The following is a 144,179-nucleotide window of genomic DNA, read 5'->3' on the forward strand; positions in this document are numbered from 1 at the left end:
TTCCTTTGTTGCAATGCATCATTTTTTTCTATGGCTGTGCTTTATAATTGATATTTTTAATATTGCACTCAGTGGAGGCTATGGATAAATACCTTTCCATTTTTGCATTTTTTTTATAGTGCCTTTCTGATAGGAAGTCATGGCACAGGAAGTGCTGTGCTTTGGGAAATAGTTTGTTATTTCTGTACTGGGCCGAACGCTGGTTTTGTGTCTTTGACGTAGATTATTCATCCTCAACTCTGGGACCAGCACAAGTACTTTAAAATGACAGGACTTGAGTGCCCTGCAACTGCAGGGAGCCAGAAAGTGGCGTTGTGGCAGCGCTGTGCTGCAGGGTCAGGCAGAGAAAGGATACGAAGCACGCATGGGCAGGATCTGCAGTGCAGAAACCAGAGGCTTATGGAACACCTTCCGAAACGGTGAAAAGATTCCTCCTTCAGATTCAAAGGGGTTCCATACAGTTCTGGTATTCCTTCACCGTCTGCAATTACACACTGTGAATCACTTAACTGAGTTCTGCTCGCAGGTACTCAGTACCCTCGCCTACTGATGAAGCCGGAGGCCGGGGACAGGTGCGTGACTACGCTTTGTACCTCCTCTGCCACAGCCGGAGCTGCCGCCCTTATCCCCGCCCCCTCGGGACTGACCCCCACAACCCCGGCGCTGGCGGCCGCCATTTTCTCGCCGCCTGCCGCTGCGGGGCGGTGCTTCGTGCCGCTTCCGCTTCCGCTGCCCTTGCTGCCGGCAGGAGGTGAAGGGACCAAGAGGCGCGATGTGGCGGAACCTGCTGGTGAGGGGCCCGGTCCCACGGGCCGGACTGAGGGGCAGCAAAGGCAGCGAGGCCTGGGGGATGTGGGGGGCCGCCCTGCTTTGTGCGGAGCCGAGCTGAGAGCCGGCCGCTGGGGCTGTGGGCGGGGGGCCCTGAGCACCTGTGTGTTCCCGCTGCAGACAGGTCCTGGGTAGGGCACGGCACGACGTCTGCAGGCAGGGAGGCTCCCGCGATGGCTTAGGTGAAGCCAATGGCTCTTCCTCCTTCCATCTTAATCTTAAAAGGAAATGGCTTCTGTACCGCTGTGGATATAACTAAAAGATTCCACTGTTTCTAAAATACCGTTTTTTCTTTATTTTAGAGTATTCGCCAGGTTTCCCAGAGGACCATAAGCACTGCTTCGCGCAGGCCACTGGAGAACAGAGTTCCTGAGAAGCAGAAGCTCTTCCAGGTATTGAAAGAACTCTGACGATACGGTGACGAGGTTTTAGCAGATTTAGAGTTGGAAGGGACCTCTGAAGGCCATCTAGTCCAATTGCCCTGCAGTGAACAGGGGCACCACAGCTACATTGGGTTGTCCAGGGTCTGATGCAGCCTTGCCTTGAAAGTCTACAGGTATGGGGGCATCAACCACATCACTAGGCAACCTATGCCAGTGCCTCACCATCCTCACTTAACAGATTTTTTCTTATGTCTAACCTAAATCTACCCTTTTTAAGATCAAAACCATTTCCCCTTGTGCTGTCACCACAGGCTTTGCTTAGGCTCTGCTTTTTTCCTGTAGCTTCTCTTTAGATACTGGAAGGAGATACTGAATACATCTCTTCTGATTACTATGCCACCTAGTGAGGAGTAGTGGTTCTGCAGTTGCCAAAGCAGTGGGTACTTAAGAGCATGCTCCCAGCTATGTGCCTCAACTTGGAACAGTAATTTCGTACTGAGGGTAGGTGAGACTAGGCTTAGCAATCTGAAAGGGGAAAACTGTTAATAGTTTAACTGTGCAGTAGTTTTTGTGTCTTATTGCTTTCCTTTCTGCTGAAAGAGAAGATCAGTCTTGCTGGAACACTACATGAGGAGCACAGTGCTCACTGAATGCTATGGGATGTGGGATATTGGTAAGGAAGGAACAGACAGATGATCAATCTCTACGTATTATATAGTTGGCCAAATACTGTTTCTTCCTCAAATTCCTCTCTTGTGTGAAGCAGAGTTAAGCTGGGCAGGACTGCCTGTCAGCAGCTAGGGGCAGGTTTGAACTCCAGAGCAGCATAAACTTGACAGCAAGCATAAAGATCCTGTGGATCCAGTGTTCAGGGAGCATCACTTCAGGTGGAACAAAACAGTCTCCTGTTTAAGAACAAATAATGGTAGAGAGAGGCTGCTTCTATTCCCTGTAGTAGAGTTTGAATGTGTTGGAGACTTATGGGAAGTTTCTAGGGATGGTAATCACTTACTGTGGGCCTGAGGGAGCTGGCAGATAGTGCCAGCAGTGTTCAGGCGTGTACCAGTTGCTGTTTTAGAAATGAAGATGCATGCTGTTACTACACTTTGATAGTAGGTGCTCACTTGGTACCAGAGCAAAAAAACTTGAAACACAAAGCTCAGAGCACAAAGTCTTCTGGAAGTACTGAAGATAGTTTGGGGAAAGAAATCTTCCAAGTAGTTCCAGTTATATTAACCTAATGTTACATGAACTGCATTTCAATAATTTATTTTTGTCATTTTGTTTTCATTAGGAGGATAATGGCCTCCCCGTGTATCTTAAAGGTGGGATCATGGATGGTCTGTTGTACAGAGTCACCATGGGTTTGACAGTTTTTGGTAAGGCTCCTACTAAAACATTTGTGCTTTAGTACACTTTCCAACCTGCTAAGATTAAAATACTTTTTCTGGTACAATCTCCAGCATGACCGACACAGTACTATGTACTAGATACTCCTTTAGAATCCATGTAAAGATGTTAGGCAAAGCTAAAATAACTCATAAAGCTTATTTTGAAAGGGAATAAAATGTAGTTATAACACATGCACACCCTAGTTTTCTTTTTGGCTCGACTCTTTAATGCTGGGTGTTACCGGAGTTACTGAGGTTTCACATGATGTAAAAATTAGTGTACTATATCAAAAATTTATGGTATTGCCTTTATTTAGCCTCGTTGCTATTTGTTTATATGGTTCTCTAATACCCTGTAACTTAACTGTGTTGTTCTAGAGGATTTTCTGTTCAGTTACCATAACAATGAGTAACCAGTACTTTATTGTCATCTGCGCAAGTTCTGCAAACCTCCTTCTCCCACTTTTTTTCTGTACTTTTTTTCTTTAAAATTTTTTTTGCAGACTGTGGAGAGCTTTTTATGATTTTTTTTTTGTTTGTTTCTATAGAATACAAATTGCAAAAAAAAATAAATTGTTGAGGTATGGTTATGGAAATATGCTGTGTCTGAGCTGCAATTGCTTATTGTTAGTGTTCTGGGAAAGGAAAGCTGACTCGTAAGAAGCTCTATTTACCATTCTGAAAATACTTCTTTGTTTCTTTTTTTCAGGAACTGGCTATGTTCTTTATGAACTGCTGATGGCTTCAATGCCCAAGAAGCAGAAATGACTCCAAAATGCCCTAGTGACTATCATCTCTTCGTCCAATTCCATGTGACCATGATGGCAGCTTATAGTTACTATAAGCATCTGGTTTAATGCTTGAAATCCTAATTTAACTGTAACATGTTAACTGCAATCAATAAAGCAGTTTTTATGTTGCTTTGAGGTTGTTTGGACTATATCCTATGTTCTCCATTAGAGTGGATTTTACTTTTGGTGTGTGTACAGTGAGTTATAAATGTGCTGATCTCTTAACTGTATGAATGTTTGTTTTCCGATGTGGTTTATGTTGGCACTTCAAAGATGAGTTGAATATCCTGAACCCTTTCAAGAAAGTGATACCTCCTCTTTGTTACAGAAATTTTGTCTTGCTTTAGCTGAGCAAATTTATCTTGAAATAAATAATCAGAATTAGACAAAGTCACAAAACCTATATGGAAGTGAGTGAGAATTTGGTAATTCTACGTTGTTGCTGTCAGGCCCAGTTGTTGGAAGATCACCTGAGGTTACCTGGTAATGTAATGGACTTAGGAACAACTTGTATCTGAAGTAGGTAATGCTGTTACTGAGAATGCCTGCCATATGAAAACTATCTCTGTGTTGATGGATGACATGAGAATCATTTAACTCAAGCTCCCCTCGTGCCTCTTACTGGGCCGACTATAGCAGTTGTTGAGGTAGCACATTTCTGAGAAACTGTTAGCTGTGCATTATAAAACCAATTAGGTTTTATGTTCCTAAACGCAATTTGGGCCTTTTTAGTCTTGCTGTCAAGTCAGTTCCTGGGGCTCATTGTGTGGTTCAACTTGTTTTACTTCAGACAGTGCTGAAGTGGCATTCAGAAGCATTTTCAGCTCCCACGCTCAAAGATGGAAATGAGATGTGGGGTCATATCCTAGAAGGGTGTATTTTGGAAACACCATTCTCATATGTGGGATATTCCCACTGTGCAATTCCATATGTGGAAAGTTTTCTAATAGTCCTGGGAGGTGAGAGGCATGTGCTGGGGTGGGATCTCACAATTCCCATCAGTCTCTCCCTCTGTTACCGACATCGACAGTAACAAAACAGTCCTCTGTTTCCCTTTATGTCCTTGTTAGTCTGGTGTTGATTGCGTAACAAATAGAACTTCTAAAAAAAAAAAAAAGAATTCATCAAAATAATCCATTGTTTCTCCTCTTAAGGACACAGTGGGTTTTTCAAAATGTGGCAATGAACGCAGAAATCTAACTTCCTATTACAGTGCTATTTTAAGCCTTTTTTGGATAATGTTGGTTTAAAATTTTTCATTGCTATTCCAAAGAACCAGAATATGATTGTTAAACTTGAGGCAAGTGGGAAGGGAAGGGCCAGCATAGAATAGGATTGGGAATTAGGACAATGTTCTTCACTGGAGTGTGGTGGGCAAGGCCCCGAGCTGTCAGAGTTCAAGGGGAGTTTGGACAATGTTCTCATACACAGGGTGAGAATTGGGGTGGTGCTGTGCGGAGCCGGGAGCTGGACTTGGTGATGTAGGTCCCTTCTGTCTGGGGATATTCTGTGGTTCTATACACTTTTATTATTGAGTGTGATATTATGTGGTATGGAGTATCACTTCGGTCCATGTGGGTCAGCTGTTCTGGCAGGAGTAGAGGGGGAATTGTCCCAAGGAGGTTTTGGGGGGAGTTGGAGAGAGTGTTGAAGCTTACCAATGCAGTTCAGCAATAGTCAAAACGCTGCTGTGGTGATTCTAGCTCCTGTAAACAGTGCTGTGGGCATCAGCAGCTGAGGGGCCCATGCAGCAGCACAAAGCGAGCAGCAGAAGGATCTTCATGCTAGAACGTTATCTGACCTTACAAGTAGAGCCTGGTAGCATTACTTCAACAAAATCAGAAACCCTCTACTGACAAAAGGCTGTTTTGGAAGGGTGGCCCCATGTCTCCACAGAATGCCTGGGGCGTTGGGAGCAGCTGCAGGGTGCAGCCCTGCCTTCCTTAGGGCTAAACTTAATGGAACATGGTCAGAATTATCTGAGGACCTTTTGGATCCCTGTGGGTTTTTTATGAGTAGAAGAAATTAAAATGAGTAGCTTGTACTGTTCCACACTAACTTGAAAAATGATAAATTAAAAAAAAAAGTCAGTAATAAGTCACAGCTTGCTAAACACTAAACGCACTCAAATTATGTGCTTTTCTTGCCTGTTTCTATTACCATTATGTTTAATTACTACCCTTCCACCAATTCGTTCTGGAGCTAAATATTATGCTGATGTACAATATTGCTACATTACTGCAGTCCTGTTTTTGATCTGTGTATGCAGTATTTTCTCTTTTCTGAAGAGAACCTCTGGTTCATGTAAACCTTGTATTTTTACTTTAACAGTTAGTTAGATATGGTGATTTTTGTGAAGTTGTGCGCCAGGGGAAGGAAAAGCCTCTTGGAGTCAAGGGTGTGGGAATGCTGTCATGGCCTTTGCTGGGCTGCATTGTTCTAAGTACCATCCCAACATATTCTGCTGGGTAGGCAGTGAGTACCCCATATCTGCTACTTCCCTTGCCACCCTATTGTTCATTATTTAGCCTGTTAAATTTACAAGCTTTTAAAGTTAACAGAGGAAGGTTACTAGTGTGCCAGTTTTGAATGAATTAAAAGCAATGTTCATGCCGCTGCAAGAGTAGTGATAATTTGAATAACAATCAGACAGATGCAGCAAATAACAATTAAATCAAAGATAATGTTTTTCTAGGTTAAACATCCCTTTCTGAGACTCCAAGTGTACACAGCCATGTTTTTCTTCCTCCTTTGGGAAGGTGGCTCAGAGCTATCTTCTCTTAGACCTGGGCCCTGGGCTACCTTTTCCTGGCTACTGAACAGATGCACAGGTCCAGGTAGCCCATCACACACACACATTTCTCCAGCAGAAGTCTAATATGCAATATTGCAGCTTCCTAAAAGAAAGCATGAAACAATTTCACAAACTCTCAGAAGTAAAATGAAAATATGAAAGAGATTTCTAAGTATATGGTATTATCTGTACTTTTTTTCCCCCAAATTTCAGAGTGAAAATACCACTTTTCCAGTGTTGTTCACCTTGGGTATCACTGCTCTGAACAAGGAAAAGGCTGAGTTTATTTTAGTATCTGTTGTGTTCAGCTATCCTTCCTTTTTCTCCCATTTTTTCCAATTTTGTTATATATGTAGGAGCTGGAGGTTTATCTTCATAACTACTACTATGAGTCAGATCTTCAAAGGCACACAAAATCAAATCTGATCCACCTGACTTGACCTCAAGTGAGGTGTGTATGTGATGAGTAAGTCAGAACCAACATATCTTTCGTGCACGTACTTGTGAAATTGTTTTTTTTAAAAGGAAATTTCTTTTAATAATAACTACTTTTTGTTCTAGCTTGTCTGAGTCTTTACACTTTTTTTTTCTTCCTTTTTTCCCCCCAGAATTCAGCCACAGCTGCTATAAAAATAATGGCTTGTCCAGAAATGCAATCTGAGCCAAGGGATCCCTTGGCTGTACTCTGCTGTTTGTATGAATACAAGTGTTCAAGACTTCAAGCTCAGCGGGCAGCACCAAAGAGCTGTGAGATGTGTTTTGGTACATTTCTCCACAGTTGTTCTTCTGGTTACAGATTTTCTCTAAGACTAACTGGTTACAGACTTCCCTGGCAAACTTGGTAAGTGAAAACCCACTGCTATCTGTTTTCTCCATAAAGCATATCATCCCCTAAATCTACTTGGCCAGGATTCCTGCTTGTTAGTGTTGTGGCAAGCTGAATTCACTTGAAGGGCATATGAAGGATTTCAGAGAAGTTTGTTACCGCATGCAGTGTCAACCCAGCTCTCCTCAGCTCAGCTCTGTGGGGAGTGCCACTGCCTGTGCACAGTGCACTCTGTTCATAAAATATCCCCTCCCACTGCTTGTAGCCTGCGGCCTCATGGAGAACGCTCCTGAAGAGTGATGAGTCTGTCCTTTCCTGATATGTTTCCTTATTTGAGTTTCCAGGCCACCAATCTGAACTTTCAGAAAACTGAAGAGATCTTTCCTCTCCTGACTGCTGCATGCAGTGCTTGTAATTGTCTTTCCTCACCCATCCTGGTGTTTCACTGTTACAACCAGTTTGCTCTTTTCTCTGGAGAAACCATCTGTTCCCTGTATTGTCAAGGCTTCGCTGGGTGCAAAAAAGACAAGGGGCTTTCTGGTGATGGCAGAAATAAACTGAAAAGGTTGGATCAGTGAAGATCAAATAACATGCAAGCTTCACATACAGCAGAACTTAGAAGATGCTGTAGTAGACAAAACAGGAGGCTTAGAGGTTTAGAATTACCTGAAATAAGGCTTTCTAAATTTAGTTGTTACATACCATAAATGAGATGACCAAAAATCGTGGTTTAACCTGGCAGTAAGCTGAACACCACATAACTGTTTGCTCACACCCTGCTCCCATAGGGATGGGGGAGACAACTGGATAAAGGTGAAACATGTGAGTTGACAGTTTAATAGGACAGAAAAAAGAAGGTAAAATAATAATGATAAGCAATCACTTCAATCAATACTTGTTTGAATGGAGATGTAAAATAGGGGGGAGCAAGAGGATATGTTTAATAGTAAGATATCTTTATTATTAGAGCTGTGTTAAGGAATAAGTCCTCTTGAGCTCACCTGCAGACACAGCTCCCTGTGATTTCACCAGGAGCAGTAGAAGAACTGAAGGTATTCAGCTGAAATGCTTTGCATATGCTTCAGCTGTCACAAAGATCCAGAGACAACTTGAACTGTCTCCTAATTTCCTTGGATTAAAATTTTTGTATGGCACTTCTCAGGGCTGAAAGAGGCATGTGGTTGTTTGTTCAGTGTTATGAACATCCAAAACAGCAACAAAAAAAAAAATAGTTGTAGATGACTGTCTTTCATTTTCCACAGAATTTTCCCGATTTTACCAAGAAAGCTAGGTTGCGCAGGAACTAAGTACGTGATCTGTCTGTAATTAACCAAATTAACCGTCTATGAAAATCTCCCAGTATCATTCTCATCAGTGTGATAGAAATGTTATACATAGCTATCTTGGGATGCTCTTTGGAAAAAAGAAGAGACTCAGTGCTGCTAGAGCTGATGAGGTACTGCTACTCCCAGTGCCCGTGAGCAGCTCTTGTTCCCAGTGGGATGCAAGGAGGAGGCTGGGGCTCCTGCAAGACCTTTAAATGTACCCTTTCATTACTTGAATTATCTGTGTTCACGTAGTATCAAAATGATTCCACAACGTTTCATCTCAACATGAGCATGCACTTACTCTGGATGACTAATGCCACAGGATCTGAAGTTTATAATGGAAAGGCTGACACGCACACATGCAATGTTATCTATCGTAACACTATGCAAAAAGGAATTATATGATTAAACACTTTAATGATCTCTACTGCCCAGTGGGGAGCTACAAGTCCCAAAGGAGTCAGGCCAACGGTGTTATCAAAGTTTATTCAGAGATCTCTTAGGAGCAGTAGAGCACATTTTGCTAAATATAATGTGTTGTGCTAATATGTGGAGCAACTGACTGGGGCCATTGTGTCATAGTGCTGGAGTGCAGTGTGTCGCGAGGTGGGTACATCTCCTTCCTTTGGCAGAGGTTTACAGAAACAGATGCCTAAAGTTAGACTCTTAAACTTGTATTCAGGCTTTTACATAAATTGCCTGAGTTTTTAGAAGAGCAATACCAAGAATCCCTTATATTAAAATAATTTAAATAATAGAAACAAGCTTGCAACAATAGCACTGATGGGCGTTATTATTTTGGGAACTAGTACTCAAACTAAATTATCATATTTCTGGGAAGAAAAGAAAGGAATGACGACTTTTAGTTACCTCAGCAATTTCTAAAAGGAAGTCACAAAGACTTGGGAATAGTGCAAGAGGGACATCAACTGTATGACCAGGCAGTAAAAGTAGAATTTGATATATTTTACAGTTGGACAGGAACTTCTGTCATAGCCCTTACCTCAATGTTAAAGTCTGAGATCCAAAAGCAGAAGAGTTGGAACTAGAAATCACTTCCATTCGAGCAGCTCTCGATCAATATCACATCCAATCTGCTCAGGCACTGCTAATTTCCTTAACTTGGTCTTTATTAGCATTTGGAGGAATTTAGATGCTGGGGTCCTAAATGTGGATATCTTAACCCGGAACCGAATGCCACCTAAAGTGACCATGCAGGACAGAGCAATGGATGCAGCCAATGGACTTGAGAAGCAAAGCTGTGATGGTGAGACGCACGCTATGGAGTGCAACTTCTTGTCTCTTGGCAGCTTCTTGGCCTCTCTTGGGGCCCCCTGCAGAGAGGGGGTTCTGCAGGTTTTATTAGAAGATGAGGTCCTAATTAAAAAAAAGGGGTTTCATCTTGTAATTGGTGCTGTTCTTAAATAGGGAAGATCGGAATGATGGAGTAAAGCCGAGTAGCATTTCAGAATGTGATTTGTGTCTGAAAAACTGTTTGTTTAAAAATACTGTGCATTTTATTTTGTTGTTGTTGTTCTTTTTGTTTTTTGTAAATTTTAAAACAGAAAAAGATCCTGCAGCTAGGAGCAAGCACATTTCTGCAGACCAAGAATACACCATAACAGAAATCAGGCACGTTCAATAAAAGGGAGTGACTAACAGAGTAGTGAGGCCAGATGGAACACATCCAGGAGAGTGGAGGAAAGGGCATATGAGAAGAGACATTTTAACAGCTTCCTGTGAAGTCTCTCTGCAAACAGTGGAGGTGTTGATACATGAGAGAGATGCTGAACTCCAACAGGTGAAACAGGCTGCCAGCAAAGGGTGAGTAGCAGCTTTCAAGTATCCTTTAATAGCAGAAACCAAACCCAATTGTTGTCTGTTTACACAACAGAGTGCTTCTGATACTGAAGCACAGGGCAACATCTATTTATAATCCAAATAAATCTTATGTTCTGGTATTTGGAACTGTCAGCATTCAACATATTGGGAAGCAGCAGCCACAAAGCTGCATTAAAAAATAGCAATTTGAATCTGCATTGCTTTACTCAGTGCATTTTCCCCTTTAGTTTCTGTACAATTATGTCTTGTGCAGGAGAAGCAAATTTCTTTTTAAACATTAGCTCATATGGAGTTCACAGATATCCAGATGGGTTCTTCCTAAGCAGTGCTTTCAATGTCTGTGACCTAAGCTCTCGCTTGAGCCTTCATTTATTCCACAAAAATTCAAAATTTCCATGCTCATCAACAGGAGTTTCCTGTGGCAGGTGACAGATACAGAAGAATCATGGGCCTAATGGATGAACCTGTAGCCTGGACTATCCAGCTGCCTGGGGTGCTCCCCAGCCATGTCCTGGCCTCAGTTTTGCCCCTTGTGAATATTCTTTTATTCTTTTGGATAGCAAAAAGCTGTGGTGAGTACCAAAACCTGCCAGCTTGGGTGCTGAGGCACTGGGACTGGGGTGGGAAGAAGAGGAGGTGATGACCATGGAGTGAACCTGCCCTTAAATTTTGTAAAAAGCCGAAAGTCTACATGAAGACATGCTGGAACAGCGGAAGGTTTTTGGGCAAGACTGATGGGGTCTGTAGCTCTGGCAGTCATACGCAGGAAGGAATGTCTCAGTCTACTTCTTCGCTCTCACCCTGAGTTTGCAGAGATGACATTTACACAAACCTTTTTTTTCCATATTAAACCAAGACTATTTTTTGTTGGATCATCAGAAAATATAGATTTCTCTGGTGTTAGGTTGAATTATTTTTCCTCCTAAATCATTTTTCTTTTCAATTAGCAGGTCTATACTCTGTCAGTGACTTATTTCTGATTGGTGTACTCATTGTCCAACTGTAGACAACATACAATTTACTTAATGCAGAGGATCATTTAGTGGGAACCCCTTACCTTTGTGGCTGTGACTGGAACGCAGTAAGATGTAGTGTGACACCTGACATATACATTAAGGAAAATTGCACTGGTTTCACAGGGGAGTGAAGATCAGGATCCTGTTGTGGACCAATGAATCAGCTTCTTTGAGATGAAGCATCTTGGTTTAGGGATGTTTTAATATGAAATGCATTTTGGTATGTATAGAAAGGACTATACAATTATTGCATCTATTTTTTAAATTAATTTTAGTACTCAAGTTTTGATATTAAAAAAAATAACTGCCTACAGATTAGCTGGCTTTCATAATACTCCCAAATCACATCAAGAACCCCCATTCCCTTCTATTTATACCTCTGCATTTGAATGATTTATTTGCTTTTCCAGTTCTGCTTATTTGGAGCCACAATCTTTCCTTCAGAGCATCACGTGATAGGAAAAAATCAGTTGCAGAAATTAAAGAAATAAACAGTCGCTGAGGAAAACACACCTGGTGAGGCAGAGAATAATTCCATAGCTGTGGCACTCCCCAGGGGCACTGCTTCAGTACATGGGCAGACTTCAGGCAGACCAAGTTTTCTCCCAACACTGTTTGTGTAAGAAGCCATTCCTCATTATGAGAGGTCAGATGAGGGCTGCTCTCTGAATACCGCTCTGAAGTGAAATTATCCCAATAAATAAACACCAGGCTGAGTTCCTCTCGTGCCACTGACTGGAAATCTCTCAGGGAAGGCTGGGCCTCTAGGAAGCTGGCTGCTGTATTTTTCCTTCAGAATCTGATGGATGCAGATATAATACTGTGCAATATTAACTTGATGGCTGGTTCAAGAAGGAATAAACAGTACACTGGAAAGTTCTACCTCTTTGTTGTAAGGAAAGAATGAGCCTCCTCAGTGACTGCATTACAGCAATGTCTGATTTCAATATGCTGTAGTGATGGATGCAGTGAGAGAGGCAGAGTACAGGTGGGACAGATGCAGGTAGGTGCCAGAGGGCACTGGTAGCAGCTTGGCCTGCAGGGCAGCACTGAATGCTGTGTCCATGCAGTGTTCAATATTCAAGGAGCAGACACCTTTCTGGACTCTTCCTCTGTGCAGTGCTTATATGGCTGTACATGTATGTAAGAATAAAGCTTCTGTCACATTCATGCATAAGAGCAGCTTCAACTGTCAGGAAGCCACAAATTCCAAATCTAGTATGATATCCACATGGAAAACGATATTCAAGGTCCTGAAATGCAGGACGTCCTGTTTTCTTTTGCCCTGGCAACACAGCCTGAGGAAACAAGGAGAGGTGCCAGAAGCACAGAGTAGCCCAGTTCAGTCTAGACCCCAAACCAGTCCAAATTTTCTAAGGAATTCCTGGATTCCTGCAAAATTGCTATTGCATAACCACAAAAGAGACAGGAAGCATTATTAAAAGTATAAATACAAATTAAAGTCTCAATTTTTATACTGAGATTTGACCCAAAGTTTCATTTTATTCAGTTTAAATAGCAAACAAAATGACAGGGCTGGAGTGCATGGTCTTAATGTGTTTAACACTTGTCTAAGAAGCAAGCAGACAGGAGAGTGTTAGTAAATGTTTATGCATTTCAGACATGCTTTCTGCATCACATATTATGCACTCAGCCTATGAATGTACATAGCAACAGAGCTGATTAAAAACAACCATTTTGCCTTTTAATTGCTGTGATATATGGCAACACAAAGCCAAAATGTAGTTGGTTAGTGTGTTTTGCATGTGAATGATCTGAGTGGGAACATGGTCAGTACTGCTGGAAAAAATCATGGAAGAATGAAATCCTGCTGCCCTTGGAATCGATCAGTTATGTGCTCTTGCCTTGAGAGTTATTTTGCTCCAAGAAGTGAAGCAAAGCTGCTCAGCTTGAGGAAAGGGGGAGAGTGCCCTCATCACACCTACATCACTCATCTATATGGTGTCAGTGCCTGCGTGGTCTGCTGATTCCAGTGCCTTCACTCACATAACTCCAGGTGTAAAACCAGCAGCAAAGCATTTAGATATTTTAAAACAATTTCTCCAAGTGACTAAATTTTTTAATAGAATAATACGTATCATGTTCCATTCCCATAATTTGCATTGATTGATTTCAACAATTAAATGTAAAATCTTGGTCATCCGATGCCAGAGAAACCCACAGCACATTGTGAAACTGTCTTGGTGCACAAGTGATAAAAGCACTTCTGCTTTAATTCATCTCCTGTGGAAGGACATTTCATTGTGACCATTCTCCTGGAAGTGCTGTTCCCATGAAATGCCACATTGACATTGATGTTCTTGGTGCGTGATGTGTTTGCTCAGGAAATGAGATGAAAATTAGAACCTCAGAATTAATTTCTTAGAAAACCCATTTTTTTTAATTTTTTAATTTTTTTTTATTTTTTATTTTTTTTTACATATCAGCTCTGGGTAGGAAGAAATGAAATTCCCTGAGAAAATGCCAACGAAGAAAATCTAAGCAGACAGCTGGGCAAGGGGTGAACAGGTCAAGAGTATCTGAGGGTTTATCAGCAGAGATGTTGCTTTTGGGAAGCACGTGTTATCAACACCAGACAGCTGAAGCCATGGCATGTCCCTGAGAGCAGCTGACTCACTTCCAAAGTGTCTGAAAATGTCAGAGCACGTCTTCTGGTTATCACCTTCTTTTCAGCATTCGGGCTGTGATGCTGATTCCTGGACAATTGCAGAGATGAAGGTGGCCGGATTCAGCTCGGGAAGGACACGTCCTCCTGTCCACACATCCTCGATCTCCCAATCCTGAGGAAAGCGCCTGGGAGCCGTCCTTCCACACATTACCGGCTCCTGCTATCGGCCACTTCCACCCAGATGTGCCCCGTCCCGATCCCTCGGAAGCTCACGTCTGTGCAGAAAGCTGACGTGGGGCCAACACACCGCTGAAATCTCCCAGACCTCTTCCAAACAGGCTCTCTCCACGTAAGGGAGGTGTTGGCCTGCTCCTCAATTTTACATTCAATTTTTCTTTTCCCCTTTGTCTGCTCTTTGCCGTGGCCTTCATTAATCCTTTTTGTTACTGTTGTTATTTTTCTTACTTTCTTTCTCATTTATTTCTTTATATTTATTTGTATTTCTCAGCCTGCCCCTTCCTGACCCCCTGCCGCCCCACACCTGCGCTCCGACGCGGGCCGCTCCACGCCGCCGCCGCCGCCGCCGCCAGGGGTCGCCGCCGCCCCGCGGATGCAGCCCCGCGGCATGGGAGGCCGGGTGCGAGGCGGGATACTCTGCCACCATCCTGGCCGCCGCCTCTCCTTTTTCCGCGTCCTTGTGCCGCGGACCCCTTGGTTTTTGGCCACGGGAGTGCTGGAGGAGAATTTTCGCAGGGGTGGGAGCAAGGCCCCCGCGGTGCCCGGTTCCGTGCCTCGAGCAGGCAGCCGGGAGCGGGGAAGCACCGCGGAGCCCCTCGGCGCGGCGCGCTCCCGGCTCGAGAGGCGCTGCTGGTGTTGAAGGTTCCCGCTGTCGGGCAGTGAGAGGGGTTCGCCCCCGGGGCCCCAAACGAACGTGGGAGGAGGTGGGCTAACGCGCGCACGGTATGTGTGTATAGGATGCTTAGGCTGGAGGGCGAACGCGTCTGGTTGCGTGAAGATGACTATTAATGGGTTATTTGGTGGCTGCGCGCCGTGCCGCCCCGAGGTTCCCCGCGGGGACACCCCACGCGCCCGGGGACTCAGATTTTCCACCGCTCGCCCCGTCTCCCCCCGGGCGCGGCGACGGGGCAGGCGGGAGAGGGCGGCGGGACGGCCCCTGCCCCCGGGCGCGCTGCCGCCCGCCTCATGCCGCAGGAATGCGCGGAGGTATGCGCCAGTTTCCAGAAGCGGATCCCCTTCCCTGCTGGAGCGGAGCGGCGCATATATCATCCGGTGGCAGCAGTCCACCTTCCCTGCAGTTTCGTAACCGCTTACGAGGGTAAATTGAGAGTTGGGAACAGCCCTCTATTAAGTAGCAGATTGAAGAGAGACTCTTCCCACTTGGAGAAGGCGAGTCTTCCCCGACGGACCCCTCGCGTCGGGAGCTACAGTCATCGAGGCGTCTCCCCCGCGCCCGGCTGCTGCCTCCGCTCCTCCTTCGCCGCCGCTGCTACGCGCCGCTCCCTCCACCAGGTGCCCCCGGAGCTTCATCCTTTCTCCTCCTCCCTCTCTCCAGGTCCGACGGCCACTGCTACGGGCACCGCCACCGACCCGGAGCCCCGCAGCCCCCCGGAGGTCGGTGCTGCCGGCAGCGGGGCTCTGCCCTCCTCCCGCACCCCGCACGGCGCTTTGAGTGCGGCGGCAGCAGGGGCTGGGAGCGTGTGCCGGGGGCTGCCCGGCGCCGGGATCTCCGTCCCCTCGGGGGATGCCCGGGCAGTGGCTGCCGGGGATCGCTCTCCGCCTCTCCCGTGCTGTTTGCAGATCTCCGGCATTCTTTCTCCTTCCAGTTTTTATGTCTTTTGACCCATCTACTGGGTTCTCCTGTTTGTTTCTTTGTTTCTTAGAGGGTGTGTGTATATGTATGTAAAGCATGAAAATAGTAAATTTCGCTCGCTGCATCGTTTGGAAATATTATGGCTAACCTTTGTGGGTTTGAATTAGCATGAGATCAGACTGCTACCGGTGAAAGCCCGGTATTAGAATGGTTTCAAGATAAAAGCTGTGGTGGTGCTGCGAAGGCGGCTTTTGGCCATGCTCAGCCCGCACAGGGAGCTCTCCCTGCAGCCTGCAGGCTTGCTTTCACATGTCCAGATTTGAGAGAAAGAAATGGAGTGTTTCAATGCGGGCGATGGGTGTTTGGATGAGAAGTTTTATTGCACAAAAGAAAGATGTAGACCGGGAGCAGTAGACTTGCAGCAGTAATGAGCTCCGAGGTGCCGCTGCGAGATGATTGATTTCTGTTGCTCTTCTCAAGGATCAAAAGATGGCACTCGAAGCCCACGCAAGCTTCCCAGGACTAAAGTCCTTTTAAACGCTGGGTTTAGGCGATCCTTAACTCGCTGCACAGTGTGTTAGCTGCACGAGAGGACAGCCGCTTCCCACGCAGAGCGGTGGCAGGATCGCGGAGCTCAGCGCTGTTTAATGCCAACCTCGGTGCTTATGTTAGTGTCAGGGACTCGACGCGGTCAGTTTTGCTCTTCTGCTTACGCACTGGAGGTGTCGCTGGACTGAAATGATCGCTTGGTTTTGCTTTGAGCTCGCTCTAATGCTATGTGCAGTTGGCTGAGGCAGCGCACCCAGCTGCCCTGCAGACGGCCGGCAGAAGCCTTTCAGGCTCGGTGTCAATAACCGGGAAAGGCATGCCTGGATCTCGGTAGCGTTTCCTGGATCTGGCCTCTGAATGTGCATTGCTGGCTAGTTCCCTAGGTGGCAGAATATTTTCCCTTTTGGCTGTTTCTGTGGGCTAACGAGTTATGTATTTTTCTTTTATTTTGCTCTTGGCACCTTCCCGATAAAATCTGTTGCCTAATTGCTTGCGGAGTTCTCTTTCCTCCAGCCTAATTATGATGGATGATATGTGATGCATTTATAGCTTTGTTCAACCAAATTACCCCTCCCTACTTCCTGAGCTAAAAAAACACTTATATGCCTGTGCAAGGAGGGGCATGCATACTAGCCCTTACTTAGAGGAAAAATCATTTGTAAGTTTTGCTGGAGGAAGTGCGAGCAGTTTGACATGACTTTGAGCAGAGAGATTTGAAAAGGTAGAGCTGCTTGCATCTAGAAGCTGCTAACCTGGCCCAATCCCACCTGTTTTGCTAGACAACCTGCAGGGATTGCAGGACTCTTTGGCCTGCCCGCTCTTTATGGTGTATTTGAAATCTGTTTTCTCTCAGAATTTGTAAATGAATTATCAGATGTTGAAACATCGTGGCTAGACAGACGTGTCAGGTTTCAGCTGTGTTACATACACTTCTGTATAATCTATTTCAGACCTTCGAGAAATGAAGAATAGCACATTCGTAGGCAGAACACTTCAAAAAAAGTTTTATTATGGTTTCCAAATTGCCTTGAGACCACTAAAACCCAGCTAACTAAGTGCTTCAGCAGCTATGAAAAAGGAGCCGAATAAAATCCCCAGCTGAAAGAGACATTTGGTTGATTGAAGGCAGCAGTGACCTCTGAATTAGCTATCATGGCACTCGCGATGAAGTCATGGAGCTCCCTCCTGGCTCCTGCCGTGTGGAGGCGCACAGCTTTGCACGTTAACCCTGGCGAGGTTAAAGCTGTGTGTGCTACCGGGATCAGGAAGGGTTCGGTGACAAAAGGCACATTATTGCGAGAATGGACTTGAGTTAGTCATGCAGATCTGTCACAGTTTTGGATCACTTTCAAGTCTAGAGGTTTTAACCTGGTCCCGTGGGTGGGTGCTGGGGATAAGGGAACAAAGTGAAATCCCCCTTCGTCTTTCTTATGTCTCATGAATACACCCACGCAGCCCTCTAATCCATGCATATGATTTCCTTTCTTCCTCTTTTTGCCCCTACTGCTGCAGATTCATTCATGTTGTTGTGAGCTGAAAGGGCAGCCATGAGGACAACGCTGTGCTCGGCGGTGGCTGCGCTGTGTGCCGCCGCCCTCCTCTCCTCCATCGAGGCTGAAGGTAACCGTTCCCCCCTGCCCCTTTGCGCGGGTGCCCCGTGAGACAACCCACCAGGCCCAAGCTGCCGCCTCCCCTCTCTCTTTTTGAATGTCACTCCTTCACCTTCTCTCTTTCTCTCCTTCAGAGGAACGCCTCTCCTTCTTTGCCCAGCTCCTTCTGTGCTCTGTTTCTCCTGGCTGGTCAGTCAAAATGTAGCTCCCTCTCTCTGTCTCTCTGGTGTGCTGTCCACACCGCTCTGCAGCAGCGACGCCCCAGGGGAATGCAGTGTCCCGAGGAGCCCCGGGCACTGCCGGGGCCACACCACTGTCCTGCGCCTGCTGGAGCCACTGGGCTGTGCAGTTGTGGTTAGTCGCATTGAGCGAGGAAAGGAGAAATCCGCCACCCGACCACCTGCAGCTCTGAAATAAAATGCTCCAACAGAGTCTGGCTCTCCGCGCCTGTTGTGTTATGTTTGGGCTGGCCGCCTCGCCTTCACCCCGCTGGTCTCCTGGCCCCCCATGCTCAGTGGGGCAACCCCTGACTGAGCACTTGGGGCGGCCTTACCTCTCCCCAGGTACTTTGGCTTTTGCGGTGGGCCTGGTATGTGGGACAGCTCTGGGGAGATGTCATTGTATCATGCATCCCATATGCAGCCAAAAGGTGGCCGGGCCTGAGCCAGACCCTGCTGTGCCACTGGGCTCCGAGGCTCTGGCACACCTGTTGCGCCATTGTCCGCAGAGCAGTGGGGAAACACAACGCTCATCGTGGTATTTCTGCTGCCCTGGGGGACTAGCACTAGTGTGGGATAACCTCCTCCATGTGAGCTGGACAGTAGTAACAGCATTTCTGTTAGCAGTGTCCGCCAAGAGAAATACAAAGATGCAAGGTGCAGCTGAACGCAGAATTGATTTGGTTTGACCTCTGGAACTCAGCTCCATCAATAGGGTGTGCCCTGTGTTTGAACTGGGAAAAACAGAAGCCAGTGTCTGGTAATTCAGTTTTTCCCCTCTTCCTATTCCCATACTGAGCTAAAAAAAATTCTCTGATTTTGGACTGTCACAACTGCCTGTGTCTGGACCTGGCTGCCTTGGGTGATGGCTACTAAAAGTATGGTGTGTGAGAGAGGCCTCTAGGATGTCTCTTCCCACGTCTGCTCTGCTGTCATGGGGCACAGAGGCATAAAAGAGACAATTTTCTGGAAAATATGGCATGTCTGTTGTCAGTACTACATCTGGTCACCCTAGGAGGGGATCAACTCTCTGCTTCCCTCTCATGCTACGTTGTTGTTGGCTGAACAACCAGAAAGGTCATGTAAAGTCTTTTCAGAACTGCATTTCAAATGCAGGACCACTGTGCCAGAGAAAGCAGAGGAAACGTACGGTTTTGATGGAAGAAGGGAGTGGATGTATTTGTGCATGCTTCCCACTTCTAGCAATGAGCTGGTTCAGGGCTTGAGTGATGTCGCTGTTGTGCTGCACCGTTGGTTACATTTAAGGAGTGAGCTATTTCAAAATGAGTGAAGGCATTTCATTTATGTGGTATGGACTGAAACAGCCACAGTCTGAGGAGTGTTCATGAAAGCTAGAGACACTTGGAGAAGCACACAACTGTTTTGTAAGGATGAAGCTAGTTATATTACCAGTCAAGCTGACTGTTTAGATCTCATTATAAAGTGTGTGCCACTGTTAAACAAAGGAATGGACAAAGCCTGATCTTGTCAATTGTGGAGCACTCCTGATAAGATTTATGCTGCTCTGTGTTTGCAAGCTTGTATTAAATATGGATTAAATAGCTTTGGAGCAACTTCTCATAGCTCCAAAGTTTTGAAGCAAGAGCAGAGAAGTGTCTTTGAGTAGGAAGTACGGTGAGAATAGCGATGAAAATAGAAATTTCAAATCAGGAATACCTTAGGACTTGCTCTGGTGAGAGCTGCTGATTAAAGCCTTTTTTTTTTTCCACTGTGCTTTTTGACTGGGCAATAGGGGCCATTCTTCTGCACTGTTCTAGCATTGTGCTTTAATTTTGTACATTGCATGTCGGATCTTAGTTGCTTTAGTTCTGGTCTCATTCCAACTTCTGTCTGCTGAACTGAATTTCTCCTACAGGTATTTGTCTCTTTAGTCTGTTCCTTCAACTTCCACATCATACTGTGCCAAAATCCTCTTCCTTCCAGTCCTGTCTCAGGCTGCTAGTGCTACATACAGTTGCATGACTGTACTTTATTGCACTTTTTTTTTTTTTAATTTTTTTTTTCTTTTATTCCCTTGGCTCCTCCTACAGTGGTTGCAAGAGGTGCAGTTTGAGTTTTCTTTCTGTCAACTGTGCTCAGGTACTTGGTAGAATTAAAAAGTGAGAGAGGGATAAGGAAAAAGAGCACTTGATGTGGTCAGTGTTGTTGATCTGCGATGGGAATGTAGTGTGAAAGCAAAGGGAAGGAAAAACAATGCTCTCTTTCTTCTGCCTTCCTCCAGCTTCCATTTTTCAGTCTCTCCTGGCAGTAGATCTGGTATTTTTTTCTGAAAGTGGTGTTCAGATTCCTAAATACTCCAGGATGAAACTGGTTCTTCATCACAGCTGCTCTGTGAATCTTTCACAAGAGCAGTGCTCTGATGCTGTAGGCAAGAGAGAGGTGCAGTAATGGTGTTAGAGCTTTTCTACAGAGATACAGCAAAGCAAGGGTTTCTCTTTGGATATTTACTGTGGCAGTAGAATGGGTAAAACCAACATATAGTCTGAATGCATTCATGGCATTTCTCTGTGGAAGTTACTTGTTTACTTTGGACAAGTGAGCGGATACGTTTTCAAGCTCTGTGTTTTTATTTTTACAATGAAATTCTACCTGTTTTAATTTGCAGTCCTTCTGGTCTCTCTCTCTGGCCTTAAGCATCATATGTATGATGACTTATTTTATGCTTTATTTGTTTCTTGCCATTTCAGTCCAGCACTGCCCAACTGCAGTGTAGTTGATGTATGTCCTTGCGTCAAGAATTCTTTCTGACGCACTGTATTTTCCTTCTGTGATCACATACAGCTGGGGGCAAATCCGCGTCCTTCTATTAAAAGATAATGTTTTCATTGTGATAATTGAGCCAAGTTAATTCCTTGCAAGTAACCAGTTTGTTATAATCAGAAGGTAGTGCTATTATGGTGTCCTGGCTTCTGTAGTGTTTGCTACATGCAGGGGAATTGTCGAAGGCACAAAAGGAAGGAAATAATTGGCTCTGCATAACCATTGAGCACGTGACACTTCTGACTTTTCAATGTTTTGGGAATTGGTTCAGACCTGAGAGGTCTTTTTTCTAGAGAATAGGGAAGGAGGGCATCACTGAGCCCAAGATGACCCAGGATAGATGAAACTTCTAAAGTTGATCACCTAATCAGCTTTGGAATTGGTTGGTGGGGCCATTAGTTCATGCCCTTTTGGTGTATGATTTCTATCCTTTGAGAAATTAGCTGTTAATTTTCAAATTCCTGAAGAGAGAACCATTTAGACGGAAGTGTGAAGGCGTGTTTTGTATATGGATGATGCTGACTACAAATTCTTGCTTTTTCCCACTTCTAATTAGAATTAGAAGTAAAGCGTACATGTGAGTTTATGTGTATACACACATACACACACATACATATGAACAAACATGCCAAAATTTGGTAAATATTTATGCATGTATTGTGTATATATATATATTATAGTTATTTGTTACATTACATTTAAATGTGTATATTTATATGTAAAAAGAATGTATACATATTTAAATGATTTTCTTTCATTACATGAGCTGCATATCTTGTATTTTGAATGAATTTCACATATAGTGTAAAATTTTTTAAAAATGCAGATCTACAGGAGACACTTTATGTACTGTTGGCAGTGAATATCTTGCAAGGCTGAGAAGCTATTCTCTTCTACACTGACAGGCTATAACTCATTCCTTCTCCTATTCATATTAGCAAGATGAAATTCAAAGGACCTTGACTGGGGTTGTGATGTAGTTAGCTGTGTCAAATTTGTGCCAAGTATGAAGAAAACATTACATGAAGAGTTTGGGCCTCTTCCAGCCTCAGCAGGGCTTATCTCAATGAGACCATGAGTGGCCTTATTCTTCAGCTACCATGGCCTGTATGCTATTTTAACAAGAACTAGTATGTTATTTTTCATGCTAATTAGCAGCAATTTTTTTCAGTGTTGGAATGACAGTTTTTGTGTCACATAAGGGTTGTGGAGTGCAGCTACTTCCAAGTTATATTACTTTTAAGATTGGTTATAGATCTGAATTGCTTGATCTGCTGATTATATTTTTCTTCTATCTTATTAAGATGCTTGTTGGGATGTTCTAGCAGTCACATATGTTGTCTATAGAAAACTGTAGACTTCTGGTCTGTTGATAAATCGATGTGTATTATCTGTTGAGTGATACAAGCTAGTCTAAGACATACATAAATAACATACTTTGCTCTATACAGTTTTTTCTTTTTTGCAGAAAATATACTGCTGTATTATATGCATATAATGGAAGGAGTGAATGAAGTATGTCTAATTTTTTTTTTCTTTTGTGGTCTGTAAGATAGGATATGCAATCAAGGAAGCTGTCATGTCATAGTTCTAAGAGTGGTGAGAGTTAACACTGTGTAAACATCAAAAATTTAAACTGTCATAGAGCAAGTTAAGATTTTACTGAACTGGAATGCTGTAGTGGAGCCCTACATTTCTGTGCAGCAGCAGTGGGATCACTGTATGAAGGGAATAGTACGATATTGTCATGTGTTACAATCACAGTCTTGTACCTTGATATGTCAGAGAGAAGTTTGTCCTAGATTTTGATATAGCAGGGCTGGACAGACTGTCACTACACTTTACACATGTGCACAGCTTCATTTGGGCTAGTAGTCGTAAGTCAAGACTGCTTGCTCAGGTAAGGCTTAAGCCTTTGTAAAATGGAGTTTTAAGGGCTGTTTCTGCAATGGGGCAAAGTCCCACTAGACCAAGGGCCACTTAGTTCCTGGTCTGATTTCATAAGAAGAATTTTGTGGAGGGCTGGTGGAATTGCCCTGTTTGATGATGACAGTAAGATTTTTACCCCCTAACTATTTTGATGTACTTCAGATTGACTTGCACCTCTGTCATATGACTGTGCTTTGATCTTGATCCCACAGCCAGTTTCACATGGATGAAATTCAATCCATGTGAAAGACAGTGGATGTTGTAGAGGTTCTATGTGAGTATCGAAAGCTTGCAGGCCGTCCAGAAGACATTTTGACAACACTGGATTCAAACTCACTTTCCTTCACTCAGACAAATTTCCTTTTTGGATTTCCATGGAAGAAACACACAGTGATTTAATTTTTTGAGCCAACCATATGCTGAGGATGAGCAGATTAAAAGTGCAACAAAAGAGATTGGGCTTAGGTATTGGGAACAACTTTATGAGGACAGAGGAATTAAGGCACTGAAGTAATTTCTGTGGGAAGCGGGCAGTTTTGCCAATGGTGGAAGTCTCAAAATGTGATCTGAGCACCATGTCAAGAATGACGTGGGATGGCTGACCGTGTCTTGGCTGTGGGAACGACTAGGGGACTTTCTGATGTCCCCTGCAAAACTGCTGTTCTATAAAGCTGTGAATAGCTGAATGAATGGATATGTTAATTATATATTGATGCACTGTTCTTTTCAACTGCCAAGATCCACATCTGAATTTTTATAAAATGGATCAAAATCCTTTAAAATGTTCAAGACTTTTCCTCACAGTCAGTTTTTTCAGTTTATCTGGAATCCGGTCATTTGGATATCAACAAGTTGGGCTGCTGCTATCCTTCAGCAGCTAAAGCCTAAAGTCTCTGCTGCAACATACCAATTTACTTGCAAGGTTGGTGGTGCTATTTTTTCCATGTACTGATTTTTTTTTTTTAAAGCATGCTCAGGTCAGTTGTCTCTGCCTTTGCATTAAATTTGTCCTGAGCCATTGCTACTGAAACAATATTTTATAATGATATTCTTATTTATTACCTGAATGTATTGTACTATTAACATGTGTTGCATGATTTTGATACTAAGAGACTAGCCTGCAATCTCTAGCATTGTGGTACTCATAAAATGAATGATAGATAAAATGTGCATGCACATTTTAATGGTCTAATCTCACTGCCTGTGTATGGATAATAGGAAAAATAACAATTACTTCAATACTAGTTATCTATTTTATCAGTATTACAAAGCCATATTATCCTATGGTTGGAAATAACAGTAAATTAAAAGAGAAAAGAAGGCCTACAAAATTGGTTATCATTTTATTTTTTTATCTCAGTCTTATTGCAATTGGATGGTGTCTTTTCATAAGTATATGTTTTAGCATTTATTTCTTGATCAGCTCTTTAAATTAGGCTCCAAAGCAAGACAAAAGTCTTATTTGAGTTATAATAGAGATCTTCTGTGAAATGAAGAAGATCTGTCAATTAAGAATGCCTGCAAAATGGTCTGCAGTAGTAAAGGAAAGTATGGCTGAATCTCATCTTACTTTGTAGACCTATTTAAACAATAATATATAATACACCTACCATGCACTGACAGTGAGTCAGTAAAATATTGCATGAGTAAGCATGACATTTTTACAAAGAGAATATCATTATAAAATATTTATGAAATGTCTTTGTGTAATGAACCTTGTACATGGAGGCTTTTGTCCATCGTGGGAAGCTAAAGAAATAATAATCAACATCTCATTTACATATGCATGATGCTGCAAAATAGCATACGTAAACTATTTCTTTCTGTACTGTTCAATTACTTCTGTCATCAGCTCCTACAAGATTTATTTGCAGTCATTTGTTTGGATCATTGGTGCCCTCTTTGCTGTTCTCTATAGATTCCGTAAAATGAATGTCCATAAAAATACTTTGATGTTGTCTTTTCATAATTAACCATTGTGTTGTATGGAACCATACTGGCATTTTATGTTAAAATGCCACTAGTAGTATGGGTACACCTGCTGCAAGCGGAACATGAAAACATTAGTTTACACCTTTGAATTTTTACAGTAATGTGGTGTAAACATATAGAATCTTATTTTTATGAGCTCTCACATCGGCTCAAATATGTCAACAAATTCCAACCATTACTAACCTCGTTTATCCACCCTTAGTTCCTCCATTCTTTGCAGCCATATGCAAAGTATGTCACTGTAGAGGCTTCTAGGAACCAAGGGGTGGAGCTCTCCCTATTCTGAAATAAAATGATACATCAGTATATCATTATTACTGATATACATTTTACATGCATATTCTTATCTAGACCCTAGCAGAAATTGTTTTACTGAGCCAATTTGAACAAATGGCCAATTTGTTTTCCCTGTATTCTTAATTTTTTTTTTTCTCTGCCAAGTTTCTAGATTCAGTGAAATTGATAAGAAATATGACTGTGCAGAGACTATGCTCAAAAGCGGATCAATTCTTTGATGTCTAATTAAGAAGAGTACTGTGTTCTCTCAGTGTTCTAAATGATCTCTTGGTATTGTGAGCAGGTTGTGATTTGGCATGCTTGTACGGATTGCACCCAGCATGTACAGAAATTCCTTTTAATTGTTATGTGAAATGTTTGCATATGTGGTGATTATCTGTGAACTCATTGTACATGTATCCAAATGTGTTTTCTATTGTGCTTGATTTTGCTGGCCATTCTTGAATGTCTTGGCAACTCAAGAAACATACATTCTGTGCTGTCCTCTGTAACGCGTATACTCTTTGATGTTGTGTCATATTTTGTCAGCTTTTGTTTTACTCTTTTTCCAACAACATATCTTTATATTTGTTGGAAACAAATTTATGCAAAGACAATTTTAGTAAGCTTTGCTCAACATTATTTTATTTTTTCGTTTGCCAAAGATTGTTCAAATGTTTAAACATCCACCTGGTATAAATCTTTTGCAGTTAATCCACCGTCAGACTTGAATTTTACAATTATAGATGAACATAATGTTCAAATGTCATGGAAAAGGCCACCAGATGAAATAGTGGGTTACAGGATAACTGTGGTTCCTACAAATGGTGAGTTCAATAAAATCTTATTACTTGGTTTTTGGAAAACCTGAGTACTTTTTCACTTGTATCCAAGTTAGGTATGAAAACAGTGAGTGACGTCTTTCTGAAGATTGAGTAGCAGCAAAGGGCATACACAAAAGAGCAGAGACTGTTCCTAATTAGAGTATTTCTTTCCTTAGTGTTTACCATGTGTGGACTGCAATTAATAAGTTTTGGTTTCTTTTCCTTTGCAAGGAACAAGAAGGTAGAGTCCTCACTGTGTTCCTCCTTTATGCCTTTACCTTAAAGTTAGGGAATTGTATTGGTCTTCTTTCAAGTCCATGTCCCAAAGGAAGTATTACATGTGTCAGATAACGATGCAGTGATGTCATGTAACTTCCATAACATGGCCATAATAATGGTTGTGTAAGACACTTTTTATTCTGTTTCACTTTGAGAAATAATCTGTGAGAATCTGGATTGGAACTGGACCATAATTTGTTAAATTATAGTACATTTTGTATGTGTATTTTTGTCTTAGTCTCAGCTGAAATGAAATTGCTTTCTTCCGGGTGTCTGGTATGATGTATATTTTGTTCTTGGAGAAAAATAATATTGATAACACACTGATGTTTATAGTTGCTGCTGAGCAGTACGGAGCCAGGGCCATTCATAGTGAAGGGCCCAAAGAGCTGGAAGGGAACAGAATTAGGACAGCTGACTTAAACTGACAGAAGTGATATTTCATACCATATGACATCATGAGGAAAGAGTTTTGAAGGGGGTAGGAGTACATCTTGCTATCTTTTACTGCTCAGGGGGGCTACCTCAGCATTGGTTGGGTGGTGGTGAGCAATTGCTTGTGCATCACTTGTTATGCATATTTACATTTGTCAAAAATATTATCCTTTTCTTTTTCTCTATCTTAGTAAATTTTTTTCTTAACTCACAAATTCTACTTAGTTTTTTTTCCCAATTCTCTTACCCATCCCACTGGGAAGTGGGGAGAGTGAGCAAAAAGCAGTGTAGTGCTGAGCCACCTGTGGAGTTAAACCACAATTTTAAATTTCAAATTTCCTGGAATTTATTAAACATTTCAGTAATTTTTTCAGTACTGAAAACAACTTAATTGGAAGTTTCATATTTCAAAATACTTAAGGAAAGCAGAATTGTATCATTGTAAAATTGTCATTGGATGTTTAGATAGATTATTCTCTGTTGTATTTTTTAAAATAATCTTGCCATTGATATAACTGGATTTAAACACTGCATTAACTGTTTTATATATTTGTTGCAGATGGACCGACTAAAGAATTTACTCTTTCACCTAGCACAACCCAAACTGTCTTATCAGATCTTATACCTGATATAGAGTATGTTGTATCAATAGCTTCATATGATGAGGTAGAGGAGAGTCTGCCTGTTTTTGGCCAACTAACAAGTAAGTATATGTAATACAACTTATGGAAGAGAATAGAATAGTATAGAGTAGTTCGGAAGGACTTTTGAAGATAATTGAATGCAACTGCCTGACCAGTTCAGGGCTAACCAAAAGTTAAATCGTGTTATTGAGGGCATTGTCCAAATGCTTATTGACATTTGTCTGGCATGGGGCATCAAACTACCTTACAAGGAAGCCTATCTCAGTATCTGACCACAGTAAATACATTTTTCCTGTACAGTCTGAACCTCCCCAGGTGCAGCTTTGAGCCGTTCCTGTGTGTCCTGCAATCAGTTATAAGGAGCAGAGGCCACCACCTCCCTCTGCTTTTCTTTGGAGCTGCAGAGAGTAATGGGCTTACCTCTCAGCCTTCTTTTCTCCAGATTAGACAAGCAAAGTGTCCTCAGCTTCTCACAGGACACTCCTTCCAACCCGTTGACCAGATTCCTGGTCCTTCTTTGGACACTTTCATGTATCTTAACATCATTTTCATATTGTGGAGCCCAGAACCCCATATATTCAAAATGAGGCTGCACTAGTGCTAAACTAAGCAGCAAAATCCCCCTCTTTTGACAGGCTGGCTCTGCTGTGTTTAATGCATTCCCAAATGTGGTTTGCCGCCTTTGCTGCCAGGGCATACTGCTGACTCGTATAGAGCCTGATGTCAACCAGTTAGAAAACTGAATAGCAGTCATTTACAGAACTTGGCTTTATTCCAGTTCCTCAACAAAATATTGGCACATACCTAAACTCTGATCAGATGTAGCTGCACAAAAAGCATCTTTTTTTTTTTTTTTTTTTTTTTTTTTTTCATTAATTCTTCACAGGATCAAAGATGAAAGGACGCTTGGATATACTGTTTCTGACATCTCATACAGAGTTCTTTGCAGGAGCCCTCTGGTTTTGTTGAACTGGGCCTACTTCCTATTAACTGCATCTGCATTCAAAGGGAAAGCTGTAATTGGCTTGAGTTAAGAAATGAATCTGTCTGGACTTCTGTGAAGAAAAAACCCACAAAATAATTTTCATTAAACAACAAAATGTGACATTATATACATATAAATCAAATATAGACTTGTATAGACTTGTATCGTGCATAGTTAATAATGTTAAGTTAACCACAGACACATTGAATACTGTCTTCAATGGCATGTTTTGTCACATGCCTCAAGCTACCCAAACAACCACAGGAAAATTACTTACGATGAGTTTCCTAGTGTGTTGGTGAGGAGCAATACTTGTATTTCATCTGTGCATGTTGCAGTGAATTCTATGATTCTGTGGTTGATTTGGGAGATATTACTTGGAAATGTGTGAGTTCCGAATTACTACATTTTTTGTATTTTGTATTGTCCTGAATGCTATGTTGTCAATTCTTCAATTACTTGTGATGCAGTTATAACTTGCCTTTCTGTATTCAATTTCTGAGGCTTGTCAGATTTGTGCCCCTAATTCCTTACATGGTTTTTTAAAAATTTTTATTTTAACAAATTAACCTGATTTCCTTTATTAATCCTACCTATGTTGTATTTTGTGCAGTTCAGACAGGTGGTCCAGGCGTACCAGAGGAAAAGAAGGTTGAAGCTCAAATACAAAGTAAGATGTTTTGTCTATCAGTGTGTCTTGTATTTTGTCTAGTAGATGCTTTGCAGATTTAGTGAGATTTAGTTTCAGGGCCTTACAAAGTTAAGCTGTGTTCCTTTGTTACTTAGCAATAAAGTTAAAGCTACCTAGAATTAGAGTTAGGGTAGTATGGTTTGGTTGTGGTTGGACATGATGATCTTCAAGGTCTTTTCCAACCTGAGAAATTCTGTGATTCTATAAAGACTCTCCTCTATCAAGAAAAGACACTGTCTTTTCAAGGCAGTGCAGAAGATGCCATGCAGCTACTGTGGGGAGATAAGAATGGAAAGCAGAAGTGGTAACAAAATGACATTTCCTTAAAATTAAACTGTTTCAAAAAATTTTATGGGTAAGTTAGCACCTGCTGTGGGATAACAGATCTTGTGAAATAGTGAGAGGTATCTTAGAACTGATTTTGTATCTGACAGTTCCATTGTGTTAATGGAAGCTAAAAGTCCCTTGTCTTCACCTAGGTGAATAATGCTTCTCTAAGTAAAATAATTCCAGAGAATAATATGAGTCTATTAAAAATCTGTTCATTTTATCTTTTATTCACTATTTCTCTCAGATGTTTCTCACTGATTTGTAAGAATACAATTGCACATCTGCTAACAGTTTTTTGTTTGTTTGTTTTGTATGTGCGTGTGTGTTCCAGAATGCTCCATAAGTGCAATGACAGATTTAGTTTTCCTGGTAGATGGTTCATGGAGTGTAGGGAGAAACAACTTCAGATATATTCTGGACTTCATGGTTGCCCTTGTGTCAGCTTTCGACATTGGGGAAGAAAAGACAAGAGTTGGAGTTGTTCAATACAGTTCAGATACAAGAACAGAGTTCAATTTAAATCAGTATTTCAGAAGAAGTGATCTTCTTGATGCAATTAAAAGGATACCTTATAAAGGTGGCAACACAATGACAGGTATAGATTTCCCTCATATATGTTTATGCAGCATATAATTCTTATTTTAAATTTGCTTTAAATCTTAGTTCGTTCATGCCTAATAAAAATACAACTTGTCTTTTTTTCAGGTGAAGCTATTGATTATCTGGTTAAAAACACTTTCACTGAGTCAGCTGGAGCAAGAAAAGGCTTTCCCAAAGTAGCAATTGTCATTACGGATGGAAAAGCTCAAGATGAAGTTGAAATTCCTGCAAGAGAGCTTCGCAACACAGGAGTTGAAGTTTTTTCTTTAGGTATGTTTTTGATGAATGAGAGATTTGCTTTCCTAAAGCAGTAAATTATATGTTTTGCAGATTCTGGTTTTGAAGTTGTGCTATATCCATCTTTTCATATACGTGTGCCTTGAAATGGGCATTTGTAACCTTCAGAATGGAATATACGAGTTGTGTTAACTGGCTAGTAGTTTTGTAGCTCCTATGTGGAGACTAAGAAGGCTGGCAAATAGAGTTTGACCCTTGGCCTTACCATATTGTTTTCTTAAGTTGAAAATGGAGTGTATTACTTCATTGCATTTAGATATTTAGTGGTATGGTTAATGATAATGACATTAGAGAGAACTGAATTTAACTCAACTTTACCTCAATATATTCTGATACTCTATCAGTGCATTCACAGGTGTTTGTATTTTACAGCCACTTAACATGGTCCTGTCTATTGTGACTTCCAGGAATCAAAGCAGCAGATGCAAAAGAACTCAAGCTAATTGCATCTCAGCCTTCACTGAAACATGTGTTCAACGTGGCTAATTTTGATGGAATTGTAGATATACAGAATGAAATTATATTGCAGGTGTGCTCTGGAGTGGATGAACAGCTGGGTGAACTGGTTAGTGGAGAAGAAGGTGAGATACTTTTATAAATGCATTTACTGTTGTCAGCTCATTCTGATGTGTGTGTAAGCAGACTAGCCGTGCTTGCTTTGCTTTGTTTTTTTTGTTTTTTTTTGTTTTTTTTTGAGTTTGATCCATTGCCTCATTTAGCAAGTGAGAAAAATAGGTTTCAGCTCTGTGCATTTAAATACAGGAGGACAAAATGTAATGCAGTAGCTTTGGAATAGCTCCATCATTCTGTAGTTTCTGGGGCAACAAAATGATGATCAGTTATCAGAGGCTCCTACACTCATTTTGAACACCAGCTTCACTTCTATGGAGCAAATGTATGAAAAGGAAAAATCTGGTTGATGTAGGAGCAGAATATTAATGTTAAATGTTAAATAATAAATTGAAGAATCCTGAAAAAAACCAGACATCAAGCTGTATCACTGCAGTTTTCTGTCTGTGTAAGATTCTGAATAAGTAGTTATTTGTTGTACAAAATGTTGCAGGATGACTCTGCTGTCACAATAATATGCTCAGGTCTGCATTTTTTCAGACCCTTTGCTGTGTTCTTATGGGTGTTGCTTTCACTTCTGACTGAAATAGGCTTAGAGGAGAAGAACATTTCTTCTGGATCTTCACTAAACTGGTTCCACAAATGCACTCTTCATATTTTTACCTTCTCTCTGATGCCCCTCATGAAATTTCCTGTAATTCAGTTATGTTTGTTTATGCTAAAAATAGGTGTGATTTTTAAGTAAAGATTAAGCAAGGATGACTGAATTTATTTAGGAAATAAAAACGTACAAATAAATCTGTTTATAATTGCAATTAATAATTTGGGTTTACTTTCAATTTATTTCAGTGGTGGAGCCTGCTTCAAATTTAGTAGCCACTCAGATCTCCTCAAAATCTGTTAGGATCACTTGGGATCCATCCACAAGCCAAATAACTGGCTATCGGATACAGTTCATCCCAATGATAACTGGTGGAAAACAACATGTGCTGAGTGTGGGTCCTCAGACAACTGCTCTGAATGTTAAAGATCTCTCTCCAGACACAGAGTATCAAATTAATGTTTATGCAATGAAAGGACTGACCCCCAGTGAGCCCATAACTATAATGGAAAAAACACAGCAAGTCAAAGTTCAAGTGGGTGAGTTAAGAACTACTGCATTATTTCCAGGCAGGATCTTTTTGTCTGAACCTCTGATATTTGCTTTAGTATCATACCTTTACTGTTTATAAGAGCTTTACTTGGAATGGTTTATTTCCTTTATAAACAACTGGATATAATGCATGGACTGCAGATGCAATTGAAATACCATCGTTACTGAATACCTGTTTATAGTGGTGATTCTTTTTCTTTACAGAATGCTCACGTGGTGTGGATGTAAAAGCCGATGTTGTGTTTTTAGTGGATGGCTCCTACAGCATTGGTATCGCCAATTTTGTTAAAGTAAGAGCCTTTTTGGAAGTGTTAGTTAAAAGCTTTGAGATATCGCCTCGAAAAGTACAGATAAGTCTTGTCCAGTACAGCAGAGATCCCCATATGGAGTTTTCTTTGAACAGATACAACAGAGCGGAAGACATAATTCAAGCTATTAACACCTTCCCCTACAGAGGTGGATCTACCAACACAGGCAAAGCGATGACATATGTGAGGGAGAAAGTATTTGTTACCAGCAAAGGATCAAGACCAAATGTGCCAAGAGTCATGATTCTTATCACTGATGGAAAATCATCAGATGCTTTTAAAGAACCTGCAATAAAGCTGAGGGATGCAGATGTAGAAATATTTGCAGTTGGTGTGAAGGATGCAGTGCGTACAGAGTTAGAAGCAATTGCATCACCTCCTGCTGAAACCCATGTTTACACAGTGGAAGATTTTGATGCTTTCCAAAGAATATCATTTGAACTTACACAGTCTGTCTGCCTACGGATTGAGCAGGAACTGGCTGCAATAAGGAAAAAATGTGAGTAAATATTTCCTAGAAAAATATGGAAAATGCAATGAAAAAAAGGTGAAACAATGTCCTGTTGTTGTAGCAGCTACATAAAAGAATTAACGTAGAAATTGACCATCTACAAATAAAAAATGTAATAGCTGGGGTTTGGTTGTAATTTTGATGTATATTAAAAGCAATGGGAGGAAGTAATAGAGAAATGGAGTGGAAAAAAAAAGTAGAAATATCTTTCTCCTTCCTAAGTGCTTAGAAACTTCTCAGTGTAGCTTCAGTTAAGTCTCCAGTAAAACAGTTACTTAGTAAAGTTCATTCTTTAGCTGTTCAAAGTGAAGTAGCTAGTCAGAGCTTGTGTTCTAGAATTCTAAAGGCAATGGAGCAATGTAGGCATCTCCGGAAGGTGATTTGATTAATTTTTACGATAAGATGAACATTCCTAAGAAACTGGCCTTCTGTTTTCCCCAGCTGGAAAGAAGATGGGCTTAAAACAAGGCAATATAAGACAGCTAATGCTAGGTGACATTAATATCATTCTAACTATGAAGTCTGAAATAAAGCAGGGCTTGAAAGTCTTCACATGTATCCATACTTGGCAAGCTTGGATACTGTTTACTATTAAAAAAAAAATAATCTAAATTCTAGCTTTTGTTCAGCTGAAGTTACTTAGGATTAGTTCACTTGCAGTGAGTCCCTGCTTATGATTATTAGAACACTAATGTTGAATAGTCCCCAGCATTGAAAACTCCACTTTCTTTAAAAATAAGCCTTTTGTTTCAGGATAGCTTTGAGGAACAAACCAGCAAAGCAGCCTTTGTTTTAGAGGGCTCAAGCAGTCTTAACATCCCTACTGTTAGGCTGACTAGGCCTACCAAAACAAGCCCAGGATGTCAGGTTTGTGTTTGTGCCTCATGTCAAGTTCCTTATTTCCCCTTTGACTCAATTCCTGAAAAAATACTGGGATTTATTTTGTCCTATTTCTAATCTACATTAAAAAAACAAACAAACAAAAACCCCTAGGATTCATAGTTCCCACTCACTGAGGGCAAAGTGTTATTGCTGTTTGTGAGACATGTAGAAGAGAGAACCCAGTTTGATTATCACATTCTTTCTTAAATTTTCCAAAATATTTATGTTTTAGGTGAACTGTTCTCATTTGATCTAGAAATCACCGCACTGGTGCTTCTACTCATTGTATAATTTGAGAGATACTAGATACTAGATATGGTATCTGTTGCATGTACAACAAAATATCTTGTCAATTAGAATAAGTTGAATGATCAAAAGACATTTTTCACTGATTTTAGAGATTATGTGTTAAAAATATATATTCTAGCAAGTATGTCTTAGCTGCACGTTTTCATTTTCACACAGCTTATGTTCCTGCAAAGAACATGGTGTTTTCTGATGTAACATCTGACAGTTTCAAAGTGAGCTGGTCTGCGGCTGGATCTGAAGTTTTGTCATATCTCATTAAATATAAAGTAGCGATTGGTGGAGATGAATTCATTGTTTCAGTACCAGCTTCAAGTACTAGCTCAGTTCTCACTAACTTGCTGCCTGAGACTACTTACGCAGTCAGTGTGATTGCTGAATATGAAGATGGCGATGGCCCTCCTTTAGATGGAGAGGAAACCACCTTAGAAGGTAGGCCTGTTTTATTCTCTGATGTAAAAGAGTCAAATTCCAATGAATAGTTCCAATAAAAATGTGCTTCACTGAGAGAATGTGTATACGGGAAACAACCAGCAAGGGCTGAGAAGCTGTACTGTTATGTGAGATGAGAATACATATTGTTGTCTCTGAGTGCGTTTAATAAAGATACAAAATGCCAACAGAATATCAATGTTGGATTCTTAAGACTGGATTTTATTTTTTCTGAAAAGTGGATGGATGCTTGTTTTCTCTGCAATGGCCTATTTTTTAATAAAGTGTTGTGCTGTAAATAATAAATTCACTGGCATATATTAGTCTTAGTAGTCATAGGATGACTGATGCAGAAATGTGTGCGTGTTGAGTTTAATGCCTTTAAGTCAAGCATGTACCTATGTAATTTTCTACATCTTCAGCTCACATTAACAGAAATTCCATTCTATATACCATAGGCTTGGAGGGGTTTATGTTCAGCTGTTTTTCATCAGAATCTAATGGATCTGATCCAATAATTCTTACTGATTCAAAACTTCCACTGATGTCAGTGTGACTTTGTAATCAATAGCTGTAAATTTAAGCATGGCAGCTGTACTTTTTTTTCTTGACAGAGTTGCTAAAATGCATTTCCACTGATTTAAAGGAGAAGGATCACAGTAACTTATATTTTCTATTCCAGTAGTTAGATACTCAGTCTAGTCTAAACCATGTTTTTGTTTTTTTAATTTTTTAAAATTTTTTTAATATCAATCCACTCTGTTTCCTTATTCCATGCTGTCATTAGTGACCTTTGATGAGCAAAAGCAGCAGCAGCATGGAAAATTTTTAATTGCATTTTCCTCTTAGGTTTGATGTAAATACACATTTATAAAATTGCTTAGTTTGGATGGCAAGTTTGGAAGATACAGATTTCACTGTTGGTGTGCATATTTCCATTATACCAGTCTGAATGTTTTTGCCACACAGAACTCTTTCCTTTTCCAAGACAAATTCTTCACTGATAGAATATGTGGCTTGTGATTGTAAGAGACAGGAGATGGAATAACTTGAATAAAAATAATCAGTGTTCTCATGTTGCAAATGATACATTTTAATGAAATCTTAACATGTCTGAAAAGACTGAGTTCCATAATCACGTAAAGGTCAGCAGCTCTCCATGCAGCAAGTTGGTCCTGATAGCTCTAACACTGACTTAAATCTTGTAAATAATTTTAAATAATGTTGTATTTCTGATTAGTAAAAAACAAATTCTTCTCTTTAGGAGTGTTAATTGCTCCACTTTTAATAGGTCTGTAACTGAACACTGAAGAACAGTGCTTTAGCATACCTTTATGAGGTATTAGGTTATATTAGGTATAGGTATATATATAGGTATTATAGGTATATTCAGGTTAGCTGAATTATACTTTAGATAGCAAATGATAAAAATTTAAAACTTGTCTGAAGGAAAATGCTAACAACTTGCACTGCACTAGATTTTATTGTGTGTTGGGATAGACAAGTTCTGCTTTTATGCATCCACCTCGTTGGTAGGAAATGACTTATGAGTTATAGACTTATATTTTGTCAGGGACTAGACTAAGTTAAATGGCTCACACCACAGTTTTTAATAGCTTCTGGGATAGTGAGCCAATTATTGTATTTGAGATTGCACCTTATGAATTATTATTTTTTTTTTCCCCTTCTTTTTAACAGTTAAAGGTGCCCCTCGAAACTTAAGGATAACAGATGAAACCACTGATAGCTTTATGGTTGGCTGGACTCCAGCTCCAGGAAATGTTCTAAGGTACAGACTTGTATATAGACCACTTACTGGAGGAGAAAGGAGACAGGTGACTGTCTCAGCAAACGAAAGATCGACTACTCTGCAGAACTTGATTCCAGATACAAGATATGAAGTGTCTGTTATTGCTGAGTATCAGTCTGGGCCAGGCAATGCGCTGAATGGATATGCAAAAACTGACGAAGGTACGTAATCAATGCTATGAATATAGTATGCTTGAGAAAACTTTACTGTGTGTTGACATATTCACACTGAAAAGAGAATAACCTCTTTTGACTATAAATATTATCTTGTATGAGCAAAGAATTATAAAATTACTGAAATCTCATTGAGAGGTGTTAGATGTTCAGTGCCAATAGAATTTATCAGAACCAATATTTGCTTTTCAAATATAGTATATTGAACCTCCAGAACCAACTCTGGCAGGGTAATTTGGGCAAAGAGTCTACATTTAAGTTTACTTAGTTTTCCACATGATTGTGTGGTCAGTAATACCGATTATGTTTATTTTCACACCCAGTCTGTGCTTCTGAATGGGAAGCAAGGAACAAATGAAGAATATAATTTACTAAAGTTATTACTGTACCACAAACTTTGGCTTAGACATAACATTTATGTTCTTTTAACAAGTATCATGCGTTATTAAACAAATTCCCAAGAGTACAGAGACATGAATGTCCTGATCATTTGGTGAAGCTTCATTGAGATTTTAATAGATGCCAGAAAAGCTAAAGTCAAAAAGAAATCTGTAGATAACTATAAGGTATTAATTTCACACATCATTGCTGATCTTTGACTTGATACTGCAGTCAGTGACCTCAGCATGGATCTTGGTGTATTGAAGTTGAGCATGTGTTCGAGTGCTAGTATGTATAAGTGTTCAAGGATTGAGTTTGTAGTTTTCTAGAAAAACAGAAAGAATAAAAACAGCTTTATAGGGCATTTTTGTGTTGAGTTGCATAGAGAATTGTACAACCGTGATTATGATAAAATTATAATATAGCAGTGTTAGTGCAGGCTAATCAGGAATTATTTTCTTCAGCATGAAAATCTATGTTATGGTGACTTGAAAACTAAACCAAGAAACAAGGTTTGCTTCAATTTGTTTTCAATATCTTTTGTTGAGCAGTCCGGGGAAATCCAAGAAATCTGAGAGTTTCTGATGCTACAACATCAACAATGAAGCTGTCTTGGAGTGCTGCTCCTGGCAAAGTGCAACAGTACTTTATAACTTACACACCAGTCGCAGGAGGTGAAACTAAGGAACTGACTGTGAAAGGTGACACTACATCTAAAGTGCTGAAAGGTTTAGATGAAGCCACTAGGTATGCGCTGACTGTGTCTGCCTTGTATGCCTCTGGAGCAGGAGAAGCTCTTTCTGGAGAGGGAGAAACACTCGAAGGTAACTATTGTTTTCGTACAGTTATTCATTTGTATGGATACTGTTTAAGATGTCTTAAAATGTATTATCTTTCTGAGATTTCTGCAGAAGTAAACACGTAAATGAAAAGTAGGTAAAAAGACATTCAACAGGGATCTCCTTACATGGATTTACCAAAACTACGGTTAAAATATCTCATCCTTTTGAAAATCTGTAGAGTTTCTTCTATATTGAGACTGAAAGATGTTCAGGAACCATTTTTGTATTAGAGTCACAACTTCTTGTCTACACAGAGAAATAAAGAAATAGGTCTTGCTTCTAACTGAGGAATAAGAACCTGGAGTTGAGCATTAGCAGGATGCTGGCAAGTGCCTAAATCAGAGTCAGAGACTTATAAGGAGGGGAGGCTGCTCTTGTTCTACTTTCAAGTGGAGAATTTCCCAGACTTGGTCCTTGTGAGCATTCTCAGCGTCATCTGTTAATTGTCAGGGGATAGGAAAGGCTGCCTCTTAGGCCATGAAAGGAAGTGGGACTGTGCTCTGCACTGACCAGGTATGTATTGCTAAAGTCTGGTATTCCAGCTCTCTAGACACGGTACTTGAAAACATAGATGATTTACATGGAATTAAGATTCTTCCGCTGACACTAATGAATTTATAGTAATAATATACTTGACTCTCAGTTTCTCTTTTTCTTTATGGCACAAGTTTAAAAACAAATCAGGAAACCTACTTAAAAAAAAAAGTCAGTTCCAATTCGGGCACTTAATTGAATGCTGAAGTTTGCAGCATGGAATCTCTAGGATTCTTCTGTGATTAATGAAAAAAGACAGATATGTTCAGTAGGCAGGTAGTCCATCTGAGATCTCATTTTCCCTTCAAAGGAACGTTTCTCTGTCCATTGACTATAAAAGGAGCAGTGAGTTAAGCTCTAGTCCCCCAGTACCACCACCTACACATCAGACAACCCAACCCCCCTACTTTCTGTCATCCTGTCTCAGTGGATCAGGCACCTTGGTCAGACCTATTTCTTAATATGGAGCTCTGGAATGAGCAGCTGTGTTCTGAGTTCATGAAATAAACTTAGCTTTTTAATCTGTAAGGCTTGAACAACAGGAAAGTCTTTCAATTCATTGCCTAGAGCTTCAGTTAAAATCTAGTCTAAAAAAAAAGAAAGAAAGAAAGAAAGAAAGCAATGGGTGAAATACATTGAATTGAAAAAACAGCGCCATCAAAAAAAACCAGAATTGAGTCTCAGATGAAGACTGTGATGTCTTTTCAGTGCTCCTTCCCGCAGGAGGACTCTGATTCTCATGTAGACTTCCTACAGACTGCTGTAATAAATTGCTGATAAGAAGAAAAACAATTTGAAAATTGGTTAAAGAGTCAAGGAAATTAGAAGGGTAGTTGTTTGTAGGTCGGTAATAATTTTTAGGCATCCAGATGGAGTTTGAAATGGATGTTGCACCTTAGAAGGACGTGTACCTTCCTTCATGCAACTTAACTGCATTATTTTCTATCAGTTTCTCAGTTGGAAGAAAATCAGATTAAAAATTATGCATACCTTTTAAAAAGATATGACTCAAACAAATATTCTTTGAACATTCAGCTGAATTGGAAAACCTTGTCACTGCTGCTCCAGAAAATGTTACTTTTTGTATTTGAGCTGTCTATTAAGTATTTCTCAGTTAGATAAATTGTTAGTAAGAGCAAATACAGAATCCAGTAATTATTGAGTGATCAAAGGTAAATAAAGGAATACAAATTTCTTTTTGCATAGCAGTAGAGACTTAAGTTATAATCACAGAATCATAGAATGGCTTGAATTTGAAAAGACTTGAAGCCCATGCAGTTCCAACCCCCTGCAATGGGCAGGGCTGCCCTCCACCAGCTCAGCTGCCCAGGGTGCCATCCAACCTGGCCTTGAACACCGCCAGGGATGGGGCACCCACAGCTCTTTCGGCAGCTCTGCTAGGGCTTCACCATCCTCTCAGTGAAAAATTTTCTCCTTACCTATACTAGATTAAATCAATTAATTAGATTTAGAGAAATTAGGTATATTAATAAGTAGAAAAATTAATAAGTAAATTAGATTTAGAATTCCTGGGGAGAGCTCTGGAAGGATCACGTGTTCCTGATGGAACATCCACCTTATATTTCAGCATACTTGCAGTTTCACATAAAATAAAAATATTTGAAGTAGGCCAGAAGTCCTTGGAGCTGTCAATAGATATTCTAAAAGACTGTCAAACTAATGGTATGAAAGAAGGTACTGTTAAAGTACCTATAGGATAGTATGTCACTGTATGGTACTGTCTTACCTCACTGGAGGATACAAAGACTAAACTTGTGAGGAAAATCGGACAACTAAGCGTGAATGGATTGGCATTTTGGGAACCAAAAGATAACACCCAAACTTTAAAGCTTAATACAGGAACTCAGTTGAAAATAGAAGTCATATTGCCTATGAAGCTAAGACAAATATGATGGGACTCTGCTGAAAAGTTATTCAGGTCAGTGAACTGAGTACTTGACTAATCATTAGCCGAAATAACTTGTCTGACTGAGGCTGGGAATTGGACAGGTCTTAACTCCTGGAGAAATAAACTTATCAACAGTAATGACAAAAAATCTGTGAAAGGAAGCATAAAAAAGTGTTTAGTATTTTGGTTAGTTTTTCCGCGAGCCATAGCATTTAAAAAACAAAATAGCGAGGTAAGTTTTTCATTGCCAATAGCACAGAAGTACTGAGTACTTGGGTATTTTCCTGTATCAGGAATCCCAGTGGGGCTTACTTAATGTCTTCACCATATGAATTCTCTCCAAAGCCATTCAGTCAGATGCCATAGTTGCTGGCTACTTCAGTTTGTCATCATACCAGGAGCTACGGCTGAGATCGCTTTTCAAACTGGAACAATTGTGAATCTCTTGTATTGATATGTAGTCTAAGAGAAGTCAGTTTGAGCACTCTGAACATTTCAGCACTAACAGCAAAGTGAGAATAGACGATATAGTAGCTTCTCCAGCTAGCGTATAGTGAAGTGGCAGGAAATGAAAAATCCTAACTCTCAGATGTTTGTGGAATTTTAGTGAATCACTAAATAGTCCCCTGTGATTAAGGGTGTAGACAAACATTCTTACTGCCTTCAGTAATGATTTATTTTGCTCTGCATGTAGTAAGAGAACTCACATGGGCAGTTACTTTATATCAGTTGCAAGAGTAGCCTTCAGCAGAAAGAGAAAACCTGACTCTTACAGCTGATAATTTTTTAAACTGAATGTGATTTGCGAGAACGTGTCTGCCTATGAATTTGGCAAAGGTCCTTCAGTTACATACGCTGCCTCCAAAGTGTTTTCGAGCAGTTATTAGTTGCTGTTGGAAGTTCCTCCTCTTCCTCTTCTTTGCCCTACGTGGCAATTTGTCAATGCTTTCAGGTGATTTTTCTTCAGGATACCCAACCAAGGCAATCCACACAAACCCAGCATTGTTTGTAGTTTATATTATTTACCAGTTGTGTTCTCTATTTCTCTTTTCATTTTTCTTATGAACTAAGTATATCCTTGCCCTTACTGTTTCTCCACATAAAAGCAAGAGGGCAAATAGGCAAAAGGATCAGATTTTTTTTTAAACTGTGCATAGACAACACAATATGGACAATTTAGCAAATAAGTAATAAGAAATTGAGGGTGCTGTTCCATACCTTACAAGTATTCAGACAGAGAATAAGTTTATTTCTTCTTTGTCTTACTATAATGGGAAAAGAAAACCATTTTTTCACTCCTCTCTTAAATGTAAAAAACACTATGCTTTCCTTAAGTAAGACTTCAGGAAACTTAGAGTGCCCTGATCTTTCCTACAGCCTCTTTGAATCACTGGCTGATTTTGTCTGCAGTTATGAAGTAACCACCCAGAGGTGATAATTCTGGAGCTTTATATTTCATACTGCAGTAAACATAACTGCACGTGCAAAAAATGTGCTGTAGAAAGCTCCAGTTTTATACCTGCTCTTTCAAAATTGCATAGTGATCCATCACTGGACAGCTGTGGTTGGAGCCCTTCTATAAAGGTGCCATGGAAAAATTTTCCTCAGACACATTTTGTTGGCTGACATTCCCTCCAGCTCACAAAGATATTGAAACTGCTGAAGTAAATTATATCAGTGCAGGCTGCCATTTGCCATTTGATGGAGCAAGGCTTGTGACAACAAGGGGAACTAAACAAATTAGTAGTCATCATTATATTTGATGGTAATTGTTAAACAGTGAAGAACAAGCAAGAAATGCCCACAAGAAAGCCTTATGGAAAACTCTCCCTCCTATTGCTGAACACCCCCAAACAATCAATTTGGTTTTCAGGTCTTTGGGGATGTGTGATCTTATCCAAATTGTCTTAAGCCAGAAATAAAATGCAATGATAAACATGGTGACAGCAGTGCGTGTAAGTGCTGCAGCAATCACTGAGCATTTTGTGAGCTACTGTTTTTCTAATCTTTTTTTTTTAAATCTGGGAGAGGCAGTTGCAAATCTGACAAGAATTTCATTTTCTGCCCAAAGGCTTTCTGTCAGATGAAAAGAACATACTGTACATTAGCTGCTAAATACATTAACTTAAATTATTTGCAGTTATTTAAAAAAAAAACAAAAAACAAACAAAAAAAAAAACCAACAAAGTCACTGTTAGATTAAGCAACCTACATATAAATGTTTAAACATTATGAATGTCTGAAAAGTTTGAAAGCTGTTGATCAATTTTTATGAGTGTCCTCTTGCTGGCAGTTACGTATTTTTCAGAATACTTTTAAGAATACTTTAGTTGTTGATTCTAAGCAGAAATGCAACAGAAATCTGAAGCATTTTAAATACAGATTTCAGAGAAATTTAGCAAGTAATTGTTTTTTCAGGAAAAGACTGAGTGGTCAGAGCCCCACCTTGCTGACACCGATAATTCAAACCATTTTTACCTGAATCAGTGAAGATCCTAGCCTAGTAACACTTCTGGTGGCTGTTTTAAAATAAGTGAGACTGCTAACCTGCCTTAGCAGAAATGTCAGTGCATTTTCTTTCTTTCATTTGTGCACTTCAGAATTACCAAAGCTCAGCACAGTTTATTATATTTGGATGATAAATTTCATACAGTTATGTCACAGTCTGTAGCCCTTTAGAATGTTTGTGTTTGAGTGATGTAGGGCCCAGTCCAGCCATCCTGTTTGATGAGTGGCTCTTTGTGCTGTGAGAATTGAGCTTTACTGAAACAGTGCATTAGAGACAAAAGTTGTCATTATATAGCTTTTAGTTATGTTATTTTCTGCTATGTACATTTCTTAGAGACTAGTTTTGAGGATTTTTGTGGAAGAGGGATCCAATTTTTGTTTTTGTTGTTCAGAAAGTGAATAGTGGCTCTTTGGTAGATAAATGATTTGCTTTTGCTGTTTCTATAGTAACATAGAAATGCTTTAGAAATGAATGACCTCCTACAGGCAGAATAGTACAAATTCAAGTGACATTTTCTTACAATGAGGTTCTTAGCGTTATCACTGGGACTTTGCGTAAAGTTCAAACTGCGTAGTTCTTCCATCCTGACAGAAACAAGAACTCACTGTCTCCAGGAGATACAATGCTGCGTCATGCATTTTTTACAATTATACATTCCAAGATTTCTGGATCTGACATTTGAAACCAACATTTGTTAAGCTTTGGAAAATTATCTTAGGTTTATGTAGCAAACTTAATATTCACCAGAAAAAAAAAAATCAACACGGAAAGGCTGGAAGAATTACAAAAAAGTGTTCCTACACATTTGAGGCTGGCATGAACTGACTAACTGTTGGAAAAATAGGTAAAATATTAAAAGGACTGACTGTGACTTCCTGATGACTTTTTTCCTAGAGCATGGACTTCAGTACTCTGAACAAAAAGAGTCTCTCTTTTAAGTCAGGACCCTTTTGGTTTCACCTTCTCAAACTTTTACATTCCCAGTTACAGAAGAGAAAGAGATTTGCTCTAACAATGTCAAGTTTGTTTTGTGTAGCAAGTCCTTCAGGACTTCCCTCGTCACCAGATCCACATCCTGTCTCACATTGCCAGTGTGCTGGAGGGCTGATACTCCTGGAGTAAGCAACTTCTTTGTGGTTTCTATGGAAGAATACCAACCAATTGAAGTGCCTTCTCTAGTGCTGAGGAGAATTTGGCCACTGGAGTCAACCTGAACATGATTTTGGCACCATCTCATTTGATGTGTGCCCTTGGGTGCTCTGCTGCAGTGCCCTACCTGCTGACTTACCAGGATTCTCCTGATGAATCTCACTGTATGCCATAAAAAATTGGTATATATCTCAATAGAAGAATGCTCCTTTATTTAGCTGATTTGACTTTTTAGGACGTTGACATAGATCAGTTCTCTGTTTAACTTAAATGAAAATGTGGTTTGTGTGATATTTACAACTTAATTTTGAAAGCTAGTGTTAAGAATATGTGCAGAAAATTGTTTAAACTTTGGGCCCAAACTGCCTGTACAGCTTGTACTGGAATCAACTGGAATTGTATAAATGTTTCTGAAGGGAAAGGGCATTTGAATAAAGCCACTGGATTTTTATGAATGCTAACATTTTAATATTAGCTGGTTCACACGGCCTTGTATTCAACAACAACGGTGATTGCTAGAGAGCTATGGGAAGCAAGCCAAGCAGACACAGGGAAACTACTTAAATATTATATTGTGTCTCTGGCATACTGTAGTGGAAAAACTTAATATGGAAACTGGACATTGCAAAGGTCCATAAGTGGGTGTAAAAGCACTTGTCTGAAAGTTACCAACTTAATTTTCAAGAGTGTGCCTGCCTGGAGCGATGGTAGGGATGAAATGTTACTGTAAAAAGATGGTAGCTCCGAGCTAAGTACTGCTGAGGAGAATCTGGATGGCTTTAAACAAGTGACTGTCTTGCTTCCTCACTCAGGGGTTTTAAGTTTCAGGCTGAGAGAGTTGGAGTTATTCAGCCTGTAGAAAAGAAGGCTCTGGGGGAACCCTATAGCAGTCTTCCAGTACCTGAACGGGGCCTACAGGAAAGCTGGGGAGGGACATTTTACAAGGGCAGGTAGTGACAGGATGAGGGGAAATGGCTTTAAACGAGAAGAGGGTAGATTTAGACTAGATACAAGGAAGAAATTATTCACTGTGAGGATGGATGGTGAGACACTGGAACAGGTTGCCCAAAGAAGTGGGTATGCCCTCCCTGGATGTGTTTGAGGCCAGGCTGGACGGGACTTTAAACAGTGTGGTCTAGAGAAGGTGTCTTTGCCCATGGCGGGGGGTTGTAACTAGATGGTCTCCTTTTCTACCTTGTTTAAAGACATAGGTGAGAAGCAGATGTAAAACAAGCATTTCTGAACAAGTGCAGCAATGAACAGAGCGACTGCTTCAGTATTACAGTAGCAGATTTAAAAAAAAAAAAAAAAGCACAAAAAAAGCAAAAATAAAACACAATGTATCTAGATATTTTATTTCAATCCAGTGAAAAATGCTTCATAGGTCTGCTTGTATGTTTTCTAGTCACTAAATTATACTACTGTTATTGTGGAGTGTGAATGCATTTCTTGAGTCTTAATATAGCAGCTTAGATAATACTTGGTGGAATCCTAATAATTTTAGACTTAGACTTGAACTCCATCTCAAACACAGCTGCTCCCCTCATACAGAAACACTTCTGGGCGATTCTATTGAAACAGAACAAAGCTGTCTGTGAACTTCCACCTCACACACGAGGTGCAAATCAAGTTAGTGTGTTATGTTAAATAAATGTCCTCAGTTGCAGTGTAACATATAAAAAGTCTAATTTCCCTTAGTAGGTAAGTTGTCTTGTCAGCAATTTCCAACTATTTGAAGTCAGAATTTTCCATTGAGGTCTGGTGGTTTGGTAGGAGTCCCAATCCCTTTTCCCTCTTTTACCTTGCCTTATAAAAAAGGCATTTAGTTCCAAAGGGTATTTTCTTCAAAACTAACACATTACAGCAACTGGTGTGCATTATGGACCATTCCAAACATATTATTTTCCCCTGTTGTTTAATGACCTCAATAATGACTTAATCAATAATGGTTTTAAATATGTGGTTATTTTTGCAGTGTTTCCAATGTATATCATTAACTGCAGTGTCCAAGAGTAGATTTAGAAAAAATTGTGCTGTGGTAGCAGATACTTTAATACTGAAATCATGTTGTGGCAGAGCCTTGTTTTAAAGTAGCCAAAATAAAGTAACTTGTATATTTATATTACATTAAAATATGGAAAGAAAGGTTTTTATTGTGAGCCATCTGTGCATTCTACCAAGTTAAGTTTTCCATATTTTTTCCATTTGGATTGCCTTAATATTTTTTTTTATTATATGAAAAAAAGCCAAGATTTGGGAGTAGAAGCTTAAGAGCAGACAGAAAAATTGGTGTAATTTACTTCTGAAGGCAAATCCTTTTTCAGGCTTCCAGGAAAATCAGTCTTTGGAGTTTAGATTCTGTGCTGGCTTTAATTTAACACAGTTACTGAATTCAGTGAAACAGCACAAAGCATGAGCTGAATTGAATCTTCTCACTAACTTTTTCATTATACGCAACTGCTATTTTTGTAAAATGGTAAACTATTGAACTTGTCCAAAACCCCTGTATCTTAGCCTGTTTTTCAAGAGAAGATACCATAAAGAGTGGTAATTTATATCGTGAAGCTAAAATGTGACTTGAAGAATAAAACTGTAATACTGTGTTAGGATGGAAAAAGAATTAACGTCAGAAAAAAACTTGATGGGATGTTCCATGGCTGTGAATTAAGATGGAAAAAAGAAACCCTGCAGCACAAAGGAATTATTTAACATGCTCTGTTAACTATGTTTGAAAGAGTCAGCTGGGTGATTGGAATGGCACCCTCTGATTCTGTAATCTATAAAACTGATGATTCTTATTGTACCATCATTGTTACCTTCCAAAAAGTTGATATTAATTTCCATTCATCATTAAGCCACATGGGATTAACTGGTTTCAGTGTTAATGAGGTTGTGCTGACAATACAATAATTCCAAAGTGAAGCCTTTGTATAGTAGCCCTGTTTTGTTCCTGCGGGTTCATGTTTGGAAGCATTGCAGATTTGTAGTGGAAGCAAAAGACATATGAGTATGAAAACTGAAAATGCAGTCTATGGCTGTGAGTAACTTGTTGCTTGCGATGAGATTAAGCAGTGGAAAGGTATTGAGTTTCTCTGTGTTCAAAGAATTTTAAATCTGGTCCTGTAGTTACTCTGGTATAACTTAGGGATATAATTTTATCACTCCAGGTTAAACTTAGCTGCGATGCCATAAGGCCGCCTCAAGTGTTTAGGTCTTCTCACTAAGCAGTCTCAGAAATGTCCTGTACAGTGAAAGAAATCACTGAGAACACATATACTGAAGAGCCAACTCCTTCTGTGTGTATACGGATCTGGTTTTGTAGATTCCTTTTGCAGATTTTGCAACAGTGAGGCCGTTGCATTAAAACCAACAGTCAGTGCTTCTTTCCTGCCTCAAAAGCCAGAAATAGGAAAATTGAACATATGTTATAAACGTATGTTAAACATTAAGCAGAGGTACTCCTTTTACTGCACCACTTCAGACCAATGAACTCTATTTTTAAGCACGATTCAGTCATCAAGCTGACAACTGGATTTCATAGACTAACGAGCTGTTTCCTTCATTCCAATCTGGCTGAACGAACTATAGTGAGGGGAAAAAGAAGTACAAATGGAAAGATGGTGACTATTTTCTTCTCTGATGTAAATGCATTGCAAATTAGTTGTTAACAGATAAAATGAAATAGGTAATAGATCTAGTAAGCAGTACTCATGAAGACTAGGATAGTAATACTAAAAAATGAGGTTGTCAGAAAATTTGAATGGACTATTTAACTCTGTGTAAAGTCTTCTTTCTTTACCCCTCTCCACCAAAAAAATTTACACAATGAAGGGTGAAGATGAATGAATGGAGGAAAATTATTTCATTGACAGTTAAAACTTGCTGAAATGAACTGCAGCACATATAAACACTTGCTTCATTTTAAATTTTTGTTCAGTACAATTTTTATTTTGCAAGTTCTAAAGCATAACTGTATAGTATGGGATAGATTATTCACATCTTAAAGTTAACTTTCAGTATTTTGTTGAATAAAACCATCAGTTTTCTCCTGGAACTACAGGTATGCGTTATTTGAACTAGTGTAGATGAGAAAAAAAGTTTGATTCTGCTCTTATGATCATTTTAATTTTCCATTTGTACTCTGCTAACTTTAGTTTTTTGTGTTTTAGTGACAGTTTGTTGTGGTCTTTCTTGCAGAACGTGGTTCGCCTCGCAATTTGATTACCACAGACATAACTGACACTACGGTTGGGTTATCATGGACACCAGCTCCAGGAGCAGTTAATAATTATAGGATAGTGTGGAAATCACTTTATGATGATACAATGGGAGAGAAGAGAGTCCCTGGAAATATGGTGGATGCAGTGCTGGACGGCTTGGAGCCAGAGACTAAGTACAGGATTTCTGTATATGCAGCTTACAGCAGTGGAGAAGGAGATCCCGTAGAAGGAGAGGCCTTCACTGATGGTGAGCATACTACAGCATTACCACCATCTGTAACATTCTGTTCTTGATGAAATTATCATAATTTAATGAAAATGAACCTTATTTATCTCCACTTTTGTTTACTGAACAGACCCCCTAAACAAAGTCCCTCACCAAATCAATCAACTCTACCTTTTTATTTGACTGTTAAAGAAGAAAAATCTCTTCTATAACATGTAGGCTTCAGTTTAGCAAGAATTACCTCCAACCTGAGAAGTGATTTTGTCCATAAATTACTCTGAGGCCAGTTTTTTATTGGTTTGAATCTTACTGTGACTACTGGAAATCTGTACTACTGGAAATACTGTGACTACTGGAAAGCTGAAATAAAAAGTATGGATAGAGTAAGGAGGGAAGGCAAGGTAAATTCCTGCAGAATCAGTTATTCACCCGAAGTATTATATATTTGTCTAGCTGTATCTTGGAAATTTTGTTCAGAGGGATGCTATGAGAAATAGTATTGAAAGCTTTGCTGAGATAGAAAAATGTTACATAAACTGGCTTACCTTGGTTAACTAGATGGGTAACTAGATCTTTGTTAATCACCTTTCCCAAGGCTCTTCTTTTTACTTATTTGCAAAACATTGTACAGCGTCCTTCAGAGCAGCTCGAGCTTCCCCTGCAGTATAGGCAAACTGAAACATCTTCAGAGATCAGGAATAGAACCATAAATTAGAGGAGCCAGAGTGAATGAATGGATGCACTGGGAGGATCAGCTTTGATGTTTCTCTTGTTGCCTGAGGGGTCCACATGAAAGCAAAGTTTGAGGCAACGTTCTGGGGAAGCATCGTGTATGCTTACCCATTTTTATATTCTTTCCTAGGCATGTTTTGAAAACTGTTGGAGGCAGACTGCTGAGCTGTCAGTCTTTAACTCAGTATAGCTGCTCTTAAGGTCTCACAAGAGCAGTGTTTGTTGCAACTGGTAAAAGATAATAATGCGGACTGCTGTCACACATATTCCTTCATTCTTCAGGAGCAGCAGCATCCTTTCTTTACCAAGAAGGCAGTTTAGCCTTCTAATTTGTGGCTTCTTAGAATAAGTTTTTGCCTGAAGGAATGCACTACCTGGACTATCAATGGACTCAGACTCTAGTCTAACATTTCATCTTTCTGGTGCCAGGACAGGATACTGTAGCCTGCAAAGCCTACCTTACTGTGTGATGAGATACTGACTGGCTCTGGCATGCCAAGAAGGTTCTATTTTGCCAGAATCTAGATGGGTTATGCTGGCTGACTGGCAGTATTACACACCTTTCATTTTACTTTAGATCTTTCTTAATGTTTGAACTGTCTGGAAACTCTCTCTCAAAAGCTGAGTGCTGCGATCTGCAGAGAAAATATCTTATTAGTCCTTGTCCTTATTTCAGCTTTAATATTGTCCTACAGTTAATGGTGAGTGACTTTCCAAATACTTGGAAAATCTCTTAGTGTGGTTTCCAACACTCAGGATTTTAGGCATATACCAGAACCACATCAGATCTGTAAACTCGAAACTTTGAAAATTTTGACTTTGTAGATCATTTTGTTCATTAAAAAAGGGCTATATAATCAGTTTCATTTGAGAGTTCTGAATCCATTACTTAATAGATTATCAAAAAGTGCCCCCAGTTATGCTGTGTTGTTGAGTAATCTATACTTTTTTTTGTCTGTAATGGAAAATGAACTTGTATTTTTTTTTAGTCCATTACAGTCAGAAAAGAAATTTATAGAGGCCTCTGTTTCTCCCAATGAAATAACATAATTTTAATGAAAGTAAAAAATAATTTTAATAAAGCTGAATGCATTTTGTAGGCATGCATTAGAATATATCTTTATGCAAAAAAGTAAACGTTTATCCATATTTTTATGCTGAAAAGTGTCACAAAGTGCCAGGACTGTGACAGTAGACAACGAGACAGAGAATACAATGAGAGTTTCATGGCAGCCCTCACCTGGGAAGGTCTTGTCTTACCGTGTGTACTACCGACCACGCAGTGGAGGAAGGCAGATGTTTGGAAGAGTAAATGCTCCTGCCACAAGCATAGTGTTGAAGAGACTTAAGCCTCGAACTACATATGACCTCAGTGTTGTTCCAATTTATGATTTTGGACAAGGAAAATCAAGAAAAGCAGAAGGAACAACAGGTATGTACTACATGCTTTCGCAGCGTTTGGTAATCAAAGGATTGTGCTGTAAACTGGCAATCATGATCTGTAGACAACCTGTGGTGGTGACTGCAAAGATCGTGAATTAATAGACAAATTGAAAAAAATACTAGAGGTAGAAAGGAGCATTTGATTTGTTGAAAGTTTTATTACAAGAGCTGAGAACAGGCAACTGCTACTATATTGAGTATATAAACGTGTGCATTCTGAATGAAAATACTAGACTTGCTTTGAAATGCTGTCACCAGAAGTTGAAGTGTTTTGTAAGGAAGACAGAATTTAATCAAGTGTTGTCAGGTTTTTTTATTATTTACATTTTTGGTCTGGAATATCAATTAAATAGCTACTTTACTTCCTGTTACTTAGAAGGCCATATTTTCTGTGAGAAACATGAAGTTATTAAAAAAATCAGTAGCTGATTTTAAAGAGTTCTCAGTGGAAGTCTGACCTCAGAGACCACAACATTTTGGATAAGCAGCCTTTTTTCTCAGAACCAGCAACTCTAAAATGTTCTTTAATTCCTGGTGAGGGGATTTTTTTGAGTTCAAGACAAAAATAATTTTCTACTCCTTGTTTAGTTTGTTTCTGATATTGGTCTTTTGTTTTGTATGTGAATGTCTCTTGCTCTCCAGATCAAATCAAAGAGATCTAAAGCTATTACCAAAAGAGAAAATTTTCCAAGATGTTTCTGCCTTTTTTGGGAAGAGGTAGACTGAGGTACACTGTAAATACTCCATGCCATTCTCTAATCTTTGGACACATATCATATTGAATGGTGATGGGAAGCAAGAAACAAGTCTAGCAGTGGAGATAACAGCACCGCATTTACTGCAGGAAGTCTTATTAAATTAGAATGCGACTGACGTAAATCTGTTCCAAAAACTTGATCCGCTCTTGACTAATGCCTACTTTTTCAATCTTCAAAATTATGTTGAATTAAATCTCTGATCATCCATCTTCTTTTGACTTTTCACATGCTCATCTTGATATAGATAGGATGTGGTGCTCTAAGTGTAAATAACTGTGATAGCAATCACACTGAAAGCAAGTGGAACCAGAGTGATCTGGTTAGTTTAAGCTCTTGTGACATCATAGGTAACTATGCAAAGAGGCTGCATTTTTTATTACATGTGGGATTTTATCTATTTCTACTCAGAAAATTGCAAAGAAACAGGGGTAAGAAAGCTACCCCCACTCCTAACCATTTTTCTTTTGTTTTAGATTTTTTATTCCAAGGCTATTTCCTGGTTAATCTGATTCCTGTTTTTTTGCAATTTTGAGATCACATTACTGTGCTATTTCTGATGTTGGAATGCACTTTAAATTTACACAGGACCAAAAATGAGGCAGAATCTAACAGTAGGCTTGTTAACCATTCTGCCTGTGTGTACGGACCTGTGCTGGGTGGCTATTAGGTAAAGTATCTCTTGACCTCAAAACCTTAATCTGCTTGGCGGTCACTTGAGGAATTATTTTTTGACATACTGCCATCCCTGTGGTTGGTGAAGTTATTTGAGCTGCCAAGCCTGAGAGCAGAACCTTTTCTATGGAAGGTCTCTTGCCCAGTGCCCTGTCCTCTGGGACCTAGAACTCTTGAGGATGAGGCAGTTTGAGAAGCTTGAGATACTGGTGGCGGAGTGCTGGAGGAATGTGACTTTTGCCTGAAGCAAACTCTGCTTTTCTGGTGTTGGTTTGAAAAAGCTGTTTACACTTCTCTCTTTCAGTTGTGTTTCACCTACTCTTTGCCACGTGAAAGAAATGTAGTGGTTTAATCCGATCATCTTTATCATAGAGAGAAGACTGATGGTGTTTAGTTCACTTACTGTGTGTAAGATCGGATGGATATTTACGATGGGTGAAATAAACTGCTGTTTATCCTTCAATCTACTGTCTGGAGAGAGAGCCTTGATAACGAGCTTGGCCTACACATTTGTTGTTTAGGTAGCAAAAATGAGCTGAAGTGTATCTCAGATTTAATATCTTGATTCTTGTCTCTATGTCAAAGGAAAGGCACAGAAAGCATAGAAACGCTGCTAATGCTGGATTTGCTGCATTTTTAAATAAAAGCATACTTGTTGGCTTTTTTGGAAGCAGGCCTGAATTAAATCCTTTTCTTCCATCCTTACAGCCTCTCCCTTTAAGCCACCTAGAAATTTGAGAACTTCTGATTCAACTATGTCCAGCTTCCGAGTAACTTGGGAGCCTGCCCCTGGGCGAGTGAAGGGGTACAAAGTAACTTTCCACCCTACTGAAGATGACAGGAATCTTGGAGAATTAATAGTGGGGCCCTATGACAGCACTGTGGTTTTGGAGGAACTTAGGTATGGATGATGATAACGATAATAATAATTAATAATAGCTTAGAGATTTGCTTAATTGCTATCTGGGATTGTAATACCTGTAAAAATCTACTGTAAATTAGGAATAACTTCTGTTAATATGTTATCAGGAATTGGTGGTGCAGTTTTTGAAAAGAACCTTACAGGGCAGGTTCTGAGATTATTCACATCACCTTTCGCAGTCTCACAGCAACTGAAAAAGGCAAAGATGTGGGAAGAAGTGTTATTATACATTTTACATATAAGAATGTTAATGAGATGCTGAAGAAGACAGCTTGGATTTCTATAGTTTCTCCAAAAAGCCCTTACTTCATGTTAAAAAGAGCCTAGTTTAGTTCTTGATTCATTTTATCAGAGGCCAAAATTTATAAAGGAGGCTTCAGAGCATGTCAAAGTCTGTTACTTGTTTGCATGTTAGACTTGAATGCCCATTAAAAATAGGAACATTAAAAGAATTTTAAATTATTTGAACAAAGAAAGCTATTCATAAGTATAGCATCTTGAACCAGCTCTGAAATAGTGAAAATTTGCCTGTCTTGTTAAAGAACTAGTCTTTGGGCTTCACATTTTAGAACTTTCTTTTCTGTATAGTAGACTGGTTAAGATTTCTTAAATGGAGCATTATCAAACCAAGTATCTTCAGTTACAATACATTTAATTATTGCAGGGCAGGAACTACCTATAAGGTAAATGTTTTTGGAATGTTTGATGGAGGAGAAAGCAACCCCCTGGTTGGACAAGAGATGACCACTCTTTCAGACACTACTACGGAGCCATTTTTATCTAGAGGTAAACATGACTGAATCAAATAAAATGCTGTCTTGGCTTTTGGATAGAAGAGAGTGTTTTCCAGCACTTCCTATTGTTTTTATGATGCACATGAATATTTATTCACAGGATTCAGTATACTCCCTAACCCGATGACATAACCTCTGATTTGAAATGACCTCTCAGTATGCCCCAGTTAATCTTTCTAGTCCTCTGCACCCTTTAGATGATCTTACAAAAATGATAATTCAAGCAACCCATGTTTTGCTGATTACTGAAAACCATCTGCATCCCATTTTCAAGCCATCCACATCTGTGTTGAATTATGTAAGGTCAAATTCTTGAACAGAAATCATTGCTCATCTACAGGGGTGTTCACAGGATTAGAACAAAGAGTTTTAAGCAGATTTTTTGCCATTTCCTTGTCCTTATACGGTCAATTCTCCATTGAAAACTAAGGTAGTATAATGGACAGAGATCTTGTAGTTGGGGATGTCCCAGCATTATTGTGTAATGTTTAAGTTTATATGTGACACAACCATTATTTCATCACTTTTACTACAGATGGAGGAGAGTTAGTACAATAATGCAATTGCTGATTGTTCTCTAGTATATTCTTGGGATTATCTTCCTTTGTAGGTAAGCTTCCAAAGAAAACTTTAGTGGCTGGTATGACAGCAGCTCTCTTGATGCAGTTGATGGGTCTCTGTATGTTAACTGAACAGGTGTGGCCACTATACTTTCAATTAGTACTGAGTGAAGAGAATTTCAGGGTTCAGTCCCCCTTCATAGAGACCATGAAATGCTTGTCTGCAGCAGGTCTTTGCTTCTTAATAGCCAAGAATACTTGCAGAAGTGAAGACCTCTCCTCTACTATTTTAAGATTTGTATAATCATCAGGGGGAATAGAGAATTTTATGAGGAGAAAGAAGCTAACTGCAAAGGCCTCTTAGAGTTGAAAAAAAAAAAAGCTCTCTGACAGTTGACTGTATTCTTCTCACTTAATCTCTGAGTTATGTGAAAATACTATCCTCATAGCATTTTTATTGACAACACTTTTAAAAACTTCTGAAGTTACTGCTGTCCCACTTAGTCTAATGCAAGTGTGTAGAACTTAGAAAAACTATGTAAGAGGCCATCAGTGACATTACAGTAAAGCTATAATAAGTCTGGCAGAAAAATAATTATGCTGAGTGGTTCATTATTTTTTATTATGCCATCTGTCATTTCTGTCTTGAGTGTTATATTCTTTAAGCTAATTAGTTTTAGTAATGCATGGATTTTAGTCATGGTAAATGTGAAAAATGAATTTTGTATCTGTGACTGCCAATGTAATAGTACGTTATTTATTAGTAGAAAGAGAAAAAAAAATCAGCCTACGTGCCTTTGCTAGAATTTTCCATTCAGGTAGTTGGAAGAAAAATAAAATTCAGAATAATTTAACTTTAATACTGTACATTAAGCTTAATTTCTATATAAAAGTTATGCATGCAATTTTTGAACTAACATTGTTTTACTTAAACTCTACTCCCAACTTATTTTATTGTCCTGACTAAAGACTAGATCTATATTTTCTATGCAGAAGAGGATCATGCTTTTAACCCCCAGGTACATGGAATAGTTATATTCATGAGTCTGCAGTGTTGGATCAATTATGTGGAACATATATGAAATCACAATATCTTTCAACTGTGATGAGTGTGGCTGATTTTTCTCAATGGGATTTCTTCCATATAAAGACCAGAAGCTCTGATGGCAGGAAGCCAGAAAATTTGCAGCTGGTAACACAAGAAAAGAGAGAGAGCGAGGATTTTTTTTATTATTATTTTTATCATTATTATTATTTTTGAAATGGCAAAATGGCTGTGGATAAAATTGTTGTGTCTTTCTGCTCTGTATAAATATTTTGTGATTTTCCTTGTTATGAAAACATTATGATGGATATTTTATTCTGTAATTTGTAAATTGAAGATATCTGAAATAACTTCTTACCTTTTCAGAACACTGCGCCTTTATATAAGTGTGTGGTCTTGTCCCCCCTCTATCTTTTGCCTCTGTTTATATGTACATGTCTTCTAAGTTTGGTCTTTCTTTCCTATGCGTGTAAACTCCTATACCATCTGTGTTACTATGTCTTTTGCCCCCCAAATTCAGAAATGCTATTTATTTGAAAGTGCTTGTAATATATGCTGTTAATTCCCTACTACATAGTTGAAAAATTGAGCAATAGTATAGCCATCCATAGTAGACTGAAATAATTATTATTTGTGTAATCTGATAATGCTCACTGCCATGCCAGTGGTTAGCTCTGTAGTCTTTTACAAATCCTCTGAAGCAGTTCACAAAATCTCTGAAAGATGGTTATCGGTCATCTTATGAGACAAAAATAGATACTGAAATGACAATAGGGAAGAGCACTGGCCTTGGTATTTTAGAAGACTTACTTCTAAGAGGAAACATACATGAATTCATATAGCTTTTGCTGTGGAACTAGTGACTAGTGTGAATAACATTCTCAAATAGGTCATACTTGGCAGAGTGCCAGTGAATGAAACTAGAGCTATTTTGGAAACTAATTCATGACATATGTCATATAAAAGAGGATGGGGAAAGAATGCTATCATGCTAAGGCTGTGTTTTTCTGGTTGAAAGCTATCATACTAAGGCTGTACTTTTCTGGTTGACATGACAGGTTTAGAATGTCGAACCAGAGCAGAAGCTGATATCGTGCTACTGGTGGATGGCTCATGGAGTATCGGGAGGCCAAATTTTAAAACTGTCAGGAACTTCATTTCCCGTATTGTTGAAGTTTTTGATATTGGTCCTGACAAAGTACAGATTGGTAAGTCATCACATGTAGGAGGGAAAATGATGCATATTTGCTGCATGGACACATAATATCTGAGCAATAATGGCTTTTTCCAGGTCTTGCACAGTATAGTGGAGATCCCAGGACAGAATGGAATCTCAATGCTTACCGAACAAAAGAGGCTTTGTTAGAGGCAGTAGCCAACTTACCATACAAAGGAGGCAATACTCTAACAGGTATGTTGCACTGTGAGGATTTTCTTTAGGCTCCATAAAAAAAAATGTTCCAGTAGCTGACCCTAGTATTGTTCAGTGAACTCAAATTCATCCATGATAAAATAACTCCACAGTTAACTTCAGTACATATGGAATTGAATGTTCCCAGCACGTGAACATGCATTATAAGTATAGGTCTGGATAAAGAGAAAAGGATGGAAGAGTGTAAGTGTTGAAGAACCAGATGAGTTTGGGTTTATGTTAAGCATATCAAAAGAAGAAAAGGCAGTTCCATATGACGATTGATGTGAAGACAAGGTGAGGACCTAGAAGGGAGGCTAAAGGGAGTCATAGGGAAGGGTAATGCATAGAAAGTGTGATGTTAAAGATTTTCAGGGGCTGAAATAATGTCAGTTGCTAAGTGTAGATGATGAACTGTAACTAGACTGAGTCCTTGAAGAATTAAGCTGTGGAATGATGTTGTCGGTGTGAAATCACTGGAATGAATTACTAGCCTTTACCAGTATGTTGAAACAGTTTATGGTGATAGTTACCCTCTTTGTATCATGCTAGGAATGGCCTTGGATTTCATCTTAAAAAACAACTTTAAACAAGATGCAGGCTTGAGGCCCAGAGCTCGCAAAATTGGTGTTCTCATTACTGATGGTAAATCACAAGATGACGTAGTCACTCCTTCAAGAAGACTCAGAGATGAGGGAGTGGAACTTTATGCAATTGGTAAGTATTATATGAAGAGGTGGCCTGTTCCAGCTCCCTCTCACCCCTCTATTAAATGCATAGGGAAGTGGACACATGTAAGTATTTAGAAGGGAATTCAATGAATGTGTTTAGGAACTCATGTTTATGGTATTACGTTTCATGTCTGTCATTTCTAACAAGTTTTGTTTTCATGTCTTCTCTGTAAGGTATTAAAAATGCAGATGAAAATGAATTAAAGCAGATTGCAACTGATCCAGATGACATCCATGCCTACAATGTGGCAGATTTCTCCTTTCTGGCTAGCATTGTTGAGGATGTAACTACAAATCTGTGTAATAGTGTGAAAGGTCCAGGTACATCCCATTTTCAATCTAATTCTCTCTTTTCCCATTTATATGCTTGAGCTATTAATTCTTTTATATTACATGGAACACTGTGTAGCCCTGAGCTGTTTTTTCAGCTGCTAGTGTAAGAAATTTGTTCAGACCACCTAGACTACCCTGCAGGGGTGCTTCCTTTCCTCTTAACAATGGCTCTCAAACCTAACACAGCAGGACATGACTGGAAATGCCTGCTTTTTCCCATAGTCAGGAATTATGTTGCTAAGTGTGGCAAGGTCTTTGAAAATACTCATCCAATAACAAAAATCCCAGCAACTCTTTTTAAGTGTTAGTGTATGACAGTTCAAATGCAAAGGCTAGCATGGAAGAACAGTAACATTGGCTGTTGGTTCTCTGGTGGAACACTGGTGTTGAAGGTAGGATAAGAAGGACAGAGAGCTTGTCTGGTTTGCTGAGAGTGTGTTGATGAGTATCTCTTTACTCAGTTGTTTTAAGTATTCCTGTGGAAATAGAGATGGAAGCAAACACCCAAAGCATTGTGGGTTTTTTGGTTTTTTTGGTTTTTTTTTTTTTTTTTTTTTTTTTTTGTCGTTGTTGTTTTACAAGCAATATTTTTTAAGTCTTCTTATACCTTGTGTTTCAATTCCCGATGACATAAGATAAATTAATACATTTTTAACTTGTTTCCACTTATAGGTGATTTGCCACCTCCTTCTAACCTAGTTATTTCAGAGGTAACACCTCGTTCTTTCAGACTGAGATGGAGTCCACCTCCAGAAAGTGTTGATAGATATCGAGTTGAATATTACCCTACCACTGGAGGTCCCCCTAAACAGGTTAGTATCAAATGTTCATCTCTGATGTCCATAATAACATCATGTGGAAGTCATTTAGAATATCATTCTGAAGTCTTTGCTTATTAGGGTCTGTGTGTGGTATAGCTGTAAATGAAAAAAGACTTCAAGGTCAAGAATATCATCTTCAATAAATGATAAATAAAATCACATAAAGTAGGAGCATAAAAATGGCTTTATTAATCATTAATCTAGAAGTCAAATGTATTTATTAAGAAGAGTTTATTGATATTTCCAGTAATTATTTTCTGTTCATATTCCATTATAATATATAGGTTTAAGTAAGTCTATAGTAGAATTTTTTTTTGAGCATGCTCTCAAGTTTGCTTACTGTTCTTTTAATCCATTTTCTTGTTAATGGTTACAAAAGATGCTGATATGAGTTGTGATATGTAGTGCTTAACCAACACTGTGTGATGGTACTTTGGAGGATATGTTTAGGCACAGATTCAATTGTTTAATGTACAGGACCAAACTCATCCTATGATTATTATTTCTCTATACAAATAGCCAGTAAGAGGCAAGCCTTGATGCAGAATTGGTCTTCGTTCTCTTCAACCAGTCAGAATAGTATTTTGGAAAATGAAGTTAGGCATCTCCAAGTGTCTAGCTCAGAATGTGTACGTAGCTTTCAATCTTAGCTCAAATTTGACTTATGGAGAGTTTGGACTTTGTAAAACATGACCTTAGGATTTGGACTGTGATTTGGTTTGGAGAAGCCATTCCAGTGTACACGAATTTTACAGGCTATTTCCTGCAAGGTAGTATTAGCGGCATGTGCTTGTAACCACCTAGATTATCCTGGATGTTTAAAATACTTTTCCAAAGTGGGAGCATCTATTACTGCCATTTTATGTTGCTAAGTAATATGAAAGTGAATGCCATGAGTGAAAGCACTGTGCAAAGTGCATACTAGATATATCTAGCCCAGTTGAAAACAAGTATCTGCTCGAGCTATCTCTATAGCTTGCTTTGCAATAGTAATGGTATACTGTGAAGTGAAAGGTGTAGAAGATTAAGACCATAGCTATTTTTTTAGTTCTGTACCATTAATTCCTGAATTTTCACCTGGAATTTTTATTTTTTTTAAAGACAAGTTTACAAACATGTTTTTTGTATGTTGTTGACATTCCTTCTCTTTTATGTAGTTTTATGTAAGTAGGATGGAAACTACAACAGTTTTGAAAGATCTGACACCTGAAACAGAATACGTTGTTAATGTGTTTTCTGTGGTAGAAGACGAAAGCAGTGAACCTCTAATCGGCAGGGAAATAACTTGTAAGTTAAAAGTGTAATGTGAATAACATGTTAAGAACAAAATGATATATGGAGAACTGTTCAGTAGAACTTGGAGCACTAATTGTGTTGTGTTATACTAGTTGTTGAGATCTTGTCTGGAAAACTGTAGCAAAGTGATGGCTGTTGTTTCATTCTTAAATTAAACACCGCTTAAAGTACTACTACTTGTAGATCAATTTCCTGCTACAAACAATGTACGTCAGTGCCTTTGCGCAGTCTTTTTAGTGGTACTACTAGTGATGTGAAATATGAAAAGTGAAAAAGGTAGAAAAAAATTTTATATATATACATATATATTTTTTTTTTATGACAGACCCACTGTCTTCAGTTAGAAACCTGAATGTTTATGACATTGGATCAACTTCCATGAGAGTGAGATGGGAACCTGTTAATGGAGCTACTGGTTATTTGTTGACATATGAGCCTGTGAATGCCACAGTCCCAGTTGCAGAGAAAGAGGTAAGAGAATTTGACTTTTCTTCCTGTGCTCTACCTATATAAACTGAAAAAGATTTTGTTGTTATATCATAACAGTAAAAAAGAGACTGATACGTAGTCAAAGCACAGTGAGCTTACTGGGATATCATATACAATGACATCAGTCAGGAAGCTGTAAATATACTGTGAACAGCACAAACAAAATTCCCTTGAAGTTAAATCACTGCTTGCTTTTCTGCTTTTGCTGTCTTCAGTTTTTAAAGTTTTTAAACATGATGTGTTATTTTTTATGTGCAGATGCGTGTTGGACCATCAGTGAATGAGGTTCAGCTGGTAGACCTCATCCCCAATACTGAGTACACTTTAACAGCTTATGTATTGTTCGGTGATATCACCAGTGACCCACTCACCTCCCAGGAAGTGACATGTATGGACATCTTGACTTCTGCTTTGTTGATATTGCTTCGGAAGTGCTGAACTTTATTTCATGCAGCAGTTTTTATATATTCTGTTTTGTTTAGAAGACCACCTTTTTCATATTTCATGCATTTTATACCAGTCTTACATTAGCAAAAGATCTTTAGGGCAATTTCGGTGAAAAGGTACCTACATTTAAGAGGAGGAACAAAAGGTTTTTTTTCCTTCAACAATGAGATTGTAAAATTACAGGTTTTTTTTTTTTTAATGCATTTTTGGTTACATTTGGAACAGCAATAAAACACAATTTTAGAGACGTTCTCTGAGATGCAGAAAATGCAACTGTTTGCCAAATGTTAATAAAGTTGGAAATATTAGGTGAGGATAAGAAAACATGCCTTACAAAGTGAAAAATTGATCTAAAAATGGCTTAGACATAGCTTGCCTTCCTTAAATATCTTTTCTTAAAGATTGTAAGAGGGATGTTTCCGGATGTGATGCACTTAGTACTATTCTTAGGTTCTTAAACATGTTAAGCCCCTAATTGAACATCTGAGGTTATATTTTTATTCTCTGATAGTTCTGATGCTTCTGTATTATACTTACAGTTTACAAACATGAAGCTACTTGTTTCTAGCTATTTTGCTTGTTGTTGGGGCAGGATGTTCTGCAGCTATCTTATTTAATGGTCAGGGCAATTAACTTATAGGATAATAAGTGCCTTAGTTTTCAATGCAGTGTATGAAAATACTTAATTTAATTCCTTCTGGGAGACCTATTCTTCTGCTTTGAATAGCATTTTCACTTACTACTGTCATTATTTTTACAGTGCCTTTGCCTGGACCAAGAGGTGTGACAATTAGGGATGTTACTCACAGCACCATGAATATCCTTTGGGATCCTGCTCCAGGGAAAGTCCGAAAATACATCATAAGATACAAAATAGCTGATGAAGCTGATGTAAAGGAGGTAACCAAAAGGAACATTTTTGCAAAATAAGACCATCTTTTTATTCTGAGGAGCTGGGTTATTAAAATAGTAGTAAATTCAATATTACAACCGTCCATTAAGAGCAGAGAACATCAGTTCTTGGTGATTGCTGTCAGGAAAGAGTATTGATGCTTTGGAATCTGAATCAGCATGAGATTAATTTCTTTATGTACTTCACCACCTTCTCTTAAAGAGAGGAAAAAACTGACAGGAGATTCTTCTGTGCTTTGAAAATGGCCATTTTTCTCTCTGCTTCAGTGTTACCTTGCCAAGCTCTAAGAACAACTTACAGTAAGGAGAAAATGATTACAGATTGAAGGTATATTAGCCCTCTTGCTCACTGGCAGCTCATATGAGCACTGGTAGGGATATCTTTCTTACAGTTGCAAACTTTCTGTAAATGCATTGCTAGAACTGAATCAAGTCTTTGAGGGTTAAACGTGTTTTTGTGAGTGAGTGAGAACTTTGTGGAGATGCAATTTGTGTTTTTATTTCCAAAACGATGAAAGCAGGGAAAGAATTACAAGTAGTTTACTAATATTTGAGAGATTGTGCTTCACAAGTGCAGTTAGTAGATCACATTCAATATTCAGATGTAAATGTAGGGGGACAAACGAAAAAATTTTGTGCAAAATACTTTTCAGTTTTTTTCAGTACAAGGATTCCTACCATGAAATCAAATTCAGAGTCAGAAATAGAATAATTTGAAATTCTTAGGTCACTATTTTTATTCCTAGGTGGAAATTGACAGACTCAAAACCAGCACTACTCTTACTGACCTTTCTTCCCAAAGACTGTATAATGTGAAGGTTGTTGCAGTGTATGATGAAGGAGAATCTCTACCAGTAGTTGCAGAGGCTGTCACTCGTAAGTTTTCCTTATTACCCTTCTTTCAGTTATTTTTATGTATAATCTATTTATACATGTAGGAATGTATAGCTAGGTTAGGGTGGAGACATAATTTCATCTATCTGAGAATTATTTTACTTTTAGCATTATTTACAGTATAATAATCCCTGGAAATCTCAGGTGAATTGTGTTTTACTGCAGCAAACACTGAAGCTGCAGTCTTCAAAGAGGGGACAGAGCAGCAGCTGAAGCTAGATTTTTCATAGTAAGACGCTGAAGAACCAAAGAGCCAGAATTTGTGAGAGACTATGATGTTATTCAGGGAATCATAAAGGCAACACTAAAGTAATAACAAGAGATAGACACAAGAAAATGGTGTCGTACAGACCAGATATCCATGCAAGACAGGTGATGAACTGAAAAGAGCAAGCTGATATCAGGGAAGCTTTCATCTTGATGTATTCTTGTGTTTTAGGAATGCATAGAAATGAGCAGTATTACCTTAATACACACCATCACTCCGATGTGAAAAAAGAAAAAAAATATGCTCTGTGTCCTTTTTTGTCCCCCTTTCCCCCTGATTTTTGAAGCGTGGCATGTTTAAAATTTTGTTTGTTAGCTTCTGCATGAGCCTGTAGTCTATAGCTGCTGTTTTATTTGAATGCATAAAGAAAAAGAGGAAAAATCAGCCAAAAATTGTTTTAGTTTAATTCTCTGGTTTTACTTTTTTACTGATTTTTTTCCAGTAGCTGTGACTTTTTGCCTCCTTAACCTATGGTTAAGCTCTGTGAATTCTGTCTAAAGCAATTCTGTAATTCAGTCATTACTCGTTTGGCTTAAATAAGGAATTTTAAGATCTGGGAGAGAGTCATGCAGGAGCTTCTCTTCTGTATGTGGGAGTTCATAATTACTCATTCTAACTACAAAGCATAACAGTTGGAACTTCAACTGTTGTGAGTAGGCGTGAGAGTTGTTCTGAGGTCAGTAGAACTGTTTATTTTATCAGGTGATGACCTGGTGTTGTGAAATTATGAAGTTTTTTCATACTAAGCAATTTACTTAGTGTAGGCTGGGTTATACCAAAGCATTTTGTTGTGATCCTGGTAAGTAAGATCTGAATCTTGCGCATAATTTTCCAAATTCTTTGTGTAATTCCTTGATTTAACCTTATTTTTTAGTTACATTTTTCCTTTTCTTGCAACAGAGCCTGTGCCATCACCAGTCAATCTGAGAATCACGGAGATAACCAAGAATAGTTTCAGAGGAACTTGGGATCATGGAGCTCCAGATGTTTCTCTCTATAGAATAACCTGGGGACCATATGGTAGATCAGAAAAAGAGGAGGTAAGAGTAATCATAGTAAGATTTTGGGAGCAGTCTCTTAGAGGGCATATTTTAAGAACCAGAAATGTAAATAATAAATGGCCTATCTCTTGCAAGCCTTCCTGTTGTGCCCAATTGCAGTTCAGTGAGAAGATATAGAAAATGCATTCATAGCCATTTATAGTAATGTTACTGTGTAAAAAGTTACTCAGATTCCTCTCTTTGTCTTTTTTCTCTTTTTTATTTCTTGTATTTTTTTTATTCCCCCACAAGAGTATTGTAAATGGAGATGTCAACAGTCTGCTCTTTGAAAATCTGAACCCAGATACGTTGTATGAAGTCTCAGTTACTGCCATCTATCCTGATGAATCAGAAAGTGATGACTTGATTGGCAGTGAACGAACATGTAAGTAATTAAAGAGCTTTTACATGTTTACATGTTTTACATTCATAGTTATTAAATCAGAAAGCATACGTATACAATATTGAACAGTCTTTCTATTTTTTTCTAGTACCCTTGGTACCTGTTACAACACCAGGTAAGAATCTGAATTTCCAGGTATAGTATTATTAAAGAAAACTCATAGCTACCTTTCTCTATGCTGAGAAGAATGTTAACATTAAAAAGCTGAGATCATTTAATGAACATACTGTGTATTTGGAAGACTACTAAACACTAGATTACCACATGTTTATTATTTTACAAACAATGCAATTTATGTTGGTCTTAGTACGTGCTGCTCTTGGTCTGGCAGTCGTGCAGAACTTGGAAGTATGAAGTGTTTGTCCTTCCTTTTTGCTTGAATTATATATTGATTCTGTACTTTGCTACCTTTCTCAGCCCCGAAGAGTGGTCCACGAAACCTTCAAGTGTACAACGCAACTTCACACAGTTTGACCGTAAAGTGGGATCCTGCCAGTGGTCGAGTGCAGAGATACAAGATCATTTACCAGCCTATCAATGGAGATGCCCCAGAACAGTCGGTAATTAATTTTACAGTCCTGTATTTATCTTAAAGGTTGTTCTGCAAATTGATCACTTAGAATAATTTATTTACAAAGTACTGCTGTGTATTAAGCACATTTTAGATGAAAACACAATTATAGTAATTAAGTATGTAGTCTCACATTTTTCTTTCTCTGCTTTCAAATCCAAGATAGAATATTCTTTAGAGTGCAAAAATCCCAACAGTTTTGGTGATAGACCATTTCATTATTTTTTTGTGAAAATGCGTATAATCTGGAACTTTAACTATGTAGGTTGATCCAAAATTATTGCCTCCTATTTATTTTTCATGGAAATTACAACAGATAGGAAGAGCGCTGTTTGACAGGAAATTCTCAGCTACAAAAGGCTATTTTTCAACAGTCATCACCATTAGTTATGCATTTTCGCCATTGTTGAACAAAAGCCTGCATGCTGCATTTGTAAAAATTCGCACAAGCAGAGGTGACTCACTGTCGTTGCCACTGCTGAAATGCACCACCTATTGCCTCACATCCACTGTTCGGTCTCCATTAACATTTAACAGTGTTAATGAATGTCAGTGGGTGCCATTTATTCCACACGGAGGAATTCAATGACACAACTTTTCTTCATATGCACTTCCATATCAGACCCTGTTTTGTCAGACTGCCCCTCTGCTGCCATCTTCACATGGCAACAACATGTAACAGAATCATAGAATCATAGAATCATAGAATCACCAAGGTTGGAAAAGACCTAAAAGATCATCCAGTCCAACCGTTCACCTATTCCCAATAGCTCCCACTAAACCATGTCCCTCAACACAACATCCAGCCTTTCCTTGAACACCCCCAAATTATATTTTATTTTATTATATTATTTTATTTTATTATATTTTATATATTTTAATTATATTGGTGGGAAAGTGCAACCTCTACTGCCATGCTACCAATACCTGCCTCTGACATCACTGGCCAACATAAATAAAAGAGGAGGCACTACTTTCAAAAAATCAATCAGCACAGATACATAATTATCTCAATCAACCACATAAACTACCAGACTACCTCCATAGTCTTGGCTTTCATGTGCTATTGAAAATCAGAGAGTTGTGTGGTATTCTCACTTACCATGCTGGGGACAGAGTAACCTCCAAGAAATTGCAACTACAAAAATGCATGCATGGGAAACATGTTAAAGAAGAGTTTAAAGTATTTTACTGTCTATATAATTATACTGTCTTGTATAATCAAGCAGCTGTAATGAAAGAGAAAGCCAGTACCATATCATCAGCCAACTTATCCTTCATAATCAGTGAGAGCTGTGCTGTTCACCTGTGATCCAAGAAAAACAGCCTGGGAATGTTAATTCATTCAACCTGTTTATCAAAATTAAGTGCTACTTAAAGATGCCCTATTCTGCACAGGGAGACTGTTGTGGTTACTGCCACATGACTCAGAATCTCAGATGAAAACCACATGCATTTAGCTTGTTCCTGAGATTGGAGATCACCGTGTTCAGAAGCATATCTAGGAACGTTTTAAATCAGTTGGATACTTATGGGCCCACGTACCCATTTCTACCTTCTTCTGAAAAATATGTGTTTCAGTTGAAGTAATTAAACAATTAAATGAAATGAGGATTTGAATGCAAGATTAGTGAGAAATCATTAAAAGAATAAGGAATGGCAGCACAGTTAATTAATATCTATACTTGCCGCTACTAAAGTGAAAAAAGGGCACTCTGTGGAAATGTAAGCTGTGACAGAGAATTTTAATGATTTAATTATTCACAACTGGGTGGAATCCAGCAGTGGCAGCTGGAGAAAATACCTCTTTCTGAGAAATGCACACAGAGCACTCTTGCTGTCTTCATAGCATGTTAGTGTCTGTCTGCAAGTAATTGTCTGTCATATGATAATAATTACTTGTCTGCTCTTTTTGGTCATTGTGATATTTGATTATACTGCTGTTAGTGTAGCACTGTCCCACTGAAATATTCAAAAACTGAATTTTTAGAAGTTCTTTATTGTTTTTTTTTTTATTATTATTTTTAAGACCGGTTTGACGTCTGATGTCCTTGGCATCAGGGGTGCCCACAGGTGATTTGAATACAACTATACAAAAACTACATACCAAACTGCAGAGACCATCATGATCGCTCAGGGCCATGTTTTGAAAGGCAAATAGATGCAAAAAATATGAAGTCAGCCACAGTAGGAGGCTGAAAACATTTATGATTTGAAATGAGTTTTGGACACTCGAGTAGAAACAAAAAAGTTTCTTTGTAAATTAAATTAAATATATGAAATATGAAGATGCCTCCTTGCTTTCGGTTCATCATCTAAAGATATTAAGTTTTATGATACCAGTTGAATAGGTTTTGAAAATAGGTAGATTGTCTTAAAAAGGATGCTCCAGAGCAGGTGCAGTTTTAAAACGTTTTAAATCAAAAAAATCTCAGTACTGACAAATGCCAAATATCTGAATATTATTCTTAATGTGATGACAATCTTTTTCTTGGAGAAAATTGCAGGAACAGGTATCTATATCTCCTCCTAAGAGGCTTGGAGCACCCCTACTGTGAAGAAAGGCTAAGAAAGCTAGAATTGTTTAGCCTTGAGAAGTCTCAAGGAAGGCCTTCATAGTGGCTTTCCGCCACTATGGACCCATAGGAAAGATGGGGAAGAACTCTTTATCAGGGAGTGTAGTGACTGGACAAGTGATAATGGTTTTAAATTAAAAAAAGGTTAGGTTTAGATTAGACATTAGAAAGAAATTCTTCACTATGAGAATGGTGAGGCATTGGAACAGATTGCCCAGAGAAGCTGTGAGTGCCTCGTTCCTAGAGCTGTTGAAGGCCAGGCTGCGTGAGGCTTTGGTCAGCCTGGTTTAGTAGAAGGTGTCTTTGCCCATGACAGGGGGCTGGAACTTGAAGTTAATCTCTAAGTTGCTTTCCAACTCAAATCATTCTATTATTTTACATTAAAGAAAAATTGAAATGAAGGTCATAAATTGATTTTAGATTGATTTAGATTTTAGGTGTTTAGAAACTGAAGCATCATGTTATAAAACACATACAATCCAGGAGAGATGGTGCTGATAAAATTCTATATTAGAGGTCTGCAAAGTTTTATGCATGCATTTATTCCATGCGTGCATTCGACCAGACTGCAGCATCTATAGATCGATTCAGAATCCATCAAAACAAAGAAGGAACTCCTGCTGATTTCTTGTTAATCTAGTCAGAGGCAATGTAGAGAAACAACTTTGTTCTGACACAGAACTGACAGTTAATGTGTAATTGTGGTGACATGCAAGTTTGGAGATTTTAAGAAAACTGTCTTTGTGTCACCAGACTCTGTTTGTACTTGCTAAGATAAATATGAAAATATTTGAAAATGTTTTTCGGTGCCTATTGTCAGCTTTAGTCGCAAGGGGATTGGACCACAGTGTTTTCCACTCAGCCTCAAACGATTACTTTCTTAGCTATAATGGTAAGCATAAAAAAGGCAGCATAAAAAGCATCTTTTCTTTTGTTTTACTTTAGACCATGGTTGGTGGGCGGCAGAACAGTGTAGTAATACAAAAGCTGCAGCCTGACACACCGTATGCTATTACTGTGTCATCGATGTATGCAGATGGTGAAGGGGGGCGAATGACAGGACGAGGCAGAACCAGTAAGTAACACGTGATCTTGTTAGGTATGAGACAAATTTGATGTACTTTTCAAATCAGCGGAGAAAATGTCTCTGTGGTGAAACTTATCGTGTTTATTTGTTATTTGTCCTTTGGTGGATTTCTATGACACTGTTTTTCTCCTACTCTAGAAAGCACTGAGTGATCTTCTACCAGCACTTCAGGTGTAAAAAACCAAATCACTATTTTTAAAATTACTGAATTGGATAAGTAATTGTATATTTATTAATGAAGTTACTTATTAATTTGTACCTAGTTTATTTCTGAACTTCTGGAAGATCAAACATAACAATGTATTTGGAGAAAAATGAGGAAGACAATCCTAATGAACATACTGTATGTTTCTAGAATAACATCCAGAAATAAAATTTTCTTATTATATTTTTCTTTAAATGGCTAGCCTGGAAAAGAGAAGGCTGCAGGGAGACCTCGTTGCAGCCTTGCAGTATTTAAAGGGAGTTTAAAAACATGGGGGAAATCAACTTTTTACACAGGTATATAGTGATAGGCCTTGGAGGATGGTTTTAAACTAAAAGGGAGATTTAGAGAGAAGTTGTAGATGCCTCATCCCTGGAAGTGTTTAAGGCCAGGGTGAATGGAACTCTAGACAATCTAATCTAGTATTTGATCTAGTGGTTGGCAACCTGAGATCAAAGGGGAGTTTGAAGCTTGATGATCCTTGTGGTTCCTTCCACCCCAAGCCATTCCATGATTCTGTGATCTGTGTGGGGTTTTTTTTTTTTTTTGTTTGTTTGTTTTTTGAGTCTCATGTATTATGATTAATGAGATTAATGAAGACAACATTCGACATGAACTATTAAACCTGCTGTTTATTTAATTTCCTAATGAGACATTGCATGGGCATGATCTGATAGCAGGAGGTGAGAGAAAGAATGTGGCCCCACATCTCTGACAGTTTATTGTCCTGTTTCAGAACCTCTCACTACTGTGAGGAACATGCTAGTTTATGACCCGACCACCAGTACTCTGAATGTTCGATGGGATCATGCAGAAGGAAATCCTCGTCAGTACAAAGTGTTTTATGGACCAACAGCTGGAGGTGCAGAAGAAATGGTAAATCCTTCTTGCTAACTGTCTCAAATAAATTGCAATCCATGGTGCTAATGAGGGAAATGCTATAGCATGAAGTTGGTCTTGTTTGCCTAGATACTGGCTTTTCTATTTATAGCTACTCTGGAGCAAGTGCAGAACACCTCCAGGAAAGACATTTTTTCCAATCTGCAATACTGATGTTGGATTTTATGTATTTGACCTTCAGTAATAAGTTCTTAGCATACAGATTTATTACTACACAACTTTTTGTTTGTTTATTCTTAGGGCAGTGTGCATGACCATAAAGCTGGCTTAAAGATGTACAAAAAGCTGTAAAGTTAACAGACCTTTTTTCTACCCATTTTTACTGCTGTGGCAGTTGGCAGACATCTGGGATAATATTTGTGATAGTGGAAAAATGCATGGGGGCATCTTATTCTAATAATCTAAAATTACTTAATTCCTAATGAGACAAAGCAATCTTTGAAATGGAATTTGATCCAATGTTGCAGGCTGGGAAAAACATTATTCTCTTCACATCTGTGCAATTTGGTGTGCCTGTTAAATAAGGAGTATATGAATTACCACTATGTCATAAGCATCTAGAAAGCTACTGATAACAAAATATTCCTTAAATACTATGGAGTTATACTTGCAGAGTTGCTCATTACTTTTTGTAATTAGGTTGTTATAGTGTTATGTGATTTTTATTTTTCGGATTTCAGAAGTGACTTAATAACTCTGAGCTGCTAAATAGCAGTCATTAAAAAGATTGCTGTAGATCTTGTTACTGACAATAGTAGAACAGGATCAGAAGTAAAAGTCAGCTGTAAGGAATTGTGCACAAAACTTGATAACCACTGTGCAAAACAGAATCTTCTTGAAGGCCAATTCTAGAAGATATCATGAAACCTATTATTTCATAAAGATTTTATAACATCTGATTTGGAAATAAGATAAGGTAAACACTGTTTATTTTTTAAAAGGAGGACAAATAGAATCTGCCATGCTGGATTGTGAGGTTACTTCTATACTCAGTGACGTGATAAACAAAATTCATATTTTAACATCTCTTGTATTAAATCAGAATTAATTTGATATTAATTGGCCTGCCAGAGTGATTTGCAATTTATGTTCCCTTGTGAAGTAGCAATCATGTAAAGAATAAGATTAAGTATTAAAGTAAAGGAGATACAAAAAGCTGAATTTTTTCCATTTTCATGTAAACGTTATACCTCCACCTTTCTTTGTAAATTTGTAGACCACAGTGCCAGGAAACACAAACTATGTTATCCTCAGATCTCTTGAACCCAATACACCTTACACTGTAACTGTGGTTCCAGTTTTCCCGGAAGGGGATGGTGGACGTACATCTGATACTGGAAGAACTTGTAAGTAAAATAGTCTTTTTAAATAAAATGTTGGATTTTGTGCGTGTGTGTGAGTGGGTCAAATCATTAAAAACTGAGTACTTCTAATTAAGTTATATAAATTATAGAAGTTTAATTTTCCTAAGGTAAAATTCTGTTTACATGTATAGTTTATGGTTTTACCTCTGTAACTGATATGTTTTCTTTGTTTATTTGAATGGAATCTTTCAGTTCATTTATCACTTGCAACCTCAGCTCTTACGTTGTAAAGCTATCTTATAGTTTACTTATATACAACAGGAACATTTTAATTCTAGTGCCAGTAGCTGCCCTGCTGCCTGGCAGAGATGCTTGTAAAGACTAATAACTAAGATTCTTAGATTCACAGATATTAGGGTAAAACGAATAATGTCTTGAGTTGATACACTTCTCAGCTTATTTTGAGCATGGTTGAAATTAAAGTAGAACTAGAACGTGTGTAAGGAGGCTTGTAAAACTTAATTTTAATTATCCTTGGTCTAGTGGAGAGAGGAACACCAAGAAACATTCAAGTTTACAATCCCACACCAAACAGCATGAATGTCCGATGGGAGCCTGCTCCAGGTCCGGTACAGCAATACAGAGTTAATTACTCTCCACTGTCCGGCCCAAGACCATCAGAATCTGTAAGTAATCTACTTTTTATACTATTCTTTGAAAGTGTGCAGAAGATACTGCTTCCTTCAATAAGTTTTGAAAAATAACAATAAGCTACTGAATTTAGGACAACTCCCTGCTTAGCAGGGTCCCTGCGGAAATGAGTGTGCCTACAGAATCTACTATATTGTAAATGAAAGCTTGCTTTGGGGAAATGAAATAAATAAGAAATAAGATTCTCCCACTTAAAACTGAGAATTGAGTATCTTTTGTTTTACTGCAGGTAACGATGAGTTAAGACATAACCTATATTTGGTAAAGTCAGAAAGAAACAACAAATATTTATTAGAAAATTTTTAATAATGAAAGTGGAAGCTCAATTTTACTAGTCTGTTTCTGTATAGTGTATCAGTGTATTACTTCACATGAGTAGGAACCTGTCAATTAGTACCTGTTAGTACCTAACAAGCTCCCCTCCCATCTGCAGAATGAGTGTTCCTTAAGCATTTATCCTTTTTTTTTTTTTTTTTTTCCTGTAGTACGTGTTCTGCTCTTGAATTTTTATCAATGTTATTTGGTTATTTTAAACTTCTGTTGTTCTTCTTGAAAAATATGCAGTTCCTGATTTTTCTATATTTCGTTTAAATTGCTCATCTTAAGGGATATAATATAATTTGAACATTTTTAATGTAGGTGCTTTCTGTTTCTGTTTCAGATTGTGGTACCAGCCAACACTCGTGATGTGATGCTGGAACGCTTAACTCCTGACACTGCTTACTCAATAAATGTTATAGCTCTGTATGCAGATGGAGAAGGAAATCCAAGCCAAGCGCAGGGAAGAACATGTAAGAGGCAGCACTTTTCTGAGATCTATGTCAAGATTAATGTGTGAGGAATTTGTAAAATCACAAGTTGTGTAAACCATTCAGTGCAACTCAGATAAATGGATCTGAATTCTGGCTGAAGCAATTGTAGGCCTCCCTGGAAGGGGGCTTTTTGGTATATTGCGTGGAAGCTGGGATGCATGCATAATCACTAAATTCATTTTCACTTGGGAAAGAAGACTTATTTGAATATATATGTATAAGAATTTAAAAATTGTTCTCTAAAATGTGATTACAGTTAAATATCAATTTATCTTCCTGAAGAAAAGTAACACATTGAGATGGATAGGAAAAAAAATGTGCTTTGAGTTCTGCATTTTACTCAAAAATTGCACACATCAACCTTCTAAATGTTGTTTTGCTGAAGAAACCTAAACACCATAACCTCTGTGTGACAACTTAACTTGCTTGTGCTTGGATTGTTTCAAATTAATTCCAGAAATAAAGCAAAAAGGATATAAGTTCTTCTAAGACGTGTTGATGTGACAGGCCATCATTATACCTTCTGTATTTCTTTTTTTAGTGCCTCGCAGTGGACCAAGGAATCTGAGAGTGTTTGATGAGACAACAAACAGCCTTTCTGTACAGTGGGACCATGCTGATGGGCCAGTTCAGCAATACAGAATCATTTATTCACCCACTGTGGGAGATCCTATTGATGAATATGTAAGTGCTGGAATTCTTTTATGAGCACCAAGATTTTCTCAGTTGATTGTTTAGGCCACAGAAAAATACCTGTTTTACTTGTAGTGCACTTTGGACATCTGTGGGTTCTTTGGTCATTGTTGGTAATGCTGAAAAGCCACTGTTTGGACAATTTTTTTTTCTTTTTCACAAAAGCAAAGAAAAATATACAGTTTAATGAACTCAGTTTAATGAACTTTTGTGTAAAAATGTTGAAGATGTAAGTCACATCATTAATCAGAGGATTCTGAGCAAAGCCTGTTCCCTGACAATGAGTTCAATTAGTGTTCTACAATTAATAGCCATCTGTTATTTTGTACTCTATTCATTATGAAGTCAGTGTGCTAAGATACAGAATAAACATAAGTCTGAATTTTATAAATTGAAAAAGCATTGACAAGGTTTAATAAGAATGCAGTGGTAACTTTGATTCAGCATCTAACTTACTTTGGTAAAGTTCAGCATGAATTGTGTTTGTGTTTCATTTCCTGCAGCTTAATGATAGCATGGGTTAATCTGGTATGTATAAAATTCTCTGAGCGTTAATAACAAAGGCAAACACAGATCTTATGGAGGTCAATGATGGAATTCCTTCTGACTGCTATCAGCTAAAATGTAGTGTAGAGAGTGCTGTTTAAAATCTATCTAAATGCTCTACCTGTTTATATATTATACAAAGGATGTTGAAAATCACTAGTAGAAAATTCACTATGGGACTTGTTATTCAGAACACAACTAACTTTGAATATGTATCTTCTCTGCAAAAAATATTGGTCATTTTATTTGTAAAAATAGTAAATCTTGAACAGCTGAATTCTCTTTCAAGTAATAACAGAAGATGTTGATCGAGACATGCTATTAGATAAGTCAATGTCTGTAGTTCCAGTGCTTTATGGCTATTTTATGGAGCAGAGTCACTTTTTGGATTATGCCTACCTTTTGATTAGAATGAAGCGGAAGCTCACATCTGTACCAGGAAGTTGAAGAGATTGGGGGTTGCATGAGCAAATTTTTACACTGCTGAATATTCAGAGCTTCTTTCTCAGACCAGCTGTTGTTGCTCCTAAAAAAAAAATTGTATCCATGAGGATAATGATAAGTTAGAACTGAAACTAATGAGTAGTGTGACTGGATTTGTCTTCCCTCCTTGTTTTAGGAGCGCTTTCTTCTCTTTTTACATCTCTAAACACATCAGTCTGACTTTTCCTTTCTGTAAGGAAACAGTGCTGAAATCTGGGGGAGGAAACGCAGCACCTCAGTCTAATTATAGAGTCATAGAATCCTTTAAATTGGAAAAGATGTTCAAGATAATCAGTTTAACCATCAACCTGACCTGCTGAGTCCCATAACTAAGCCATGTCACTTGTAAGGGTAGGAACTGAAGGGTCAATTTAATTTATATTTTTATGTTGGTCACAATGCTTTATAGTTTTAAATAAAAAGTACTAGTAATTGTTCATAGGCTATAACTCTTAAAATATCCTGTACAACTTTATATACAGTGAACATGAAAAATAGACAAATTTTTAGTTCTAGTTACTGTCTTAACTGATCGGTTACAATAGTCTGAGTTTGTTTGCATGTTTCTTTTATATGTTGCAGACAACAGTTCCTGGCATAAGAAATAATGTCATACTACAACCGTTGCAATCAGATACACCATATAAAATAACTGTTGTGGCTGTGTATGAAGATGGAGATGGTGGACAGTTGACTGGAAATGGAAGAACTGGTAATTTGTTTTAATATAAAATATTCTTTTAAAAATGTAAGGTATAAATTTCCTGAGCACTCCAACATTGTTAAAGTGTCATTATGTTTATAGTTTCTCTGATGTGGTGATTTCCTTACTGAGTTACAGTATAAGTTTCTAGAGGCTCAAAACCAGTCACTCGTCTATTAAATTGCAATGCTTTTCTTTGTTTTCAGTTGGCCTGCTTCCTCCTCAAAATATATATATAACTGATGAATGGTATACACGATTCAGAGTTTCTTGGGATCCTTCACCATCCCCTGTTCTTGGCTATAAAATTGTATACAAGCCTGTGGGTAAGAAAACTCATTCATTCTGAGTAAAGCACTTTCAAAATAGGGAGTAGATAATGAGAGATCAGAATAGAAATCATATGTATTATGAAATGTTTGTGTTAGAAGATTTATTTATTTTCCTTTATTAATTCATTTTGATAAAAGCTTAGGTCTTGTTATCAGTATTTTATAAGAAGCACTACCAAGTACAATGTTTCATACAGTCATTTAAATGGACTGAACTGTTTTGATGTTTACTACAGAATATAACCAGTGATAGATGAAGTGACTTGAAAAATCAGACTTGGTTTTTCTCTCTTTTGAACCACTTGTAATTGTGAGAATGTGAACTGGTATATATGAGATGAGTATTGGAGAGGTTATAAGATTCACATTTCGTAAATTCATATTTTGCTGAAGAAAATGAGATTAATGCTTAATGAAATGTAAAAGGAGCCAGATAATTTTGTAGCTCACTTATCATGAATCTTTCTCTCTGCATTTTCTTGATGCTTCCTTTCAATTCAAGGTTCAAATGAACCCATGGAGGTTTTTGTGGGAGAAGTGACATCCTACACCTTGCATAATCTGTCTCCCAGCACTACTTATGACGTGAATGTTTATGCCCAGTATGACTCTGGAATGAGCATACCTTTGACAGATCAAGGCACTACATGTAAGTCAAAAGAATTTTATTGTAGTCATGCTAGATACATATACTGATCTGAGATCATGTTAAGACAGTATTTCTTGGCTAGTTGTTAGAAGATTTGAATATCCTCTCATAGGGAATACTTGGCACTTGGCCATGTTCCTAGAAACACTATGCTTCAGAACAGTAATGGAAATATAATTTAAGTAATGATTTGAAAATGTAAAATTTTCTAGTCTGCTTCCTCAAATTTTATTGGCTGTAGTTGGATTCAGTCTGTAATTATATCCAGGATACTACAGAATTTAACCATGCTAAGCAGGTTTAGACTTCTTGCTATTCTATTTCACAGGGAAGTCCAGGAACTGAAACTTCACATTTTCAAAAGGAGATAATTTCACCAATGCCCTCAGTTAAAAAGCTTCTTAAAGTTTCTTCAGTTAACATGAATCAATTATCCTGAGTTTTGTTGACTACGTTCATTTTTTTCATACTGCCATGTATGAGTCAGATTCTGATATGTTGAAATTTTAAGTGGAGCAAAGAACTCCACTTACATGAAAAATGATAAAATGGGCTGTTTCCCAAGATGAGAAGGTTATCAGACTTTGGGTGTTTGTAAACTACTAGGCCAGTACCTGTGGGCATATGATAATATGAAGAAATTGGACTGGAACTGCTCTTTCCTTCTGTAAATCTTAAAAAAACAAACAAGCAAACAAAAAAACTAAAAAAGGGTTCTGGAGCAGCACTGCTAATAAATATTTAAGTGTGATGTAGCTCTTTTAACATCTGTGGTGTACTGCTTTCCAAAGAGCAATTTTTGTCTCTCTGCTCACAGTATACTTGAACGTCACTGACCTAACAACTTACAAAATTGGCTGGGATACTTTCTGTATCCGATGGTCAGCTCACCGGTCAGCAACTTCCTACAGACTAAAGCTGAACCCAGCTGATGGTAAGAGAATTTTTGCACTTTCTAAAACATAGCTTTCTTGTTTTGGTGTCGGGACCACGTACTTGGGATGGAGGAAAGCCTCTACTATCAGTCATGCTGCATTTGATTGAACTTTGCAGGTCTGCACATATGCTGTGGCGGTGAAAAAGCTGCTAAGTGAACTACTGCTTATTGTCAAGTTAACTTTCATCAGTGGAGATTTGCTGGTTACTGCAGTTTTACATGCACACTGGAGTGTTGCAGCTTTCTTGAATGCTCCAGGGTTCATAATCAGAGCTTAATCTTAGTCTTAATCTTAGTCTAGAAGTTTTTATGGGACAAGAATAAGACTGCTAACCTAACTTCCTCTCAAAAAGTCTCTAATTTCTACACTTGTACACACATTAAAAGGGAATAGCGGGTTTTAATTTTCATTCCATTGGTCTTTGTTTTTACAGGATCCAGAGGGCAGGAAATTACAGTACGTGGATCAGAAACAAGCCATTGTTTTACTGGCCTCTCACCAGACACAGAATACAATGCAACTGTCTTTGTTCAGACCCCTAACCTTGAGGGACCTCCAGTCTCTGTGAGGGAACATACGGGTAAGTAATAGATATTATGAACCTTAAGTTTTGAATACAGAACTTGTCTTGTTTCAGTGATAGAGCTTGTCTTGTTTCTAGATGTCTTTCAATACTTCTTTTAAGTGGTTTTTCCTCTTTCCTGTCAGTGTAATGTCAACTGGAGTTTGAGGGAAGTTTTGTAATACTAGAAAATTTAGTGAGAAAAGATATGAATTTTTCTATGGTAATATAATACATGATCTAGAGTTTTCCTTAAATGAAATAATTTATATTGAGCCAAAAATTTTTTTATTTTATTTCAGTCCTCAAACCTACAGAGGCACCAACTCCACCGCCTACACCTCCTCCACCTCCCACAATCCCTCCAGCTCGGGATGGTATGTTTATTTGTAGATCTATGTAGTATTTTTACATTGTTGGTGCACTGCCTTAGGGTTTAATTCTATTTTTCCTAAGTTTAAATAGATTTAAAGCTAGCACAGCAATTTAGGGTCTGAAGTTTGTGATCAATTTCTTAGTTGCTTCCATTTGTTTTACCAGACTCTGAAATTTCCTGGATTAGAATGGAAACGTGAATACATAGACTGGGGAAAAAAATCAAAATATTCTGTAGCTCTATAGCAAATCTGTCAGCATAGCCCTCAGTGGACTTTTTGTAAAAGCTGTTCAGAAAAAAATGTCATTTCAGACATTTGCATTTGATTATTGAGCTTTTCATTTCCTGCAACTTTGTTTGAGACTATTTAATAAATGTTTTCATGCTCAGCATAAAACACTTGCCATTTGACGGGGCTGTAGTAGAAGTTTGCCTTTCAAATTTTTGAAGCCATGCTCTTTATTTCATCGTGCTATGAATGGTATATTTCAAGTGTTCCTTTTCTTGGTCTTTCAGTATGCAGAGGTGCCAAAGCAGACATAGTGTTCTTGACTGATGCTTCCTGGAGTATTGGTGACGATAACTTCAACAAAGTAGTAAAGTTTGTTTTTAATACAGTAGGAGCCTTTGACTTGATTAATCCTGCTGGAATCCAGGTAGGTTAGTTATTTCCATTGAGTACATTTTAGAAGGAGGCTGAGGCTGGAACTGAATTACTAAAGTTGTTTGTACAGTGTGTGTGTGTATGTGTAAATATATATGAAGCATATGAGGTTTTCTGTAGATATTAAGGGAATCTAGTAGTTATACAATAACTTTTGGCTATCAGAAATCTGCTCTGAGGACAGTCTGAGTGTTGACTGAGGATGGTGTTTTAATTTCTCAGTTCAAGAATACTTAAAATGTAAATAGTAATAACTAAGAGAAATTGACCTCCAAGATTTCCTTGGTGATTATTGTTGTCAGATATTTTCTGTCAGCCTTCTTACTTTAACCATTACTCATTTTTTCTACTTGTGTGAAGCTGAATGAGATTGCTGCTAGGGTTCAATAAATACCACTCTTTTGCTGCAAGGTTTACTACAGTTTAATTCTTGAGCATTGTAGTGATCTTTTTTCCTGTGAATTGTTGTGAGTCTCCAGTCTAAAGCTGAAGAAGACCTGATACAAGAGGCAGAGACTGCTAACATTTAGCAAATTATGGAAGTCACATGCCTCTTGAATTAGTTGCAACAATCTCTGGTTTTGAATGAGATATTTATTAATAATTAATTTATTATTATTGATTGATTTTAAAAGAGCAATTTATTTCAATAAATACTAATGTATACATACAGAGAGATAGTTGTTCAGCACTGAGTTAGATACTATAATATTGCAGTTATACAGATGAATAATAACATAAAATTTATACATATTTAAATTTAAAAGTGATTTAAGAATAAACATACAGTGATAATATTCTACTACTTACAGTAACAGAACATGCAGTTTTGTATATGTCCAAGTTCATTGTCATTCTATCACCAGGTTCTTTCTGCGTTTCTTAAAAATAAATGGAGGAGATTTTCTAGACAATATATACCTACTCAAAAGCAGAGAGAATATGTTATAAAACTGGCTCCATAGAAATCTCTTAATCATCCATATTTAAAATCATATTACATTTTATGCACAAAGGAAATAAAGATGTTGTGTGTACACTGCTATGACACTATATGTTTATGTGAATATGTATGTGTGTGCATAATCATACATATGTGGGAAAGATTTTTCAGTAATTTAATGCTTACTAATGTACCACAATGCATATTTCAATTGAGTCTGAACTGGAGATATGTGACTGAACACAATGATGCATTCCCTCCCAGGTTTCATTTGTGCAATACAGCGATGAAGCAAAATCTGAGTTTAAACTGAATACATTTGATGACAAGGCTCAAGCTCTGGGAGCTCTTCAAAATGTTCAGTACAGAGGAGGAAACACACGGACAGGTAATTCTGAGCAGTAATTTTAGTTTTGTAAGATAAATTGCCTAATTATCCTGATATTTCATGGACAAAGGATTAGGTTTTATGTTTTTCTGTTTTAGTTGAGTGACTGCCACTCTGTCAAAGTAAAGTAAGGAATTTCTTCATAGATAATGGATAATACGGCTGACTCATTTGTTGTACACTTTGCAGGCAAAGCCCTAACATTTATCAAAGAAAAGGTTTTGACTTGGGAGAGCGGCATGAGGCGAGGTGTTCCCAAGGTACTTGTTGTTGTCACAGATGGTCGATCACAGGATGAGGTGAGGAAAGCAGCAACGGTCATACAGCACTCTGGTAAGCGATTCACAGTACCTAGCTATTTCCTTTCTTTAGCGTGTTGACCAACGCAACTTATAAGTGGTGCTTCAACCATCTTGGAATTCTTTGCCTACTATTTATGGATTCAGAAATTTATTCTGATTGTTCAGAATGACTAAGAACTGTTTAAAGAATTTAGACTTCCAGGACCAGACATACTTTTTCTTTCTCTATCCTCTTCTCTTTGGGAGTATGGCTTCGCAGGGCTTGCAAGGAATTTTTCATGCATGCTATTTTATAAAGGTAACTTTTGGTTAATTTTTCTCCTTGCTCTGTGGACCTCAGGCATCATCATGGAGAGTACTCCATCCTGGTGCTTTTGCTAAGCTGGGCCTGGCGTTTTGAACTTTGTATTATTTAACACAAACTGCAGGAGCTCCAGGAAAATTAAGTGCTAAACTGACTTCTTCGTTGCCTTTTGAGCTGAGAAACATTGCACTCCTGCTGTAGACTGCTGAGTGTGGCATATGTGTGACTAAATATGTACTCGTTTTCACTGCTCTCAGCAGCCTCTACTGAAGTTGCCCAAAAGTCTTGCTTTTCATTGCATGAACCACCAGGAATGCAGTTTCCTGAATAAGAAGATGTGCTTCCTTATGGAAATCACTGGCATGTAAACCACAAGTGGTCATCTTGTCTGCCTCTGTGATCTGGAAGAATAAGCTCCCTAGATGACTTCTAAAGATGTTTGGCTAACCTACTCATAAAAATCTCTACAGTCCGTGTGGATAATCTGCTTTAGTGCTTAACTTATGCTGATATTTGGAAAGCTTTTCCTCATACTTTACCTAAGTATTTCTTCAGGCTAATGAAGCTGCTGTCTTCTTTTCATTTCCCTAGTTAACCAGGAAAGCAATTGATAACTGTACACTATAACAGGCCTTCATACTTGAAGCCTGTTGTCATTTTCTCTTTCTATCTTTTTTATAGACTAAACAAATACAAATCCATTTCTTTCAATCTCCTGTTGATTGTGCTTTCCAAACCTCTTGTCATTTTTATTAGCTATTTTCTTCAGATACTTTACATCTTAAATATTGTGTTCGAAGCTGGACAGAGTATTTCAGACAAAGATTCATTAGTACTGAGCACAGAGGGACCATTATTTCCCATCTCCTTTTGAAAAAAATCAAAAAGCAAATAAAAATGGGCTTATCATTTATAGTAAATGTTAATTCTTCCTTTAGCTTCCAACCAACATTTTTGTGAAGTTTCATGTTAATTACATTTTTTTTCTTTTGGAGAAATTTTTCTTTTTAGTGATTAATTGTGTAATGGACAGTTTTTCTTCTTTCCTGTTTTATGGTACAATAAAAAGAGGACAAATTATCATATGGAGAATTAGGTGGGAGAAGGGAAAGGAAGAGATGAGTCGGAGCAATAATTCTGTTAAGGGCCTAAGATACGACAGAACAAAAACTTGGTATAAAAGGCAAGGAGACTCCATTTTAAGGATTTGAAGAGGAAAATCACCTGACAAAGGGAAAGATTATGCTTTTACATCTGGTGATATGATTAAATTCTATGGGCTGGGTTCTTCTAATTTTACTTTTGCCATCTACTAATTGTTTAGTCTAAGGTGTTGGTACTTTTATAGTTACTGAAGAGAGGAACAGATTAGCATCTACAGAAAACAGCTTCTCCTATCCTGAAGTTTGCAAGCTAGGGAGATGAGCTGAATCACATCCTGAATCTGTCCTTGACAGCAGTCAATGAAGGAAAGAGGAGAAAATTTTGAAAGAAAGGTGCAAAAAGCAATTTAATCTCTCACGAGCTCTGATAGTGTGAAAGGATATCCAGAATGTGTATTCATAATGAAGGCTGAATACTGGAGTGAATGGATAAGACAATGATAGCGTTTGTGAAATACTGATCTGAGAAATGGTTATGTATGTTTTACTACGTTTCAAGTAACAAATGTTATTTTTGCAGGCTTCAGTGTCTTTGTGGTTGGTGTGGCTGATGTGGATTACAATGAGCTGGCCAAGATTGCCAGCAAGCCCAGTGAGCGTCATGTATTTATTGTTGATGACTTTGATGCATTTGAAAAGATTCAAGATAACCTCGTCACCTTTGTGTGTGAGACAGCTACCTCAAGTGAGTAGAAAATACCATTTTCCCTTTTCCCAAACTGATGCATTTGTTTATATACTGCTATACTTGTAAATGACTTTACAATACTTCAAAAACATGTTCACATAGAAAAGTTAGGTTTTGTAATAACTACGCATGGTTTGAGAGAGCAAAAGTTTTTTGTTGTTAATTTTGAAGTAACTGTTGTATTTAGTGTAATCTTGTCTGACATTTCAAAATTATAGATAGAACAAAACAAGCAACAGTCAGAAGTTCTGCTCTTTATAAAGAAGTAGAATGATGTCTAATACGAACTGGGGGACACAACTGGCCTCTTTACCTTTGGTTCAGTCTTCTGTAAGAGTGTGGGTGAAGTGTGTGATGCTGTTTCACAATGATTGAAACTAAATGTCAGTTGTTTACTCAAGAGTTATCCTTCAATGGCAAAAAAGAAAAATTCTCAAGCCTGTCATGTGCAACTCTGTGACTCCCTGACTTCTTCATCCGCTGGCTCATTAGAAGCCATATAAATCTGCAGTTTTTTTCTGTGATTCTGACAGCTAATATGCAGCCTGACTCATGCCTCTAATATTTACAGAAAGATTGAGTCATTATGCCCCTTTCTTCTTAGGAATTAAACTAAAAATATTTTGGGGGCTCATCTGTTACCCATACAATTTGTCATGGTAGAAACATCCAACTAAAAGTAGTGAGTAAAGGTTTTAAAATCCATCTAATGCAGAACAGAACACAATGTGACAACTGTAGCAATAATTGGCTGAGAATTTATATTAGTACAGAATTTTTGCTAATAAAATTGTCTAAGTATAGGTGTGTTCATATTATGGTAGGGGTCATATTTTTGAACTTACATGTTTTTTCATCTCTTTCAGCTTGTCCTCTTATTTACTTGGAAGGATATACTTCACCTGGTAAGAAACTGCCTATATTTTGCATAGGTTCATTTTTGTCTTATTCAGCTTTACAGTGTTTTTGTTGTTTTCCCTTTCCTGATTTAAAGGTTTCAAGATGTTGGAATCATATAATCTGACAGAGAAGCATTTTGCTTCTGTGCAAGGTGTATCACTGGAATCAGGCTCTTTCCCAAGCTATGTAGCATATAGACTCCACAAAAATGCCTTTGTCAGCCAGCCAATACGGTAAGTAAATGAGAAGGACTCAGAGCAAACAGGTGGGGAAGGATTAACAGAGTTTGTAACTAATAGCATTAGTGTCTCGTGGAAAATGCATCTATTTGATGTTCTTTTAACTGAAATCCAGGAAAAATACTCCAAAGAACATCCATTATTGCTCTTGTTAAATACTTATCTGCTTCTTCCTTTGCGATCTGTTCACTGTTAATCCAGTTGCTTTTTGTTCTTTTATTTGACACTGTCTTTCTTAACCACTATACTTACTTACAATATACAGCCTGGCAACAGGCTCAGTTGAGCAACAGCCTCCTCGGTACAAAGAGCTCTACGTTGTCAGGGGAAAATGGTTTTAGTGTAGAATGGTAAACTTCACTTTTTGCAGTAAGCAGCACTCCGATACCATGATTTAAGGTATATTCTCTTGTAGCTGAATTGCTGTATCTGGTCAATGGAGTGGAGATTTAAAGGACCTGTAGCCTCATAGCGTCTAACAGAATGGTAATATGTGATCATTCCTTCCAACTATCACATACAGTCCAGAAATTTAGCGGTTAGTTTTACTAGGAGGAATCAAGTAAATCCTTTTCTTTTGCATTTGTTCCTCACCATTCCACTTAAGTTTAAGTTTCAGAAAGAATCTCCTAAGTCAGAGGATATGCCTAAAAATAGACCATTACTCCAATTTAATTTAATGAAAGTTATTCTTTTTTGTTGTTGTTATTGTAAAAGCCTTTGAAATCTTCTGCCGGATTGGTAAAGATCAGATCACATGTACAGGCTTCATACTGGGATGGATGAAGTAACAATTTCTTTTTGCTGGCCTTCTCTCAGCTCACAACTTTAAAAGCTGAGGGTGGCCTAAAGGACTTTTTGAATTCTTCGATGCACCTGTACAGTTATGGGAGTGATCCTTGACGGCCTGGATATTTTTACAGCTAGGGAAGCACATATAATCCCAGTCAGTGGTATCTTGTTTAGTAATTTGTTTACATTAATATAAATCATGCATTAAACAGTATAAGTAGGACAATAATAAGATAATTAAAAAAAAAAAAAACAAAAAAAAAACCTTTCTGTTTATTTCAGGTTATTTAGAATGTTTTTATACAGTTTATTGTCTGCTGTAGAGGTGGAATAGACTTGGCAGAGTATTTTGGGCACTTAGCTTTCATAAGAAGCCAGAATATAAAACTCACTTTAGACTGAGTCAGCAAGGCAATAAAAGCATCCGGATCCTAGTGGCATAGCTATTTCATATTTGACATAACTTGCTATCGGAGATATAAATAGAATGGCCATATCTACTTTATTATTTTCTTTATTGCACTGTGCTGTGTGTTGTTGTTGATTTTTTATATGACTGTAATTGGAAAGTGTTCCTAACCATGTGGGTAATTAAGTTTTGCCTAAAATATTCATGTCAAGGTTTCTCTGTTTATGCTCATGATGCCAAATCTCTCTCTTGATTCTAGTTTTATTAGCTAAGGAGACACATGATCTATCTACCTTCTTGCAACTACTTTCCTGCATTCTTCATGTCTCCTTCAAAAAATCCCAGAGGCCATCTGCTGTGTGTTTTTATTTATTCCCAGCTTTATGACTTTTTAATGTCTAACAGTCTGAGCATCACAAATCTAAATGTCAGCAGCCACCAGTAGCTGAGGTGGGGCCCAAATACATCACCCATTGCGGGGAATACATTAAATGTTTCCTTCATTGCCTCTGTTCCTGAAAGCCATTGATAGTTAAACAGAGTATTTTCCAATGCTTGTCTAAAATGAGCCAGATGAAATAAGACTACAGATTTCTAGAAACTTACCATCAAGGAATTCAAAATATATGTTGCTTATGTAGCTCTTGGTACAAGAATAAATCTCCCAGGGTTCGTGGTCACATTCTGGCTGCCTCCATAATCATCATGACTCAACCAACTTAAGATAGGCTGTGAGTTCATTATAAAAAAATTATAAAGTGATTTTTATCACTTAACACTTTTTTTACAGAGAGAGTAGTTAAAATGCACAATATTGTTAAACATTGTTATTTCCCCATTACCCTTAAGTCATTTCCTTGAAAAAGAGCTTGTTTATTTTCCTCATATGTTTCCATGTGAAAAAATATCTTCATATTGTCTTAACAGGGAGATTCACCCAGAGGGACTGCCACAGGCATACACTATCATCATGCTATTCCGTCTTCTGCCTGAATCCCCCAATGAACCTTTTGCTATTTGGCAGATTACGGACAGAGATTACAAGCCACAAGTTGGAGTTGTGCTTGATCGTAAGGATGATCATACTTATTGAACAGAAAATGTATACATTACATTACTTTGCATGTGTTATTCCAAAATCTTTCCAAAACCAAAGTATTATTACATGGTAACGTTTAAATAATTTCAGTTTTAAAATACATACTGTTTTACTTTGTACATAGCTTAATTTTTCAACTAATCTACCTTTTACCTTTGGTATTACCTCTCAAACCAAAGGAACGTACATCTATGTAGCTATGTCAGTTGAACCATCTGTAGTCTGTGTTTACCTGCCAGAGGGCTACAATACATTTTATCCATAAGTCCATCCTACGATGTTGATTTCAGCTTTACATCTAAAATGAAATGTATTATTTTATTTTTTTTGCAGCTGGCAGCAAAGTGTTGTCATTCTTTAACAAGGATACAAGGGGAGAAGTTCAAACTGTAACTTTTGATAATGATGAAGTAAAGAAAATCTTTTATGGAAGCTTCCACAAGGTAAAGGATTGAAATTATGAAGGTTACTTTCTGAAGCGCTGTTCTTTGGAACAGAGCACAAGCAAGCAAAACTACTGTCAGTTATATCCAGTTCTCTTACAGTCCTGTAGATGACTGGACAGGCACAAACTGAAATATGGGAAGCTCCATCTGAACTTCCTTTGATCCAGTTGAAACTTTGGGAAACCCACTTTGAGGGTCAGAACCAGGGAGGAGAGAAACAAGTTGCACAGCGAGGTTGTCAAGTCTCATGATATTCAAAACACAACTGGATGCTTACTTGTGTGACCTGCAGTAGGGAGCTTGCTTTAGCAGGGGGTTGGACTAGATGATCTCCTAAGGTCCCTTCCAACCCTTACAAATCTGTAACTCTGTGATTCTGTGACACACAGGCTTACAGATCACACAATTCAAGATCTCTGAAGTTCTAGTTCTTCTTTGGTTATGGAATGTAAGGCCTGTGTTGAACCAGTGTAAAAGATGGATTTGTCAAGATTGTGAAAGTGGAGAGATAAATACCACAATGCATCATAGCCTATCTGGCTCATGAAAGAAAAAAAGATAAACTGGGAAAAAGGAAAAGGAAGATGTGATGAGAATTTTTTTTCTGGGAGGGTAGAATGTAATGATTTGGATCCAGTAAGAGAAGAGGAAGATTTTCATAGAATCCCAAGGTTGGAAACGACCTGTAAGATCATCTAGTCCGACTGTCTCCTCATCACCGTTGCCACCACAAGCACTAAACCATATCATGCAGCTCCTCATTCAGACGCCTCTTGAACACTGCAATGATGTAGCCACAGAAACTAAGTAGTTACTGGCTTGTAGATGAACAAGGAGCCAGTATTGGTAGTTGAATAGAATATTGAATGAAATTTATATGATTAACATACATAACATGTATATTTACACATTTTCCATGTATGCAAGGATGCTGGTATATTTTTGGCTTTAGATTCACTGGACCTGCAATATTCATTGTTATTCTATAATAATACTATATATATTATATAATAATATATTTAATGATAATAGTAATATTAATGGAAGGAACAAAAATAATGAGAGAGAACATGTAACAGATTGTATAATCTGTTTCAAATTTAGAGTGAACTCACATTTTTGAATTGTCAGAATGGCTAGTGAAATTTGCCTTTGCCTACAAATGTGGCAGTTTTGTGCTTGCTTTTAAGTGTTGTGGATCAAATTATGAAAAATTGATCCTGTCAGACTTTGTTACCTCTAGACATTGAGAAGTTTTTAGTTCAGGCTACATGCATGCCTAAAACTACAGCTTCAGAAATATTTTCCTGCTGTTAAGCATATGTGTTTAAAGGCAAGAAAGTTGCAATATTTTCAGTAAGCTGAAATACACATCCTGATGTTTTCTCTTATCTGCCTTCTGTTTGGTTTAGTTTTTCCTCTGATTATTAAATATGGCAGCACTATAACATTTGTTTTCTTTATGATACCCTCTCCTGCATGACCAGTTACTACAAGCATTCCTTTGAGGGTACTGATAAGGGGTTGCTTCTGTTGACTTTGTGATACTGAAGGCTAGATTGTGAAGCATGCTTTGCTACAGCTGAAGGCAGGGAAAGCTAGCTGGTGCCAGCATTACAATGTGTTGAGACTTGATCTGTTTAAAACGCAGCATTATAAAATCAGTTAGTACTATAAGAGCTATTGTTTTCTTCAGAACTTGAGAGAGGGTAATTATCCAAACTGTTTAAATATCTTGTCTAATTGTTGCAGTGTCTATAATTTACTTAATTACTGTTTTCCTATATGTAAAGAGATGTTTGTCTTGTGACATTTGTAACTGCTACTTATGAGTAGGCTTGGATCACACCTGCATTATACAGCCTCTATTTTGCCTTTGGCATGTGTCTTTTCACATTTCTGTTTTTTTAGTAGCTTAGTTGGACAACTGAATTATCAGGAACAGTGTTAGTCTATTGAGCGAGAAAAAACAGTCAGCAACGACTAGAGTATGTATTGTTTTGCTTTAAAAGTTGTGTCACCTTATTGCCAAGGAGTAGTGAAAAAACAAAATAGCATTCATATCAGTGTGAGAGATGAGACCTCCATTATTCAGATCAGTGATATGAAGCTCTCTACCTGCTGTATTATCAGCAGTCTGTTTTAAGTGTCAACTGCTAAGTTCATTGATGTTCAAAGTCACATTTTTCCTTTTAGTTTCTCTAAATGTAATAGAGGTGAGGAGAATTCTTTGATAGCACTTACACTGAAGCTTGTGAATTGGTGCAAATGGGGAACAACCTGCAAGCCCAGCAACAACAGCAATCTTGTATAACTGTTCACTACATTTGTTGATGAATGCAATTAAAGAATTTTGCATTATTTTAATTGTTACATGCACTCATACATAAGAACAGAAAGCATTCTGAAGGTGGTGAACAATGCTCAGAAGTAGCAGCTATTGGCAAATTACATTAAAGCTCTGAAACTACAAATTCTTGCTTACGCAGCTACATCTTAAGTAAAATGATCCATGCAGTGTGCTGATCCCCCTTCTTCTTTACCCAGAAAGGAATAAAAAAGTCAGATTTTGATAGTATTTGAAGTAACTGGAGTAGCTTTGACTTAAATATCTTCTATTTATGATTTTACACCACGTAACTGAGCAGAATTCTCTGGGCTTTCTCCAGAATGATTACTGAGATTGTTGCATGAGTCACATTAATGATAGCATCATGGGTCTCCCCAGCTCGTATGCTGGGAAAGCCTTGTGTATCAACCATGTTGATTAGTTCCTAATAAAGGTTAGAAATAGTTTCAACTGGATGAAGAAAGGGAAATAAGATTAACACATTTCATAAGGTAATTTTGTAATTTCTTCTACCATCTAGTTTCAAAGAAATGACAAATCTTTAAAAGACGAGATGTTTTCCAAAATGTCAAACATTTTTGTGGTTTTTGCTAGATGACTTACTGGCTCGTTCAGTGAAGCACAGCTAACTACACCTAACCGTGCGGAGAGATTTACTTTGGCGTACTTGAATGCTCTGTGTAACATAGCTATGGTGAAAGCTGTTGAATCTGGCACGTCCCATAGGAAAAATCCTGACTGCCTCAGACAGTCATTAGGCTTGTAACTGAATGTTTTGGAGAGACATACTTCTTCTACTTGCTTATTATTACCATGCTAGACTTCCTTTTTGATTGCACTTTTGCAGTAGTTACCCACAGGAAATTTGATAATAGTTTTATGTCTTTCTGCTGATGTACGTATGGGATAATACTTTGCATAGCTTATTGATGTGGTTCATTTAGCAGAAAATCAGAACACTAAATCAAACTTGATCTTAGAGAGAGAGATTAAATTATGTTTGTTTTTGTAAAACTTCATGCCTTCTGGCACTGTAGATGGTCAGAAGTGATGCTTTATTTTAGTGTGCTTGAAACTGAAGAGAGCATTTCTGGTAACATTTTGTTGAAAACAAAATCAGATGGCATTGAATACAGAGATGCAGGATTGAATGCAGAGATGTGGAGTTGTCAGAACTCTTGGAGTGGGTCCAGAGGAGAGCCATAAAGATGATCAGAGGGCTGGAGCACCCCTCCTTAAAAAAGTACTGAGGGAGCTGGGCTATTTAGCCTGTAGAAATGAAAGCTCCAGGGAGACCTGATAGCAACATTCCAATACTTATAGGGAGCTTATAAATAGGAGGGAGAGAAAATTTTAACATGGTCTGATAGTGATAGGACAAAGGGGAATGGCTTTAAACTAGAATGGGAAATTTAAGTTAGATGTCAGGGGAAATTTTTCACCGAGAGTGGTGAGGTACCAGCACAGGCTGCCCAGAGCTGTGGGTGCCCCATCCCTGGAGGCATTCAAGGCCAGTTTGGATGGGGCCTGGGCAGCTTGATCTAGTGGTTAGTAACCCTGCCTATGGTAGGGGAGTTGGAACTGGATGGTGTTTAAGGCCCCTTCCAACCTAAGTCATCTTATGATTCTATGTTTTATTGACTATCAACAATAGATTTGTGTTAGATTTGTGTGTAAGGAATGAAATTAAAGCTGGAATTCAGAATTGGCATTAAATCAGTAATAAAGGGACCGAGTTGGTGACTTGGGGGAGTCCTTAATATTTTTAACTGCTTGGATTGCTGCTTCTTTGGATGGGTAGTTGATGCTCTAGTAGTCATTGATGTTTGAAGCTTTACAAACTGGTGATCATGTTCAGCAATATGATATAGATTTACCTCCTAAGTTTTGTGTGCAAATGAAAATGAAGTAACATGCATTCTCTATGCAGATGTATTTTGCTTTATTTAATTTGTGACAAATAATTAATGTTTCAATAGAAAGTCTTGCACATTTAGTACCTTTTAGAACTAGTCAGCTGCATCTGTAGTGTCATTTGGTGCTGCCATTTATCTGTAAAATTCATGTGTATGATCAAATGAACGAATATATTATGTGTAAATGATAATGAATTTCAAGATATGGCATAGTAGTGTTAATTTTATTTTGTGGAGAGCTTAATTTTTATTAACAAAATATACTTAAACTTTCTCTGTTATCTTTCCACTGTATTTTTTACTTGATTGGTGAACAACAATAGGAATTAAAAAACCACTCATTTATACAGTGCTGAGAATTGAACTGTGATGCCAACTGAATTTCAGTTGACAAAAAATTAGGACAGTTTCGAAAGTCTTAATTCCAGTGATATAAAGCATAACTACGTAATGTTTAGAGAGTTTGAGATAAGCTGTGTTGATGCCTTGGAGACAACTCCACATGGGAAAATATTTAATATGAAAAAAAAAACCCAACAAGCAAATTCCCAGGAGATTTTTCAGTCAGTTGTTGACTCAGGACATTTATGGGAATCGCTGTTTCCACTTTATGCCAATTTTTTTAAGTAGTCATTGAATAGCAGTAGGTTTCTGAAGGGTTATACGCAGTGATGACAGAAGCCTTAAAACATAAATATATAATTCAAGGATTTTTACAGCTGGTCCTTATATGTTGGCATTTGAACAATTATATCGATAATATAATGTATATAAAAATATATGCCCACATGTAAGGTATATAAAACTGGTAAAAACTTCACCGTTGCCTTACGATGTTCTTCTGTCAACTGCATATTAGATTAACTGAAAACAGAAACCCTGTTTCTGTATTGGAGATGCCTGAAGGTCTTTTGTTTTTATACATAGAGAGGAAATTCACCTGTATTCATTACGTGGCCACATTAGGTGTTTTGCTTACTTTGAACAATAGATTGTCCTTGTCTGATATTTAATTCTGTACAGTCACTGCAGGATAAATGACTGTAATCACTGTAAATTTTCAGAATGCTAACCTTTGCTTTTGCTCCTCTTGTTCTTCTGAATACAGTTTGCTATGTATAACCCAAACACTGTTCTTGTAGAATTACACTCCTCCCTTTGTTACAGCCATTCTTTTCTCTCTCTGTAACTTCACTTATTTCCAGTAATTAATCCTTTCTCCTTTGTTTTTGCCTTATTTTGGCATAGATTTTTGCAGTGAAATTTATCTCCTGGAAATTTATTTCTTGCTTTTTCCATTATTTTGTTTGTTTAAAAAAACAATTATATATATATATATATAATTTTCTGGACAGGCTATTCTGTTCTTATATCTCAGAGTAACTAGTAATGAGTCATCTGAGGATACTGAACCCTGGATTTCTGGATCTGAAATGATCTACTCTGTGAACTACAGACAGAATCTATTAGTCAGTCATAGACTCATTAAACCTCTTGTGTGGCCCCAGCCATTAGAAGAGAACAAGCAGAGCTTACATTCATTTCCTCTTTAAAATTCTTTTTATTTTTGACTTGTATATTGTCCTAAAGCAACTTTCAGGCAAGCTTTTTTTAAAAGAAAAGATTTTAATTTTTGAACATTGCAATTCAGCTGTTATATTAAGTAGTACTTACTAACTGTGCCTTTGTATGCATCTTATAGATCTTTAACACCTTTTAAAGAAGTTACTAATGTTGGAATTTTTCCTTGTCTTGAAAGTAAATCAAGATTATCAGGAAGAAAATTTAAAACAGTATTATTTCAGCAAGGAAATACTAGTTAAAATACTAAATATGTTCTTTCTAAGTAATGCCTTAAACTTTTTTTCAGGTTCACATTGTTGTCACTTCATCAAATATTAAGATTTACATTGACTGCAGTGAAATACTGGAAAAGCCAATTAAAGAGGCTGGGAATATCACAACTGATGGCTATGAAATACTTGGGAAACTTCTGAAAGGTGACCGGAGAACAGCAACAGTAAGAGATAAATGTTAATCCATACATTAATTCAAACTCTTTCGTGAGAAAAGTCTTTAGAAGTTAAGAGCTGCTAAATAAGTAGTCCCACACCCAAAGCTTATAAGTTCCTGTATTGCAAGATTGAAGGTACTTAACTGAGAAATAGGTAGGTTTTTATTCTAGCAGAACTGCAAGAACTGAAACCTAATAGCTGAAAGTTGAAGTCAAGTAAATTCAAATATGAGAATAAATATTGTTTTTTGTTTCTTTTTAATAGGGAAAGCAGTTAGTCATTGCAACTATTCCTGTGGATTCCCCATTGGTGGAAAATTTTTAAGTGAAGATTTTTTTGTTTTAATCTCCTACATGACATTCTGTAATGAAATAGTTTTAATTCTGGCAAGTCCTGTAATCTGTCTTGTGACAGAGTAATCCCCTCTGGCTTTGTGATCTATAAACCTATGAAGAAAAGTAGTGGCTGCAATGAAGGGCACATCAATTATCTTGATGAATTCACTATATATAATGCATATTTAGTGCTATTAGCCAGGCTTTGTATTAGAAGATCTAAGGTTGCAATCTGGTCTGTGTGTGCAAAATCTAACACCTGAAGAAGATTCTTGGTGTTCACCTCCAAATGTGTGATAGTATATATGAAATTACAGGACTATAGCTCTTGGGTGAAAGAGAGTAAACTGTTTTTAATGTCCCTATTTGAAGCCATTCTGCAGAACTTATAATTTAAGTATTGTTCACCTTCTCCACCAGGACATGCGTAAGCATCAGATCTTGGAGTTAATTGCAGCCTTAAGTAGGATTATTTTTAAATAATGTCTTAAAATAATTTTTGTGTCACTGTCAAAAAAAAAAAAAAGAAAAAGCATACAAAACAAACAAAAAAAAAACAAACAAAAAACCCAAATGTGTGAATGATGTTAATTACATTAGAAATAAGTTGTTTTAGTAGTCAATTTTAATGCTATTGCCACTAGATTTTGTAAATATTGTTATTGTTCAAGGGTTCTCCTTTCTCTTACAGTTAGAAATCCAGAATTTTGACATTGTATGCAGCCCAGTTTGGACTAGCAGAGACAGATGCTGTGATCTTCCTTCTATGGTAAGTACTTATGAACTAGAGACTGCTCAGAACATCGTTAATGATATCATATATAACAATAACAATATTAGCCTGCACTGATAACACATTTGAATCTCTTGTGAGAGCAACCAGTGAGCAACTTTGCATTTCAGAGTTCTGCATCTGAGAAAGATTGCAATGTGCTAGATTGAGTGTAATAGTGAAAAGTGTCAAGCTTATATTTTGTACTTCAGTGATACTTAAGATCCTAGTTATTATGAAATGAATAGCTACATTATGTTTTAATAAGTATGTTAGATTGGCATTTAAAAAATAACTGCATAATCAGCTCAAGCTGATTGTCTAATGAAAATAAATGCTAGAAAAACAGAAATTCCTTATGGATTTGGTTTTGCCCATGTTTCTGTTGCTACTGCATTATACTGCTTGCAGAGAAAATAATTTGCTGAAAACACGAAATATATTTGGAAAGCACTGTTTCACTCTGAGTTCTACAGTAATCAAAACCAGGATAATAGAGAATCTTTTTATTGTAGCAAAGTGTGCTACCAACAAGTACTTTCATTTAAATTGACAGAAAGAGTTGTGATTGAATTTTCAGAGAGATGAAGCAAAATGCCCAGCTCTTCCAAATGCTTGCACCTGTACTCAAGACAGTGTGGGACCACCAGGACCCCCTGGACCTGCCGTAAGGAATCATTTGCTATAGAGATTTTTGTATATTTTTTTAATTTTTAAATTTATGGAACAAGTTTCAGATTAATCAAAGTGGAAAAAGGTAATTTTGGCTTGCGCAGAAGGAAGTAACACCAGCTGATTTATTTCAGTGTGTCTTGTGAAACGTCTGATAATCCTGTTCTCACGTTTCTTGAATACATGAAAACATTCACCAAATTTTGTGAAACGAAGATCAGTCAGAGAGACAATTGGCAGTCAACAAGTTCATAACTTCATGTTAATCTGTTCTCATTTTGTCTTAGTTTATAACACAACTGGGCAGCTCCTTCCACTTTCATTTGCCTATATTTGTAAACCTTTTCCCATACTTCCTATTTAATCACTGTGAATAGCTCCTGCTTGTTTGTTAGGCTGAAAGAGTCTGTCTCATTTTCAGCTGTCTTGTGCTCCACGTACAAGAGGTTTTAGTGAAATGTGCAAATGCTTTTCTTAATTGCAAGGTCAGGATTTCATTCCAAGGAAAGAGTCATTATCAGGCAAATAAATGAATGACTTGATAATAATCTATGGAATAGATATACTTCTACCAATTACTATGAATATAAGGGAGCTGTGTTCTGCTCAGTAGTCCTATTTTGATGCCAAACACTGTGTGAGTAATACGAAGCCTGTTTAAGTTGCCTAGCAGTCCACTAGAGAGGTATACAGAGACTTTGATGATTCCTCTATCTAAAAAGACTGAATATAAACTGAAGATGTGTAGATCTGCAAGGACAAAATTGACAATAATTTTAGTGGGTTGAATTGGCTAGGCTGACACTTATATGGCTTTCCTAAATTTCTGTGTAATGCATCTTTTATATTCTTTTGCATTCTGGTCTGTACACTTCATAATTTTGAGCTTTCATGTAAGAATTTGCTTAAAAAGATTAATAACTCACCAGTGTGACGTACCTTTGCTTTTTCTGAACTAAGAAATACATTTTCTTTCCAAATGTTTAATTTAGGGTGGCCCAGGTGCTAAAGGTCCCAGAGGTGAAAGGGGTTTGACTGGATCATCTGTAAGTATCTTCATGGAATGCATCTATAACATCGTGACATGCTTGCCTATATGAAAATTTATACTCTAAGTTCCATTCTGAGCTAAGAATGGATATTAAAAATTTAACTGGTAATATTATTTACATGTAGTTCATCTATGTAAGACTATGCATACGTAGCCTAAGTACATCAGAGGACTGGATCATATTTATGGGAGTGGTACTACACATTCTGCAGCATTGTTGTCCTTTCTTCTGTACAGAGTACACAGCTATACTTCCATTTAACACTGCCAGAAAGTACGTGTTGGCCTGTGACTGCCAACCTGAATCAAAGAATATTGTGTTCTGAAGTATCAGTGGGTCTCCAGGCTGCTGACTTACTCTAATGCCTAACCCAAAGGACTTTGCATTTACAGATATAAGAAAACACTGCCATTTATAATCTTGTTTTAATTTTCTGCTCTAAGGGGCCACCTGGTCCTCGTGGTGAGACAGGTCCTCCAGGCCCTCAAGGTCCTCCAGGTCCTCAGGGTCCCAATGGGCTTTCAATCCCAGGAGAACCGGTGAGTGGCCATTTGGAGTGTGGTTAACAGTGTCACTGGGTCAGTGGTCTTGGGAAAAGGGTAGGAGCTTTGCACTAATGTTCATTTTTCCCCATGATACAGTAGTACTGTGAAACAAGTCTTATAGAATAAAACAATAGAATCCTCTTTCTGGATGCTGCATGTGCTTATAAAGTGCTTATGAAGGCACGGGATCAGATTGCTGTGATGCACATTGTGTTACATTTTCTCTTTTGAGAATTTCTGTGTAGCATTTTCTCTTCTACAACTTTTCTGTGCAGTTTCTAGGCTTTAAAGTTCTATGACTCATAATTATCAGACTGTAGCGCAGGAAACTTAAGTGTGCAGTGCTGTTCTGAATTTTATCACAGATTCACATGTCCAAATTCTATTTTCTGTGCTTAAACCATTACTCAGAATTTCAGAGGCAATATGTGTCTAGATTCAGGCATCCAAAATAGCTCTTAGTTCCTTGAGGGATTCTTGGTGACAGAATGTATATTTTAGTGGAGGATTACTTTTCATTTAATGTATATACAGTTAAAGTATAAATGATGTTGGCTTAATTCTGTTAACACAAGGAAATATCACTAGATTGTGCTTTTTAAAGCAGATAACACAGGAATCCTTTGTCTACATTCTGAATGTATTAACATAACTTTATCTGTATTTTACTAAGTTACTGTCTAAAAAGTAGGAATATAGTTCCTGATTAGGTACATCTGGAATATTTTAGTATAGCCAGAATACTAATACTACTTTTTTAAATGAAATCTTTAAATAAAATGTAAAGCTTATGAAAAAATAGAATTGGTATCTCATTGCACACTGTCTCATTTTGCATTTGAAGCCAGTTCACCTTCTCAGTCTGTGCATCTATGTAGACATTAGGTCCATCTTCTCCTTTGTAGGACAAAGTAAAATAAAAAAATCTGTTAACCACCTATTTTTGTTGTTGTTGTTAGATGCAGGAAGGAAAAGCTTTTTTAAGATAGCATAAAGATACCAAACAGCAAGAAAGGCCAAACATATTCCTTTTATATGCATGATATAAAAGCACTTGCCATATTCAGTTTGAACACCTTTGGAAAATGACAACAGCAACAGAACTGACATGATACTTGGAACTTCTCATTAGTTAAGGAGAAGTTATAGCAACCCTTGTGAGTCATGGAATTTTGTTTTTCATGTCAATTTGCAATTTTGCATTGTCAGGCTATGCTTACAAATTGTATTATATTAAGTATTGTATTTTCAAATTCATGTCATGTGGTCTTAAACTATACAGCTATACTACAGCATTACAGTATATGTGGAATGCAAGCAGGTTGTGAAAGACAATACAGTGCTTTTTTTATATGGTCCCACACCTTGTGTCCTAGAAGTCTTAGTGTATAGATCAGAAAAAAAATGTCATACTCAAAAAAGACCCAGATTTACCTTTTCTTATGAGTGTGGGTGGCTCCATTTATCAGCTGAGAAAGATAGGGGAGGTGAAAACATATTACCTTTTCCTACCTTGCTGCTTGTGGAGGCAGTAATATTATAGTCTCTCTTACTGAAAAGTCTCTGATGCTTCCTTATCGAAATCTGTGTTCCTTCCTTCTCTCCTGTGTTTTTAGTATAATATCAGCCAGTTGTCTTGTGTTTGCAAATGTTATGAGTATTACTTCAATCAAGAGGTATATGTATCTATTTTTTTCCCATAGTACATAGATGGATTATGGACTTCTTCATTGAGATGTGTTGGGGTAATTTTTGGTGTCTGCTTACACTGATTAGTTATTTTGATACTCTGGTCTGCAGTTCAGAATCTCTAATGAACATTTATGACTTTCATAGGGTCGTCAAGGAATGAAAGGTGACGCTGGCCAGCCTGGACTACCAGGACGATCAGTAAGTTAATTCTTAATTTAAAAGCAAACAAACAAACAAAAAAAACCCCTATTGCTACTATACAGTATTCCTGATGTGGATTGGCTGCTGGACAGCTGCCTTTGACATCACTAGGAATTTTTTCATACCCTCCTAAGCAATAGTTTTGGAGACACTATCGTGTTACACTTAGTAATCTGAAATGTAGAAAATTCTAAACCATTCAAAACAGAGCAAAATTAAAAGAACAGCTGTATTGAGTCAAACCAAATATACATCAGGCCAACTGTGAATGTACAAAGAAAGATTGATGGATTAGGAAAAGTACACTGATATCTACACAGTAAAGTCTCTTAACTTCTGACCACCTTGTAGGTCAGTGTCTTCCTAAATTACAGGCTGCAGAACCTTTGCAGGGCACTTCTTCACTAGAGTTGTCTAATTGCCTTCTATTTTTGGAATTCAGATTTTCTTAGGCTAATGAGCTCCACAACTAATTGTGTGTTTTTTAAACTAATTGTTTATGTGTGTTTTCAGTCCTTAAAACTTTGAGGAATATACACTTAGACAGCAATAACATGCTAAGAGACATGCTACAGTTAAATGCACAGTGAGATGAGACAGAAACGGGGAATATAATATAATACAAGGCTGCTCAGTGTTGATTCCTACAATAGTTGCCCTGTTCCTACAGTGTTGAGTGAGATCATTCCTGCATGTACTATTTTTGTATTTATTCCTAACCCAGAAGCTACAAGGAAGAGAATTTACAATGACCACTGTGAAGAAACACTGTGTTAAAAATAGAACAGAGAAAGGATAAAGGAAGAGTTAATTTTTCGTTTCTTTAGAAACACTCTAACCAATGACTTTAGCACCTGTTAAAAGATTAGCTGACATCTGTTAGACATGCTTGTAAAGGGAATAATTATGATATATCTGACTTCTGGTTGTAATACTCAAAAATTATGTTTGAAATTTAAGAGAGTGCAGTAAAAATGCAAGTGAGGGTGAAGACTCTTGTATCATATATATGAAATAAATTGTTCCTCCTAAACGATTTTTTAAATAAATGTCAAAAAGTGAAATTAAAGACTAATATTTAAATGTGTGCATAGACACTGGGGTAATTAGCATAGCAGATAAATTTGTTCAGTTTCTGATGCAGTTTATCATTTCTTTTTTCTCTCTAGGGAACCCCAGGCTTACCTGGTCCACCTGGCCCAGTGGGACCTCCAGGTGAAAGGGTAAGTTTTCCTCAGTTACCTTCCTGAAAGACCACATAATATGGTGGAGTGTTTTTTTTTTCTTTTCTTTTTCTTTTTTCCATTCTTTATCATAGCTTTCTGTTTTCAAGTACTTTTTCAAAGAGAGTCCTTTTGTCTATATCCAAGCAGAAGAGGTAAATTAAAAGGACTGGAAAAACTTGCAGGTGAAAATCTCTCCAGATAACCTTAGAGTAGCAGGATACTTTCTTTAAAAATTGCAAGACTGACTGTTCTGTGTCCTGAACAGGTTCTCAGGTGCCTGCAACCGATGAGCATTGAGGTGTTCAATCCTGCTGTCTTTCACATATTGTTACTGCTGTAGGGGATCTCATGAAAGTTCTACTTGTCTTGACATCTGCAAAATTTATGTTATGTTGGGTCGTTAACAAGCCATGGATTATCACTAGTTAGTTTGGGAATGGGATTTCTTCACATTCCTTTTTGAAGGGAGAGTAGCTGGGAGGGAGATGTTCTGCTATTCATCATTTAAGTAGAAATTTCCAGTTTTCCAGTTAATCTGTAAGTGAGAGAACAGAAAAAGAAATCCTCCTCTGGTATACAGCAGCAATTCCTTTTCTTAAAATATTAATTTAATACATATTAATTCCATCCTCAGTTAATCAACAGCAGCTGAATATCTAAATTGGCTCAAGCTTATTGTTCCATATATAGCCTTTCCCTGCTCTAGCTTTTATGGCTGTTTTTGTAAATATCATTGTGGATAGCTTTAAAAATACATGCTAGTAGTAATCAGGAGAACTGTGATTCAGTAATTCTTAGTGGGATTGCTACAATCTTAGGTTAATCTCTTATCATGCTTTTGTTTTTCAACAGGGTTTCACAGGAAAAGATGGTCCCACAGGTCCCAGAGGCCCACCAGGACCAGCGGTAAATATATAATTTTATCTTTGGTATACAATGAATGAAGAGACTTGAGCTAACAGAGAGCCATGATAACATTTTCAAATTATGTTAAATATAAAATGGATCCTTTGTTTAATATCCCAAATGGATCTGATGAATTATTAGTAAAAGGTGAGCAGTGAGGTGCTCATTCATTCACAGCATGAATAGAGCTTCTATTCATAAATATTCAGGAGAGTTTAAGTCCGGTTTTCATTGCTTTTACCCACTTCCAGTGGTTTTGAATTTTTTTTTTTTTTTTTTCAGTATTAAAAAAGGAAATAAGCTCTTTATCTCCTTCTTTAACCACAAACTTTTAAAGCTCTGCTAAATCTGCTGTTACCAACTAGTTTCTGTGATGGACCTGGAGTTACCAGGGCAGGGTATTAATCTGGACTGCTCCTGCTTTCCCTACTGTTGTCTTTTTGTGCTACTGTGTGGATGTAGAGGTGAGATTTTATCACATAACCTAGCACTGACATTTTGTTTATATTAATCTAATAGTAATGAATTTTATGGAGTCGTTGTAATGGATTTGTAAATGGATTGCACACCTGCTAGAAAAAGTTAGAAGGCACAAACATATTGTATTCCTTCAGGAACCTATCGCTAAGAGATGTGAAAATTCAGTAGATATCTCTGCATCTTTAGATTCAGAAATGCCTGTTACATAAAAGAACTTATTTCCATGAAGAATTCGTTTTTTCCTGGAGAGAATTTTTCAAGCTTGGCATATACCAAACAGAAGAAGAAACTGATGAGAGCCCTTTTGAGTACTGCTCTGATCTTTTTAATACCATAACACGTTTCTTATCATCACTTATACCAGAGTGGGTTTCTATAATTCATTTTACATATCTTTTGCTGTAGGGTGCCCCAGGAGTTCCAGGAGTTGCTGGTCCAAGTGGAAAGCCAGGGAAACCAGGAGACCGTGGGACACCAGTAAGATAATGATATACTTGGAGTATCAATTTTAAAATTGCACTGTTGGTGAATATGAAACTTACCCTTATTTTAAATGCTTGTATTGCACTTATGACAGTGGTTAATACAGTGAAGCTGACCTAAGACCACAAGCCTTCTTTCAAAAATCTTATTTTTACAGTATGACTTTTTGCTGAGTTTAATAGTTGGGGCTGGAAACTGTGGTCTCTGGTTTCCACTAAAAAGATTGTAGACTATCATGTGCCAAGACATATATATATTCCTACACTGCATAAGCTTGAAGAACAGGGTCAGCAAAATGGCTGGAAAGTCATGTGTGTGTGTTTGTGTAGTAAAAAAGTACATGACTGAAGATGGAAAATCTTTGGTAATGTTATATAATCACTTCTTGTTTGCAAATGTTTTGGCTTTCTACAATGTGATTTTAAGACTATTTGAGAGTAGGTTCCATGGATTTTATTCAAGCCTCTAAAGTAAGTACACTTTGAAAAGGGTGAAAGATCAACAGTTTCAGAAGAAATTTGAACTGGATTCATTTATAGGATCTCTGAGAAATTATGTTTGATCCAGGTGTGGAGACAACAACTAAAATGTGAAATCATTCATTTTTGTTATCTTAATGTCTGTCAGTCTGTCAGCAAAAATTTTCCATCCCACTTCAATGTCTTGAAGTATATGGCAGATAGATAATTTGGAGGAATACATACAATAGGGTAGGCAGCTTGATGATTAGGAACTTTAAGTTCCTAGGAGCATCAGGGAGCTGGGTTGTTTTCTCATACTTTTGCTGAAATGTCTGCATTTGTAAGCCTGTATATCCCATTTTCCTTGCAGTAGAGGACACTAGATATTTTAGAAATGATTTTAAGCTGCTTCATGTAATATTCGTGCTAGGTTATATGGTTGATGAACACAGCTGGGACATAAAGTGCTGTGGTTTACCAACAAATGAGCACCAAAGTACCAGGTTTATCTGAATTTTCCTTCACCTTGGATACTGAGTTGCTGCCCATTGCAGCAGAACAGGTATTTTGAAGGTAAATAATGTGACTAGAAGGGAATCTGCTTATAAGGCAGTCAATGCCTGTCTAAGCACCATGCATAGGTTTTCCTATGCTGAGTTCCTTTCAGTTAGAATTTGTCTTTTTCCGATTATTTTGCTTCTTGTAATGTGACACTGTGCATCGTATTTAGCAATTCTTATGTTTCTAGAACAGATCCCAGCAGGAATTCTGGCTTGCACCTTGCACAGATGTTTTATCAGACTCCTGGTGGACAGAATTTCAATGCTTTCCTTTGTGTCCTGCATTAGAATTCCAAAGGTGCAGCCTCATGGCCAAGTGCAACTTGTAATGTCCTGAGTCATAGCTCATGCCTGGCTGAATTTGTAACTTCATGTCCTGGAGACAAATAAGGAGGCTTCACATTGCTGCTGAGAAATACAAATAATTCTCAACTAGATCATGCCATTTTTAATTCTATCCAAACAATCTGTAAGGTTTCACAAGTAAGATTATAGACCCCTACAAAGTACAGCACAGAACATCCAGACCAAGAATACACTGTTGCATGAAAATTAAAGTTTTTTTAACTTTATATTTAAAATTAAATTTTTTTTTCCCACTGAATGCAGTCAATTGAAGCTCTTTCCTTATGTGTGAAAAACCACTAAGGTGCTAAGCTGAGGCAGACCGCACCACTAATGTGTCTGTAAACACAAAATCATAGGATCATCATAGAATGGCCTGGGTTGAAAAGGACCACAGTGATCATCTAGTTTCAAGCCCCTGCTATGTGCAGGGTCTCCAACCACCAGACCAGGCTGCCCAGAGCCACATTCAGACTGGCCTTGAATGTGTGAAAAACTGCCTCCTAATATCTAACCTAAACCTCCTCTGTCTCAGTTTAAAACCATCCCCCTTTGTCCTATCACTGTCCAACATTTCTCTGTCTCAACACATACTGACACTGAAACAAGTTGAAGCTTAAGGCATTAACTCTACTGTCATGGAAATAGGAAATCTGACATTATAATCTGCTTTTTAGGTACTTCCAGGAGAAACATTTGTGGGTTTTCAGTGTAGTGACAAAATGACTGAGAAAGGAAGAGCATAACTGAGTCAATAATCTATACAGTTTATTCTAGAAAAGACTGAAATATCTGTCATCTGCCTTTCTGGTTAGTGAGAGAGAATTAGGTTTTACTAAGCCAACACACATATATCATGTGCTAAAAACCTCCAAGGCTAAGAAAGGGCTGTTAAGCTTGAAGAGGATACTGGATGAAGAAGAAATGGCTGTACACTTTCTATGTATAAATGTAATGGAAAATAGAAGGTCTTGGACTATCAAAGTAGAGAAATGATTGGTACTGTTTGTAGGCGTGAGGAAAAAAATACAGAAATGAATGAGTGAGCAGACTTCCTTCTTATGGTGGAGCTGTCTTGCTAATAAAACAGACTTTGTGCTTGTGACAACAGGGTCTGACTTTGTTGATCTAGGAAGTCCTAAGGAAACAGTGCAAGACTTTTATGTTTTATATATAAGGTGCTATTAGGACTGATGGTTCCAGAACCAAACAGACTGTGAAAACTTAAAGGGTAATCTTAAGCTCATAAAGGAGACGTTTGTTCTGAGTCAAATACATTTTTTTTAAGCATTTTCCATTCTCTGCTGGAGTGTAGTCACTAGTTTTGCATCCAGCTATGCAGAGATCCTAGATGAGGTATCAAAAAGATGGTGCTTTGAAAGCAGAAAAGTGGCGTATCTTGTGGGTAGCAAGCATTCATTTGGGGAAAACAACTGAATGCATTATCTTTTAAAGTGAAAATAGGAACTTTCTTTTGTTTTGTCTATCTTCAGCTGTAGAATTCTGCTGCAGCCCCAGCCTTCATCCCACAGTTCAGAAAAATCCCACATGCAGCACAAACTAGCATTTCCTTGTGCTGACCCCAAGTGACTCCTTCAGCACAGGATATCAACAAAGTAGAACGTCAGCAGCAGCTGCTGCTTCTCAAAATGCTGGTGAACATTTGGTAAATTGCCTGGTTTCATCTATTAAAAGAAAATAAACTGAAATTCAGAAGAATGTAGCCAAGTGGGAGGAAGATGCAAATAGCAACTCAATAATTGCAGTTGTAATTATCTTTTTGAAATCATGTCTCCAATATACCCAAGTGAAAAATGAACTTTGTTGCTAACATAGGCAGTCATCTTCTAATTTTTACGTTTTAAGATTAGGTAGGAATAGCTTAGGTGTTTCCAACCATAAGTCTAAGTCACTGTCTCTTTGCAAGGTCACAAATTGAATAATGAGACTCAGTGGATTTCAGTGAATTGTAAAGTTGACTGTATATTGCTTACAGTTAATGAATAGCCTCAGCATTTTTCTAGCTGGAGGACATTTGTTTGCAGTGCATTGGAGCAAGTTTTGCCTTTGTTACTGGAGCAACATCTTGTCTTACCATCATGGCTTTTGGCTGAAGGCAGTCTGAAGAACTCTTGACTAGTTGGAAAAAATAGTTTCAGAAATAGAATATAACCTTAAACATTTTAAGCTTGTTGCTTATTTTATTTTATTTTATTTTATTTTATTTTATTTTATTTTATTTTATTTTATTTTATTTTATTTTATTTTATTTTATTTTCTCATTTGAAGAGGGCATTTTAAGGAATTAAAATATTGCCATGACAATGAACTAGAAATCGGAGTCTAATAATCTGATTTCTAAAGATTGCACTTACGTAGTGAGTGAAGATACAGTGGTTGAGTAGTTTCTGGTCAAAACAACAACAAAGTTGTTCTATCAAAGCCTTGAGAGGAATGACAATAAAATGAGTAGGAATTAGAAATGTGTACTCAGCAGAAAAAACTCAAGTAAATAGACTTTCATGAAATTGCAAAAACTGCTAATTGTAAGCAGGAGGAGAAGAGCACCAGGTTATTTGTTAATGATTTATACAGTAAAAAATCTGTAATTTTAATCAATAGATATTTCAGAGACATGGTAGTTAGAACCAAGACATTAATGTCTGTTGAACTGAGAATCCAAGTACAGATCTTTTAGAGGTTCAGGACATCAACATTTAGCACAGATTTTCATTAGAGAATGACAGATAACAGTGTAACATTTTCCTAGTGGTTTTAATTGTTGAAGTTTATTTTGGTTATGGCAGTTACAGATCTGTGGTCTGTTTCATCATATGGCTTTGTTGAAGGATAGACCTTTTTTTCCTGTTGTCTTCACAGAAAAATAATATAAATGAATCATAGAATCACAGAATGGTTTGGGTTGGGAAAGACCTTTAAGATCATCTATTTCCAGCCCCCTGCTATAGGCAGGGACACCTCTGGTTGCTCCATGCTCCATCCAACCTGGTCTTGAATGCTTTCAGGGAGGGGACATTCACAACCTCTCTGGATAACCTGTTCCAGTGCCTCACCACCCTCACAGAAAAGAATTTTTTCATAATATCTAGCCTATTAGGATGAAATGAAATAATAAAGAATGAATCAGTGATGAAAGATGAAATAAAATGAAAAAGACAAAAGAGAGAGAATACGCCTCAATTTTATTGGCTTATGGGATGCATATTAGTAACTGTCTCTTTAGCAAACTGTCTTTTAGTAACTGTCATCTTTAGCAAAGTGATGCTTTCATAGTCTGACCATTCTAAATATTTCTCTGAGTCTATATATTTAATTTTGCATGAACGAGTATGATGCAAATAAATTATATAACAACTGCTTAACTCATTAATGCTTCATGTCTTCCATAGCATGTTAGAGGGAAAGTGCATGTATCACTGCTGCAGAGAAGTTCAGACAACATACTGTGTTCACACCTTGACATAGCTCATGGGATTTTTTGGTCCAAAACCTTGATGGAAATTTATGAAACAATGCCACTGTATTTGAACTGTATCCTCCATGACTGCAGTGGAATGTTTTGTTGTCTTGTGTTGAAATTTATTTGTGGGTACTGTAAGAATGTTATGAAAAACAGCTGCAGCCTACACAGCCTTTGCTTTGCTAATAGCGGTAAACAGACTCCTTAAAGAAATATTAAGATGTAAAAAACAGCAATACTTAGGTGTCTGTGTACCTATGTGGAGAGCACTGGAAATATACTTTATGCTCAAATTTTAATTTAATCTACAAGTAAAAACTTATTTGAACTCACAGTAGTACCTTTTTGCTGAACTAACAAGTGGTGTGCTTTGAACATATGGCAGATGAATTTAGGACAGATGTTTAGAAAGCTGTGGCTTAACTCTGCTTGCACTGAAATCACCTGTAAAACTCACACTGGCCACTTCAGGAAACATTGTTTAGGGTGAAGTTTTACTTGTGTAACTCTGGAATTTGTCACACACATGGCATTTACCTCTGTGAATACTGAAGAGCATTGGAAGGGCCATATGTATGACAGCTCCCTAATCAGGACTTGTGGTAAATACAGGGTTGGTTTTATTATTATTTTTTTTAATAATATATTTCTTTTGTATTTCTGATGTCAAAACTGAAAGAAGAGTTTTAAAACACTTTGCAGATTTTTAAATATCTCAGAGTGACCCAATGACTAAAGCAAAGTTGACTGTGAATGTGATGTTCTCTTATTTTAAATGGGTATCTACAATTTTTACTGTGGCCAATATCACATAAAATAGGCCAAAATAAGCCATAAAAATTCTTCTAAGATCACCACTGTTTATTTTGAAAATCTTTACAATTCCATCATATCATATCAAGCATTGCAATTAAATTTTCCTAAGAAAATATGGCTTTCTCTCTTGATGCTTTTCTTCACTAGCAGTGGAATGCAACCATAAGAATAAAATCTCAGGCACTGTGCGGGAGGTGCTTGCACAACTGTGTTTGCAGAGTAAATTGTGTGTGCATATGTCTAGTTCACACTTAAAAACATCTTTATGGTAAGATGGTATGATGTTTTTCCAGCAACAGACACACACATATATATATAAATTAGAATCAATCCTCCTGGTTGGTTTCTTATACAATACTTTTGAAAATGAAAGAAACTAAAACAATATTCAAAGGCAGACAGAAATAGCTTTAGGCAACAATTAGTACTTTGCAAATGCTGACAACTGTAAAGCAGCTCTAGTTATTCTAAGACTAGAAACACTTGCAAGATGGTGGGGAAGCTGTCACAATAAATAGAATAAGCACTTAAAGTCATCTCTGTCTTCCGTATTATCTGTGCATAGCACTCTTAACACAGCTAGTTTCTTTAGTGTGGGTTCAAGGAGACAGCTACCCCTTCCTAGACACATACTATTCTTCCTATCTTTTCTGCTTTAATTCTGAGTTGGCTTAAGAGTTAAAATAAACAGTCACATATAAATCATACAAGGATTTTCAACATTTACAGAAATGTGTGGCTAGAAATTCAGCTTTAAAACTTCCAGTGTGTTCCTCTGTCAGAAGATATCAGCTTCTTTGGCCCTCATTTGAATTTTTTCTTCCTATCTTTTTCTTCTCCGTCTGTATGTTTGATCATGCACAGAAGATGACCACTTGTCCCTTCTTTCTTGGCTCCTCCTTTAGCACCTCTGAAATACAAAGTTCAAGGAGGACCAGGTCTGTCTTCTTGAGAGTCAGAAGGTTTTCTGGAACTGCATGTCCCAGGGCTGCTTCACCCCAGGAGTGATGAAGCTTTTACTTGACAGAATGTGGCTTGAGATGCATTGATGTGATGAATCCCTTTCCTGGACCAAAAACCTATGTTATTTAGTGAAAAGTTCCCAAGTATCAATGGACATAATTTGGTTTAATTTAATGATTTGAAAACCACTTGAAAATAGAAGATCCGTGGCACAATTAGCATCTATACATCATACATAAACGTCTGTCTTACCTAATTTCTAGGTGAGAAAGCTTTACCTAGAAGATGCTTGAGTACTTAGTATATCTGATAGATGTCTTTGTCTGTCTTGGTGTAGTTCTACTAGATAATAGCTCTGAAGTACAGGACTTAGTATTCTTAAAATGTTATTTATTTATTTTTTTTCCCCTGTACTAAGTAATATTTCTACTTTGGACCACCTTTGTTTATGTTCCTGTGCAAGTATGCTGCCATCTATTTTGTAGTATGAAATAATAGCTGTAATATTTTTGCTTTAGGGTACACCTGGAATGAAGGGAGAAAAAGGTGACAGAGTAAGTCTACTTTAAACTCATTTTCTGTTAGATCATTTTAATGAAGCACTATCTCTGTAAAAGCACAGGTACTTTGTAACAGAACCCTTGTTTTGATTTTGACTGTTTAGGGTGACATTGCTTCTCAGAACATGATGCGAGCAGTTGCAAGACAAGTTTGTGAACAACTGATAAATGGTAAACAGTGTTGCTTTGTTTCTCATACTAATCTACTAGATTCCTTGTTAAAAGAGAAAACGGTGATTCACATTGAAGTTAAGGGATACTGGCTGCACACCAAAACAAGCTTGAGTAATACGATGGTTGTCCAGTGCCAGTGATTTGGTGGAAAAATGTTATTAAGTATACGTTTTCACATTAATCAGGTCTTCAGGAGGAGGGAATCTGTGAGAAAAGCAGATACTTTACTAGTGGGAAATGACAGATGAGCTTTGGGCAAATACTGTGCTCAAGGTCAGCTGTTCTGTGCAAGTAAAAATGATATTTCTTTCAATAAGGACACCAAATGGAATTCCAGTCCTCTACTGCCACACAGGGAATAGTTACAGAGTGCAGCTCTGCATCCCATGAAAGCGTGGTTAAGGGTTATGCTGGGATTGGTGCATGGCACAAATCAGGAAGGAATAGATGTGGCCCCTCACATAATGGGCTCCTTTCTGCATAGCTACACAATGCTGTTGGTCTTGTTCAAAGACAATTTTCTTTGAAAATTAAATTCATGAACATCACAGTGTCCTGCTTGATCTACACAAGTAATTTATCCCATGTCTGTGAAAACTTCAGAGCTTTAAGACTGCACAGAAATGTGATCCTCTTCCCTGTTTGAACTGGGACAAGTCCTTTCTGTTCTTCAGAGTAGAAACAATGTCTGACTACAGCTCTGAGGAGAAAGCAGATTGTAAACAACTGCTTATTTTGTGACTTTAATTGCTTTAGAATCAGCTTTTGTTAATGTTGTCAGCTTCCAGAGTTCCACTTACCCTTCTTTTTTCCCTCCTCCATTTATTTCAAGCCTTCTTATCAGACATTCATTTTAAGTTTTCCTAATTAATCAGGGCCAATTCAGCACTAATTTTTGGAATGGTCATATGGAGAGGATTTAATGAAGAGATTCCTTCCTACTCTGAGAAAAGACTTTCATGCATTTCACATGATTTACTGAAGTATTCTCTTTCATTTTTAAGGCCAAATGAGTCGATTCAATCAAATGTTGAATCAAATCCCGAACGATTATTATTCAAATCGTAACCAGCCAGGGCCACCAGGACCACCTGGTCCTCCAGGAGCTGCTGGGACAAGAGGAGAGCCTGGACCTGGAGGAAGACCAGGATTCCCAGGACCTCCTGGGGTCCAAGGACCACCTGGTGAAAGAGGTAATGTCCAAGGCATCTGTATGTTTCACAATGGATGTAGTGGAGTGGCTGCCAGAAGAGAAGTCTGATCCCTTTGCCATGTCAGACTATGAAGCCCACACTTAAGCCAGTTAGGTCAGTTGGATTGCTTGAGAAATGTTGATGTCCTGGAGGACAAGGTTAATTACACCAGTGCTGTCTTCTGTCTTTCCCTTGCTCATGTTTCATAAAACACAAGTTGGTGTAGTTTTTTGGCTGCTGTATCAAGCATGAACAGGATATCCCACGAAAGAGAATGTTCTCAGAACATTTCTGGCATTAAGCAGCTATTTCTTGAAAGGCTGTTTGAAGTAGCACAACTCTTTGCAGAATAGTCGTCTGATTAAGAGAGAAAGTGAGTCATTACAAAGAACAAAAAGGAGTTGAAAGAATTAGTTCTATGTCATTGGCCCTTTGGACTACCCTGAGAGAGGGACACAATTCTAAATAGAATTTGAGCATATGGCTATATCTAATTTGTGGCTATCTTGGATCACTGCAGTGACATAAAGTTTCTGTGCCATATTGCGGTGTTGCCTTTGCTTATTCCAGCTACTCAACTGTAGTATAGTCTTAGCGATATGCTTTCTAGCATAAATTTTACTCTCATCTTTAAAAGAAGACCTGGATTAAAGCAAGAAATATTGAATTTCTGAATTCTACTCTTTCTGAATGTTGTTTCTTCATAACTGGTTTCTAAGAAAGTGTACAGCATACTTTATATCAGAACTGTTCAAGCCTGAAAACACCTTCTGTTAGCATTTTAAAATAATAAGGTTCTCTGACATTTTAAGTGTCTCAAAGACTGTTCTACGTTTTGAAAAAGTTTGTTTACACTAAATTACTCTACATCCTACTTTGGTTTTAGGTTAGTGTATTTATATCCAAATTAAGTATTTCCCTGAGTACACACTGGGACATCTGTACAAAATAAGGTTTGACCAGCTCTATTCTATTAAATAATTGGAACTAAATATTAATATTAGTGAGTGAGCGTGAAGAAATATTTATTGATGTTGTTTCCTTTCCTTGGTTTTTATTGCTTTTTAAAAAAAATCTGTAGGAATGCCTGGAGAGAAAGGCGAAAGAGGGACCGGATCTCAGGGACCACGAGGTTTGCCAGGACCACCTGGTAAATATTTTTCATTTTAATTAAAATCAGATTACAGAAGGCAACATTTCGTCATAGGGAACCAGACTCTATATGGTGAAAGAATGTGCTTTACTTTGTGCTTTGTTTTTGGTTTTTATTAGAACTTACTGGGAGCCTCTGCAGAAATGGGCAATTTTAGAGACTTTTGGATATGGCTAGTAGATATTTGTCTTTCCTTTGCAGATTAATCTTCTGGCGTGCTTGTTTGTGTGAAAGTGTGAAATTTCATGAAAATACACTGTACAAATTCAGAGTGTCTGGATCCATTTTTTTACTTTAATTTGTAATTACAGAACTGCAAGTTGTCTAAGAACTACAAAATAAGCCCATATACAGAATTACTAGATGTTAGAGTTTGAGGATTTCAAAGTTGCTTTTGCTCTTTCTGTTATGAGTTCTGTTCACTGATGCCTTAGCTGAAATTACCTGCATCATTTGTTTCTGCTTTTAGTTCACTAGGCTAAATATGTTTTTTTTTTGTTACAAGACTCATAAGGTGCTTGCAGCAAATTGTAGCCACGGTTACTCGAAGCTTTGCTTTTCTGCTAACTATAGTAAGACCTGTTCCAAAAAAAACATTACCTCATCTATCCTAGGGCTGCAGGGTAGCAGAATTAATGTACTCCCGTATTTTAATTGAAATCCAGTGTGTTTGTCTAATCTAGTAGCTTCCCTTGAGATCTTCCTATCTTACACAGAGGGGAAATAAAACAGAGAATTCATTGATGTTTCTTACTTGGCTGGAACCTTACTGAATCAGTGTCCATGAAAAAAATCCTTATGTAAGCCACACACAGGGAAGCAACTAATGATGAGTCATATTTCTAGTTTTGTTTTTCTTTCTGTTGACCCTCATATAGCTATAAAATGCAAATGTTTTCTCACCAAAGACTGTGTAGTCTAGACAGCAGTAACATTAGTTGTTTTTATCAAGCTGACTCTTAAAAGAAATAACCCCCCCAACCTTTCAATTCTAAAATTAGGTCCACAGGGAGAATCCAGAACAGGTCCACCAGGCTCCACAGGATCACGAGGACCACCCGGGCCTCCAGGTCGTCCTGGAAATGCGGGTATTCGAGGTCCTCCGGGGCCACCAGGATATTGTGATTCATCCCAATGTGCTAGCATTCCTTACAATGGCCAAGGATTCCCAGGTAGGTTATGAACGACCAAATTGCTCTTTGTCACAAATAGCCTTCACAGATGTGGCTGTTCATACTGAGTTGCTTTACATGAGACAGTCCTGCTGGCCTGGACGTACTGAATAGAGGAAAAAGCTGCAATGAGCAGGCCTGCCTCACTGTAATGTGCAGGCGTATGAGCAGCCATGTGTACTTGGGTGCAGATTTAGTTGATGTTATGTGTGATTCACTTTAAATAGGAAGTAGAAACAAAGTTGTTTTTTTTTTCTCATTAGCATAGAAGGTTAGTAGTTGAAAATGTTGCACATAGGATTTAAGTGACCATTTTCTCTTCTTCTTTTTCCCCCTCTCCCCACCCCTTCCAATCTTCTTCAGAACAAGGTTGAATTCTCCATGTTTCTCTTGAAAAATAAAAAGAATGCTGTGGCTGGCAATTTCCGTGTGTCTCTTTTTGAGCAATGTCAGGATTATTTATACCAAATTTATACCTGAAATCAAAATTTTCCACAAAGGAAATCCATTTGGTGATACAGTGCAACTGAAAAACACCACTGTCCTACAATTTCTGCTGAGTTAAACACCATGGAGTCTCTGACTAGCCCTGGGTCATACCAGCCTTCTACTCTGTGATGAATCTTAAAACAGTAGGCTGCTTCTGGAACCAAATACAGGGTCACCAATTCTGACTGGAAAGATTCCAATATGTTTTAATGTGGGGATCCTGCAGGACCACACTATCGTTAACAAATTAATAAGTATGCATTGCAACATCTCATTAGTGTATGTGATTAGTGTATGTGATACTACTATTGAATATGGTTTGCTGTTAGTATATTGTGCATGAAAAAAAAATATATTATATATATATATATATATATATATATGTACACACTTGCAGACTAAGTGCTGCTGGCCAAAGAGCCAGATGGTTGTGAATATCTCACAAAACTCTTATTTAAATGAAAAAGGAAGAAAATTGTGCCTATGATTCAGCAGTGTTCTTCTTTCTAGTAAGCAGATATGTATACATATATAAATATATGCCTATAAATTAACTGTTATGTATTTAGTTGGATGAAAGTATGTTTTTGCACATCAGATGGACTTTTTAAAAGACTAACATCATCTTTGACCTGTTTCAGGTTTCGGCTAACACATTTTCTAAGTCGCCAGTGCTGCTTACAGTTTGAATACATGAAAATCCTGTTTCTGAGATGTTTGCGCACGTGCTTATTAGAAAATGAGTCCGTATGGATATTTCACCACGGATATGGTTTTTGAACCATGTTGGCCTCATAGAATGGGGAGATTCCTTTTACTAACACAACTTGTGAATGAGATAAAGGACAGTGATGTCAATTCATTAAGCCTGTTGCATTTCAGTAATATAAAGTAGACAGTCTTTCTTTTTAAAAAAAAAGACCCAGACCATCTAAAGTCTCAGTGGTGAAGGAGGCTTATAAAACTACTAACCAGCAAAGGTAATGCCTTTTGAAGAGACAGACTTAACCCAGTAAATGAGAAATGACTTATGTAAATAGTAAACTAATTGTGGCTTGTAAATGATTTGTATGGGACCGTACCCACTAAAATCAGTTAACAGCTCTATGTGATGCTTTTGCATAAAAGCCTGCTGCTGCTTGCTGTATGCCAGAATAACATCCTTGACAACGTAAGAAATCTATCTGTCTGTTGCTTGTTACCAGCAAGTCAGAATCGGGGCATGTGCATTTTTTTTATATGTAATCTTGCTGGATTCTGTAGCTACAGTTATAAGTACAAAAGATTTATAATTATTTTTTCTTCTGTTTTGCTGTAGTTTTTGGTGTTCCTGAAGCACCAGCTGTAACTCGCTTTGTTTCGAGGAACAGCACAAGAGAATGACATGTACTGTATATTGCCGCTGGTGATAGTTACGTGTACATTTATTTTCCCATTCTCAGAGAAAATTAGTACATGCTGAGCCCACCTGTCCATTTTACATACTCCATGTGTTCTATTAATTACACGGTATAAAATAAAGTCCAGTGCTTGGGTTTCCTGAATTAGCTGTAAAATAATAATTTTATTTGCTTTGCTTTGTTTGTTTGTTGTGTGGTGTTTTGTTTTTTTTAACAATAATCGGTCCCTTGCGTAATTTAAGACTCTGCAATGTTTTGTGTACTATAAATACAAAGCCTTTCAAAATTAATTTTTAAGTTTTTAATATTTTGCTGCCAAAGTTATTCATGAACAAAACTGAAAAGTGCCCCCATGAACTGTTAATTTATATATTTATTATATGGAAATAAGATTGGACTAACATTGTGTAGACAAACTAACTGTCATGGTATTTGTGGATTCAAAGACATGCGATAACTATAATGTTCAATCGGACAACTATTTTCAACCAGAACCATACGTGCCTGAAAGCGGACCCTATCAGCCTGAAGGTGAACCCTTCATAGTCCCTATGGAGTCAGAAAGGAGAGAGGACGAGTATGAGGACTATGGAGTTGAAATGCATTCACCAGAGTACCCTGAGCACATGCGCTGGAAAAGATCGCTGTCAAGAAAAGCAAAAACAAAGCCATAAAAGATCTGTGTCTTGCTTTGTGTTTTTCTGGGGGGTTTGGTTGGTGGTATTTGGTTTTGCTATACTTGCATTTGCAGATACACACAGGGAGAGTGCATCTTTTGTTTGGCAATACTATAGCTTTCTGGTCTTCTCATAGCAGACGCAGCCTTGTTCTGTATCTCGCTTGTGTGGGGATAGCAATATGTGTAACTAGCAACTTCGTTATGCTCTGGGCATGCTTGTAAAATATTATTGCTTACAGGGGCTGCATATTGGTTAATATCTGCATTCAATTATCCCAGGGCTGCCTTTTTCTTAAAATAATGTAAAAAAAAAAGAAAAAAAAAAAAAAGAAAAAAAAAAAGAAAACAAGAAAACAAACAAACAAAAACCAAACCAAAACAAAAATAACCACAGAGCTGCTGCAAGTTTTTTGAGGACTGTCTGCTTTAGCTCTACATTTTTTTTTCTTTTTCAAATGCATGTTTGCAGTTCAGTCAGGTCACAAGTCTGCATTATCTAGCTGAATAAGAAAGCCCAAACTTCTCTATCCTTCCAATATCACTGTCATTTTCTTCTATTCCTAGTTACACTTTGCAGAGCATATACTGCTCTTATACATCTCCTTTAAACACCACAAACATTAAGTAGCTGAAATCTTTGTATCAATGGATACAGTTTAATAATGCCTGAAATCTCCTTGTTTGTAGACACAGCAACATTTATGCCAAATTGCAGTCAATCCTGCAGAGATGGAATTGCATGTTTATGTTGTATATTTAGTATGGAATTTGTTTCTCAGAATACAGTGTTTCATAGTTATCAAAAGCAGTTGGAAATTGTTTGCAAGACTATGGATATAGAATTGCTGCTTTTATATTTTAACTGCAAATTGTGAATTTCACTGCCTTATATTATTTATTTCTGAAATGAAAGAGGCATTTTTCAATAAAACTACTGAAAATTTATATGTGGTTATTCACCTTTTTTTGAAAGGCCAGTTGAGACTGATGCCTGTGTGTTCTGTTTGGTAGTGATATTTACTCCATCATTTGGAAATGCCAGGTGTCAAAAATCAACTAGAATGGGAGAAGTCTTAAAATCACTATTTGGGTTGTGGTATCTTGAGGTTGGTGGATGAAAGCAGGAGAGGTTTCCACTGTTTGAGGTATGAATATGACTTTTAACAAAATTCAGTCTGTGATGCATTTGGTGAAAAAAATGAAAGAGAGGCTCATCAGCCTCGGTTTTTTTGTTTTTTTTTTTTTTTTCCTGTTTGGTGTTTCTGATGGATGGTTGTTTCAGCCAGAGAGAATCTTTACCTCAGGAACTACCCGGACTGCAGCAAGTTGCTAAAGCCACACAATTCTTCATGTGAAATGAGCAGCTGTGGCAGCACTCAGTCCAGTGTTAGCAAATAGCTTGGTTCAGTAGAGGTGTTTGGTGTTTGCTGAGCTTCATGCTGTTGTGACCATGCAGGAGTTGGCTATCTGCTCAGAATAGCTACCTCAGCTTTGGTAACAGCATAAGCTGTAGTTTAGCTTTCCATTGTCAGGGATACAAAGGTAAATAAAACAAGAACTGCTACTTTTCAGTGGAACAGAAGAATCACTTGCTAAAAGATAAGAGAATGGACTGGAGATGATCCTTCCTACCCCTGTTATCTTAACAGAGCCCTATCTTAGAATAGCTTTCACCAATACTGGAGCAAAGCCTTTCAAATTCATTGGGAAAGCTGCAGTGACATTTCTGAAGATCATGGAAAACACCTGCAATGGAGGTGGAATGGTATATGCAGGCTGGCTTCTTGAGTGTTTACTCTGTGCTGGAAGATGTGATGAATATTAGTGCCCACAAATGGAGGTTATACAACAACTTCATAGATGGCCTGAATAAATATTAGTGAAATCATCTATTTGGGAGGGTTGAAACTAGATGATCTTTGAGGTCCTTTTCAACCCAGGCCATTCTATGATTCTATGAAATGAAGTACAAATGAATGGCATTATTCAGAGCGACTCTGATTACAGCCACGTGTCTTTTAGACTGCAAGGGAATAATTCTGGGTTGAACTGAGAAAACATTTAATCAAAGCCATTGATTCTTTATGTTCCCATGTAATTGCAGAGAGGTGAAGTATCAAAGATATCTCCTACAGCTTGATGTGCAATAAAGAAATGCGTGTGTCTGGCAGAAAATAAAAAAGGTTGGTAGAAATTTTGAGAAGCAATTAAAAATGTTTCTCTGAACTGTATTTAAAATAATGACATCGTGCAGTGGTCCTTCATATGTCTGTTTCTGGCATTAACTGTGTCACCAGGACAAGCTTAACGAGACGCCCATGTCTGCATAAGAAAGATTGCCATCTGTTGTCCAAACAGAGTTTTACTGAAGGAATAGCATATTTACAGCATATATTTTAAATTATTTTCCTATTCCTCCACAAAAAATATACCCAATGTCTGATAGACAATCTTCATATTCCTTGTGTTCTTTATTGATATCAGTCTTAACAGAGATGCTGGTATTTCATTACCTGTTGATTTGAAGTGTTTAAACAGTAGATAGAAGCTCAGGCCATGCATTTTAATTACAAAGTTCCTGCTCCAGATCTGCAGGATGGATACCAGCTCTGGGATGTGTCCACCCTACAGTCATGGAACTGTGAATCATGTCTCAAGACGACCTCTGAACTTGAGAGAAACAATTTTATTCTAGAGGGAAAAAAAAAAAAAGAAAAAGAAGAAAAACTCAATAAACAACAGCAAAGAAACAAAACATAAGAAACATCCCAAAACCTGGCTGACATTTCTTTCCCCTGTACCACGGTGCTCTTCATAGGTGTTCTTCTGCTGGCAGTCCATTTTGGAGTAATAAAGACTTTCCAGTGGCTCATCCAAAGTCCGGGGAAAATACTTGAAGTGTTTGGACGGAACATACAAATGAATGTTTACTGATGGAGGCCAACAAGGAACTCACTTCTAGGAATTCTCGTGAGAATGACTTTGTGGGGGTACTCATGGCACTTCTGGGAAACCTGATGTGAGGTTGAGCTAAGCAAGTCCTGGAGGAATACAGATGCAAAACAAATACAAACAAGTTTGACTTCCTGAATACCTCATGCACAATCAAGCAGTTTGCATAGCCTGGCTATCTTAAAGAAGAAAATTGCTTAAAAGCTCACTTTTAATTTTATATACATAAACCCTTCGGCTAAAACTGTGATGTGAACAAGAAAGTGGGAATGGGTCATTGCTTGTCTGAAATAGGGACTGAACATTGCAAGCATCCCACAAGTATTTTTGAGAGTTCTTTGCATTTGGATTGCACAGATAGCAAAAGTGCACAAATCCCCAGGAAGCATTTTTGTTTTACAAAGGCTAAATATTATGATGGTGTGTCACTGCTGGGATCTCTGGACAAAAACAATGGGAAAAATGGAGTGAAGGAAAACGTAGAGAGCCTCACTTGAAACGGTGCATCTCATTTTTTTTTTCTTTTTTTTTTTTCTGTTGTGGCTTTGTGATAGTATCTTTTGAATACCCTAACACTGACTGCACAGTGATGCTCACAAAGAAAGAACATAAATGGACAGGCATTCATGTTGCCAGATATGTGTTTTGTTCTACAGCATGAATAGCTGTTCTTATGAACGCTTTCTAAGTATAAAACAGGTTCATTAGCGATAAATTAACTAACCTATACAGTTCTTAAAAGCAATAATTCATTTTTGAAAATTTCCATAGTAAATTCCACGATGGAAAACACATTAAATATATTTCAGATCAGCTTATAGCCATCAAGAAAGCACACTTGCTACCAGAGGCTTTTCTTCAGTGTTCTGCTGAAGATCTCATACTTTTGGCTTGATCAACTTATTAAGATGTGTACAGTCATCTCCTTTGTGCTTGGAAAAGAGCTGGAAATGAAAATAAATGCTCTTGAAGAATTCTTCCCATATAAAAATTCTTAGTTGACATTCAACTAAAAAAGAATAGACTCAGAAATGTATTTTAGTGCTGATACACTATTTGCCTCTGAAAATGAATGCTCAGCTGCGTTTTCATTTGTGACATTTAATACATTAGTATTCCAATGTTTCTGTTCTTTTGATTCATGGATGACTATGCTGAGCTGATTCCGACACATAGTACCTGAGAAAGTGATTTTGAAAAGTAAACTTAAATCCTGACTTCTGTAACATCAGCTGCATTTTGCCACTGACATTAATGAGGTTAAATTCATAGTCAGCAATTCTGTTCTGTTAGCTTGGAGATGTAAAAAGCCCTTAACAATAAGATGCTTGTTTTTTAATGAGGAAGCACGGTGAGATGGTTAGGAGCTGTGACCCTGATTTCGCTCTGTTTTGTTTCTGGGTCAGCATCGTTGCTGTGAATTTCTTCACCCTTGAAAAACACTTCATTTCTGAGCTGTTTTTAGATAATGGTTTAGTACTCAGTTCAACTTCCACTTTCACTCTTGCATATTCAGCCTTGGGTGCTTTGAAGCCTTAGTTCCTGGTCATGATTCCTTTTCTTTGTGTGACCCATACTTATTCATCCCAGGAGTGGTGCATGCTACTGACTGGGCTTTCAAGTTGCTGACCTTTCTGGGTGCTTACTTTGAGACATCTGTGGATATCGCGGTTTCAGAAGCTATGATGCCTCTAATATCCTGACCCCCTTTAACCTGCCTCCGGTTATTTTCTAAGTCACTACCCAGATTATTTGTATAACATCAAAGGTTGAACAAAACTGAAAAAAAGGACAGAAATGAGATATCTTCTCTCTCTCTTTTTCATAGCAGGTTATCCCTGCAAAGTTCCTAGGTTAAAGGTACTAAGGAAAGAGTTATTTTTTCTTGAGCTACAATGGAAATAGAAAAGCTTTGGATGCTCAGGAGACACTGGAAAAGAGAAAACATGTTTTTCCATTAGGGAGGGCACCTAACCAGAGTCTTTTGCCATGTAGTTCACTGGAGCTACTGGTCCCTGAAGTAGTGCAAAATACAGGTATTTGTAAGCTACCAGAACTCCAGTGCTGAATGTGACAACAGCGTCCCTTTCTGGGACAAGCAGAAATATATAAAACTGATTAATACTTTGAGTAATACTACTTTTGCAGCTGCCAAACTGAAGCAAAAGTGAGATGTTTATCAGTTATAATGGCCTGCTGTTTATGTCTCATAGCAACCACCACTGGAAAGTTGCAACATGTAAATGTTTTCAGCTTTGGGCTCCTTTCATGACAATGAACAGAGCAAATTAAATTACATGATACAGTACCTGTTCTCTCTTCATCAGTTATACCAACACGCTATGCTCTGCACAGTCATTGCTCCCTTTCCTTCCTTCCTGTGCTATTCCCCTCCTCCCAGGGTGCAGCTCTCGGATCACTGGGGTCAAGAAAAATAAGTTCAGATTGGATCGAGTTCAGTGGAGGGCCACAGCACCTGGTGCATTGCGGGAGCTAGGCCTGTTTGGCCTGGCAAAGAACAGGCTGACAAGGGGAGATCTGGCTGAAGTCTTCAGCTCCTTTTCTCTTACTGCTATTACTTAACTAAAACTTGTCTTCTCTTTTTATTTTGGTGGCTGCATATGCCGTTAAGCTAGATTAACAGAGGAGTTCTCGGGGTTCATGGGTCCCGCATCCCATGTAACGTGTTGCACTTTGCCAATGCTTGAGTCTAAAACTGCAAAGTAAGATTTTAAGATCAGAGTTTTAGGGGTTTTTTATTGTTCATACTTATTTAAGTAGTGTTCTTTTGGTTTTCCCTGTATCTTTTTGTACTGTTTGTCTTCTTGCTGCTTTTAGATTGTTATTGCAGTATATTAACAATCAGGAAGTCATTTCAGTAGATATTATGCTTATCTTATTTGCAACTATAGGTGCCAGTTACCATATGAGATGGTTCAAGACACTTTCAAAAAAATAATTAAAAAAAAAAAAAAAAGTAAAAATCCACTTTTTTTGCCCAGCAAAAGTTGGTGAAAAATACTTCTTTAGCTTCAGTGGATCTATATTAATTTACGTTCAGCATAAATAACTGAAGGTATAAAGTCATATCCAAGGTTTGAAATAAAAGGAAAAACAGTCTTAAAAATGCAATAAATATATTTTTTCTAAATACACACACACGCGCATACACACAGTCATATATATATATATCTATATCTATATATATATATATATCCTTTCAGAAATAAAGGAATTTTTATTTTATTTGAAATCTAAAAGGTTTTTTTTTCCCTCCAATTACTGAATTTTACCTAATTTCAATGCATTTAGGATTTGTCCATAAAAAAAAACAAACACCAACAACAAAAAGGAGTTCTGGCCCAGTATCCATCCTTAGATGTTTATCCTTAAGTTTTCAGTTCTAGAAACTCTGTTGATATGAGAAATGTCATCATAACAACAAATAAAGGAGAATTTGCAGACTTGTTTTCTTTGGCAGTTCTTCAGAATACCATGAGTACTCTATGTTGGTATTTGGCAATGCCCTAGCGTACAGTACATCTGACAGAAAACTCCTGTAGAATACAAACCCCAGCCACTGCATCCTCCAAGGTTTTATCCTGAGGTTATATTTCTCTAACTGATCTCTTTTCAGTAGCAACAGAAGTCAAAACAACAGCAAACATTCCTTGTATCTGTCCCATTTCTCAATTACTCACCTAAAATACATGTTTTCCCTCTACAACATTTTCTTCCTCAAAAATGAACTGAGAAAACTGCTACTGAAATAGGTGAAGATTTCAGGAATGTGAAGAGAAATACTTTTAAAAATACATAGCAGTGGTTAAAACTTATACTTTAGGCAATAGCATGAAACTAGAGTTTCCGTAATTCAGAATAGTGCTGGCACAAGGTAAGATCCCACCCAAAGGTCAAGGAAATCAAACAGAGAAACTGTCTTGTGCAGAACTGCATACTACCACTACCATAGGGTTAGAGGTTGGTCCTAATTCCTCCTGAATCTGAGATATCAGATTTTTATGAGCCCAAATGCATTGGTGCTCTGAGTGCATTCATTGTAAGTGAGCAAAAAAAGAAAAAAACTTCAAGCAAAATAGGCTCCCTAAAGGACACAACTTTCTTTCCTGAACTTAGCCTTTATTTATCTCAGCTTCCTTCTCCAGCTGAGATGGGAGAAAGTGCCTAACAAGAAGCTCAGGTGAATGAAATCACAGAGAGAAAGAAGAATTTGAAAGCTTTTACTTCCCTTGCCAACACATTTCTAATTTCTCACTCTGTATGGATTACTGGGGTGGCATACAGTGGTGTTCAGAAAAAAAGGAACTGAAAGAAAGCCAGAAGTAAAGGAATAAAGGTGAAAATGCATAGGGAAATGTTCAATTGCAGTAACCAGCTTGTATACTTTCTCCTGGTTGCTGGGAGGAAATGTTAGCCGTCAAGGGTGGAAGAAAGCTTAATCTTTTCTGAGGAGAGGAAGAAAATGAGTGTCTCAGTTTCAGCTGAGACGCTGTTAATAACACAGTGGTGCTTTGGTTGTTGCTGAGTGATGGGAGCATTCCCAAGACTAGGATAGGCTTCGTGACATTTGGGACTAGGACAGGTGCTAGGTATTCCGTACCACCAGATATCATCTGGAAGGTCATAAAGCTGTGGGGAGGGAACAGCTGCTGCTGGTGCATGTTGGTCAGAAAGTGGTGAGCCTTTGAATTGCTGCTGGGCTGTTATGACTTACAATTCTTCCTTTCAGACAAAAGTGTAACGAGGTCTTGCATAGTGGATTTTATTTCCTTGTTCAAACTCTACTTTTAGTCAGTCTAGAAGATAAAATAGCATGTTTGTTCTCCTAAGGACTATATTTTTCTTGACTAAAAGAAAATTTTTTATGGGTATCTGTTTTCTGAATGCTGCTGCTTTCGTCCTACGTGCCCAGAACAAGTTATGCTATGCTTGTTCCATTAGTATATATGCTAACAAGCAGTAAGTGTTAGTGGAAGCCAATCCATTTTAATAACTACTTCCTCCTTTATCTTATGAGCTATATATATATAGTTTTTGCGGTTCTTTTGTTTTTTTTTGTTTTTTTTTATATGCTTTAAAATAAGTGTCACATTTTCTTATGATGTCATAGGATGACATATGTTCCAAGGACTGCATCCATGTGGTGCAGTATGAAAGCATAAACTTGAGGATCTGAATATGCAAGAGAAACTTCTTGGTTTGGATGATCAACCTATGAGAGTAACTGAACTTGTCTAATGTTGCCCAATATGAGGAAAAGGACAAGAGCTCTGTGCTGCCACAGAATCACAGAATGGTTAACATTGGGAAGCCCCTTTAAAGATCGTTCCATCTAACTCCTGCCCAGGGATTAGCAGGGCCAATCCCAGAAAATTGCCCTGGACCATGTCTGGGTAGTTTTTGAAGACCTCCAAGGAGATTCTGTAGTTTCTGGGTAACCTGTGCCATTACCCATGCAATAAGGAAGTGCTTCCTGATGTTCAGAGAAGAGCTCCTTGTATACCTCTTCATGCCCATTGCCTCTTGTCCTGGTATTGGATGCCTCTGAAGTGAGCCTTGCTTTGTCCTTTTTGCACCTCCCTTCAGGTATGTAAACGCATTCCCTGCTGGGGAAGGGGCTGATGGTCCCAGCGTGGACTGAAAAGATGCTCTGGGTCATAGGCAGGGTGAGTCAGGCCTCAGGTCTCTAGAAACACTGTACAATATTCCACATTATCTAGTTTGGGAAATCCTGAAGTGGCCATTAGTGGGCATTTACCAAGCTGAATTATATGATTGTACAAGATATGTCCTTGGAAGGACTGCCCCTTATAAGGGTCTGATGGACAATGGCTGTTGCCTCTGAAAGATGATTTTTCTGTTCAGTACTATCTTGCTGGAAGAATGGAAGAGATGAGCACTGTTGCTAAATAAAATGACAATGATATCTCTGCTAAACACAGAGAGACAGAACAAATTAAGAACTGAGACACCAGGCATATAAAACTAGTTCAGGCACTAGGCCAAATGTAAAATTAAAAAAAGAAAACAAAACAAAAAAAACCCCACAAAACAGCAGTTTTGCTCACAGATCTTTGTACATGTATTTAAAACAGTGCTATTTCCTGGGGGCAGAAGTTTTATAGCTGATGATTAACAGGACTACAAAAACACAAGGTAACAAGTCTACAGTTTAAATGAATGTGCCTATCATTGATTTCTGGTAGAGGATATACAAACAATATAGTCATATTCTAATAATGTGTTCTATTGAAGCAGGAGGTTATTGAGAATTTTTCAAATGGGAGTACATTCATAAATATGAACAAAAATTGCTGTACCCTGCTTTGTGCAACAGTATATAGAAATAGGAATTAAAGATGGAGAGTGAATGAGCTACCGCCAGCTACTTATAAATAGATACTCTAGGCAATTCTCTTAGGAATGTAGATGGAAAGATACCAGAAGGAGACATAGACAATGATCTTTCAGCCAAGCACTGACTGTCAAAGGCATGTTACAAATTTCCTGAAATAAAGGTTTTCTTTGACAATCCTGCATGAGATAATTTGTTCGGATATGTGACTGACTCAGTTCATCTGCAGTATGTCTCAACTTCTGTCTAGCAGCAATACTCAGATTTTCAACTTATAATTTTAAATTCCTCCCTTAAATTATTTTTTTCCATTCAAATTTGAGGTTAATTCTGTCTCATTTAAAGTTGAATGTATGGTATTAAAGTCATATATGGGTAGATATCACAAGATATCCCAGCTTCTCCTTTTTTTTTTCTTTTCTTTTTTTTTTTTTTTTTTAATTTATTTTACATTTTAATAGATCCATCCTGTGTATTTGAGTAGCTCAAGATTTCATGGTATCTCAAAGACAAACATGTATTCTATTTATTCTTAGATGTACTTCTGTGATATGCTTGTAAGATGTGGTGGAGATCAATCTGAAGTTAGATATGTTGGAGTTTAGGTAGACATTTGTAGAGGTAGTTTCATTTCAGCTCTAGATATTGATCTTAGCCAGAAGATCTAAGGAAAGATAGAGCTGTCTTATTTTTTATGACCTGCTAATAGGCTTCGTCATTCTTTCTGCATGCACTGTGCTTCTTCACAAATTGGCATAAATCAACACATAGCACATTGTTCTTTTGGTGACTCACAGGACCAAAGATTTCATTAAAATGTTCAGTATGAAGGAAGAGTTTTGGAATACTTAGGTGCTCTATTACATGTTCAAGTGAGATGGTCCAGTCACTGGTGCTTTCAGAATCCTGGAAGATCAAAATAACATATATTTCCCCCATAGAATGATTTGTGTTTTGCATTCTGTGTAAATGTAGTCAATAGAATGTGGTACATTATGATAAAATGTGCTTTGTGATGTATAAGATGTATATTCATTTTGACATTATATATATTTTATGTATTCAATCTATTTTGATTTTCCATTCTGAAGAATGGCCCCAGATACAATAACTGGAAAGTTCTTATTGTAGTACCAGTAATGCGTGCATTTTGTTTCAATTTAAAGTTCATTCAGCTTTATCTGTTAAATCTGTTTTTATTCTTGCTATTATTTCCCTAGGATCATAATTTGCCAAATATTCTGCAAAATTATACATATTTCTAAAGGTGCACGAAGCAATTCATCTTTGGCATTCAAAACCTTTAAGGAAAATGTCTCATTTTCTTAGTATGTAGTCTTTTGGCACATCACATTGGACTATGGCCATCCTCTAACATTAATAGTATTGAGTATTGTACTATTGGAAAAGCCACATCTCAGTGTGGTAGAAATTCCACTGGAGGAAGAAACAGTTCCTTCCAAACCAATACGGTTTTGCCTGTAATAAACTCTTTGGAAATGGATCAGTATCGAATTTCATGAATTATGACCACATTTTTAATAGGTCACAGTACTCTCAGTTAAATCGAGTTTGGCTTATTAATTTTTTTTTCCCCCAGAAACTTTAACTTCTGTTTGGGTGCTGAGTCAAATTACACTTTGGGTTCAGCTCTGAACCAGCTTTGTAAAGGAGGCTGGTTAGCCATGTTTGTCCTCATGCTTAGTCCAAGCTAGCAAGCTCAGCTGAGATTGCATTTTTTGCTGGGCTTAGTGCAAAGGCAGTGTATCTACATAGCTCCTCATTTGGGACTAGCTTGTGACATCTATGTTCAAGGCAGGAAGGGTTGACTTGTCTGTTCTCAAAGGATGGTGCAGCCTCGCGCTGAATGAAATGGTCATATTTTCAAAAATGTTTAGTATGTAAAAACTGATTGTCTGGCTTTAGAAAATTTGAATATAAAAGATAGTCTGCTGGAAACTCAGAGCAAAAACTGTTGGTGTGTGTCCATGGCATCAAATTGCATAACACAGAGGCCAAGTGAAAGAGTAGAATTGAATCAAGATGGTAGCTCCAGAAATATGGTAGGGTGGCACTGCCAGAAGAATGGGACAGCTGTAATGTCTACAAGTATCATGGGAGGCCTGATAGGATCAGTCACTGAAATTTACTTTGTTATTCACAGAATCACACAGAATCACAGAATTGTAGGGGTTGGAAGGGACCTCCAGAGATCATCGTGTCCAACCCCCCTGCCAAAGCAGGTTCTCTACAGCAGGTCACACAGGTAGGCATCCAGGCAGGTCTTGAACATAAACACACAGATCTAGTAGGCTTGTTCACTGTAGATTGTTATCCTCTACCTCTAAATGACACAGTGCTTCTTCTAGGAAACCAGTATGTGCCAAGAGAAATGTAGACAATCAAGAGCAAAGAAAGAAGTCCCGTTGTTAAAATTTATTCCATCCTGATTAGCCAACCAGGCCATTTAGGAAAAGACTGTGCAGCAAAAGCTACATCATAAATGGTTCTCATGCCCAGATTACGTTTTGTGCTATTGGAACTCTGGGATTCAGAAATCATGAAACTTAGAAAATGTCACTCTTAGGTGTGTGAATTTGGATTTGCTAGTAGCATAGTATGTATGCTACTAACACTGTATAAAAGGAAAATGCAGAATAATTTCCTTGTGGGTTATTTTCAGGGTAGGAACTAGAAAATGCTACAAGGAAAAAGTAGAGAAAATAATCGACTCTTCCATGTGAAAAATATCCATCTCTCTTAATAGGTAGGACATATATGAAGCGTATCTGCTAAAAATATCTTGCACTAAACAGATTTGAGCGAAGTTCTCATTATTTTAAAGTCTCATTATTTAAAAAAATTACAAATAGAAATGAAATTAATTTGAAATTGAATTAAAATGAAATTAATTCCTGTAAGCTTATCTGTCAATAATATATATTTAGCTGAAACGTAGATAGCTACATAAGGAAAAATAAGTAATAAGAGAGAATCAGAAAATTTAGTCAGTTTTCTCTTGCATTGCAACAGCATTTAAATCTTCATAGATTTCTCTTCCTTATCCAATCAGGACTTCATGGGTATTGAATAGTGAGTCCAATTTTAGTGGAATTTTCAGCCATCTTATCAGATAGTAATCATTTTCCACTCACCCCTCTCTCCCACGTTTTGATGGAGTAAGTATACACTGCAAAGTCTTCAAAGTGCAAATACATTAATGAACTTAATTACTGTAAGCATCAGCATGTAAACAAGGCTAAGATTCCCCTTAGGGGAGTTATCAAATCCTTTCTGAGAAATCATCATGCTGGGGTGTTTCTCCAAAATGCCTGTACGCTAATATATGTGAGGGGGAATAAACATGAGGATTTTGAGTTGTGTATGCAGTTGCAGGGCTATGATCTTGTGGGAATGATGAAGATGTGATGGGATAACTTGCATGACTGTAGTGCTGCAATGAAGAGACAGGCTGTTTAGGAGGGACAGGCCAGGAGGCCATGGAGGAGGAGCTGCCCTTTATGTGAGGCAACAATGGAATCCACAGAACTTTGCCAGAAGATGGATGATAAGTTAACTGAGGGTTTATGGGTAAGGTTCAAAGAGCAGACCAGCATGCATGATATTGTTGTGGATGACTGCTACAGATTGCCTGACTGGGAAGAATAGATAGTTGAAACCTTCTATATACAACTAGAAATAGCTTTATGTTCACAGGCCATGGTTCTCTTGGGAACTTTGACCACTGAAATATCTGCTGGAAGGTCAGCCCAGCAGGGAGTAAGTAAGTCAGGAGCTGCCTGCAAAGCTTCAATGACAACTTCCTGTTGTGAGTGATAGAAGAACAGTCAAGGACCGGGCTTGTACTGGACCTCATTCTTACAAACAAGGAGGGCCTTACAGGGGACATGAAAATCAAAAGGCAGCTTTAGCTGCAGTGACAGTGAGATAGATGCAGTTCAGTGTTGTGAGAAGGATCATATTAATAGTCTTCAGAAGGACTTTGACTTCTTTAGTGATCTACAGAGGTCGTCTTGTCCAACCTCCTGCTCAAGCAGGGTAACTTAATGCAGGCTGTCCAGAGAGACTGAGCAGAGGATAAGATAAACTCCAACCTCAACTATTCTGTGATTCTATGATTAAGTAGTTGGCTCTTTACAATTCCTGCTACTCAAGGTGGGTCATGCCCTCATGGAAACAACTTGGCCGAGCCTAATACAACTGATGTAATTTGAATTTCTGTCACACTTTCTTGTGCTGTTTAAAGTTGTTGAGATAAAGCAGGAAGATATTATTAACATTATTTTATGATCTCCTCAGATCTTGAAGCCTTTCCAGTCTAACCTTCCCCCGCAGCTCCCACTGCAAACTTACTGCGAAGAAATCTTGAACATCATCCTAATAGATGTTCAGCATAGCAGGTTTCCAAGTATTGTGACATGAGTCACGCAACTTTATGCAGTCACTGTCAAAACATTTAGAAGAGGCTTATTTTCAGAGGTGAATCTTTAGAGAGGGCAATGTTTCTATATATGCAAACTGCGGAGCACTGAATAGTAGCTGCAGTTTTGGAACGGGATGGGTGCCTGACGTGTGCAGAGATGGCTTCTGAGTATCTTTGCTGGGTTCTCTGTGAGTGTTTCAAGACTGGCATAACTGATGACTCAGTTATCCAGGTAACTGAATTTCATAATTCTAATCCTAAGGGCAGCTGAATTATGTGTTTTGTGTCAGTGTCTGACTTTTACCATAGTATGAAAAGAGTCAGTTCTGAGTCGGTCTAGGCAGACCTGAATTTGGACCAGAACAGTTTTTTTTGGTACATGCATAGAATTAAAAATTAAGGTAATTCATTCTGTGGAAGCTCTTTTAGGATAAGAGCTATCACAGAACTGATGAAGTGCAATGGAAAGAGGAGACTGTAAAACAACTGACTTTTGACTGTACTCATCAAACTCTTGCTTTTAACTTTCCTCTAAAACCTTACGAAATAATTTTAGCTAGAATGTTGGTGTACTTCAGAGAAGAAAGATTTTTGTTGACCTTCTTTTAAGCTTAAAAATGAGGAAAGTAAGGCAACATTGAATTCATGTCTTTCAATCATTTTCTTGCTTCATTATAAGGCAATAAAAGCAATTGAAAATAAAAATTTCACCTCACTGAAATGTTCTGCTTTTAAATAAGTCACTAGCTGCCATCAGTGAAAGCTTTGGAACATGGATTCAGGCACTTAACTTGAGTGTTCTCAGCCATTAAAAAAAATGTTTGTTGGAGGAGTATTCTTTCTATGGTAACAATCTGGGGGATATCACTGGCTGCATATCTTATGTGTCACTCTGTGGCAGATCACTGTTCAGATGCAACATGCTATTTTGACATTATCTCTTAATTGTTCTCTGGTGAAGCAGACCCAGGCCTTTCAGTAAGAGCTTACTTTATTTCCAGAATTTATGACAAAGCTTCTGGGAGGAATTAATTGCATTTCTTTATCTAAACATACCTCCTTGACTCTGTCACATTAGTGCACTGACAGCTAACAAATGCATCTGATCATTCAGAAGATAAAGCGTCAGTTTTCATTGCTTCCAGGAGGACTTCCATGCCCACAGCTGTTTCTTGCTGCTCTTCAGAAAATGTTGAAATACATTGTGTGAGCTGGTGGTAAATAATGCCTTAAAATCTTTGGTCAATATAGGAAAGCTTTAGTTCTTTGTTTTCATTCTCCCCTGTGTTATTCAAGATGGCAAGTCTAAAAATAATGCTCATGATGCTCTGAAAGAAGAATGAAACCCAGACACTGAAGTCTTTTACAGGCTGTGATGTCATGCCTTGGGATGATTTTGTTTATGAGGTTGAAAGTACTTTTAGTCTTTATGCTTCCTTCTGTTTCTTTTGTTTGCTTGTGATAGTACAGACTGTACTTGCAGAGTGTATGATTCCCAAGGAATGTTACTGAAAAGAAAAACAAATATTAACTTCCGTATTTATGTATCTCTTTAAATTTCATATTTATCATCTTAATTTTTCTGATGAGACAAAATAAATCCTGTTTGGCTCTAATCCTCTGGAATCAATGTTGTAATTCCAACTGGAGAACTTCGGTTCTCCTATTTTCCTGTACTAATCTTATTTTTCTTGCATCTCTTCAACAGCCCAGATGTTTATTTTGACTGTGTTTAGATTTATGATGGGCAGATTCACTTTTGGATAGTTTATAGAGTGTAATTAGCAGATACTGCTCCAGATTATATACTTTGGAAATTCATCATCTGAAGACATTGCTCTACCTTCAAACCCAGCAGCAGGTTCATAGTAGGAAGAGCACAACAAGTGGGCTGCCCCTGCTCCTCATCACCACCTTGTGCTTGAGAAGGATCATTCTTAACCCTGGAAGATATTCATGTATTTATGGATACCAATTTGCAGCTCAACTGTTAGTCTACACTGCACCTTTTCCCTGCTTATTTTGAATAAGATGGATTTGTGTCTCTGAACCTACTTGAAGAGTGTCCTGACCTTGCACAAGGTCTCTGTATTAAGTCATCTCTGTGTGGTGACCTGGCTACTGTAGGACTTTCAGTAAAACTGTTCAGTGCTTTTCCAAGGATGACAATATGGAAATAAATCTGGGCTGTGAAGCTGCCTGTGAAGTGTGATAAGGTCAGACAGCATTTGCCCAAGTCAGGCCCAATCACAGCAATGCCAGGCTGCTGGGGGCGCACAAAACATGCACAGAAGTCAGTCTCATTGGAAAGCCTACTGAAACCTTTCCTAGGTTATCTGAGACACTCGTTCTTTCCCTGATATAACTGCTGATACAGTCTCAGCCCTCACACCCCACCCATACAGTGAGAACCAGATCTTCTTCAGGATGGAAGCAGCAATAGGGTGAGGTTGTCCAAGTGGCTTCAGGTCCAGCATTCAGTTCCTGGAGCTGTGTGTCCATATGGCAAGGCATACTGGGAAGTGATCTCATCTCTTCTGATCATGGTGCCCTGGGGTGTTCTTTGGAGAATATGTCTGAGCAAGCTGTTCTATTACTGTTAAAACACCTAAATTTTCCTTATACTTCTGAGGATGCCCTTAATGCACACACTGAGATACACTCCATTTGAGACTGCTAGTGCTACTTGAGATGTAAACACAGCAGGCCTATTTTTTCTGTCCACAACACCAATACTGTATTATTGAAACAGTCTCAAGTTATGGCTGAAGAAGTTTAGATTGGATATTAGGAAGAAGTTCTTCTTGTTCAGCATTGGAACAGGCTGCCTTAGGGAGTAGTGGAGGTATTTAAGGGATGTGTGATGTGGCACTAAGGGACATGGTTTAGTGATAAGAATCTTTAACTAGGTTGATGGTTGGACATGGGGATCTTGAAGACCTTTTCCAACCAAATTGAACTGTGATTCTGTAATTTTATTAATGCAGGTAAGCTTGTTTAGCCCAGAGGCTTGAGGATTGCCACTCTACAGAATGTATTTGTCCAACTCAGCCAGGCTCAGAGGTTCCCATGCTCTTCTCTCTCACACACACTGAGATACTTCCCTGCTAGATCATGGGGAGCATCTCTTCCTCACAGGTGTGAGAGCAAAAGCAGCAGTCTGCCAACTTCTCCCATACTTACAGGGACTCAACTTAATTTGACACTTAATGAGACATTCCACGATGATTATGCAATTCTGACAAACTAACCATTTTTGTCAGTGAAAACAATCAGTGACTCCCACCACAGATTGGCATAAATAATTTACTGTTTTTTTTATATGAAAGCCAAATGTTGTGCTTGTGGTGACTAGTGTGAAGTCTCACATAACTCTCATGCTACTTTTCCTGCCAATTCTGATTGCAACGAAGTTTCATGAATGGATCAGTATTTCCAAAAATCCACGTATTTGTAACAGAAATCTTAATTCAAAGGTTTTTGTTTGTTTGCTTGTTTGTTTTGTGTGTGTGTTGTTTCACATCATAGATACTGTATTATGTTCCTTATTAACATTTGCAACTTGCTGGTGTGGTGAATGCAGTTGCTCTCTATGTTTCTTTGGAAGTTTGTTATGAAGAAGGAAAGTTTGTGTTAAACCAATTGGGTCTTTATTTTGGAACACTAATTGGAAAAGATTTGTGCAGGCAATTTTTCTCCTACTACGTGGAGAAAAGACAGTAAAAGATGGAATGTGTGTTCTAGACCAGTGAAGTATTCCTAGTCCAGAGAGTATGGAAGTAAACCAAAAGTCTTTCCATTGACTATCCTGGATTTTGGAACATGTCTTGTGTGTTTAAGTGGCGTCCAAAGGTCTGAGCTGTTCACAAATGGTCCATGTCTGTTGTCGTTACCAGGAAATGTATGGAATGGGCCAGAGTTTGAAGTTACAGTTTTTTCAATTCCAAGTCACATGGGCAAAAAGAAAGATGTCATTATCCAATCTGCTGCAGTCTTCCAGAGTGCTGAGTTTCCCTGTGATTTAACTTCAAGGACATTTTTAAAAAAAGGAGAAAAAAAAAAAGTAATGAAAACCTTGCTGGCTGAAAGTATACTGGGGAGAACTGGTAAATCTCAGTGAAGGGAAAGAGCCATTTTGAAAATGGTCATAAGTACAGTATTACTGGAAATTAATAGTGCAATGAGATTCTGAGCTATACCTTTCAAATAAGTAAATCTGAAAATTCTCTGAGTATTGAGGTGAAGATTGGTAAATGTATGGAAGGGAATTTTTATGGGAGAATTCTGATTCTGGCTGTGTCAGTAGCTAGTGTCTCAGGAAGGGATTACACAGTACAGTGCCTGCCATTATAAGGACTAAACATAATTCATATTATTAATACTTAGAAGATTGGAAAGTATGCAGTTACTAATGAAATGATCTATTCAAGTACAAAGTATTGTCATAGAACAATGAAAAATTAGCATGGTTCTCATATTAAAAGTTATGTCATATTTGATATTATGTACAATATTCAACAGATACTGAATGCTTTGAACTTGAATTTGCCATGTCCAATGATAGCAACAACAAAGGAATAATGACCTAAATAATTCTGTTCATTGGGAAAAAAAAAAAAAAAAAGACCATTTATTAAATATTTTTAAAGAATCCTTACAAGTACAGGTGAAAAGGGTCTGTAGAAATTACTGCATTAGACATATAAACAAAATATGAATTTGCTGTTTTGCAGAGGACAGCTGTTTGCCATACTTAGGACAAGTTCTTTGTGAGTAATCCTGAGGAGGCACAATTTGCAATTCCAAGTGAACATACTCAATGGCACTGCTAATTAAGATGTGAACTGCATTCAGCATCAGTAACCTCTTGCTCAGGTTAGCTAAGAAAATAGGAAACAACTTCTGGTAATGATTGAAATAAGGTCTAGAGGCCCATAACGAACAGGACTGAGAAAATGGGAAACGTTGCACTTTGCTTATGAGTTTCCTGAAGATGATGAACAACTACTTGCTCTGAAGGATAATCTGTAATCTGACCTTATCAATTTCTGCTTCAGAAATATAGAAACTATTTTCAACTTTACTCCACCTTTCCAAATGTGCCATAGAAGTTTTAAACTCGGGTTAGAATATAGTAGAATCACCAAGGTTGGAAAAGACCTCCAAGATGCTCTAGTCCAACTGTCCACCTCAGCCTATATTTTCCCATAAATCATGTCCCTTAGTGCCACATCTACACATTTACTGAATATCTCCAGACTGAATCACAGTTCCCTCAGCTGCTTCTTACAAGGCTTGTGCTCCAGACCCCTCACCAGCTTTAGTGCCCTTCTCTGGATACGCCCCAGGGCCTCAATGTCTTTCTTGCAGTGAGGGGTCCAAAACCAAATGCCAAATGATATCACCAAAAAACAAACTTGAAGTGCAGCCAGAGCTGAGTACCAGGGGGCAATCATCTTCCTGCTCTTGCTGACTGTGCTATTTATGATACAAACTAAGATGCCATCTGGCTATCTGGGCATGCTGCTGAGTTATGTTTAGCTGATCACTGACCAGCACCCCCATGTCCACTTTTTCCCCACATTCTTCCAGCCACTTTTCCCCAAGCCTGCACCATTGCCAAATACTTGTTCTCAATGTTCATGTTGCTGCTAAAAAGAGTGCTAGACTTAGTGTATCAATGGTTGGGTACACCAGAAAGGGCAATATCTACTTCACAATAGATTCACTTTGAAGGGAAACCTCTGCTTATGGTCAAAACTCTGTTTTTTTAGCTAGTCTTGGTTCTAAAAGAGGTCAGTGTTTTCTCTTTTTGGGGAATAAAAAATTGTCACAGTCATTTGAAAGTGTGATTATGTTAGTCACTCATGAGAATTATCTAGAAATATACCTGGTTATCATCATAATTTGATTACATCCTGAAAAATAAAATTCCGTACAAATTAAATAGAAGTTTTTTTATTTGCACTGGGTGCTCTTCATCTCTAACAAGCAACTAGATGTTGAAAAAACACAAACAAAATAACACCAGAAGGAAATGCTTTGGCTTCAGGCTTGCTGAACTGTCATGAAAAAATGTTCTGGTTTCAGCTGGGATGGAATTGACTTTTCCTCTAGATAGAAGGACTGAAAAAGGACATTGCTTCAGTCACAGAAACTCTATTCATTCCTTCTTCCATGAATGATGATGACAAACAAATATTTCTTTACTTATTAGTTAAAGAAAAAAAAAAAAAAGGTGACTCACCAAAGCAAAATGGGTGAATAAAATTTTGCAAGACTGTCTTACATATTTGACCATTGTAATGATCACTTTGCAGCCTTTTATGGATAATTTAAAATATACGTGAGCATAGAGTGAATGTGGGGGTGAGAAAATGCATTTTCCCACGTATAAACCCAAACCACATGAATCTCAAATGAGTCTTAAAGACATAGTTCAAAACAAACCCACTAGGCTGAGGTCTAGGAATTCTTTTTAGTGTGCAGAAAGATCAGTGTACAGAGATTTGTGCCCTTTTCAGAGTCAGTTCAGGACACTAAGTCCTAGAGGAATAAAAGCAGAGTGTCTTCCTCTAATCAGAATGGCTGTAGCCCATGATTAGTCTGTGCCCATGCCTCCAGCTCAGCAGGCACAATGCCACAATCCTGAAGTCTGTGCAAGTTAATGTTCAGAAAAAAAAAAAAAAAAAAAAAAAAAAGTTAAACCTCATCCATTGTGCTCAGCTTTGGACCTTGGCTTCCCTGAAAGACCTGTACTCAGGACATCTGGGGAAAGGATTTTCTTTCAGTTACACAATCAACTAGAAAATTAGAGCTTACTATCTCTTCGTTGTATGTTTGCAATTTTCTGATTAATTACTGCTACCTTGTAATGTGGTATCAGGGCAGGAAGCCCATGTACAGCAGACTGGTGGAATAGCAAATTGTAGATGTGGGCTTTGCTTTTGATTATAACAAGTTGAGCCCCATCACGATTTATTATGCTAGCTTCTTTGGCACTCTCTACAGCAGAGATCAAACCTGTAGAGACAGAGCAGCCCTATGAAATGGCCACTCAGGATGCAGCCCTGTTTTTGTGGCCTTGCTTGAGCAGACAACCTGGTAGGCCTTGTACATGCTGTTGATCCTAGGAGAAAAAAAATCTACCTTGCCTGCATTCTCTATTTGGCTTTTTTGCTTCTGTTCTCTATGTGCTGCCTCTGGATCTGCTTAGGAGTCTGTAACTCTTCTTTCTTTTCTTGCACATCTCTTGGTACACCTCTTGATATGATTCTTCTCTCTGCCACATACTTTCTCTGGTTTTTTCTCCTCTTTTCTGTCTTTCTCTTTCCCATCAAATTTCCTTTCTCCGTGTGGATCTAATCTGACTTTTTTCCATGCCCTACAGGACCAGAAGAGGTTCCTGCATTCTCTGATCTCTGCACTCCTTTTGTCTAGCTGTTATGAGAGAAGTGCTTGGCATAGCCATGGCTGAATGGCTATATAAAAAAGGGAAGAAGGAAAAAATTGTACAACTGTTACATGAGACATAGACATGGGACAGAAGAAAGACACACAACCAATTTTATTACCACCAGGAGTTACCTATGGACTCTTTAGAGGTATCAGGACCTCTTCCTGCTCTATAACCTGGTCACTTCTTCATGGAATCACATAATGGTTCTGGTTGGAAGGGACCTCTATGGACAGATAGATGACCATGTGGGGCAAAAAAATTATGTGTCTTTATTATGTGTATCCTTATCCTACCTTTGACATATTCATGGTCTTGAGGTATTAATAGTGCAAAAAACAGAAAAGAAAGGCAAGGAGATCTGGATCACTAACTTTAATCACCCCCAGACCTTGAGAAAGTTTTTCTATTATCATGCCTAGATACAGAAACTGTCTATCTTTTTGAAATCAGAATTGCCTAACAAAATCACTTATCAAAGTATCACAAACGATACTTTGAAATTAGGGTATTTTGCTCCTAAATCTATGCCTATATGAAATGAAGAGCATTTGGTTCCTAAATCTATGACTATGTGAATTTGGACTATATGTTTCTGGCGAAAATCTGTCCTGTTTAATATTGAAGATGGATTTTGAACTGCTTATTCTAGACATATCACTTCCATAATCTTTTAGTTACAGAAGTATAATCCAAACTGTATACTTTTTAAAGCTAATTGAGTTTATTTTTTAAGCTCTCTGGAGATGTACCAACAAAAAAGATGCAATTAGTCAGCAAAAGCAAAGCTTTATATGAATGGCAGCATGCTCAGTAATTCCTTCCTGGCTCCAAATATGTTAGTGTTCTGATCAAATCGAATCATTATTGCTAGGATATTCCTAGCTGTATTTCTTAATTTATGTAATCATGTAGTTAAAAAAATGTTTTAAATGGAAATAATTTTTATATATTTTCAATAATAATTTTATATATTGTGACATTTTCTTTTTTATGCTGAATTGAGCTGGGGCCTTTGCTGGGATCATCTAGCTAATCCTTCTTTCCAAGCAGGACACTGTAAGAAATCACTTGATGACTGGATGCCTGGCTTTTGTCAGCACACTGTACATATTTATTGATGATATGATGCAATCAAAGTCCAGCTTTTCTGCTCAGCCTTGTGATCTCAAGGTCTATAAGCAAGTTTCTTAATGCTGCTGTAAGATCGAGCTGTTTAATCTGTTGTGCAGGCAATTTAAGGATTTCCACTGCTTCTTTATCCTGCCAGCAGCTGGAAGCATAGTGAGGACCACACAGTCTTAAAGAGTCTTAGTATGTGTTTACAAAGCCCAGCAATTCTGAGGTTAGCACGTTTTTGTTTTGGCAACTAGAACATGCAAATAGGTGCTTGCAATCTGGTCATTTTCTGCACCCCTTCTTTTGCTATCTCAAAATGAAGGAATCAAAATGTAAGTCCACAAATATGACTGCTATTCTTGGCAAATTTTTGTCACATAAAACATAAACTTTTGGCTGTTTCTAGTTTGTGAGAGTCAAGTCAAAGCATAGTTTTCTGTTTTATTTCCTCCACATTCATAATATAAGCTTCAGAGCTGCTAATTAGGAACTCTAAGACTTACTCTTATGAATGTAAAACTCTGGTTCAATTAGGACATTAGTGCTTGTTCAATATTGGTTAGTTTTGCTGACAGCTGCAGAGAATGACTTCCCTTGGGCTTCTTTGAAGTCAGCTGCACTGGTCTGATGGACTTTGTCAGATGTTCCTCTTAGGTTGCCCCAGGGCTGGTTCTCTGCTGGGGGCTGAGCTTTGACTCAGATCTCGGGCCAGGCTCCATGCTTTTCTCCATGCTTTTCTCTGCTTTCTGTACTGTCTTCATCAGTCCAATCTGCTGCAGAAGTCCTCCAACTCTCCAGCTAGGGTAAACGCTATGAGAACTAATGCCCTAGGTGCAACTGAGCAATGCATTGCCATCCTTGGGAGCAAAAAAACCCAGTGGTCACACCTTCTCTGCTCACCAGTGATGGTCTGTCAGCCCTTTGGGCTGTAGCTGTCATGGAGGTTGTGTAAAAGGGCATAAGAGAGATGTCGACTTAATTTTTCACTTAACAGAAAGTATATAGAGGATACTATGCACTCCACTATTCAGGATAGGTGGTAGGAGAAGAAGAAGAAGAAAAGAGCAGAAGAAGAGAAGGAGAAGAAGAAGAGCAGAAAAGAGAAGTGGTTGAGTTCACAGGGAAAGGAGATGCATCTAACTGCCTGTGGATTTAAGCAGGCTATGGCAGAAAAAGCACAAGTTCTTTGGAAAGGTGAAATGAAAGTGATGTGGTTTAAGGCATTTGGCAGCTCAGCACCACACAGTTGTTCACTCACTCCCCCTCCTTGTGGCATAGAGAAGAGAATCAGGGGAAAAAAAACAACAAAGTAGAATTCCTGGGTTGAGATATAAACTATTTAGTAAGAGAGAAGTATAAGAGAAAAATAGTTGTAAAAATAATAAAATACGTTTACTCAAAACAAGTGATGCACAAAGCAGTTGCTTAGCACCTGCTGACCAAGGACCAGCAAGACCCTGAGCAGCAGCTGCCCTCCAGCCAACTCAGTTTTTTCAAGTTATTTTTCACATGATGTCACAAGGTATGCAACATCCTTTTGGCCAGCTTAGGTCAGCTGTTCCGTTTCTGTCCTCTCCCAAATCCAGTATGACAAGCTGAAAAGTGTCCTTGACCCTGTACAGCACTGCTCAGCTGTATAACTAAAACACTGGTGTGTTATCAACATTGTCTCCTAAAATGAAAACACAGGATCATACCACTTCCATACAGGAACTATGAAGAAAAAAGTAACTGTGTCCCAACTGAAATTGGAATAAAAAGTGATTTGTAAATTCACTGAGTAAGATGTATTTCTGTTTAACAGAAACATATCAAATAGGCAGCTTGAGATTTTTGGGGAGTTTATAGAATTGTGTAGACATCTTGTAAATTCACTTTCCAGTCCTGTGTCTCTAAAAAGCTATTATGTTCTCTCTGTCTCCATACAGAAATATACACACAAACACACACAGGCACATTATATTTACATAAATCTATACATAATGTAGATTTAACGTGGTGTATATAACATTAGTATTTGTGCACACTTACAGATGTACTTAATTGACCTTTTATTTTATGAACAGCAACTGATTGTCAAGTTGCTGAGCTAAGGAAGGCCTACTAAACACAGTAATTGTTCAAATGCAAAATTATCTCAGAGCAGTGAGTTTTAATGTACTGAGATTCTGAGATATGGTTTACATGGTGAAGCACTCTACTTTTAAAGATCAATCTTGTCTGCCTGGCTAAAATTCACCTCAAAATTATCTACAAACTAAAGGACATTATCTAGTAACATATCCAGAGGCCTGAAGCCTTGGGATTTTGTCCAAAGATGTATGTAACAAGTGGGAAGCTCCTTTCCCTAAACGGTCACCTCTATAATCAAAGAAAGAGGACAGTTAGTTGTAACTAAGTTTGCCATTCTGAACCCCTTCTCTCTTGTAGTGAAAGATTCTGGATGAAAATTAGCTTTTGGGAATACTGATTTTGGCACCTCATTTCACTTCTTGGCAAATATCTGAGATTGTAGTGTATTTCACTTCTGTTTATTCTGCTCTCTTCTCCAGCAGTGCACTGCCGACAAGTTTAAATGCCTGCACTATTAAGAGGAGTTGTTCAGTCTGCATCTGTGTTGTTCAATGTCTGAATTGTTAGAAACTGTATTGTTCAATACAAGCAACTATTGCATTGACTCAGAGGAAGTCTGGAAAACACTTCTGTGGATAAAACTGTATTTTTATATCTGTCCAGTGTTTCTTTTTGTGTGTGATTTACCATGAAGAGTTATTCTGGTGATGTGGGAAAGAGGAAGAGCCCAAAAACGTCCCTCTTGCTGTAGAAGTTTCTCTCTTAACATCCTAATTTGGACATTTGCTGGATAAGTGATCACTCAGACCCTCATCTGTGGGAAGCAGCTAGACAGCTTTGCTCTCTGGCTATGACACAGTCTCACCCAGTCATACATATAGCATCTGCAACCCCTTTGTCCATCTGCCAGCACACCTACACACAGAAGGAAAGCCCAAGAAAATTAGATTCCCTTGGGTTTCCCTAGGAATGCAGTTATAGAAGATTAATGTAGGAAACTGTGGGTTAGCTAGAAGTGGTGGGAGGAAGGAAGATGATGTTGTGGCTCAAGACTCAAGAGATCTAGCACTAATTTAGCTCCTCCACTGCTCCTTGAGTGACTTTGAGCAAGTCACGTCGTATCTTCAGGCTTTGGCTCTCTGTCTCTATGTTGAGTCACTTCTTTCTTAAACTTTGTCCAGACCTAGTGTTTGAATTAGCAGGGCTTGATGCAAAACATAAGTGAACTCACGCAATTGTAGAGAGATCTGTAAGTTATTTAACTGTGTGATTTAAAGGAAAATGTTTTTTGAATGTGTTTTAATCAGTGACAAAATGCAATATTCAGCACTTTCTAGAAGCACAATGACATTCAGATGGAAACTGGGGCAATTTAAAATGAAGTCTATAAAAAAAAATAGTACTAGGTCACAGACTGTGACTTTTAGAGGATCAAAAAGCAATGAACAGAATAACTATTGCATTTTTAAAACCATCACATAATGATCGAACTACCAGAATGTGACAATTTTATTTGCCGATAGAAAACCAATGAAGTTTGCACATGAAAATCCTCTTCCACAAATTTCCACAAAATGCTCAACTTTTAACACTTCTGACTAGCAGAACAGTCTGGGACAAAGGAAGGTAAGTGACAATTGGATGGCTTCAATAGGTCAGTAGATTTTACTGCAAAGTTAATACTAGCACATACTGCCGACTGTGGTCAATATAAAAATTATGGGGGATCAGTGGTCAAGGTAGAACTAAAGGTTCCCGCAAGCACAATATTCTTTTACAACAGCTGTCATGAAGGGAAGCCCAGAGGGCAGCTGTGTAAGACACTTTCCCCACATACTCTCGTGGCCTCCAACTTAGTGCAGGTTAGGGAATTTCCTGAGAAATTACTCAAACGTGGCAATCTGTAGACTTCTAGATTACGACGTTGATGCAAAAGTTTGGGGATTGTAAGAGTAGAGGCCTAAAGAAAGTACATCTTTCTCAGTGCTTCTTTATGCTGTTTGAGGTTGTTTCTTTCACTTGTAAACTTTCCATCTTTTATTGCTTTCTGAAGCTGGTTGTGGCTTTTGCTTCCAAATCTTACTGACATTAATTGTGGCCTTCCAGTACTGGAAGGGAGCATATAAACAGGAGGGGGAACAACTGTTTACATGGGTGGATAGTGATAGAACAAGGGGGAATGGCTTCAAACTAAGACAGGAGAGATTTAGGTCAAGATTTTAGGTTTATATTAGAAGGAAGTGTTTCACTCAGAGGGTGGTGACATGCTGGAACAGGTTGCCCAAGGAGGTTGTGAATGCCCCATCCCTGAAGGCATTCAAGGTCAAGGTGGATGTGGCTCTGGGTCTAGTGTTTGGTGACCCTGCACATAGCGGGGGGGGGTTGAAACTGGATGATCTTTGAGGTTTTTTTCAACCCAGGCCATTCTATGATTCCATGATTCTGTGATTAATGACAGTAGCATAAGCAAATGTATTACATTATAGGTAATTGTAAGACTGCAGTTTTTAAAAGCCTGACCAATGGCAATCATAGTATCATAGAATGGATTGGATTGGAAGGGGCCTAAAGGATCATGAGTCTCCAACCCCCCCACCACAGGCAGGGCCAACAACCTCCACATTTAATACTAGACCAGGCTGCCCAGGGCTCCATCCAACCTGGTTTTGAACACCCCCAGGGAGAGGGCATCCACAACCTCTCTGGGCAGCCTGTTCCAGTACCTCACCACTCTCTCTGCAAAGAGCTTCCCCCTGACATCCAACCTAAATCTTCCCTCCTTCAACTTAAAACCATTTCCCCTTGTCCTGCTGTTATCTATTCTTTCAAAGAGTTGACTCCCCTCCTCTTTGTAGGCTCCCTTTAGGTACTGAAAGGCTGCAATGAGGTCACCAGCAGCCTTCTCTTCTCCAGGCTGAACAAGCCCAGCTCCCTCAGCCTGTCAATGCCTCGAGGCATCAGAAAAACATCAGAATTCCATACAGAACAGTAAAGAAAGCCACTTCCTACTCTGAGAACAATCTGTGGCCAGAAAGTATTTGTTTATGGGTCTGCTGCCCTTCAATCAGTTTAATCTCTTTCTAAGCATGCTGATATTGTCTGCCTCCACAAATTCCTGTGAAAACAAATTCCAGAAGTTCACTACCCTTTGTGTAAAAAATGTACTTCATTTTAGTTGTTTTAAACTAATCTCCTACTAATTCAGTGAGCTTGCAGTTACAGAATTGGGAATTACTGTGAAAAACAGTTTCATGCTCTTTTTATTCATCAGTATCATGATTTTCTAAATTTCACAAGCATCCCATTCAGTCTTCTCTTTGGACCTGATGTAAAACCTCACTCTGCTCCTGCTGTGAGGTATTGAAAAGGCTTTTAAAAAATCTTTTTGTGTTATGTCTGTGAATTCCCTTTATTCACATGGTTATCAACGGCCTTTACAAATGCTGGTAGGTTCGTGACATAGGTTTTCTTTGAAAAGAAATAACAGAAATAACACTGACTTTTTTTGTGATGGATCAGATTTATCTATATTTTTGGGGTCTTGTTCTTCCCTACAGACTCTACTATCACATCAGGGCCGTAAATTGTACTGCAATCATTATTACAGAGCAGCTTTCCCATTAATTTGTTTTGAACTAGATCCTGTAGAAAAGTCAAGGCCGAAACAGGAACAGTCATTTCTTTTAGATCCTATGACTGCCAAGAAGGGAAGCAATCATTTACTGGGCAGCAGAAACCTGTCACTGTTACAAAGTCTTCAAAATTCACAGCTTTTCTATTCTCATTGAACTCTTTCTGATCATTATCATTGTTCCAAAAGGAACTCTGTAGAACAGCTACAGTATTATGCTTTTACTTTCTGAATATAGGATTTCTACCCATAGAGATTTCAGTCTATTCCTTCCTTCCTTCCTTCCTCCCTCCCGTCCTCACCTACTTCCTTCTTCCCCTCCTCCCCTCTTCCCTTCTTCCCCTCTTCCCCTCCTCCCCTCTTCTCTTCCTCCCCTCTTCCCCTCCTCCCTTCTTCCCTTCCTCCTTTCCTCCCTTCCTTCCTTCATTCCACCTAAACATTCTGCTCCTCTGATGCTGATAGCATACAAGCAGTGCATTGAACTGATGATTATACTTCCAGGAAGTCTCTGTGGTGATGCTGTATCCAGGCAGCTGTGGCAATGAGACACAGACTCAGATGTGAATGATCCAAATCATTTATTGCAGGTTCTCACATGACTTACAAATTCACAAGTTTCCTTTTTTATCTTTCCCATCCTCCCTTACAACTATCCCATCTGCCTTTACATGTCAACAAAATATTCCACAAACACTCCTTAACCATGCATACATGTGCTTATCCAGTCAGAGCCACAGGCCATTCTCAGTGTTGCTTTCTCATGCTGTTTATCTTGCTTCACATCTACTGCTTTGAATAGTATTTCTTGTATTCCCACAGGCTGCCACTCAGTACCTGCACAGAGTTTCAGTTTACACCAAAGGAAGAAAAGAAAAGAAAAGAAAAGAAAAGAAAAGAAAAGAAAAGAAAAGAAAAGAAAAGAAAAGAAAAGAAAAGAAAAGAAAAGAAAAGAAAAGAAAAGAAAAGAAAAGAAAAGAAAAGAAAAGAAAAGAAAAGAAAAGAAAAGAAAAGAAAAGAAAAGAAAAGAAAAGAAAAGAAAAGAAAAGAAAAGGGAAGGGAAGGGAAGGGAAGGGAAGGGAAGGGAAGGGAAGGGAAGGGAAGGGAAGGGAAGGGAAGGGAAGGGAAGGGAAGGGAAGGGAAGGGAAGGGAAGGGAAGGGAAGGGAAGGGAAGGGAAGGGAAGGGAAGGGAAGGGAAGGGAAGGGAAGGGAAGGGAAGGGAAGGGAAGGGAAGGGAAGGGAAGGGAAGGGAAGGGAAGGGAAGGGAAGGGAAGGGAAGGGAAGGGAAGGGGAGGGGAGGGGAGGGGAGGGGAGGGGAGGGGAGGGGAGGGGAGGGGAGGGGAGGGAAGGGAAGCGTTAACAAGCATTTTTCAAATGTTTGGTTTTCGGGACTATTTTCATCATTTCTCCACTGCCAAAATTACTGCTATCCATTATAATACTACTTTTCCCATATAAACAAAAAGTCTGTAAAGATGAGCTACATTAAGGTTTTGATTAGGGCAAACTGCTCTGAATTTTTGGCCTATGCACATGTAAATTACTGTACTTCTTCTGTGAACTGAGTTGTTAGAAGACATTTTCTTCAGGCACTCCTTTGACATTGGCTTTGATCATAAGACAAATAAAATATCCTAGAAAGAAACTACATTATGGTGCTTTTTTTTTTTTTGTTTGTTTGTTTTTTTTGTTTTGTTTTCTACTGTGGCCAGCTTGCATAATTTTGAGGCATCCAACTTTTGCCCCTCTTCTCACACCCACTAAATTACCTTTGCATTTCAACAAAAGAACTGACACCTTTGATCTTCATTCAGATTTTCAGTATGTTCTAAGCAGTCACTGATCTCAAGGGAAGATTTTCCCTTACTATTGCTACAGTTATTCAGGTTCAAATAGAAATCCTTTACACATTTGATGTTTATGTCTTACTGTCTTACAGAGGTAGCATTGAAACTTGTGGATTAAAGAAAAGACACAGGAACAGTGTCAGATGTGAGTGTAAGGGAGGTAGTTGATATACCTTCTTAGCCAGAATAACAATATCTTAAAATCACAGTGAGAAGGGACCCATTCTACAGTATGCCTGCTCCAAAAAAGGATAAAACAGTGTACATGAAGGCTCAGGCATGCAAGATGCTATTCTAATCTAGAAGTGTTTTCTGTGAGAAAATGAATTTTCTGGTTTGAAATTTTTAGCTGTGTAGTGCCCACATGTGATTTGGGATCAGACTGATGGTACGTATTTAAAGCCTAGAATTAAAGCTTCCATG

At 38.0% G+C, this 144,179-nt stretch overlaps 2 protein-coding genes across 2 annotated transcripts; both read left to right on the forward strand.

Moving 5' to 3' along the window:
* Window positions 1–772: 772 nt before the first annotated feature.
* On the forward strand, window positions 773–3,370 carry COX7A2 (cytochrome c oxidase subunit 7A2; the record flags this gene model as incomplete). Its single annotated transcript, XM_079550147.1, has 4 exons — window positions 773–790; window positions 1,131–1,220; window positions 2,506–2,590; window positions 3,312–3,370. 4 exons carry the CDS (start codon window positions 773–775, stop codon window positions 3,368–3,370), a joined length of 252 nt encoding a protein of 83 aa, XP_079406273.1.
* Window positions 3,371–17,755: 14,385 nt separating this feature from the next.
* Window positions 17,756–113,856, forward strand: COL12A1 (collagen type XII alpha 1 chain; the record flags this gene model as incomplete). Its single annotated transcript, XM_079532661.1, has 65 exons — window positions 17,756–17,828; window positions 25,725–25,841; window positions 27,112–27,255; window positions 28,795–28,851; window positions 29,534–29,797; window positions 29,908–30,072; window positions 30,507–30,680; window positions 31,519–31,809; window positions 32,027–32,629; window positions 33,989–34,261; window positions 35,960–36,232; window positions 37,177–37,449; window positions 47,766–48,035; window positions 49,912–50,178; window positions 52,328–52,520; window positions 53,206–53,327; window positions 55,999–56,148; window positions 56,232–56,351; window positions 56,904–57,068; window positions 57,257–57,403; window positions 58,088–58,227; window positions 59,394–59,523; window positions 59,858–60,003; window positions 60,280–60,409; window positions 61,229–61,368; window positions 62,127–62,256; window positions 63,443–63,582; window positions 63,835–63,967; window positions 64,074–64,100; window positions 64,403–64,545; window positions 68,078–68,207; window positions 69,161–69,300; window positions 70,541–70,670; window positions 71,172–71,314; window positions 72,001–72,130; window positions 72,693–72,835; window positions 74,456–74,585; window positions 74,783–74,902; window positions 75,411–75,557; window positions 76,375–76,491; window positions 76,929–77,075; window positions 77,360–77,434; window positions 77,950–78,089; window positions 79,305–79,428; window positions 79,618–79,761; window positions 81,718–81,882; window positions 82,752–82,790; window positions 82,880–83,018; window positions 85,153–85,295; window positions 85,658–85,767; window positions 91,907–92,056; window positions 93,078–93,155; window positions 93,739–93,825; window positions 94,823–94,876; window positions 95,326–95,421; window positions 97,264–97,317; window positions 98,490–98,543; window positions 99,399–99,452; window positions 100,338–100,409; window positions 107,560–107,595; window positions 107,706–107,772; window positions 108,780–108,968; window positions 110,050–110,118; window positions 111,123–111,293; window positions 113,675–113,856. The coding sequence occupies 65 exons, from the start codon at window positions 17,756–17,758 to the stop codon at window positions 113,854–113,856; spliced, it is 9,369 nt and encodes a 3,122-aa protein (XP_079388787.1).
* Window positions 113,857–144,179: the final 30,323 nt, after the last annotated feature.

This window comes from Tetrao urogallus (genome assembly GCF_951394365.1).
Source record: "Tetrao urogallus genome assembly, chromosome: 2".
NCBI classification, from domain to species: Eukaryota; Metazoa; Chordata; class Aves; order Galliformes; family Phasianidae; genus Tetrao; species Tetrao urogallus.